Source organism: Pseudoliparis swirei, chromosome 22 (assembly GCF_029220125.1).
Source record: "Pseudoliparis swirei isolate HS2019 ecotype Mariana Trench chromosome 22, NWPU_hadal_v1, whole genome shotgun sequence".
Lineage (NCBI taxonomy): Eukaryota > Metazoa > Chordata > Actinopteri > Perciformes > Liparidae > Pseudoliparis > Pseudoliparis swirei.
The window spans coordinates 3,229,505-3,372,777 of NC_079409.1; the positions used below are offsets into that span (position 1 = coordinate 3,229,505).

Genomic DNA, 143,273 nt, shown 5'->3' on the forward strand with positions numbered 1-143,273 from the left:
AAAGACAGTTAGCGACCACGCTAAAGACAGTTAGCGACCACGCTAATAAAAGTTACTGCCCAAGCTAAAAACAGTTACCGACCAAGCTAATGCAAGTTAGGCTACCGACCAAGCTAATGACCGTTAGCGACCAAGCTAATGACAGTTAGCGACCAAGCTAATGACAGTTAGCGACCACGCTAAAGACAGTTAGCGACCACGCTAAAGACAGTTAGCGACCACGCTAAAGACAGTTACTGCCCAAGCTAAAAACAGTTACCGACCAAGCTAATGCAAGTTAGGCTACCGACCAAGCTAATGACCGTTAGTAGCGACCAAGCTAATGAAAGTTACCGACCAAACTAACGACAGTTAGCAACCAAGCTAATGGGTAGTAAGGTGGCTGGATTGGAAAGTTTTTTCCACCTCTTGAATAAATATCTATTAATCATAAACAGTCGCCTGAAATTTCTGCAAACCTTGAATTTCCCACAACTATAGGCCCACAACGTTATTATAAACTACTATCAGTTGATCCTTTGTACTTTAATACGTCCTGACTGGACCATTTGCCGGGAGGAAAGCAAATTCCTCTTGTAGACATGAGAGAAAATTGAGGAACCTTTTGTCGAGAAGATTTCTTCACGGTGAATATCTAACCTTGGAATGTAACTTGGAAGTATAATGTACTCTGCATGTCCTGATGAGGGGTAATGTGGCAGTTTCAGGACACATTCCCACGGTGACAACAGCCCCACAGCGAGCCTTTACTCATCGCTCAGGCTCCTCAGCAATGCCGTGAACTTTGTTTGCCTCGACATGTCCGCTCGCCGTGTTCTTCCATGACACGTATGACCTTTACCTGTCGGCGGAGGGACTACTCATGTGTCTGCTGAGTGGAAGCCAGCTGTTTATTTGTCCTCCTTGCGGGTTGACAGTCATTTGTTTTCAACTGCACCGCCGTTGATGCCCCACCTTCGTGACCTTTTGGTGACTTCGAAAGGTCGCTCCACCAAAAATATATCAAAGGTGGCTCAAGACGTTCCAATCTGATTGTGCCCTCTTCCTGCGACTCCATTCATCGCTCTACTGTGTCGTCCATTCAAGGATTTACAACCTCCCGATTGCATAAATTGAAACCTAATTAGTCGACACGGCCGCGCCTCAAAGTTATGTATGTGCGACCGCACCTCTGCAGACTGAAAGTCAGATTAACCTTAATATAAAACCAGTATTAATGCATTTAACCAACAGGATATACAATATGTGTGACAATTGATCAATCTGTAATGAAATAAAAGTACAGATGAAGTCAAAATAACAGAAAATCACAATGTATTGAAATAATTTGACATTTAAATGTAAAATGCATGAATAAAATCATAAAACAAGAGTCAAAATGTGTCCTTAAAATGTCCTTTGTACTTCAGAATCATAAAGAAGTTGTATCTTTTCTCCCTATAGACGTTCCGGGGATGTAAACTATAGCCGTCAGCCTTTTTAGAGATTATAAATGCTCAGAACGTCTTTGTAGATCAGTGTGTACCGTTATGTGAGTGTATGTGCAGCCAGAGAGGTCTGACCAACCCTATCATTAAAAAAAAGAGTCCAAAGAACGAGGTCTTCGAGAAGCGTGATCGACTCGACCTGCAGCGGCTACCAGATTTAAATGGGGACGTAATCCATCGGTATCAAACGTGCCGTGATATGACAAAGTGAGTAAGACAACTGATTATCAGAATCAGCTTTATTGGCCATGTGAGTGTGCACATGCATGGAATTTGACTCCGGTTACACGTACACACATGTCATTTACAAATAGCAGGATAAATATAAAAAAGACATTGGAGACAACAGCATAGCAACATGTATGTACAATATCAAACAACAACAGTGAGAATGAATTGGGGATGAAATAAAGTGATGATAGTGCCAGTATGTGGATGTGTCTGTTGAGCCAGTGGGAAGAAGCTGCTCCTGTGTCTGCTGGTTTTGGCGTACAGTGCTCTGTAGCGCCTACCAGAGGGAGGAGTTGGAGCAGCTTGTGTCCGGGTGTGAAGGGTCTGCAGTGATCTTTCCAGTTCCTGACTCTGGAGTGATACAAGTCCAGGATGGAGGGCAGACTGGAGCCAATACGTCAAACTGCAGACCTGAAAACCCGTGATAGTCTGTCTCTGTCCTGTTTGGTGGCCGATCCAAACCACACAGTGGTGGAGGAACAGAGCACGGACTGGATGATGGCGCGGTGGAACAGGATCAGCAGCTCCTGAGGCCGGTTGTACTTGCTGAGCTGGGCCTTTTTTTCTGATGGTGTTGAAGTTGGAGGCCCACTTCAGGTCCTGGGACATCGTGGTTCTCAGAAACCTGAAGGTCTCCACCGAAGAGACGGTGCTATTGAGTATGGTGAGGGTGGGGTAGTGTTGGGGGGGGGGGGGCTCCTCCTAAAGTCCACTGTCACAGTGTTGGGTCTTGTTCAGCTCCAGGCTGTTGTGACCGCACCAGAGAACCAGCTGTTCCACCTCCTGTCTGTACACTCTGTGCTCCAACCTTCGTTAATATAAAAGCAGATTCCGCCTTCAAGGCGGTTGTGTGTGGAGCGAATGACTTTATTAATGCAGAGTCTGCACAAATTAATGAAAAGGGGGCAACAATTATATTAAATTGATGAAGCCAATTATACCTTGTCTGCAGGAATTGATAAGCCGGGACCTCTTCTCTGTTGTTTTGCTCCCACTACCTCCAAAGGTAAACACACGTGAGGCCTCTCGGGTGGCTGTGCTGTATGTTTCCAATGCCAATGGAGCTAACCGCAAACTCCAATCAAGGTTAACCGTTGCCCCATTTAACTTCTAATCTAATTGCTTCTAACCTTGACAGACTTGATTCAAGTTCATTTAATTGGGGGCGAATATCCAGAAAAACAAGGGAGCCAAAACGACGTCTAGCTCTTCCCCATTCGATGGCTGAAGTCGTCTTCTCACAGTCGACGTGGTGCTTTTTTTTTAAAGGTTCTCCGCCGGGAAAACACAGTGAAGAGCGCTTGTGTTGGCTGTCAACACGGGCTAAAGTAGTTCTGCTGTAATCATGCTACACACACACACACACACACACACACACACACACACACACACTCACACAAAGGGGACTGCTGCATTCTTTCGGAGACAAAGGCCTTTTGTCCGCTGGGTTGTCGGTGCCTCGTTATCCCCCTCTAGTGGTGGAAAGTCATGTTTTTTCAGTTTTTTTCTCAGGAATTCCATGTATGTCTGTTCCTCTTTTCAGTGAATGAGGAAGTGGGTGGTCTGAAGGCCTCTGTGGGAGGAAACCATGCGGATGTGTGAGAGAGGAGGACGAGGGAAGACTCGGGGAAGAGAGGCCGTGTTGTTGCTTGGGGTTTCTTTTCTTCTTCTTCGTCCCAGAGGTTCTGGTGTTTGAATATGAGGGGAGAGCCCCGCAGACTTCCCGTTGAGGCGGTCGAACCCCGCTCCATAAGTCACATCCAAATACATCTTTTCTAGCATGGCCAGAAAACATGAGTTCAGTGTGTCTGTCGTCTTTGATTGTGCAGCAAGTTGTGACCTCTGCTTTAGGAATACGGTCAAATAAAGCTCCTTTTACTTTCTTCACATGTGCAATACATACACTATATAAAGTACACTATGCATACATATAAACAACAAGATTCAACATGGTAAGATATAATTCCCCTTGTTGTCTTTGTGCTAAGCTAAGCTAACAGCTGCTTGTATTGACTGTACAGATCTAACTCCACACAAGCTCGTAAATATTATAAACAACTGAACGTCATGACGAGATGAGTCGCTTTGTTTCTTCTCTTCAGCTCGTGACTTCAATATTTTTTGTTTGTTTTTCTCTTGCGATTGTGCCCCCCCCCCCCACACACACACCTGGAGCAAGACATGCAGACCAAGTTGCTGATTGTGTGTCCCTTTTGTAGTTGTTTTTGTACTTTTGTAGTTGTTTTGTTTCTCTTTTGTAGTTGTTTTGTTTCTCTTTTGTAGTTGTTTTGTTTCCCTTTTGTAGTTGTTTTGTTTCTCTTTTGTAGTTGTTTTGTTTCTCTTTTATAGTTGTTTTGTTTCCCTTTTGTAGTTTTGTTTCCCTTTTGTAGTTGTTTTGTGTCCCTTTTGTAGTTGTTTTGTTTCTCTTTTGTCGTTGTTTTGTTTCCCTTTTGTAGTTGTTTTGTTTCTCTTTTGTAGTTGTTTTGTTTCTCTTTTGTAGTTGTTTTGTGTCGCTTTTGTAATTGTTTTTCTAGTTCTTTATTGTCCCTTTTGCTTTATTTTGTTGTCTCTTTGTGAGTCTCTGTGTCTCTTTGCAGCAGTCTTTCATCTCTTTGTTGTTGTTTTGGTCTCTTTGTGTGTTATTGTCATCATTTCATATTTATTCTTCTCAGCTGTCACGTTGAGTCTCCTCCTGGGTTGATACGGGTCCCTTTGAGGGACATTTTATCAGTGAAGGCCGGGAGGGCCCCTGACACGTTGGGACCCTGCGGTGCAACAGGAAGTGTCTCTTCTTCTGTGTATTAAGTTGGCCACTCATAATGTCCAGATGGTGTCATTTCATTTGGTGATTTCCGGTTGATTACATCATCAGTCTCGCCTCTACATAGACGAATAACTTTAAAGGTACTGTCAGTCTTCAGTTGGTGACCGATGGGTTCTGTTCTACTCATTTGGTTTATCTAGTTTAAGGCTGTGCTGAGCCTCTCTCTCTCTCTCTCTCTCTCTCTCTCTCACTCCCTCTCTCTCGCTTTCTGTCTCATATCACTTATCCGGCTCAGACTTCCCCCTCCCTATCTGGTGACTGACCCCTTTAACTGGAAACACCTCCGCACAACACTCACACAACACACACATACGCACAATATCGGGTACCAGACGAATGGAAAGTCTAACTTCTGACTCATGTCTCTTTCTACTATTTAAGAAACCAGTGAAAAACATTTTAAAGTGAATATTTTGAGTCAAACTGAAACTGAGAGCAGGGGGAAGCTGACCTGAGGGGGAACAACACATGTCACAACAAGGCCTCTTTAGTCCCAGCTGCGTGTAAAACAATGTCGACTGCATTGAACATGTGAACTGAGACTCAGAGACGACACTTCGCGACACACCAGGCATTGTTGCTTTTAATTGTAGGTTGCAAAGAAATTGCAGGAAGTGTGACAAAGCACCGTAGAGGAGACTAAAGAATGAAGTAGAATCGGTTTAAAAGGTCAGTACGCAGACGGTATTGTTCACCCGGAAAGTATTTTGATGTTTATATTTATATAGCTGACGGGAACAGACGTTTTATTTGGTGTCACAAAGAGGAAGAGGAAGCAGAGTTTGTTATGTGTGATGGAGAGATGATCATTCATCCTTCAGGAGAGAGAGAAGAGGAGGTGCTCAGTGTATCCTTAAATATCCCCCAGCAGCCTATAAGCCTCTCGCAGCATGTCGCCTCTCTATAAGCTCTATTAAAGAGGAACGTCTTTAAATACATATTTTATTCCCTTCATCTCGAGTGAATTTGAGGCGAAATGCTCTGAGATGTATTGATCCCAAACGTATTTGAATATAACTGACACTGTACATATATTGCAGCGTATGATCCATAATCATTTGTGCCACCTCTTCACGTTTTTCCCCTCAAGCGGCGACCTTTCATGCAAAATAAACAAGCATCTTTTCTGGCGTGTGAAGGACAACTTTGAGTCGTTCACACGCAAAAAGGCTGCAGGTGCACGAGGAATGTGCCGACATGCAATAACAGAGACACCCAACACATGAAGTGAGCGCTGATACGACCGAATTGGGAAAAAGTACAAGCGGCGTGTGAGAACGAAACTGCTTTTTGGTTCACACTCGTACCGGATGGTGGGAAAAAGTCAAATGAATGAATGTCTGAGCGCCCTTTGTTTATTGTTGGCATCTCTATAGCGAGGGTGAATGCAGTCAGGTATGAATCCACTCAGGTGTACAGTATGCTGGGAATTCATCAGCCATCCCAGAGATGAGTGGTATTTTGTGTTGCGCAATAGGGTTCAGGGTTCGGTCGTCTGTTGCACAATTACAACAACAGACGTCTTTCACTTTATATAATAATATCACATTTAACATGATTCTGTTTCTATTTCCATCCACGCGATAATGTTTGTTCTTCTTCTCTTTTCCTATCAACGTAATGCATTGACCATCTTCCATAATGAGCTCACTGTTGCTCATTGCATGCCTTTGTTGTTGCTCACGCCGCCCTCTGGCCCTTTCTCAGACCCGCTGCCAAACAACTGGAGGGCAGTGTGCAGGCAGCACACACAGGGTTGCCAGTTTGAGGGCAACGATTTCGTAAGAACGTCAGAGCTGGGAGTGTCTATCTGCTGCCATCTGGTGGCCGGAGAGAATGCGTGCAGGTGTCAACGAGCTGTCAAAAAGCCACTTTAAATTGCAGAGAATGATAAAAAAATGTGTTGTAAATCGCTAATAAATTACAGAGGTGTTTTTTCTATGGTTATATAGACAATCATTTTCACCCAGGTGGGGAACTCTTCATCAGTTACTTCTTAAATGACGAACCTGGGAACTCCAGTAAGTCGTGGTATCATTCTAATGTGTAATTTACTGCTTTAGATAATTGAGGAATAAAACAGATGAGAAATAAGAGACAACATTGGACAACAGCTACATGAGCTTAATAATAACTGAGCCAGCAGATCGAATAAAAAACTGAGGATAACTCAATATACCTGCTGACAGCGGAGTCATTTATAAATACATATAATTCTGGATTAATATATATATTACCCTACAAGTTTGTGTCGGTGGTTGAATGTGTTGAGTGCTGTATTTAAATCGTGTCTGTGTGAAAAAGTAAAGTGCTGCGAGTGTGTGGGAAAAAATAATCACGAGCATGCGCAAAGCTGATTGGCAGTTGTTGTTGCTGTCCCCCCCCCCCCCGCTTCAATTTGATTGGCTGTTTAATTACTGCCGTCGTCTGCTTGTTAAGAACGCGTGTGACCGTGAAGAATATGGATTATTTTAACGGGGGGAAGATTGTGAGTTTAAACACATTAGTCTTACACCAAATATAGCAACTAGCCAGTAACTGATATGTTTATGAGTTCATATTGGATCCATCAAATAAAGACTTTGCTCTCCCACGTGAACCAGGATGTGTATGTATGTGCTGAGCACGTGATGTTGTTATGTCTAAATATATATATATATATATATATATATATATATATATATACAACTCTCTCTCTTTCTATATATATTTATATATGTATATATATATATATATATAAATGTATATATTTATATATTTCTTTATGATTAAATAAAGTAATGTTTTAAAACAATTACAATTATTTTATAAATTTGCTCTCTATATAAAGTAATTTAATGTGTAAAAAAAAAGTAAAGTAAAATAACTTCAAATAGAAAGCAAACAACACTAAAACCACTAGATGTCATCCTTCTCTCTCTCCCTGTCTGCACTCATCCTTTAATTGGACGACTGATGAACATATGAGTTCATGCCCCACTTCTCTCCCTCTCTCTCTCAAAATGACTCTCTGACCCCCCCCCCCCCCCCCACACACACACACACACACACTCTCCCACCCCTCCCTCTTAGCCCAAATAACAAAATGCTGACTTCTCAAAGTGCTGTCCATCAGTATGCCTGTTTCAGCATAGCAGAGAGAGAGAGAGAGAGAGGAGGGGGGAGAAAAAATGAAATAACTTTCTCTGGTTTCTGACTGCAGGCTCTGCCTTGCCGAGGGGCTTCATCACTGCGCTTCAGTGAAGGTAGGTGTGAGGCTGCTTCTTTCTAATGCTCTCTGTATAAAACAACACATTGTATATGGGGATGGGGGGGGGGGGACCCCACTCTGCATTGCCTGTTTGTGGGGTTCGGCTCCATTTTCCTTAAGCTAGATCCTCTCATGTGTGAGACTTTGTGTCTGAGATAGGACAACGCTACAGAGAGAATGGGGGCGAGTCCCAATAAAAATGTTTTATTAGATTTATTTGAATGCTGACATGAGTTCACTGAAACTCTCAACCTGTGACACTGAAAGACTTCTGCATGAGGGCGTGGGGGGTCAGCTGAGTCCTGAATCCTGTCTCTAATGGAGCCATCGGTGTGTGGTACGTGGAGGCTGAGCCGCTCATCGCCGTTAATTCGTTAGAGGGGATTTTGCAGACCTTGTCTCAGTCGGTCGCAGCAGGTTTTTAAACTGAGAAGGGTTAAGTTTGCCCTCCGCCGACATGCCTTCCAGTTACGGCCCATTCCTGTTGCACATTTAACGATCCGTCACTGGATTACGTTGTCATCCGGGGACTGATGCCTTAGTGGTGGCGATCTGGTGAACAGCTCCACTTCATGCCGATTTGTCCACGTGTTCCTAAATTGGCTGACTTTGTTTAAAAGTGAATACTGAACGACACTTTTCGACCACCCCCGACCCCTCAAAGGCAACGCGTCCTGGAAGTAGCCGACTTGTGAAGCTACAATTAAGCCGAAGGTCAGATTTAGGAATGTTACGCGTTGGTGGTAAGACGGTAAGACGTGGAGAAGACGACCGCGCTGATGGTGGCGGAATGGAGGCTCGCAGCCCGGTCATTTAAAAAAAAAAGAAAAAAAGAAGTGTTGCTACCGTCACACTAAATAAAATAAAACCTCCACCTCACAAAGATCAGGGAAACTAAGAGAGATGACCTCAAAGTTTATTTTCTGCTCCAGTAAAAACAAACGCCCCGCGGGGCACAGGAGCCGAGTGTAAATCACGCTGGAGCATTTATGAGTGTGCAACCTTTGTCGCCGGGAAATCCAAACCCTTGTAATGGTCTTTAACTTATAAAACACAGCGTAACTCCCCCCGGCTGCTCTTAGGCTGCTATAGGTGCTCCTTTGTGCACGAGCACAATGAGCACGTAGCTCCAGAAAAGGTTCCTTTCTTCTTCTTCAAATGGCTGAAAAGTGTGATCTGTGAACTCTCCGGGTACTTTAACAACGGCCGTGACCAAAACCCCCAACAGGTGGTTGGAGGTGGGAGGCCTGGGAGAGGGATGTCGTATGTGTACAGATTGTAAAGCCGACTGAGGCAAATTCGTGGGCTGTATAAAATATACTGAATTGAATTGAAATCAGTTGCAGTGATCGGGGCCGTCGGAGCAGCTGGAGGAGGAGACGCGTTAGCTGAGATTTACACCGGCACAGTTCTGATTACATCCGCCGCCTCCTGTTCACTGCTATCTAGACTAGCAAGACGATAGAGACTATCCAGACTATCCAGACTATCGCGACGATCGAGATTATCGCGACAATCGAGACTATCGTGACGATCGAGACTATTTAGACTATCGTGACGATCGAGACTATCGTGACTATCCTGACGATCGTGACTATCGTGACGATTGAGACGATCGGGACGATTGAGACGATCGGGACTATCGTGACGATCGAGACTATCGGAACTATCGTGACGATCGAGACTATTTAGACTATCGTGACGATCGAGACTATCGGAACTATCGTGACGATCGAGACTATTTCGACTATCGTGACGATCGAGACTATCGTGACTATCGTGACGATCGTGACTATCGAGACTATCGTGACGATCGAGACTATTTAGACTATCCTGACGATCGTGACTATCGTGACGATCGAGACTATCGGGACGATCGAGACGATCGGGACTATCGTGACGATCGAGACTATCGAGACTACCGTGACGATCGTGACTATAGTGACGATCGAGACTATCGGGACTATTGTGACGATCGAGACTATCGTGACGATCGAGACGATCGGGACGATCGAGACGATCGGGACTATAGTGACGATCGAGACTATCGTGACGATCGAGACGATCGGGACGATCGAGACGATCGGGACTATCGTGACGATCGAGACTATCAAGACGATCGTGACTATAGTGACGATCGAGACTATCGGGACTATTGTGACGATCGAGACTATCGTGACGATCGAGACGATCGGGACGATCGAGACGATCGGGACTATCGTGACGATCGAGACTATCGTGACTATCGTGACGATCGTGACTATCGAGACTATCGTGACGATCGAGACTATTTAGACTATCCTGACGATCGTGACTATCGTGACGATCGAGACTATCGGGACGATCGAGACGATTGGGACTATCGTGACGATCGAGACTATCGAGACTACCGTGACGATCGTGACGATCGAGACTATCGGGACTATTGTGACGATCGAGACTATCGAGACGATCGAGACGCTCGGGACGATCGGGACGATCGGGACTATCGTGACGATCGTGACAAAAGAAAAGTTTAATCAACACCAAGGCTCCGTTCAGAAAGTAAAGCAGATTTGTTTATCTTCTGTTACTTTCAATTTAATCTGGATTTGTGTGTCTAGACGTCGCCACCGACCAACCTGCACGGGTTGCTGTGGTCAAGGTGTCGGTGTCCGCTACGACATAGCTACAACGTAGCTACGATGTAGCTACCGAAATCTTTTTGGTCTTGAGTTTAAGTTCGACCAGCTCGGTGTGTTTTTGGATGTGCAGACAAAATAAGATCCTGGATGACGAGCTGTACAATTAATAGGATTCAGACCCAATTTATCTCATTTCTTGAAGATTATTTTTTTCCCCGTCTGATGAAACGCTAATGTTCCGTTTCCTCGAAGCCGTAATCATGACATTTACCTTGGGAGGAAGCTAAAAGTGACTTCTACTTCCTGTTCTGCCTCACGAGACACGGCACTAATGTGACTCTGTGAGCTTTTTCTGGAGTCGTCACACACACACGCACACACACACACACACACACACACAGTCAAGCGAATGACGGTGGGCCTGGGGTCTTTTAAAAAAAAAATTCTGTTGATATCTCTGCTGTTGATTTTTTATAATGATTTTACTGTAAAACAATCAGAAATGATGTGTAATCCAAATTTGTTGTTCTCCAAACGACCCGAGAAGAGGCAACGCGCCGTGCCACACAGTCGCCGTGGGCTCTTTCTAAAACCGTCCATGTCAAAGTATTTAGACCGCGGCTCCCTGACTGGTGGACGGTGTCAGCAACCAGCCGCACTTAGCGAAACAATAAGCGCGGCTCAAGAGCTCGACATGAAAAGTCATACAGATTATATATGCAGGGCCCGACCACAGACTGTGTAGGTGGACGTAGTCATGGTGACGTCACCCGCTGATTTGTCAGAACAGCCATTAAGATTTCTCAGTCGCCATCTTGGAATACGGTCGTCGCCATGTTTTTGGAATTCGGGGGACTGACGTAGAGACGTGGTATACATGAAGCATAGACTTCTATACAACCAGAAGAGTCGCCCCCTGGTGGTCGGGTGAGAGAATGCAGCTTTAACACATGAAGCGTAGACCTCTATACAACCAGAGGAATTGTCCCCTGGTGGTCGGGAGAGAGAATGCAGCTTTAATACATGAAGCATATACCTCTATACAAGCAGAGGAGTCGCCCCCTGGTGGTCAGTAGAGAGAATGCAGCTTCAACACATGATGCATAGACTTCTATACAACCAGAGGAGTCGCCCCCTGGTGGCCAGGAGAGAGAATGCAGCTTTAACACATGAAGCATATACCTCTATACAACCAGAGGAGTCGCCCCCTGGTGGTCAGTAGAGAGAATGCAGCTTCAACACATGATGCATAGACTTCTATACAACCAGAGGAGTCGCCCCCTGGTGGTCAGTAGAGAGAATGCAGCTTTAACACATGAAGCATACACTTCTATACCCGGGTATAATAATTGAGGCAGCTAATCGTTGATACATTGGTAAATGTTTGTTGCATTTGTGATTTATAAATATAAATTACTTTGAGGTTTCGATCCTACTTCTTTCAGCTCATCTTGGCTCTTAAAGGTGCGTTCACTTGCGAAACAACAGCGAAGCAAATGAAAAACGTTTGATTGTCAACATCGCCACCAAAACTTTCATAAGTGTGTGTTGGGCCCTGACTCGTACACCATCAGGTTGTTCCTTGTTTATATTTTAACAATGGAAAGTCATGTAAAGCGCTTCAACATGTGTCCATAAAGCTGGATCAAAAGCTTTTTCTCCCACCGCCACTCCCCATGTCCGGTGAGCTGCTGCCTCCATCCCCTCCGCCCTCTCAATCTCCTCCGTCTTCCTCTGCAATCCGGTGTTTGTGCCTTTGGCTTTACGCGTTAGAGCCTCGCGGCGTCGGCGAGGAGAAAGGAACAAATGAATTTAAAGCGTGACCAAGTGAGATTACTTCGATTCAACAAGCCAGATATTCATGTCGATAAACTCGCGATTTCTTTGACTCCGCCTCCGAGGCTCGTTAGGCCATGAATATCTGTGGATTTGGCTATTATTGTATTACCATTACTTTTGATTTAATTATTGTTTATTTTAAGTGGTCGCACCGGGGAGTTGAGTTACCGAGGAGGAAAAATGATCCACAGTGCTGGGAACATGGGTCTTAAAAAACTATAATAGATAAAAAAAATAAAAAAGGGACTAATTGTGATTTCAGTTGGACTTAAACATGACAGTATTTAGGACAGCAGTGTATCACCATTTCTTTCTTGGGTTAATAGAACTATATGTATTGACAATAATAATGGCCCGTTTTCACTAAATAGCCCTGATCCTTTATTTGATTGTGTACTTGTGGCCGTCACAGATCCACACATCTGATTGGTTCCCAGGTCCCGGGGCCTCGGAGCCGTGCGCTCCCTCGCCTCGGGGCTTCCAACCCTGCTGCTCTTCGCCTTTATCAGTTTGTCGTTGGGAAACATTCGGGTGTGTCCACCACCGTGTGAGCGTGTGTCCGTCGATGATAAATAAGGGATTGCACTTTCCACCCCTCTCCATTCCGCTATTCTTAGTCTCTGCGTGGCGAGCTCAGGGTTTAGAGTTACGAAGACTTTGCTCTCTCTCTCTCTCTCCACTTCTCTGCCTCGCTCTACCTCTTCGCCTCAGCGGGTCCCCAGTGGGCGGTTGTTTACTTCTGGTGTGTTTCTTAAGGTGAGAATGAAGCTTGTTGGTACAGACATGATTTCCTCTGTTATCATCATCACCGCATGAATGAAGCTCATGGTCTGAATAAGGCAGATGATGCTCAGTGAAGCTCGTGACCAGGACAGCGGTACTCCAATCAGTCAGCGGGTCGGCGGTTCAACGCCCGCCTTAGTCGATGTGTCCTTGAGCAAGACACTTCACCCTGAATTGCTCCCTGAAGCTGCGTCTATGGTGTGAGAATGTAGGTCGCTTTGGATAAAAGCGTCAGATAAATGTAATGTGCAGGTGAGGGTGAGGGTGAAGGTGAGGATGAAGGTGAGGGTGAAGGTGAGGATGAAGGTGAAGGTGAGGGTGAAGGTGAGGATGAAGGTGAAGGTAAGGGTGCAGGTGAGGGTGAAGGTGAGGGTGAGGGTGAAGGTGAGGGTGAAGGTGAAGATAAAGGGGAGGGGTGAGGGTGAAGGTGAATGTGAGGGTGAAGGTGAGGGTGAAGGTGAGGGTGAGGGTGAAGGTGAGGGTGAAGGTGAAGATAAAGGGGAGGGTGAGGGTGAAGGTGAATGTGAGGTTGCAGGTGAGGGTGAAGGTGAAGGTGAGGGTGAAGGTGAGGGTGAGGATGAAGGTGAGGGTGAAGGTGAGGATGAAGGTGAGGGTGCAGGTGAGGGTGAGGGTGAAGGTGAGGGTGAAGGTGAAGATAAAGGGGAGGGTGAGGGTGAAGGTGAGGGTGAGGGTGAAGATGAAGGTAAGGGTGCAGGTGAAGGTGAAGATGAAGGTAAGGGTGCAGGTGAAGGTGAAGGTGAGGGTGAAGGTGAAGGTGAGGGTGAGGGTGAAGATGAAGGTAAGGGTGCAGGTGAAGGTGAAGGTGAGGGTGCAGGTGAAGGTGAAGGTGAGGGTGCAGGTGAAGGTGAAGGTGAGGGTGAGGGTGAAGGTGAAGATGAAGGTGAAGGTGAAGGTGAAGGTGAAGGTGAAGGTGAAGGTGAGGGTGCAGGTGAAGGTGAAGGTGAGGGTGAGGGTGAAGGTGAGGGTGAATGTGAGGGTGCAGGTGAAGGTGAAGGTGAAGATGAAGGTAAGGGTGCAGGTGAAGGTGAAGATGAAGGTAAGGGTGCAGGTGAAGGTGAAGGTGAGGGTGAAGATGAAGATGAAGGTGAGGGTGAGGGTGAGGGTGAAGATGAAGGTAAGGGTGCAGGTGAAGGTGAAGGTGAGGGTGTAGGTGAAGGTGAAGGTGAGGGTGAAGGTGACGATGAAGGTGAGGGTGAAGGTGAAGATGAAGGTGAGGGTGAGGGTGAAGGTGAAGATGAAGGTGAAGGTGAGGGTGAAGGTGAAGATGAAGGTCAGGGTGAGGGTGAAGGTAAGGGTGCAGGTGAAGGTGAAGGTGAAGATGAAGGTGAAGATGAAGGTAAGGGTGCAGGTGAAGGTGAAGGTGAGGGTGCAGGTGAAGGTGAAGATGAAGGTGAGGGTGCAGGTGAAGGTGAAGGTGAGGGTGCAGGTGAGGGTGAGGGTGAGGGTGAGGGTGAAGGTGAAGATGAAGGTGAAGGTGCAGGTGAAGGTGAAGGTGAGGGTGCAGGTGAAGGTGAAGGTGAAGGTGAGGGTGAGGGTGAAGGTGAAGATGAAGGTGAAGGTGAAGGTGAAGGTGAGGGTGAATGTGAGGGTGAAGGTGAATGTGAGGTTGCAGGTGAAGGTGAAGGTGAAGATGAAGGTAAGGGTGCAGGTGAAGGTGAAGATGAAGGTAAGGGTGCAGGTGAAGGTGAAGGTGAAGGTGAGGGTGAAGATGAAGGTGATGGTGAAGGTTAGGGTGAATGTGAGGTTGCAGGTGAGGGTGCAGGTGAAGGTGAAGATGAAGATGTGCCCCCTCTCCCATTGAGAGGAGTAAAACATGTTGGTCTCCTCATCAAACTATTGCGTAACACGGCGGCCTTGGGCCGGCCGCCACGCTCTGAGTGATAGTGTAACTTTATTTACACGAATTGTGTTGCTAAGGACTTAAACTCTTCATGAGGACACAGGACACGAAGAGGAAACCAAACTCTGACCCCCCCACCCCGTCCCCTTCCTGTCTTCCCTTCTCTCACAGTGCCCTCTCGTCCAGGTGTGTGTGTGCAGCGGTGTGTGTGTGAGCGAGTGTGTGTGTGCGTATGTGAGCCAGAGCCTCAGGAGCCATGTCGGACCCCCGGGACATCGATGAGGACGCCCTCCTCAGGGGCCTCAGCGCCGCGGATCTGCAGCAGCTGGAGTGCGAGCTGCTGGAGATGGACCCCGAGGTACGAGGAGGCGGCGGATGTCTCACAAAAACGGCATTTTTAGAATAAAACGGCGTTTCCAGCGGCGAGAGAGACAAGGGGGGCAACAGATCAGTCGAACGGGAACGAAGCGGCAAACTGCCGGTCAAAGTTTCTGTCGCCATCACAAAGTCTCAGAGTCAGAGTTCTGTAAATAACTGGTGTCATCGAACGCTCCCACGTGAACGCCCGTCAGTTACCAGGAACATGTGGCTGAAGCAGATTCATAAATGGTGTTTCAAGCCTTACTGTTCCCTCATGTCCCAATACCCCCCCTCCCTCGTTCTCCCAGAATGCCATGCTGCCCGCCGGCCTCCGGCAGCGCGACCAGACGAAGAAGGGCCCGACGGGGTCGTTCGACCGCGACGCCCTGCAGCAGCACTTGGAGAAGGAGGCCCTGGATCACGAGGGCAGGGATGACCTGGTGCCCTTCACTGGCCAGAAGAAAGGTGTGTGTGTGTGTGTGTGTGTGTGTGTAGAGACTTAAACTCCCTCACAGCTGGACATGATGCGCCACTGCACAGCAGCCCAGGCTCTTTAGCTTCAGGTCTGACGGGTTTTGGCAGCTCACTGAGTTTCAGGGTTCATTTCCATCACAGTCCCAAACCGGGGAACCGGATTGGCGGAGAAATATTCCTCCCTGAAGTTCTTGTGGAACTTAATTTAAATGGAAACCAACACCAGATACATCCGTGTCCTGCTTTTTCTTTCTTCTGTTATTCGTGACCCCCCCAAAGGAAAAAGGAAGAGAAAGCACAGTTCAGGCTCCAGTGGAAAGAAACACGTTTTATGAGAGCCGGTGCATAAATCCAGGTTACGCCCTGAAACGTGATCCGAAGCTCCAAAACAGAGACACACGTACGGTTTCAACTATTCAGAGGGAAGAAACACGATGTAAAGGGTAAACAAATAAAACATCGGTAACTGCACGACGATCGCCTCATTTCTGATCGTCCCTCTGCCTTGTTTTAAAATGCTTTTAAATGTTGTATATGTTTTTTTGAATGTTTTTAAATGTTCTTAAATGTTTTAAATATTTGTGAATATTTTGAATGTTTTTAATTTTTTAAAATGTTTTAAATGTTTTAAATGTTTTCAAATGTTTTCAATATTGTAAATGTTTTAAATGTTTTAAATGTTTTAAATGTTTTAAATGTTTTAAATGTTTTAAAATGTTTTTAATGTTTTTAAATGTTTTTAAATATTGTAAATGTTTTAAAATGTTTAAAATGTTTAAAATGTTTTTTAATGTTTTAAAGTGTTTTAAAACGTTTTTGTATTCTCTGGTTTCGCCTCCTTCCTCGTCCGCTCCTCCTTCCCTCGTCTCAAGGAAAAACCTTCGTGGCCAAGAAAGCAGCGGAGCTCCCCGAGCACGAGCAGGTGATGCTGGAGCCGGAGCTGGAGGAGGCGCTGAAGAACGCCACCGACGCGGAGATGTGTGACATCGCAGGTCAGAGGTCATACTGTTCGTGTGCTGATTCACAGCTCAGAGTTTAGTTCTGCGGCCCGGTTCTCTCTCTCTCTGCTCGGAGGGGGGGGGGGAGGTTCCCGGGTCCAGTTTTACAGACGTGGCCACAGACGTGCGACGGGGTCCAATTCTCCACGCTCAGCAACACCAAAATAAACAAGCCTGCACGGCCCGCGGCCAGAGGAAGGGTGGAGTGGACGGGGGGACGGGGGGGGGAGTGATAGGGTATCAGTTTGGAACAGACCTGTGGGGACAGATGGACACAGTTGATGTTTTTTTGGAGTCTTATATTATGCATGGTAGAGTATTATTCCTCATTCGCCAACATTACAGACAAACAATAACCAAACACAAAGGATCCGGCTAATTGATCTGTAGCTAATTGATCTGGAGCTAATTGATCTGGAGCTAATTGATCTGGAGCTAATTGATCTGGAGCTAATTGAGCCGGCTGCTTTTGAATGAAAACATGGCCACACACAGAACATCCAGCATGTCGTCGACTGTTCAGCTTCCATAGTTTGTTGGTACCCGTGCAGTTTGGGGGTCGGGGAACCCCAGAGCTGGACCTGTGGGACTCGTCCCTGATAATGAGCTCATGAAGATGTTGCGCCGGACGAACGGACACTTCAAATAGCGACTCGGTAACCGACCCGCTTGAGTTACACAACCTGGAGCCCTCCTCGTTTAAAACCAGCGGAGGATTACACCTCAGTCAGCCTGTCAGTCTTTTGTTTGGGCTTTTTTGGCAAACTAATGGATGGATGGGCCGACCCGCTTCATGAGCCCGAGGAGGGAGGGGGGGGGGGGTATCAATTAATTAATCTCTCCATCGCCACGTTGCTATATTGAGTTTTTGTGTAGTTGCTGCAGTCTCGTTCGTGTTGTAAAGCTACCGTGGGTTATTCTCAGGAGCCCGACCGGATGACAGGGGGTGTTTATGGTCTGTAAGCCCCCTCCCACACACACACACACACACACACACACACACACACACACACACACACACACACACACACACACACACACACACACAGGGCAGGCAGCTGTCTCCCTGACCCCCCCCCCCCCCCTCCTCACAAGAACCTTCCCTGTGTGTGCGGCGCAGCTTGGCGGGTCACAACAGGAGCAGGTCTGCCACCTGCTGGTCATTAAGAGCAACAGCAGGTCGAGAGAAAACTCTTTACTTCATTTGTAAGTCATTCTTGGTTTTAATTGTTTATTAAACCAACTTTATTGTCCATGTATAGACATGTCCAAGGCCACTTAATCTCCAAACCAGTGAAACTCCAGTACATACAAGGTCCAATAAACCCTCCGGGCTGCGGCGGGGGATACAATTAGTTTCTCGTGTTCACAGTGATGCTTTCTTTTCTTGCAGCCATCCTGGGAATGTACACCCTGATGAGCAACAAGCAGTACTACGACGCTCTGGGCACCACGGGAACCATCGCCAACACGGAGGGCATCAACAGTACGTGCACCATCTGATACCCAATCCTTCTTCTTCATGCCGGTTCCCCTCCTGGGCAAACGGCGAGTTGTGAAGTGGGAAAAAAAGAAGATATTTGTAACGTTTTCTAATTTTTCTTGAGCTAAGAATCATTTTTCTCGCCTTCTAAAAGTCATGTTCAGGATCAGATGGACTCAGGGCTCTCGGCTATGTCGTGGAGACGCTTGCATCGTGTTCATTTAAACACCCTGGAGAACCCTCGACTCTGACATCTGTTCCTCGGGGTTTCTGAGCTCGTGAGAGATGTTTTCACGGATGAGTTATCGTCGTCATAGACTTTAAAATCAGAGGAACTCTTCTGTCGTAGAGATCATCTATGAAAATGTCATTTTTAGAACAGAGAAGGAAGCCTGCAGAATATTGAATATACATACACTACCGTTCAAAAGTTTGGGGTCATCCAGACAATTTTGTGTCTTCCATGAAAACTCACCTTTATTTATCAAATGAAAATTGAATATAAAATATAGTCAAGACATTGACAAGGTTAGAAATAATGATTAATATTTGAAGTATTAATTTTGTTCTTCAAACTTCAAGCTCAAAGGAAGGCCAGTTGTATAGCTTATATCACCAGCATAACTGTTTTCAGCTGTGCTAACATAATTGCACAAGGGTTTTCTAATCAGACATTAGTCTTCTAAGGCGATTAGCAAACACAATGTACCATTAGAACACTGGAGTGATCGTTGATGGAAATGGGCCTCTATACACCTCTGGAGATATTTCATTAGAAACCAGACGTTTCCACCTAGAATAGTCATTTACCACATTAACAATGTATAGTGTGTATTTTTGATTAATGTTATCTTTATTGAAAAAATAGTGCTTTTCTTTGAAAAATAAAGACATTTCTAAGTGACCCCAAACTTTTGAACGGTAGTGTATATATATATAAATATATATATTTATATATGTATATATATTTATATATATATGTATATATATAATCATATATATATGTATATATATATTTATAGTATATATATGTATATATATATATATATATATAAATATATGTATATATGTGTATATATTTATTTGGGACTGTATGTTAATGAGGCGAATTTCTTACACCGTTTGCATTCAGAAAAGAAATCAAATAAAACACTGAATATATGTTTATAATCCTCAAGAGTATACGTGATCACCAAAAGCATTGCTCTGGTATCGTATCGTCATCGGTAACCACGACTCCAAACGTTGTGTCTCCTGCAGGTGTCGTGAAGCCGGATCCGTTTAAGATCTTCCCCGACGAGCTGCCCAACCCCACCAACGTGGAGGAGACGCTGGAGAGGATCCACAACAACGACAGCAGCCTGACAGAAGTCAACCTCAACAACATCAAGGTCGGGACTCGGGACGTCCTCCAGTAACACACAGAGCTCTTACAGGTGTCTGTGTCTGTGCTGCAGGACATTCCCATCCCGACGCTGAAGGAGATCTTCGAGGCGATGAAGGGGAACTCTCACGTGGAGTCTCTGAGCATCGCCGCGACCCGCAGCAACGACCCCGTGGCCTACGTGAGTGCCATGTGACACAGGCATGGCAAGTTATTTGGGTTTCCTTCCCATCGTCCAATAGAATACATGGTGCGTTTGTATCTGTGTGTGCGTGTGTGACAGTCCTGTGCCGAGATGCTGCAGGAGAACACCAGCCTGCAGAGCCTCAACGTCGAGTCCAACTTCATCACCTCCGACGGCATGATGGCGATCGTCAAAGCCATGAACAGCAACGCCACGCTGGTGGAGTTCAAGATCGACAACCAGGTGGGAGACGGGCGACGACGCGCGTCGGATTACACGCGTGTTGAATGGCGCGTTGATGAACATGGACCCGCGTGTCTCCACAGAGGCAGAAGCTGGGAGACTCGGTGGAGATGGAGATCGCCTCCATGCTGGAGAACAACTCCAGCATCCTCAAGTTCGGGTACCACTTCACGCAGCAGGGCCCGCGCGCCCGGGCCGGCATGGCGATCACGCGGAACAACGACATGAGTGAGGAGACAACAAAACATTTAAAAACAATCATTATTTTTTCTTTATCGTCAATGTAGAATATATACAGGACTGTCTCAGAAAATTAGAATATTGTGATAAAGTTCTTTATTTTCTGTAATGCAATTAAAAAAACAAAAATGCATTGGATTCATTTGAATCAACTGAAATATTGCAAGCCTTTATTCTTTAATATTGCTGATTATGGCAGAAAACTCAAATATCCTAGCTCTATATATTAGAATATCATGAAATAGTATACTAGTAGGGTATTAAACAAATCACTTGAATCGCTAATTAACTCAAACACCTGGAAACACATTTTCAAATGTTTGATTTTGTTTTGCTGTTATAAATCTTTTTTTTTACTTGGTCTGAGGAAATATTCACATTTTATGAGATAGGATTTTAGAGTTTTCTTAAGCTGTAATCAGCAATATTAAAAGAATAAAAGGCTTGCAATATTTCAGTTGATTTGTAATGAATCCAGAATGCATGACATTTTTGTTTTTGAAATTGCATTACAGAAAATAAAGAACTTTATCACAATATTCTAATTTTCTGAGACAGTCCTGTATACACTACCATTCAAAAGTTTGGGATCACCCAGACAATTTCGTGTCTTCCATGAAAAATCACACTTTTATTTATCAAATGAATATAAAATATAGTCAAGACATTGACAAGGTTAGAAATAATGATTAATATTTGAAGTATTAATTTTGTTCTACAAACTTCAAGCTCAAAGGAAGGCCAGTTGTATAGCTTATATCACCAGCATAACTGTTTTCAGCTGTGCTAACATAATTGCACAAGGGTTTTCTAATCAGACATTAGTCTTCTAAGGCGATTAGCAAACACAATGTACCATTAGAACACTGGAGTGATAGTTGATGGAAATGGGCCTCTATACACCTCTGGAGATATTTCATTAGAAACCAGACGTTTCACCTAGAATAGTCATTTACCACATTAACAATGTATAGAGGGTATTTCTGATTAATTTAATGTTATCTTTATTGAAAAAACAGCTTTTCTTTGAAAAATAAAGTCATTTCTAAGTAATCCCAAACTTTTGAACAGTAGTGTATATATTCTTTTTTCTTCTCTCGCCAGTTCGCCAGCAGAGGTTGAGATGAGGGCGGCGAGCGAGAAGAACAGAAGAAGAGCCACTTCCTGCCCCCCCCCCCCCATGAACCCGGGCCGCCCCACTAACCGCCGCCATCTCATTTCATTTAGACAGCTTTTTATTTTAGTTTTTTTTGTCGACTGCTGAGCTCATCATAAAGGCATGTGGAGGTCACAAGCAACACGTGAGGTGTCTTTTTATTTATTTTGTTCATTTATTTTTTGTGTGCTTTAAATCATCATCCTCATCCGTCACCCCAAACAAAAACAACAACGACGACGACATACACACACTCATGAGAAAACTATTTTCAAGTGTGGTGCTATCTGTGGGAAGAAAACAATCTGTAAATACTTTAAATAAAAATATATATTCGAGTATTTTTCATTGTAAATGTTGGGGAAAGTTTAATTTGATTGATTTCCACGTCTCGTCTCAACGTCACATATTTGATACCGGATGAAACCGGTTTGCAGGAGCTCACATGAACTCATTGGCAGTAGATGCAGACGAGTCCATCGTTTACTAAATGTAATTATGACCCCCCCCCCCCTTAATTGACAAACACTGCAGCATTTTAGGGCTGAACCCTTAAAGTCACGAACCACGCGGCTGTAATCCCTTTAAAGTCTCTCCTGATCCTCAGACTCCCCTGAAGCACCTGAACTATTTTTACCCCCCCCCCCCCAGTAACCTCGTCCGCTGGGCTTGAGTTACCTCGTTCCAAATATACGCGCAAACCACTTGACGAGTTTTTCACGAACACAAACAGCTGCAAACCTCTGAAGGTTCCTTTCAAAATGTCGCATGGGTGAAAACGGCAGGCGAGAGGTTGAAGGTCACCGGAGGTCAAGCGTAGACTCGTTTCACTTCAAAGCCTTTTTCTACAAGTGTCCACCTGTCACTCGCTTCCTCATCCTCCTCCTCCTCACGTATCAGCAGGTGTCATCAGAAACTGACCCGTGCCAAGTCATGGGTGTTATCCACTTCATACCAACGAAGAAGAATTCTAACCGGTGGCTCCGCTCCCGATTATCGGACCGAGGGGCGGTCCAACGTCAACGAAGAGGGGGGGCGGGGTTGTAATTTAATAAAACGATAAAAAATGGGGATGGAAATAGGATGAACAGATATAAAAGACGTTCTCTCCTCTGATCCCGGAGACGTGAGGCTGATTGTTTAAAGTCACTGAGATTTGAAAAGATGGCAATAAATGAAACTAGTGCAGTCAACATGAAAAACAATCAGATTGAACCTTCTTTGACACACTTTGTATTTCTACTGTTAGTCCAGACTGCAGCGACGCTCACATACATCAGACTCTGTGACATGAACTTTGACCCTCTCAGAATAGCCGGCTGACCGGGTTGGAATCGGACATCTTGGTTGTTTTTGGCACGCTGCATTTGAGATCCGATGAATTGGGAGGAATAAATAATTGATGCTGCGCAATGAGTGACTGCGAGACATTTATGGTGCTCTCCCTTCATAACAATAACGCACAGTCAGCATTTTAAGGAGGGAAATGAATTTAATCTAAAAAGTCAAAGTACTTTTTTCCCTTCTTACCGTTCTGTAAATGTAATAATTTACTCAATAAGCTGAGGGGAAATTCAATTTTTCCAATATTTTTTTTAGTTTCTTCAGTTCTTCGTCGTTCCTCAGGGACCTGGAGGAAGGGGAGGGGCGAGCGAAGGAGGCTCCTCTTCGTCCGAATCAAACTCCACGTTCCGGTCTCTGACCCACCGGCCGCTCCGGTCCTTCAGCCAGCCGTCACTACGGAAACAGACGAAGCCGGAGGGAATGAAAGCCGCCATGTTGGGACACTCCAATGTACGTCTCTTAGCTGTGGAGCACAACGGCGAACCTTTTCAGTTTGAGGTAGTGCTCCAGCTCGCTCCTCCTCTCGGCGGTTATAGGCTCCGCCTCCTGCGCCGCTGCACCATTAGCTCCCGTTCTGTCTTCTGATGGACGCGACCCTTCGTCTGCTACAAGACACACACACAAAAACAGCAACAACATGCCCTCAATTAAAGCACACGGGCACCACGTTTCAAGTGTGAACGTGAAAGGTGGCGGACTTCACCTGCCGAGGTGCTTTGCGTCAAACGGTTTGAACCTTCGGTTTGCCGACGCGCCTTTTCTTGTTCCGATACCGTTTTGCCGGAAGAGTTGAGGCCGGTTTCTGAGCCGGCGCCCAGCGGCCCCTTTTCAGATTTCGTGCTTGAAAAATAACAAGAATAGATTGAGGTAAAGAAAGAAAAAAGAGATTCATAAACTGTGGTGAAATGATACATTTCTTGAAATGCTCACCTGGTTTTTGCATGGCGGCTGTTATACGGGACGGTCTTCAACAACGCGTGACGCGTCAGCCTCCGCGTTTGGGCCAGCAGAGGAGCCGAGCACGACGGTTCCTACAAGCAGAAACACCGGATGTGGAATCGCGTTTCACAGCCGCAGCGCGGCTCGACGGTCCGTCAGTCCAGCTCCTGTCGTTTCTCTCCAAAATGACGACTCCTCGACCTTCTGCCTGTCGGAGGATCAGACTCGACTCCCGACCGTTTTTTTTAATGCTCGAGGGTCGACAAACAGTTGAAGTTACCGACCTGCCGCGTGTCCTCAGCCTGGACGTAGTGTTCATGGAGCCTTTTGGTCCTTTCGTTCTTCAGTCGCGCTTTCTTGCCGTAGAATGCTTTCAATCCTGATGACAAGCGACACAATAAAATCTTTTTAGGCCACTGATAATTAATTTAGGATCATATCAACAAGACATATTGTGTGAGACAATACACACTTGCCATAGCGTAGCTGTGAAGCTATTTCTGGTTGCCACGGGCGATGTTGCAAACCAGTAAGTTGGTCAGCTTTATGCTAATATTGTTTCAAAAAAATGATTTTTATCATGATGTCAAAGTGAGTTTAATTCAGTGTCTTTTAGCCATAAACAGATGTTACATGTCTGGTTATTTGATGTGTAAACAGCCTCTTTATTGGCGTACGTGTTCATATTGTAAAGGCTTCTGAGGAAAATGGGTAATTTGTGATTCTGCGCTATCCAAAAATCAATCAATCAATTACTTTGTTATTCCTTTGAATGAAGTTTGGGGGACATAGAGTCCAGATATGAAGTATATCTTGCTCAAGAGTTAAATCGTCCAAACTAAATGATCACGGGAACACTTGGAGACAGTTTCTTATTGACGCTGTATGAACTTGTACCCGAATAACATCCGGCATGAAGTAAACAACATGTGACGCGTCACCTTCGAGATGCCTCTTCCCGTTCCGGTGGGCCGTCAGCGTGTCCACCGTGTCGAACACGGGTCGGTAGGAGCACACGACGCACGTGTATCTGGCAACGGAACCGACACAGAACGTCACACTTCGTGTTCACGTGACAACTGTGAGACCATTAACCACCAATAAAACGAGTCAATTCACCTTCCGTTTCTCATGAGAGCCGCTTCATCTTCCGGTATAAAATGAGACAGAAGATCTGCCACGCGACGTTTCTGAGACACAGAGACAACGAGGCTGGTGAAGCGGTCACACGACAGGTGGGTACGGTAGTGAGCTAGCAGGATGCTAACAACAACAACATGAATAACGTACTGGCATTTCTTCTACAAAAGGACAAATAAGAAATATGTCACCTGGAGTATGTTTAGTTGACTTTTGTCATCACCTTCTCTTTTAAAAGACATGATTGTTACGGTTAACAACCGAAAAAAGCAGATGTCAATAACTTGTTAGCTTAGCTGTCTAGTTGCTTCTTCTTCTTCTTCTTCTTCTTCTTCTTCTTCTTCTTCGTTTGGGGTTTTACTGGTAGTGGCATTCGTTTATGTTGCATCACTGCCACCTACTGGACTTCCTGCGCTAAATCAGATAGCAGGTGTTGCGTTCCGGGTCGAAAAAAGAAAATGAGAAAAATACGTTTCACCCCATTTTTTTTGAATATGGTAAATTGTTTTGATATCAGAGTTTGACACTGATCACCGATTTCATCTGGTTTCTCTGAATTTAAAGAGCCATGCAAACCACGATAGACTAATAACTAAGCAAAGCTACTATATTATGTATTTGCTTGCTCGAGACACGTTCGATAAACCTTGAAAGTTTAACTCCAATATATATTTAAATTGTGTGTCTCAAGCTCCGAAAACAGTAAAAGTAAAAAACAGGATACATATCCAATCGCCGCATGGAAAATCGATTAATAACGGTTCACGGCCTCAATTATTACGGAAATTACAACTGTTTTGAACGCAACGCATGTGACGGCTCATGGGACCGGATACGGACCTACCCGGCAGCCATGGCAACATATGTCAGGCCAGCGCGAGCCCAACTTTACCTGCAACTTTTCTAGGTGTTTAGTTGAGGGAGAAAGAGAAACGAGTTGCTGGGACGTGTTGCCAAGTATGTCGCCGGCTGCCACATCAATTCGACGGGTAACGTTGGCAAGACAACGGTCGTAGTTTTACGACTGTCGACGTTGATTTACGTGAGTGAGCTTAACGCAGAGTGGTCCGCGACCATCATGTCGGAGGAGCGCACGCCTCCGCCCGCCGGAACGAACGGCCTACTCCGCGGGAGCCACACCAGGTCTTACGGGAGTTTGGTCCGGTCTCCGGTCCGACAGAGACGCGTTGAGCACCACCTTCAGTCCGAGGACACGCTCCAAGGCCTGTCCCTGAAATACGGCGTTTCTGTGAGTATTATTTGTCTCCAATTTTTTTTAAAGTCCTGGTCTATTTTATGTATTTTCCCCTCATCAATGCATTTAGGTTTAATGCTATTGGAATATCCATGATTTGCTATATTATGATGTTTACAATACATATTGATTGTTCAAATAATACCTGTGTATTCTTGTTGTTGTAATAATCCAAACTCAAAAACAGCGCTTGTCATTCAAATTGATTCTGTATTCAATGAATTGGCATGCTGTCCTGTAAATTCAATAAAAAGCACACCAAAATAAGTAAGTGCCAATAGTTTACTAAACTAAAAACATTGCACGATATTTTTTTCAATACTTTTAAATGGATTTTTATTCGATTCTTTAGCTCAAAACTATCCGGACCAGGATTCAGTTAAAGTAAAAACTATTTTTTTAAGTGAGATTTTCGTCAAGTTTGAAGCTGATGACGCAATCTCTTCCAGATGGAGCAAATCAAAAGGGTCAACAGGCTGTACACCAACGAGTCGATATTCCTGAAGAAGTCCCTGTGGATCCCCGTGCCGTCGGACACGGACCGCCAGGGCGACTGGGGGGATTTAGTCGGGGAGGGCAACGAGCTCGCGGGGAGCTCCTCTGAGACGCCGGCGGCAAAAGAACGGCCGTCTGACCTCACGCCGGTGGACTTTTTGAAAAGGCTGGACGGCTTGATAAGTTGGTCCAAGCAGGCCGCCGCCGTGGGATGCCAGGACGCAGAGAAGAGGTAGGGCTGCTCACCTGGCCCCACTGGCTGCTGCTGTGGCTCAAGTCAAACGCTTTGCATCCTCATTGCTGCAAAGTCCTTCCAGCTCTTCATGCGCCGCATTATGCAGCCGACTAATATGAATGTCAATACTTGTTCGTTTAATTTATACAATACCTGTTTTAATATTTTAGTCAAACTCCGACTCCCAGAGCAAGAGGCGCTCGAATTAAATATATCTGACAGCTGACTGTGTGAATCATATCAGTCTTCTTCTTCTTCGTCTTCTTTTTCCTTGTCTTCTTTTTCCTTGTCTTCTTTTTCTTCTTTTTCCTTTTCTTCGTCTTCTTTTTCCTTGTCTTCTTTATCTATTTCCTTGTCTTCTTTTTCTATTTATTTTTCCTTGTCTTCTTTATCTATTTCCTTGTCATTTTTTTCTTCTTCTTTTTCCTTGTCTTTCTTCTTTTTCCTTGTCTTCTTCTTCTTCGCAGGGTCGCCGCCATAGAAGCGGCTTGCTCCAGCGGGACGTCTGACCGGCGGCCGCTTACGAGGTCGCAGAGCGTCGTTTCATCTCCCAGAATGCAACAGCAGCAGCAGCACATAACCGAGGTGCCGCTGGCCGTCACCAAGCTCACCAAGAAGCTGAGAGACCGGGAGGATGAGATCTTCCAGCTGTGACGCGCTCGTTTCCCTGGGATCCTGCTGCCGTATGGACTTGAAGCTCAAACGTTTATTTTAATTTGATGGGAAATTACACTTAAAAAAACATTTATTTTTGCCTTTTTATTTATTTGTTGATGCGTACTGTAGCTCTACCGTTTGAGTAGCTTTTTTTTTTTAGTAGAGCAGCTTTTGAGAAATCTTTATTGTTGATGTGCAGACTTTTTGGGGGAATTTTAGAATAGAAATGTTTTAATCCTATGGTCCGTATGTAAATATGTGTGCAGTTGACTCAAAAAGCACAACCTACTGTAACTTTATAGTTGTAACTAATTAATGTATAAACAGAGAAGAACATATATCAACAGTCAAACTCTTTTTTTCTATCAAGTAGTTCGACCGGTGGGGTTGTTTTTAAAATAATTATTGCCTTTCTTTGTCTTTAAAAAAAAAAAACATTCATCATAAAAGCCCAAATTACAGCATTAACATTCCCGCTCGTTCAGTCAACACTGTTTTAAGAGTCGAATGTTGTTGTTCATCATCTAAACAAGCGTAGGCTGCAAAGTGTCTCCTCATTCGCTTTTATCCTGTGAATACAGTCTGTGTGAGCATCGTGTTGACCACCAGGGGGCAGCGCAGTATTACAGTGGCATCCCCCTCCTCATCCTCCTCCTCCTCCTCAAACACCACATCAGTCGTTCATAACGAATCATTTCAAGGCCTCCAGTATTTACATTAGACGACTGTTCTAACAGCTGATGCGGTCTAAACCGGTTTGTACTCAAGTTTCCACGAGCGCCGTCTGAAACCGACGAGTATACACGACACACGACGCGTCGCCTACGAGCGCTAATAACTCGAGGAAAAAGCCGAGCGACCGCGTCCCCGCGTGTTCCTTAAGAACGGCGTCAGTCCTCATTAAGATCTAGTCCAACAGAGTCTTGGAACGTGGGTCTCCCAGTGTCTGTGTGACCGTGTCACCACCACCATCGTCATCGTCATATCGTCCCGTCCTCGATCATCTTGTCGAGCCCTTTGCAGATCTTGGCGAGGTTGGGCGCGAAGGCGCCGCCGGGCTCGTACAGCTTGGTGAGCAGCTCCGGGTCGGCGTAGTGGTTGAAGACGTGGCTGATACGGCCGTGGGACTTGGGGGTGAGGTGGCTGTTGACCAGCCTCAGCAGCAGGTCCCTGCAGCCGGTCAGGAGATCCGCCATCACCGTTTTGTCGAAGGTGAAGTCCACCTGCACCGGGAAGGAGAAAGGGATTTATACGTTACTGTATCCTGAATTAACACCTTTTTTTAATTTAAAAGAAATACTTAACCCTCCTGTTACATTTAGGGTCAATTTGACCCCATTCAATGTTTAACGTCGGTGTTCTTTGGGGTCAATTTGACCCCAGGCTGCTTTTCACTGTGTCAAACATATAAGAACTAGAATGGGCACTCGGTAGAGCGCATACCTTCGCATATCACAAGATTGGGCATTGAATTATGAACATGTTGGCATTAGTTGCATGCCAATTGGATAGAAATTGACCGCGCTATGGTAAAAAGAAGATTTTGACCTTTTCATGACCTTGACCTTTGACCCGATCGATCCCAAAATCTAATCAAATGGTCCCCGGATAATAACCAATCATCCCACCGAATTTCATGCGATTCGGTTTAATACTTTTTTAGTTATGCGAGGAACACGCATACAAATAAATAAATAAATACACGGCGATCAAAACATAACCTTCCGCATTTTCAATGCAAAGGTAAATATCTACTTTTTTATATATTTAAAGTGCTATTTATGTAGTCAACAAACAAAGTACCTATCACTTAAACTTGGGAAACAATATTAATTCTAATAATTTTCTGGAGGTTTTAATTGCTGGGGTCAAATTGACCCCGAGGGTAAAATATGTTAGTAAATGTGAAGTAAACAGGAGGGTTAAAATACAAAAAGTGTGTCGGACATGCAAGGAATTTGTCTTGGTGGGTGGTGCCTGACAATAAGATGAATAAACTCAGTGCGAGTAACATTTACAAAAGAAACGATTGAATTTCGAGGCGAACATCAAAATGAAAATGCATAACTCTTGTAGCGCCCCGCCGCTCGGCCCGGGCAGCCAATCGATTTGAGCTAAAGGATTAGGAAATAAAATAAAATATCTGATCCACTGACGAGCAGACTCTCGACTACCGAATCTTTTGTCTTCCTCGCATCAGTTTGAAAAGAACCCGGTGTCCTTGTTATCTATTGATTGATTTCCTCTCGAGGCTCGAGTCCCGCACACGCACCTCGTGGAAGCTGATGGCCGTCATGGCGCCCTGGTGCAGCTTCTTCTTGAAGTCCGTGGCCACGCCCAGCTCCTCCGTGCTGAAGCGGTTGTTCCTGAACAGCAGGCCGATCTTCACGGCGATCTTGACCAGGTCCTTGATCACCTTCTGGGCCTCCGACCTGCTGCCCGAGTACTCCTTGGAGACGCGGTACAGCTCGTCCAGGATCTCGCTGGTGGTGTCGTCGATGAACATCTGGACGGAGCTCTTGGTGGCCATGGAGCTGAGGATCTTCTTCTGCGCCCTCAAGGCCAGGTCCTTGGAGCTGAAGGCGTCCATGGTGGCCTGAGGTGTGAGGGAGAAGGGCAGAATTTGTTTTTAGTAATTTCCAACGTTAGGACTGAACAAGTCTTCCAGACAGACATGAGAACGATTGTACGTCAGATGTGAGGTGAGGCTCAGTGGGGTGAGGCTCAGTAGGGTGAGGCTCAGTGAGGTGAGGCTCAGTAGGGTGAGGCTCAGTGGGGTGAGGCTCAGTGAGGTTCAGTAGGATGAGGCTCAGTGGGGTGAGGCTCAGTGAGGTGAGGCTCAGTAGGGTGAGGCTCAGTGAGGTGAGGCTCAGTAGGGTGAGGCTCAGTGGGGTGAGGCTCAGTGAGGTGAGGCTCAGTAGGATGAGGCTCAGTGGGGTGAGGCTAAGTAGGGTGAAGGCTCAGTGGGGTGAGGCTCAGTGAGGTTCAGTAGGATGAGGCTAAGTAGGGTGAGGCTCATTAGGGTGAGGCTCAGTGGGGTGAGGCTCAGTAGGGTGAGGCTCAGTGAGGTGAGGCTCAGTGGGGTGAGGCTCAGTGAGGTTCAGTAGGATGAGGCTAAGTAGGGTGAGGCTCATTAGGGTGAGGCTCAGTGGGGTGAGGCTCAGTAGGATGAGTCTCAGTGGGGTGAGGCTCAGTAGGATGAGGCTCAGTGGGGTGAGGCTCAGTAGGATGAGGCTCAGTGGGGTGAGGCTAAGTAGGGTGAAGGCTCAGTGGGGTGAGGCTCATTGGGGTGAAGGAGGCGGATGTGTTTCGCCCGGACATTTTGAATTTGTCTCTTTCTGCAGATGTAAGAGGAGTGTGTACCCACGCAACCAGAAATAATGAAGGGATTTATAGAAGGCAAGTAGAATTAAGGCTAGTAGTAGAAGAAGGCTAAAAGAAGAAGGCTAGAAGAAGCATTCTTCTTCTTCTTCTACTTCTTCTTCTTCTAGCCTTCTACTTCTTCTACCATTCTTCTTTTAGCCTTCTTCTTTTAGGGAGGGATTTGAAAGCGGCGAGCCCTCCGCTCTCTCCGTGGACTCTCACGCGTCGGCCACGTGACCGTTCAGCCGGAGCTCAAACACTCAATAAAAGTGACACGTTGAGTTAAAAATACAGCGAACGTGTGGCGTTGGTTCCGGTTTGTTTGTATCTGACACGAGCGCTGCCCAAAGGGAAGAGGAGCCACGCGAAGAGAGCCTCCTCCTCTTCCTCCTCAGAGGCCTTTTTAAGACGTCTCCACAGAGACTTTAAACCACACCTATAGCATCCATCACAGAGCCCCCCCCCCCCTCGTCAATCCAAAGTGTCCGATGAGCGGAGACAGAGATCCACAAAGACCTACAGTGTCTCCAGCGCGGCGGCGGGACCGCCGTCCTCGCCCACTTCCTGTCCCACCTGAGTGTCTTCCTGCTGCTTCTTTCAGTGCTCCGAGTCCTGTGCGGACAAGTCTGGAGGAGCAGGACGGCCGCATAGCTGAGGCAGGTCGGAGCCCGCTTCTCCCGGATTGCATCACTGTGGTGGTGGGGGTACGACAACTCGCTCATTTCACGTCGTGGAGTGTCTTTTAAAAAAAAAAAATTATCTCTCGCCTGAGTTCTGTTTGTGTTTTATTTACTAATTCCCGCGACGCTCCGCGGCGACCTTAATGACCACCCTGGGATCCGCCTTCAGGGTTACAGTCGCCGTGTTGTCGACACCCTCGGGTGCATTAGCGCTAACGGCGTGTTGTCCTCAGACCGCCGGTTGAGCGACGGCCTCGCGTTAATGGCTTTCTCTCCCGCTTGCTAATATTGTCGATGATTCACTGTCAAAAACAAACAAAAAGAAAAAGCCCCGCCAAAAAATAATTCATCGCAATAAAGTGATCCCATCGAATTAACGACCATATCATGCAAATACACTGTGCACCCCCCCCCCTCAGCATGCATTATTCATAATGAACGTAACATTGACTGTTTTTGTGAATAGGATATCTCACCTGGCTCCGTTTCACACACACACACACACACACACACACACACACACACACACACACACACACACACACACACACACACACAGCCACTCATGTTGCATTCAAGTGTCACATCTTCTAAGAGCTCTCTTCGGTACAACCCCCCCCTCCATCCCCCCTCCACCGTGTGCAATTAAAGAACATTCATTAGATTCATTTTCCTCAACGGTGATGATGGAAGTGAAGCGGCGTGATGCTCTCGTTTTTATTTCCACCCCCCCCTAAAAAAAAAGACGACGGAGGATGGTTTCAGGGGACGTGCCCGCCGTGTACCCATCGGCCACTGGGATGTGACTTCTTCTTCATTCGTTTTATTTCCTCTCGTGCCTCGTGCTGCCACGTTGTTTGTTTCGCTCTCCCGTTAACGGGAGTCGTTCAGTCGGTCGCCTCGAGGACGCTTTACCGCCGCCGAGCGTCCATTCTCCGGCGCCAATGGGTCGAAGGGGGATTTTAAGCGCCGCTTTCGGGCTCCTGCGTCCACCAAGAGGGCGACTGCATTACGTGTTCAAGTGTTTGAGTGCCCCCCCCCCCCCCCCTCTCCTCTCTTGACGAGCACCTGTACATGCTGAGCGTGATCGGAACCCATCAGAGGGGCAACATGAAATACAACAGAGCTGGAACCATCCGTAAACAGCCCTTTAAACTCTAGTTTAATGGGCGGTCAGAGAGAGAGGGAAGGGGGAGTGAGAGGGGGAGTGTGTGTGTGTGTGTGTGTGTGTGGGGGGGGGGGGGGTGCTGATAGAGAGAGGGAGCTGATTGGTGGAGCCGTCCAGGAAAGGTAAATATTTAGCATTCCTCGGACGACTCCGGCTTTGAGCCTCGGTGTCTGTGTGAACGTGTGCGGACGTGTAGACGTGTGCAGTTTTAGAGAAAGTGTCTTCCGGTTGTGTGTGTGTGTGTGTGTGTGTGTGTGTGTGCACCCTCTCACAGGGCTCAAGAGGGGGGATTCGTGAAGGCCTCTTTTGACTCCGGCGCTGGTATCAGAGAGCCTTCCGGGCCTCGATGCCGAGTGACATCATCACTGACTCTCATCACCTGGACTTGAGCAGATGGGGGGGGGGGAGGAAGGGGGAGTCTTTGATCGGGTTGAACAATGAGAATGTTCCGTAAAAAAACAAAACAAAGACACACACACGCACACAAAAGACAAGGAGGCCATTGTTGGAAGGTCCTCCCGACGAGGCTGGAGGTCAAACTGCCTTCTAGTCCTGTTAGCAGACGCAGCGTTGCGTAATCCTCAAAAAGGACACACACATTGCAGCATCTCTCTCTCTCTCTCTGAACATTGCTCAAGCCTCCAGATTGCCATTGCTCGAACGGGAAGCGAAACGGACCGAGAGCCGCCGGCAGAGGCCCTCGAGATGGTATCCACCCCCCCCCCCCCCCCCCTTTCCTCTTTATCTGGGGCTTTACTTCCAATCAAAGCGGGCCAGGGGGAACGCTTTGAGCCGAGCAAACAAACATCTGAGTCCTCATGGAGATGGGGAAGCGTGGCGCGGCTCTCGGCTCTCGGCCCGTCTCCTCTGGGTGGAAACGCTCGCCGTGTTCACGCCGACAGAACAAACGCTGATCTGAGCCCAGAGGGCCATTATTAGCATTATAAATAATGAGTTACTGTCACATGAACACAAGGCAGAAGTTCTCTTACCTCCTGGTTTCTCTCTCTCTCTCTCTTTCTTCTCCTTCACTCTGTCTCAGGTTGACAGGCCCGCTTGATTTAACCGGATCTCTTCATCTTCACCACGAGCAGAACCAGAACCCTGAAGGAAAGTAGCCCTCCTGCAGCGCTTCTTCTGTCAGGGCTGCCGTCTTTAGATAGTGTTGAGTTGTACTTCCTTGAGGAACTAAATTGCTATGACACACCCCTCAGTGTCTCTCTCTCTCTCTCTCTCTGTTGTGCTGACGTCGTGCCTCTGCTTGTTCTGACAAGTGAAAAGCCCCAGAAAAGAATTTAGCAATAATCCAGGGATGCAGCCGGTTGAAAGGGGAGTGGCTCAAACCCCCACCCCCCTTTTTTTCTTCTTTTTCTGTGTGTGCTTGTGTGTGTGTGTGTGTGTTTGTGTTCACCTTCGCTGGAATGCAGCCCGAGTGCAACGTCGCTCCCTGTGTGTCACCTATTCAGAGTAACATGAAAACAATGTAGCTAGGAGTGTGACTGTCTGACACACACACACACACACACACACACACACACACACACACACACACACACACACACACACACACACACACACACTGCCAGCTGACTGCTCTGAAACTCAACACACACTGCTGCCGACCTGTGGGGCTTGTTTATATAAAGTTTGCGTCAGTAATGAGCCGCGAGGTCGTCTGTGTGTGTTTTTAAGTAATTTTTTAAAATAAAAAAACTCTCATAAAAAGTTGACCCGCCGTGACACGGGGTTTATGGAGGAATTATGGGACACAACTTTCACTTAGAAATGGAAGATTTGACAGCATTTTGGTTCAAGGAAAGTCTCCTCGCTACACAACATGGAGACCCGACAGCACCGGAGCATGAATGGGCCTATAATATATATTTATATGTATTATTATGTATATTATTTTTAATACAAGCGGTGTTATGCAGAGCCTGCATACTTGAGGGTGATAGTGGAAAGGAATGTGAGTCACACGACGGGTTATTAAATGCCGCTGTAGGTGTGTTTATGGTGTTGATTGAAGTTATTGTAATTAAAATGACAAATACACTTGAACTACTGATAAAATATCACTCTTATGCTCGTATTCTTTGGTCCAGCTGGTCAACATAACACTTATCGGTCATTTCAAGGGGCCCGCTGTCATTCACAACGCGCCGGAAAAGAGTCCAACGATTCATTTAGAAAACCAGGAAGTGAGGCCTCGATTCTAGACGCTGTGTGTTTATCTTAATTACGACCAGCTGTGTTGAGGGGGAGCTGCTGGCTGAAGCTGCGGCCATTCATAAAAATGACAAAAAAAGAAAATGACCCGTCGAATAAACCCCGTGGTAAATGTTAACTGTTGTCAGATGTTCGGGGGGGGGGGTCAAAGGTCACGCCGAGAAACCAGCTGGGCCGAGGGAGGGCCCGCGCTCCGTTCACACCTGCCTCCCGTTGTCTCGCCTCCCGCTCCCCTTCCTTCACTGCGAGAAATGAAGTCGCGGCGCGCTGCGCAACTGCAGAATGTAGGTCTGTCGTCGTGGCAACGGACAGGAAGTAGTGCTTAAGCGGTTTCCTGATGGCTTCCTCTTTATCGTGTAATGACATCTCGCAAGGATACATCGGCAGGGAGCACTCTGCGCCGTGTGTGTGTGTGTGTGTGTGTGTGTGACCTGACATGAGCTCTTACCTGTCTCACCTGACTGTACACAGCTTGCACATTTGCCTCTTTTTGGTTATGAGATAATACGATGAACCTCAATTATGTCACTTACCGTTCATTAAAAGATCTCGCAGACCTTCCAGCCTGCACACACACACACACACACACACACACACACACACACACACACACACACACACACACACACTCAGCCTGTTATCACCAGATGACTAAGACAGGAATAACTGGCCTGAGGTCGGGACGTTACGCCTGGAGAAGCAGAGGACTCCACATGGCGGCGTCACTCGATGGACAGCGAGCTCTCATCGAGATGAACGGCTGCCGGTTCAGGGGAGGAGCGGCGATGTCATCGGGGGGCTTCACCCCCCCCCAATGGGATGATCAGATACTTATTTGAGCCCTTTTTCCTTTTTGTAGAAAATGCTGCAGAACCGATGCTTCCTTCAACGGTTGGAAACCAAGTGCGTGTATAGAAACGTGTGTATTGCGGTCACGCCTTCAAACCAGCGACCCCCCCCCCTCCCATTTTAACCCCTGCAGGTGAGCACGAGGGTCTCGGCACGCGCCACAAGCAAAAGAAAACACCTTTTAGTGGCTTTACACGTAGTTTTTATATAAATAAACACTAGAGATGCACCGATCAGGTTTTTTGTGCCGATCACCGATCACTGAAATCAGTATCTTCCGATCACCGATAATACCGATCACGGTGTCGATTGAAGCATTCTATTTATTGTGTAGCATTATTGCCTAGGACTATGAGGAAATACATATATAAAGAAACGCAAACATTAAATAAATTACAGATTACTTTAAACATTTAGGACTTTTACTTTGAAAAATTTCCTAATTGATACATTAAAATAGTTTGATTGCTATTGTAGGGGATTTCAGATATGTATGGAACACATCTGCATTATTCATTTCCTGGAACTCTTGGGGAAATCTATTTACAGGACTTTGTTTAACATACAAAAGTCTGACTTATTTTTATAAACTCTTCCTTGGTCCAGTAAAAATGTTTTAATGTTAGCATAATTTAAGCTAAATCTCAGAAACGATCTATAAAGATACAAAATCAGTTCATTGTTTACTTTTATATGCTAGTGTATGATTTGTCGACATCTTATTTTGAAAAACGGATGTTGTTTCACGTGGTTCTTTCCGCTAACTTAGCAAAACCGGATGTTGTCACTTAAATCCTTCCGCTAACGTCATCAAAACCCTCGCGCGCTCCTGATGGAATGTGTTTGAACATCAGTCTCTAGGGGCAGACATGTGAGAGTCGGCTGAGTCGACCCAGAGATTCAACTCGGGGGACGGGGACGCCGCTCGGTGGTGAGGATCCCCTCTGACCTCTCACTCTGCGGCCCTCGCCGGGCGCATCGTCTCCGTTGCGATGCGCCGCGATTGAAACGTCTCTGATAGTTTTTATCGCAGATGTTACGTCATCCGATCGGCCGTTTTGAGAACGCCGATCAAAACCGATAATGGGAATATCGGCCGATATGGATCGGCGCCGATCAGATCGGTGCATCCCTAATAAACACCATCGTACAGTGCAATGCAGTGAGTTACAAACAGAACGTAGAACCACAACTCGTCGAGACACCTGCTGTGAAGGGCCAACCAAACACCCACTGTACGCCTAGTTTAAACAAAATAAAATACAACCTCTGACGACGTCACAAACAAATGGCTCACTTTTTTCACATTTTTTCAAAAGCATCCTGCATTTTAACATGATTCCATAAAGGCTTGTAGGATGATACAGCGAATAAGCATAAAGGAACAATAAACCCGTCGCCGTGGCCGCGGACACCTGCAGCGCAGTCGTAAAAAAAAAAGGCCTCTGGCACTTCCTGTTTCTCTAACGGTCGACATGCGTGTGGCGAAACCTGTTGTGAAACCTTGAAATTATTCATGTAAAAAAAAAGAAAAGAAAAACTTTTTCTAGCCTTAAATGTTGCACAAACTTTACCTCAATGAAAAAGGGGCATTTAAAGTGTTTTTAATGGGTTTACACGCGTCGGTCATCAGTTTAACTCTTTACTCCCCGCATGGCGCCCTCACAGAATGCAGCAGGAGACGCTGCGCATGGGCAGGTGGGCGGGCAGCTTGGCGTACTGCTGCCGGAAGCTGGTCCTCTTGTTGGCGAGCCACTGGGCGACCGCCGGGTCGGCGGGCGACGAGGACTCCGGCTCCGCGTCCCCCTCGGCCACCTCCAGCTTGGCCCCCTTGTTGTTCTTACGCTTTCTGGCCGCCTCCTTCTCCGGGGGCTTGTCGGAAACGGCGGGCGGCTCGACGGAGATCTCTGGCGGCGGCGGCGGGGCGTCCATCGCTGGGGCTCGGCTTGCCCTCGGCTCGCTGCTGCCGATGTTGAGGTTGGAGCCCATGCACTTGGCGTTGGTGCTGATGGAGCTGGTGCGGTGACACGTCAGTGGGGTTTCATTAACACACGCATTGCCTTATGGGTAAGTGGCATCATGCTGTGGGATGTCACACATTTACTGCAGGGAGGATAGTTTCTTCAAATAGTCAACAACTCTGTCCTTGGAGTGACATCAACTCAATCAATACATTGAGATCGTTTTCCCAGAGCAGTACCGAGTCTCAAAGGCTTGACATATACACATTTCAAATGTGACATATAGTCCTCTGAGAGAAGCTCTAATGAAGCCGTCTGAAGGTTTTGAGAAAGGCCGTCACTTCATTTCTTAGATGCTGAAGTCTTAAACTTCTACATTTGAGTGAATATTCTGCAGCCTCATCAAATAGTTTACAGGGTATTCATCCTTTTTGTTTCCGTGTAACATTTAAAGCTTGACCTGTTTTCTTTACGGGGGGGGTTCTCTGAAGGTGTTGAAGTAGTTTATGAATATGAGAATTTAGTTTATAATGAATAAACTGTGGAGGTTGGTTTACGACGTTCTCCTCGGTATCTTTTTGTTTGCATGCCTTTTTAGGGGTGGGGGGGGGCGCTTTTTGCCCGTTTATTTTCCCGTGTTTGCTTCAGTAACCACGGTAATAGTTGCCCCGCCCCATCCGACTAAAAAAAACCTGGTTGTTCTTTTTCTTTTCTTTTTTTCTGGTTGGCACGACTCCTCCAAACAATCAAAAGCACCTACAGCGCAGCCTCGCGGCCTGTTTGCTGTCTGGTTGTGCAGGCAGGCAATGAGCACAGCTGTGTCTGCACAACAGGGGGGGGGGCTTCCTAAGTCCTAAGTTCCAAGTCCACACTGTGCACGGACGGGGGAACAGTCCACTCACCTGTTGGAGCTCTTGTCGTCTGATACTTTCTGTTCGCTGCTGTAGCGAATCTCCGCCGGGGTCTTGAAGGACAGGTCCCGCTTCCCCTTCAGCCAGTAGGTCTTCATGTAGCCTTTACCCTGCAGGATGTCACACATGAGAGCCTCTCATCGCAAATTCATCGGTGTGGAAAGAGAAAAAAATGTCTTCCGAAGCTGCTACGTGGGGGGACTCACCTTCACGAAGATCTTGCCCCTCTCGTCGATGTTGTAGGGCTCGTGCTCCAGGTGGTCCTTGGTGGTCTGACTGATGTGTATCTGCATGCCCTGCTCAGACACACACACACACACACACACACACACACCTGCTGTGAACACAAACTGCCTCCCTCCTTTAAAAACACATGTTCCTCATAGAACAGATTTCCATGCTAAACATGACATCATATAACTGGAAGTAATGGAAAGCAAATGAGGTGATCTGCCCGTTGCATTAACTAAGAAGCAGCGTCGTTAAACAGAAAAGGGTTTTCAATAATAATCTACTTTAGGATTTGTGAATATCAATGCGGTCCTTCATATTACTGCCTCGAGTCATTCGGCACGTTTTTTCGACAGAGCGACAGGCTCGTAAAATATGTGAGTTTCATCACCACTCCGTTGCTCTCCATCCTCGAGGCCGTGTTCACGGTGTCGCCAAACATACAGTAGCGAGGCATCTTCAGACCCACCACGCCGGCTACCACCATACCTGAGTGGATACCTGAGAGAGAGAGGGGGGGGGGGACTATTATGTTTAGTTGCAGTAAAGCAATTCAACTTAATAGTTAGGATTAGTAATCAAAACCACCAACAGTTGGGTTTAGTCAACTAAACCACCAGTTAGGGTTAGTCAATACAACTACCAACAGCTAGGTTTAGTCAACTAAACCATCAACAGTTAGGTTTACTCAACAAAACCCAGTTGGGTTTAGACAACAAAACCACAAACTATTAGGTTTCATCAACTAAACCATCAACAGTTGGGTTTAGTCAACTAAACCATCAACAGTTGGGTTTAGTCAACTAAACCTCCAACAGTTGGGTTTAGTCAACTAAACCACCAACAGTTAGGTTTACTCAACAAAACCCAGTTGGATTTAGACAACAACACCACAAACTATTAGGTTTCATCAACTAAACCATCAACAGTTGGGTTTAGTCAACTAAACCATCAACAGTTGGGTTTAGTCAACTAAACCACCAACAGTTGGGTTTAGTCAACTAAACCACCAACAGTTGATGTCCGTGTGGAGGCTTGGCGTGAGAACAGCGACCCCTTGTGGCAGTAAGTAAACGGTGTCTGGAACTATTTTACCTTTTTGAATAAATTAGTTGCATCGTGCAGCAAGATCTCAAGCGTATATATCGGGGGGCTGTTACTTTATAGATGGTGGCTGAGGGGATTTAAAAGAACCAGTCAAACAACCACGGCTCACCGACTCTGATCTGGATGTTGTCCCCGGTGGAGGGGTCTTTGAGGTGGTCGATGGAGCTCAGCATGTCCAGGGCCATGTCGCAGATGTGGTGCGCGTGGAAGGTGGTCTTGTTGGGCACGCCGGCCACCACCATGTAGGCGTCGCGGATCGTCTCCACCTGGACAGAAGGGGGACAAGTGGCGATTTCTACACTTGTGATGGGACGTGAATTCAACTTTACCTCTGGGATAAACACTCAAAAGGACTATCCCCCGTATGCCCGAGATTGTTGCAGACGGACCTTGTAGACGTTGTGCTTCTCGCTGAGCGTGTCGAAGACGATGTAGATCTCGTTGAGCATGTCCACCACCTGCATGGGTGTGATGTGCATGCAGATCTCGTTGAACTTGACCACGTCGCTGAACAGGATGGTCACATCCGGGAAGACCTTTGGGACACATTCAAGTTATGATCCGCTCACCGGGTCCCGGGCCACTCTAGAGGCATCCATCGGGTTGTATCTTAGTGTGGATGTGAGTTTTTTTGCTACGTACCTGGCACGTCTCCAGGGCGGTGACGCCCTTCCGGAGGCGGTCGGCCACGGCCTTCGGGATCATGGCGTAGAGCAAAGCGTCTCCCCTCTTCTTCTCCTCGTCCAGCTTCTTGATGATTTCTATCAGCTGAGTATATTTCTGTTGCTCCTGGAGGATCAGACATTGGACAAAAGGGTCTACGGTTACAGTCTCACCTCTCTTAAAGCAGAAGACAGACTTCTCTAATCCTCTTAATCCACAAACTCTGCTGGACCGAGTCGGATATAGAGTGACATTCGCTTTGTATAATTTCGGTGCACTTTAGGAGGCGATTCTGTACATTTGAGCTCCCCAGTTGAAGCTCCACCCCCTGTAGAATAAAGGTTCACCTGGTCGAGGGCCAGCTGCAGCTCAGCCGACTGCTGAGTCCCGGCCAGAATCAGCTCTCTGCTGGAGTCGTGCAGGTTCAGGTCGTTGACGTACACGCCCATCTTGATCATGTCATCCACGGTCTCTATGCTTTAGGAGTGAGGGGAAAGAGACCAAGGGGAATGAGATGACCTTAAACCTAAACTAAAGTATCTCATGAACTTTAAGAAAGGAACCAAGTGGACTCGTGAAGGTGCCTTGTTCCGAGTCTAAACCCTGAAGCGGAGGCCGTGGTCTTACATGGGCGTCCCGAGGAAGATGAGGGAGTCCCACTGGGGGACGTACTTCATCTGGCCCTTCAGGTGCAGGGGCTTCTTCGGGGGCTCTCGTATGTCCTCAAAGATGGTCTTGCTGCACTTTCCTAAAGGAGAACCACGAGGGACGGGTCAAAGGGAGGAGGAGGAGGAAGAGGAAGAAGAAGGAAAAGAAGAGGAGGAGGAGGAAGGAGAAGATGAAGAGGAAGTGAAGAGGAAGGAGGAGTAGAACAAGCGGAAGGAGAGGAAGGTGAGGAAGAGGTAGAAGGAGAAGAAGTAGGAAAGGAATAAGAGGAAGGCGAGGAGGAGGAAGAATGAGAGGAAAGAAGAGTGAGAGGAAGAAAGGAAGGAACAAGAAGAGGAAGGAGGAGTAGAACAAGCGGAGGAAGAGTAAGGTGAGGAAGAGGTAGAAGTAGATCAAGAAGGAGAGGAAGAAGAGGAAGGTGCAAGAGGAAGAATGAGAGAAAGAAGAAGTAGAGGAAGAATGAGGGGAGGAAGAAGGAGAGGGAGGAGAAGAGACGAAGGAGAGGAAGAGGAAGAGGCAGCAGCCGCTCTGACCCGTGATGGTCTGGAAGGCCAGCAGCTCGATGTCCTCTCCTCCGGTGTTGGCCGAGCTGTTGTACTGGGTGAGAGCGCTGCTGGTGTACTCCTGGTCCGTCGCCTTCATCTCCTTCTCCTCTTTGATCTCTGAGAGAGGAGAGAGAGGGGGGAGAGAGAGGGGAGAGAAGAGAGAGAGAGGGGAGAGAGAGGAGAGAGAAGAGAGAGAGGGGAGAGAGGGGAGAGGAGAGAAGAGAGAGAAGAGAGAGAGAGAGAGAGAGAGAGAGAAGAGAGAGAAGAGAGAGAAGAGAGAGAGAGAGAGAGAGAGAGAGAGAGAGAGAGAGAGAGAGAGAGAGAGAGAGAGGAGAGAGAGAGAGAGAGAGAGAGGAGAGAGAGAGGAGAGAGAGAGAGAGAGAGAAGAGAGAGAAGGAGAGAGGAGAGAGAGAGAGAGAGAGGAGAGAGAGAGAGAGAGAGTGACAGAGAGAGAGGAGAGAGAGAGAGAGAGAGAGAGAGAGAGAGAGAGAGAGAGAGAGAGAGGAGAGGGAGAGAAAGAGAGAGAGAGAGGGAGAGAGCGAGGAGAGGGAGAGAGAGGAGAGAGAGAGGAGAGAGAGAGAGGAGAGAGGGAGAGAGAGAGAGGAGAGAGGAGAGAGAGAGAGAGGAGAGAGGAGAGAAGAGAGAGAAGAGAGAGAGGGGAGAGAGAGAAGAGAGAGAAGAGAGAGAAGGGAGAGAGGGGAGAGGAGAGAAGAGAGAGAGGGGAGAGGAGAGAAGAGAGAGAAGAGAGAGAGGGGAGAGAGAGAGAGAGAGAAGGAGAGGAGAGAAGAGAGAGAGGGGAGAGAGGAGATAATAAATGAATGAACACCAGTCGTTTCTCTCCACCTGAATACGTTCCACAGATGTAATATGTCTTGTTCCCGTGACCTTGAAGACGAGGCGTCGGCTCGCCGGGCGTCGGCTGACCCCGTCTCTTCGTCCCCGTCTCTTCGTCCCGAGACCTTTTTGTCTGGAATGACCCATAATGCATCTGAAACGATGGAGGTACCTCTTTCTTCTTCCCCCTTGGCCTTCTCGTTCTCCTCCTGCGACGCCGCCGTGATGTTGACCTTCTGCTTGCTCTCCACCACGGCCTTGGACAGCAGCTCGAACACGTTGTTCATGTGGGTGTAGATCTGACGGAGCGAGAGAAGGATCCACCGCTCGTTAGTCTTTGCGGACGAAAGAAGAAAAAAGACAAGCCGTAGGCTCCTCCCCCTCCCAAACTCACATTTTCCCAGTTGAACTCCAGCATGGGCCTGATGAGGGTGAACTCCTCGTTCACCTTCTTGCCCTGGAGGTCGGAGAACACCTCCTTGAGGCCGTCCCCGATGCGGTACATGATCATGTCGCGGTGGAAGATGACGCTGAACGGGAACATGTCGAAGAAGATGCCGCGCTTCATCGGCAGCTTCTCGTAGGCCGGCGCCGTCTTCTGCAAGGGCATGCGGTGCTTGAAGGCGGCGTTGTCGAAGTTCATCTTGTAAACCTGGGCGAGCGGCGCGGAGTTATTAAAGAAACGTGAGGGCGGCGGAATGTATTCTCGATTACACCGGATGACCCCAAATATTACTTTATACGCTATTTATTAATTTTTGCACCATTTGAGTTGAAAAAAGTTTTTTTGCTGTATAATATTTTAAATATTCATGACAAAAACAACCACAATATACCAACATTTATTTACATTAATAAACATGCAATTTTATTAAAAGTTCAGTGGCCTTTAAATAAAATGTCCGGGCTGCTTTTTCACAACTTTAGAGGAAATATAGTAGTTCGATAAAAACATTTTTTTGGGGATAGTATAGAAGTTGTTCTGATTTTATAAGTTGCTAATATAAATGTTTTTAATAAGACAACATTTGAGTCTGTGGAAAGAGTTTCATCATCCAAACCAACATCTTACTTAATATGTAGATAGTTAATGTTGCATTTCTCACCTTCTAATAAACCATTAAATCGACTAATCCATGAAGATTGTTCTATAAATCTATATATCTTTAATTAAATGTCAATAATGTTGGTTACAAATATCGTATTTTGCATCTATGAAGCGTTAGATGGTTACTAACATTAATACACATAACTTATTTTCATCTTGACAACGGTGCCTTTTTAATAGAGAAATGAATCCCCGTGACTCGGGAGTGAGTCCCTGTGTGATAATACGGTTTCAGCTGCAGAGAAAACCTCTTAAACAACAGTTTACCCACTAAACACTCATCATCCAATAAACATTTGCAGTCTGAGTGCAAAACAACAACTCTCGCCTGCCGGTGATGGAAATCATATTTTTATTGCCCCTAAGTGCCGATAAAAAAAAAAAAAAAACGAGGCGGGGTCGACCTCGACCTTTGACCCCTGAAGCCCCGAGTACATACCACATACGTCATTTTCTCCGTCTCCTCTTTGGACAGAATCTCCATGTCGATCTCCGTGTTGTAGAACTGCCGTCCCACCTGAGAGAGCTGGCCTGCAGGAGACGGTTAAAGAACAATTTAAACCGTCTTTAAAAAATAAAACGAAGCCCATTAACGTCTCGTACATCTTAGTACGCTGACATTTAATTTTCATCGGCGCAGAAATCATACTCCAAGAATGATGCATCGTCCGCTCATAATTCTGCTTTTCGATCAAAGTTTAATCATCTCGTCGTGGCAGGTCGGCTGAAAGTGCAGATTAGTTTCACAATTTATTTTGTTGTCCGTGTTGTACACTTTTCTCTGGAAGAAAATGGACTTTAACACTCAAACGTGGAAAAACATAATATAACAAATAACATAAATCCAAATGTGTAAATGAGGTGAAATGTGCGAAATAAATACCGCCGTTAATATAATGTATGTGTGTGTGTTGGACAACACTTCCCACGCTTCAGCAAAACTCAGGCCGCACGGGTGCCTTTCCCAGCATGCAACGGGGCGTTACCTTTGACGAACTGGGCGAAGCCCTTGCGGGTGCTGCGGTAGTGCAGCGTGAGGCTCGTCTCGCACTCCTCCTCCACGCAGAAGCTCGGCGGCTGCACTTTGGGGAAGGAGAAGCGGAAGTACTCGTGCAGATTGTCCAGCTCGTTGATGAAGTCGCGCAAGTTTCGCCCCAAAACCTTCAAAAAAAACAGGGAGGATGCTGTAATATCTGGTTTAGAAATTGGGGAGTAATGTTTAATTCTGAAGTCAGAATACTCGGAAGTTACGATCTATTTTAAGGTTTTCTCTCTCTGCTTTCGTGTATTTGCTATTCGCGTTTTAATTTAAAATTAATGATTGAGACCTTTTTTGATAAGAATTGCGAAGTGATGCTGTTTTAATATTTCGTTGTCTCCGCCCGTCTTCTTTCCCTCATCACTCCACGTAGAACACAATTTATTTTCGTGTGTGTTTTTTTTCTCACGTCGAAAAACGAGACCGCAATCTGGACCCTGTTGCGTAACAAACAATAAAACCATAACCTAGTGACCCGACGACAAGATTCGAGGTTCACGGGGCGGCAGGTGAGCGAGGGTTTGCGATGAGTCACCGATGACGCAATCACGCGTGGGGGTCACCGTGTCACCTTCAGGATCTGCTCGTATCCGTAGTTTGCGATCTTCTTCACCATGTAGACCCCGAAGGCGTACATCAGCTCGTCGTGGGTCTTTCCCAGCACCTCCCCCGCCGCCTTCGCCAGCCGCAGGATCAGGTTGTCGCTTTTAAAGTAGAGAGAGCGGGAGGAGAAGTTGAAGTGTTTAAAAAAAAAAGGATATTTGTTTTTTGCTTGCAGCTCTTTTTTCTTTGTTTTCTTTGTTTGTACACTCACTAGCCAGACGACAAAGCCTCAGAGTGTCCAGCCCAAACAACTTCTCGGGCCCCCGACCAGTGGAGGGCCCTTATCTCTAATATCCACAACACACAAACAACCTACTTGTACATCTGATGCCGGACGAACTTGAGGTGGGGGATCTCGGCCCGGTTCTCGATCAGCCTCCACACGTCCTCGCCGTAGGATTCGTTGATGTAATCGTTCACCGCTTCCAGGTACAGGCCGTACATCTTGAGGGGGGTAGAGACCTCCATGTCGAATGCCCTTATTTAATTAACGGCTCGGCTGGGGAGAGACAAAAGGGAAGAGAAGAACACGTATCCAGAAAATGCAGCTCGGACTCATCTTTTAAAGGAAATCTCGGACATTTTAGCGGAATACTTTTGCTTAATCTTTCGTTGCCAAATGTTAACGCACACGGCTCTTATCCACTCTGCATGCATGGAAATGTGGCTCTGTTTTCTCTACGCTCGCTATATCACGGAGTCAAAATACAAGCCCCTGAGAACCAGAAGAAAACCCGGGATGCTCCCATCCGGTAAACTTCAGTAAAAACACGTGAAATGACAAGCAGAAAAAAGAGGATGCAAAGGCGTAAAGTCCCCCCTTACATGCAGTGCCTCCTGTGCTGTGAAATCCTGGTCCTCGACTGAGCAGGACGAGACCTTCAGCGTTTCTCCCTGCAGGCGGTTTTCACCTGCAGCTGACGTGGGGGACACTTGCCTGTCAGGTCAATGGGGGGCCGAGGGGCCAGAAGTAGCAACGCCGAGGCCTGTTGGTGGCAGGTAGCATATCAACAAAATAAAAATACAGACTTTAAACAGAGAGGCTCTAATTCGTAAAGCATTTAGTGGAAATTAAGTTATTGTGTATACGGGATTTCCTTAACCCTTGTGTTGCCTTCGGGTCAATTTGACCCGATTAAATATTACACCCTCCTGTCGCCTTCAATATGACCCGATTCAATGTTTAACCCTCCTGTTACCTTTATATTTACTAACATATTTTACCCTTGAGGTCAATATGACCCCAGCTATTAAAATCTCCAGAAAATTATTAGAATTAATATTGTTTTCCAAGTTTAAGTGTGAGGTACTTTATGTTTGTTTGTTGACTCCCGAAAGAACACCGACATTAAACATTGAATCGGGTCAAAATGACCCGAAGGCAACACAAGGGTTAAAAAAGAAGAAAAAAAAGGGATTTGGTTTCTGTTATGTAAAAGAGGTGAGGCTCATTATGAAAATTAGCCCGCACTCTCTTGCAACAACTCATTAGGGCTAGCGGAGGTTTTTCTCGGGCTAATTAGCTGACATTTGCATAATTGCGCTCAGGTGCACATCATCGTGTTGGGAGGTTGGCGTCTGAATGGATTTTGCATTTGTGAAGTGGAGCTCAATCGATCACTGAAGACAGAAATGTGACAAACGTTTGTGTTTATGTTTTGGTGTTTTCTGACTCGAGTCGCGATGTTTGTTTTTACCTGCGGGAACTTCTTCTTTTATTTGGAGAAATAATTTTTATTTCTATTTTTAAACAGTCATATGTGATCAAACAAGAGCTGCAGCTTTATTTGTCAGTGGCTAGTTCACTGTGTCTAAGTGAGGGAATATTATTTATATATATAGGTATATACAGTATCATATTTTAATGTACAATATGTTACATATATAATATGTTTGTATATATATATATATATATATACATAATACATAATACATATAAAATATATTGTAATATAGATATATGATATTTTAATGTATAATATGTTAAATATAATATATATAATAAAATATACATAAAAAATATTGTGATGAAGTTCTTTATTTTCTGTAATGCAAAAAAAAAAAACAAAATGTCATTTCTTTCATATTCAAAATCAACTGACCAAATGAAGCCTTTTATTCTGATTTATTGCACAATACTGCTTAATGGCTTACAAACTAAGAAAACTCATCTATCTATCTCTAAATATCATGAAATACTAGTAAGAGTAATTAACAAATCAAAACAAATTCATTGTGTCTAATTAACTCAGAACCTGACAAAGTTTCTGAAATACTCAGCTGACATTTTTGTTATTGTTTTTTTTCTTTTTTACTGAAATATAGGAAATTTTAAAAAAATTTATTTAATAATTTTCTTAAGCTGTATTAAAAGAATCAAGCATATTAAATTTTAAAATTGATTTACAAAAAACCAGCAATATTTCAGTTGATTTGTTTTCTGCATGATTACAGAATATATATATATATATAAAGAAAGAAAGGGAGCTCCTGTTTCAAGGTTAACGCTCCACCACTTTTGTCACCACAAGGGGGCACTGTTACAACACCATGGATTCTGTTACTGGTTTATCTAATGTCTCCGCTGGAAGGGGGGATGAGCTTTGAAATTAAAAAGAAGTGTGTCACTGGCCTTATGGTGAGAGACCAGACAAGGAGGATCAGACATTCTATTATTTTATGACATTATATATATATATATCTATATTTAAGTATGAGAGGCAGTACTGCATCGTCAATAATGTCCGCTTCAAGGCTGTTGTTAGGCAAACCCTTGAACAGGATATTATAAACGATACAGTACTGCCTCGAGTCATGCCTCCTCTGGTTCTGGTCTTCAGGTCTACTGGTTTCTCTTCGCACCAAGTGAAGCAGTTCATTGCCCACTTCATTTGGCTGACATTGTTCTTTTCATTGCGCAACATTTCATTGGTCACAACTTTCTTTCTTATCCCGTAATATAAATATAAATACATAATCTAATTATGAAAACACTGTCAGCCAGGATGAATCTTCCCCGCTGCGATACGCTCCTCCTCACACCTCTCCTCCACAGCGAGCCCTCTGGGCGATAATGAGCCGGCCTTCTTCTTCCCGCTTCATTTCCTCTCCGGCGTTCTGCCGCTTCGCCAGGTGGTGGGGAGGCCCGGCAGCTTTGCCTCTGAGCAAGTGTGTGGGGGGGGGGGGGGATGGAGATAACAATGTGCTGATGCTGCCAATACGGCGACTCCACACGGACGCTTTCATTAAAGAACACTTGACTCGTCCTTTTTGTTTTGTTTTGTTGCTTTGCTCCTCTGATATATCAGCTCACCGCCTTCCTTCCCCACTAAAGAGAGTCTTCGTCAAAAGGCGGCCATTGGAGTCATTCTTCAGACGCTCGCGAGGGGGAACAGCGTCAGTGGTGTTACGTATTCTTCTTTCCCTCTTATTATCTGTTCAAGGAGTTACTGCAGGCAGCCATGTGGTAGTCGGGCCTATTCACGGTTCAGCAAACAGTGAGGCGCTGATACATCGTTTATACAGATATATAAATATATATATATATTTATCGCCAAATCCCCCGGCGGTCCTGCGACTGCACAAAAAGCTGCAAAGCGGCGAATCCTTTAAAAAAAAAATCCAGGATGTGGCACTAAAATGGAAATCTCTGCTCCCTCTGTGGAGGAGCTGCAACGGTTGTGACCCCGTGGTTGAATACTTAATGTAGGTCTATCTCTACCCCTCCCCCCCACCCCCAAAACCAATGGCAAAAATAATAAGACCCCCCCAAGACACCTCCCCCTTATTGGCTTCACTGTAAACACATGGGGCCGTGACGCTACGCTAGCTAAATGCTAACAACGTTGGGGCATTTTGTTGTGGCCTCATGCAAAAACCAATCTCTCTCTCTCTCTCTCTCTCTCTCTCTCTCTCTCTCTCTCTCTCTCTCTCTCTCTCTCTCTCTCTCTCTCTCTCTCTCTCTCTCTCTCTCTCTCTCTCTCTCTCTCCTCTCTCTCTCTCCCTCTCTCTCTCTCTCTCTCTCTCTCTCTCCCTCTCTCTCTCCTGTATTTGGCCCTCAGTGAGTTCCCCCCCCCCTTCCGACTTCCTCCCTCTCTCTTTCGCTTGTCAGCATCTCCATCATCCCCCCCCCCCCTCCCTCTGCTCCCTCTTCACTCCACCTGCTGTTTTTCTACCTTTCACTCGCTCCACGCCGACCTGCTCCCCATCTCCTTAATTTGTTTCTTCTCCGTCTTCCATCATCATTTAATGCAGCGGTTTTGCCAACATAAGTATTGCTGTGGTTCGTCTCGTGGCAGCTGTGTGTCCTGCCTCTCTGTCTCTCCCCCGGCATTAGCTTAATTAGATTTTTTTTTTTTTTAAAGGAAAAGTATACGTGGTGTAAGTGTGTTGTTACTCCTTCGGCATTGATTCCCACCTGACGGCTCCCGTCTCTCTGCAGATCCTTTCAACTGCAGCAGATGCAAATACAGTTCTCTTGGAGGTGTAAAAATAGTGTCAAATCCTAACAAAGGCAACTCTGGAACGAGAGATGGGTCGAGGGTGTGCACAACGTTCATGAAAGAAAGGAAATTCAGGGTTCCACAGTGTGCATATAAATATTCCATTAACTCTCCAGCCGGGCTCCATAACGGCATGGCGGCGCGGTTATGCATTCAGTGCCTGGAATCTGAAATGAAATTATTGCGGGAGGTGGAGGTGGTGGGGGGAGGGAGAGAGAGAGGGGGGATGGGGTATTGCTGGTGGTGGTGGTGGTGGTGGTGGTGTTGGAATAGCCGTTTCCCTTCTTCCAATTTTCTCCCTTTTCCCTCTTTCGCCCCTTCGCCTTATCGCGGGTGACACTAATCCAATTTCAGCTCTGCTTGTGACAGCTCTAACGTGGTTTTGTGTACCGATTCCAACACCCCCCCCCCCCACACACACAAACACACACACACACACACCACCCAGTGTGCACTCACACAAACACAAGTGATGCACGCAAACTCCAGATGGTCACATACAGTATATCCAGACGTACGCAGAGTGTACAGTCCACACATATGACATGTCTGGGAAAACACACACACACACACACACACACACACACACACACACACACACACACACACACACACACACACACACACACACACACACACACACGTACGCAAACATTATGCTGAACACTTTCTGTCTCATAACCTTGTAAACTGAAACAACATTGCTCGGGAAGCTCTCGAGGGGAATAGTTCAGTAAGTGTGGTTGTCATTTGCGTTGTGTATTTCTAATGACATGAAGGAGCAGCATTATTGTACAGCTGTAATGTAGCGTGGAATATTAGTTATCATACAGAGTTCATATCCCCAACCACGAAGTAGTGTTGCTGCCTAATTTAAAACATAGTAGTTTAGTTGCCTAAACCTAACTAAGTAGTTTAGTTGCCTAAACCTAATTTAGTAGATTAGTTGCCTAAACCTAATTTAGTAGATTAGTTGCCTAAACCTAATTTAGTAGTGTTGATGCCTGAACCTAACCAAGTAGTTTAGTTGCCTAAACCTAATTTAGTAGTTTAGTTGCCTAAACCTAATTTAGTAGTTTAGTTGCCTAATCCTAATTTAGTAGATTAGTTGCCTAAACATAATTTAGTAGTTTAGTTGCCTAAATTTAACAAAGTAGAGTTGTTGCCTAAACCTAACTAAGTAGTTTAGTTGTCTAAACCTAATTTAGTAGATTAGTTGCCTAAACCTAATTAAGGAGTGTTGTTGCCTAAACCTAATTAAGGAGTGTTGTTGCCTAAACCTCAGTAGTTTAGTTGCCTAATCCTAATTTAGTAGTTTAGTTGCCTAAACCTAATTTAGTCGTTTAGTTGCCTAAACCTAAGTAGTTTAGTTGCCTAATCCTAATTTAGTAGATTAGTTGCCTAAACATAATTTAGTAGTTTAGTTGCCAAAACTTAACTAAGTAGTGTTGTTGCCTAAACCTAACTAAGTAGTTTAGTTGCCTAAATCTAATTGAGTAGATTAGTTGCCTAAACCTAATTAAGTAGTGTTGTTGCCGAAACCTAAGTAGTTTAGTTGCCTAAACCTAATTTAGTAGATTAGTTGCCTAAACCTAATTAAGTAGTGTTGTTGCCGAAACCTAAGTAGTTTAGTTGCCTAAACCTAATTTAGTAGATTAGTTGCCTAAACCTAATTTAGTAGTGTTGATGCCTGAACCTAACCAAGTAGTTTAGTTGCCTAAACCTAACTGGTTTAGTTGCCTAATCCTAACTTAGTAGTTTAGTTGCCGAAAGCTAACTAGGTAGAGGTGTTGCTTAAACCTAACTCAGTCGTGTTGTTGTTTAGACCTTACTGTATTTTGGGAGCTACAGCATCATTTAGTCAAACTACAACAATGTACCACGGTTGTCTGTTGTGCATATTGGGGAAGAGAGCAGCATCAGTGGTCATGAGTCTTCTCTTCTATGGATGTATTGCCCTCCGTCTCTCGGGGCAACTGTTGATGAAGGAAGTCGTCTCTGTGCGCCTTCCATGATGGATTTCTTCCTCTCTGATTATTGAATGCCAGTGCAGAGTTGTGAGATTAGAGCTGATTCTGAGTGACTTACACCAAAGTCTGACGTTTGCCATTGATGTTTTAGAAACTCCTGTAGCGTCTGGAAATGAGAAGAAAAAACACCACCGAACAACAATAGCCAGAAATGAAAGTCTTTATTAGATATTGTTTTTTAAAGGCACAATGCTTAACCCCCCGTAGAGGCGTATTCATCCCACTAATACCTGTTGATGCATAGTTCACATACATCTCTACATTTTTACATTCAAGCTGTGATTGTATTGAAACACATGTTGTTTTTCAGCAAGAGAAGCATCAATAACATAATCTACATTCTAATCATGCCTAATGTCACTAATTTGCATCATACCTACATTCATATATATTGTACTACGACTATTGTATTTACTTTCTGCTTCTTAGTTTTCAAATATGGTCATTTTAGTAAAATGACCATGTTATTGGTCATTTTACGACAAAAGAAAATGGTGGTAGTAACTAAGTAACTAGCTTGGTTTATGGACTGCCGTTATGAAGCCTCGAGTTCGACGTCGCCATCTTGAATTGTGGCTTTCGCCAAATCCGGTTTAGTTCATATGGAAGTTAGCCCGCTACAGCAGTCGTAATGGCAATGGAACACATGGCAACCGTTTGTGGTTTGGCAGGTAATCCAGAGACCCGAATGTTCACAGTGCACGTGCACTGAAAAGATTTTTTATGATATTACCGTTTGAATTTAAACCAGGCCTCATGATTCAAACATTGAACACCACCAAGCACATTTTCAATGTCGCTTTTGCAGTTTTTTAATTTTTTAAATTCAAATCAGAAGAACAAAAGGCCAGTATATTAAATTACTCGTTGAAAAAACACAGCATTTTGGCTCAAACCTCAGCATGCTCAATACTAGAACTGGACCCGTGTTCAAGTTTACTGAGACCTCCGCTGACTTCTGGCTCTTGTTCGTCAGGAACAAAGGCGTGAAGCGGTGGCACGTTGTCACAGAGCTGCTCAGCCATGTCGGGAGGACGTCTGAGAGGATGGATTAGTCGACAAAGCATGTGTGACTTGGGCCGTAGAGACTGATCTTTATTTCCGGTTTCCCACCAACAGTTGTTGTTGTCCTCCAGTTTAATCCCCCACCGCGCTCGCTTCAATTTCTTGTGCCTGTACCTGACCAAAGTTGACCTAAAACCACAGCTGATCACATCAATCATTTAAAAAACTGTTGTTTTTGATGTATTTTCACACATAACTATTTTTTTTAAAAAGCAATGGGATTGAGGTTGATTCAACTAATCGTGTTCTGCGAAACCGCTTGAGTTGCACCTATAGATATTAGACAAAAGCATCGAGGCTACGTAGTCAAAACCAAGAGGAAAACTTTATTACTATTTTAAACATTGACAAAAGCAGGACGGACCAGATCCTCCAGGTCTGAATGAAGCCAATGCTGAAATGTCCTAAATCTGCATTATTTTTAATGACCACCAGGGGGCAACTCCTCTGGTTGTATAGAAGTTTATGCTTCATGTGTTAAAGCTGCATTCTCTCTCCTGACCACCAGGGGGTCGACTCATTTGGTTGTATAGAAGTCCATGCTTCAAGTGTTAAAGCTGCATTCTCTCTCCTGACCACCAACGGGAGACTCCTCTGGTTGTATAGAAGTCTATGCTTCATGTGTTAAAGCTGCATTCTCTCTCCTGACCACCAGGGGGTCGACTCCTTTGGTTGTATAGAAGTCCATGCTTCAAGTGTTAAAGTGGCATTCTCTCTCCTGACCACCAGGGGGAGCCTCCTCTGGTTGTATAGAAGTCTATGCTTCAAGTGTTAAAGCTGCATTCTCTCTCCTGACCACCAGGGGGAGACTCCTCTGGTTGTATAGAAGTCTATACAAATGACTACTTCGCTCTTGATTTATTCCCTCAGTAAACATTGTAAACATGAGTTTATTTCTCAATCTCTAGTTTCAAGTCTTCTTCAATACATCTTAATGTTCATTTCATAAATGATGGTCCTCTTTAGGGTCTACCGTGTGATTGACAGGTCTCTACCTCGGTGTTCTCGGGGTCTGGAAGTTTGACCCTATCCTATCACAGTGTGTTTTGAGTTCATGAAAGTTAAAATGTCCCCTTCAGTGTTCAGGCGTGCTCAGCGCTGACCTCTAGTGTCGAGACGGCAGCAGCCAAAATGCTTCAAAGCCTCAAAAGTGTTGTCCCCAAACCAATGAGTGACATCGTGGTGACCACGCCCACTTCTGATCTCCAGTCTACGCGTCCTAGGTTCTCACCTTCAACAATAAAAGCTCTTCGACAGTATGACGTGACATTTCCGGGCAGGAATTTTGCATTCTCATGCATTTTATTGGTGTGTGAAGTCTCTAAGACTAGGAATAAGTGTGGTTTGTCAAAGTCTATAGGTATGGCATGAGATTGATAAGAGTTTAAAAACTGACTATCTGTATGTCGTAAGGCTCTGGTGAATTACTCTACTCTGAAATCCATTGACATCGCACCGCCACTTCCACTTCCCACACATCTTCATTTATTAATCATAATCTTTTTAAACCAATGTTTAGACGGATGGAATAAATGATTTTGGACCATTTGTCCAGTCAGGACTCAGTTTGTTAGTTCTCGGGCCCTTTTTGTTTTGTACGTTGTGAATGTAGCGCTTTAAAAAAGAAAGAATAGCTCGTATAGTTGCCGTCTCATTTCACACGTCCCCATTGTGAGTAGAAACGACAAAAAAAATTGTTTTCTTTCCAACCGAGGCATCGGTTAAACGTGTTTTACTAGCGGGCGGGTGAAGCGAGGACACCGAAGGCGGTCGCACAAGCGATAAATGAATTGTAATAATGACTCTCAGTGCTTTACTCATTTGCTCCTTTTATCTGTTTTCTGTCTGTGGGGTTTCGGCATGAGCTGGCTTTTTTTATGTGCAATTTACTGATCCGCCATCTGCCCGCCGTGATTCATACGGGCCAAACAGCTCACACTGGATAATTGTGCCCATTGTTAGTAACGCTGGCAGCGGTTCTGTTTTCGCTCTGTGCGACAAAAAAAAACGAATCTGTATTCAACTTCACATCTCATTTCATAAATGCAATCATTTGACGCTCGGGGTCTGCGACGGATCACTAAAGGGACTGTTCACTTTGTTTTTGCAGTTTTTCGAGTCACGCAGCAGATCAGCGGCAAAAAACAGGACGCAAATTTGACTTTTAACTCAATTATTTTGCAGCCGATACCGATTGCCAATCAATTATTTTCACGAAGCACACAATTGAATTGATTATATAATATATTAGATTTTTTGTTTTTTTACAGATTTTTTAACATTTATTTATTTGAGCTAGTTTTAGTGATGTGTTATAAACTTCTTGGAGCTGATGATAGGAAGATAAACAAATTAATATTTCCCTCTTTAATATTTGATACTCCCTTAAAAAAAAGAGTATTTATTAATTACTACATTTTACAAGGTACAATTTGAAGATATCATAATAACGTTGGAATGTATCTTCCCCCAGACCATATTTTATAGAAGTGTACTACGATGGAGTCGTCGTGACGTCACCTGTTAGTTTGTGGAATGCAGTTTTGAAGCCTTGAGTCCGGCGGTCAGGAGAGAGAATGAAGCTTTAGCAAATGAAGCATAGACTTATATACAACCAGAGGAGCCCCTGGTGGTCAGAAGAGAGAATGCAGCTTTAACACATGAAGCATAGACTTCTATTTTCAAAATAAATTTCTGAGTTAGATTTAGACAATACAACTGCTAAGTTAGGGTTAAATAAAAATATTGTTGTTTGAGTTAAAATGACGACAGACGTGCTATGACCGAACTACGCCGGTCTCCTACACTGTAAGAAAAAAACCCGTAAAAAGAAGGTCAAATGAGTGGCAGCTGCCAAACAAAAACCGTAAATTTAAGGTAAAATACCTTACTTCAAATAAAGGACGAAAACCATAAATTTACAGTAATTTGCATTAAAGATTTTGCAGTGAAATACTGTTATTTTACAGATTTTTCCTGTAATATAACAATCAAACACCTTAATTAAAGTGATATTTCTATAGGTTCTGCAGTGAAATACTGTTATTTTACAGATTTTTCCTTTATTATTACAGTCAAATACCTTCAATAAAGTGATATTTCTAAAGCTTCTGCAGTGAAATACTGTAATTTTACAGATCTTGCCTATATTATTACAGTCAAATACCTTCAATAAAGTCATATTTCTAAAGCTTCTGCAGTGAAATACTGTAATTTTACAGATTTTTCCTATATTATTACAGTCAAACACCTTCAATAAAGTGATATTTCTAAAGGTTCTGCAGTGAAATACTGTAATTTTACAGATTTTGTATGTATTATTACAATCAAACACCTTCAATAAAGTGATATTTCTAAAGGTTCTGCAGTGAAATACTGTAATTCTACAGATTTCTCGTATATTATTACAGTCAAACGCCTTCAATAAAGTCATATTTCTAAAGCTTCTGCAGTGAAATACTGTAATTTTACAGATTTTGTATGTATTATTACAATCAAACACCTTCAATAAAGTGATATTTCTAAAGGTTCTGCAGTGAAATACTGTAATTTTACAGATTTTTCCTATATTATTACAGTCAAACGCCTTCAATAAAGTGATATTTCTAAAGGTTCTGCAGTGAAATACTGTAATTTTACAGATTTTGTATGTATTATTACAATCAAACACCTTCAATAAAGTGATATTTCTCAAGGTTCTGCAGTGAAATACTGTGATTTTACAGAGTTCTCCTGTACTATTACAAGTGTTCAATTATTATGAAATATAAGCTTTTGAGATTACTGTGAAAAATCTAAATACATTGAAACATCTACAAAACATTCAATGTTTCAATTAAAGTAGGGGTTAGAAACTGAATTACATATAAAGTACACACCAATATTGATTTTAAAACATTTTATTTAATGTACATTTTCAAAATCAACCAATTATTCACTATCAGTTGATAAGTGAAAGCAAAACATAAACAAAAGGTCCATATGTGGGCGGCTGTAGCTCAGTGGGTAAGAGACGTCCTGCAACCCCAAGGTTGTCTTTCGATCCCGCTCTCCATTAGTTGCAAGTCGAAGTGTCCTTGAGCAAGGCACTGAACCCCAGTTGCTTCCTGGGCGCATCACTGCAGCCCACTGCTCATAATAACTAAGGATGGGTTAAATGCAGAACTAATTTCCCCTTGGGGATTAATAAAGTATATTTCTTCTTCATAAATATTTACCAGAAATGACAGTGCAGATAAAGAACAATCTTCCAAATTTCAGTAATCAGCCAGATCCTCGGTGCATCTGGGGAAAAAAAGGAAGAAGGACAAACAAATTCACTGGAAAGTCCTGAGAAAGTTGGCTTTCATTTCTTACCATTCCTTTAAACAAACTTAAACTAACTATTTTGAAATTGTCTGTACCAATTGACATTCTGTCAATCTGAACAGTCAGCTTTGAGAATGATAGTAATTAAATGATTACCTATTTAAAGCTGCACGCAGTATATGTCTTAACACTTCCATCAGAAACATGTGAATCACGAAAAGAAGAAAGACGTTCACAACAATGGGCACGTTCACAGATGTATCATATCAAGGTAAAGACAGTTATAGCAAAACAGCAACAAAAAAGCTAACTGATACATCTAGGTCAAACCAACCACCGATAATTATATTGTGACATGTCTGAGGTCTTTTCCTCAATGCCCTTTAGAAATAAAAAGGGTAGATGATGATAATGATGACGACATGTCTTTGAAAAGTATGCTAACTCACGGTGGCCCTGAGAGATCAACACACTGCCACTTAAGAAAACACATGCAAAAAGACAAAACACAGGCAAGTTAAGATTAAACTTTAGCAATTTGACAACACATGTCCAGCATTTAGAAAACATCATGCCGCATAAATACAGAAAACAGAAGTGTTTCCAAAGGACAATGGTGCTGAGCACGGTTTGAACATGTTTGTTGCTGCTAGTTTGAGACTCGTGAAGTTATTGAAGTGACGTCGGCTCCGTATACCATCTGTTTATGTTGGGAACTGACTTTTGCTGCTGCTTTACTCTGCACGTAAAGTGACCGCTGCCGCGCAACTCATAGGACTTTGCAGGCGAAAAGCAGAATTCAATCTCATATGACCTCATCTTCAAAATTGAAAAAGTTACGTTAACTGTAGCTTGCATAATAACCATATAAGCAATAACTTTATGGTGGTGATAGTAGTACGAGGTATGTTCATTTCAGGTAAGGTAATAGTTGTCTGTTTGGGGATTTTTCAAGGAAAGAAGTCTCATGGGAATGCTTGGCTTACTGTAGACTATACGTCTGTATTTTTTTTTTGTCTAATAATGCCTACATGAATATGATGCAGGCTACAGGCTGTCTGTCCACACTGTTAAACCGGATAGTACAGTTTAAAATCTGTCAAATCTCCTCAGAAATAATTAGAATGACTGATATAATTCAGCTTTTCCGCTCTGCAAGGTCAGCTCACTTTCCGGTGAGTAGAGCAGTAGCATATTGTAGGTCCACAACGTAAACAGATGATACAATACCCAATTTCAATAACTTCATGAGTAACAAACCATAGCAACAGCAAGCCTGTCCAAGCTGTGTTCATCACGATTTAGTGTCCTCTTGAAACACTTTTTCTTAATTTGCAGCGCTTTTCTGTACCGTGTTGTGTCGTCTGAATTTGCAGTGCTTTTTCTAAATGCTGCACATGTGCTGTCAATTTGATGAAGTTGTTTTCTTAATTTGCTTGTGTTTTGTCGATTAGCATGTTTTATTAAGTTGCAGTGCCCTGACCTCTCAGGGCCACCTGTTAACTCAAAGGAAGGCCGGAAAAGCTCCTCAGTTTTTTTATGGCCAGTGGAAGAACTGTCTTAAAAAAGTGCTTTGCTCAGATCATTAAAGTACTTGAGAAATCATATCTAATATTAATCACAATGTAAGGTTTTGCAATAGTGGTTCAAATGGACTAATATCTTTTATATATGCTGCAGTGGATACTTGTGATGGACTTTGGGTGTTTCCCCGTCCAATGTTGTTCCAATCCTTATTGAGCTGAAAAATATAAGAAAGTTTAGGTGTAATTAGCTATTATCAGTGTTGAAAAGGGTAATGTGAAAATGAATCAGAAAAAAACTGCCACCACATATTTCGTGCATGCAGAAAGTATTCAGACTTTTTCACTTTTTTTCCCATTTTGTTATGTTGCAACCTTATGATAGAATCATTTGAATTAATTTTTACCTCATCAATCTACACTCAATACCCTGCAATAAAAATAGAAAACTGAATTATCACATTGACATACGTATTCAGACCCTTTACTTGGTACTTAGTTAATGCACCTTTGGCACGGTTAAAGCCTCGTCTCTCGATAAAACGACAAGCTTTACACACCTGGATTTGGGGATGTTCTGCCATTCTTTTCTGCAGATCCTCACGCTCTGTCAGGTTGGATGGGACCGTTGGTAAACAGACATTTTCAGATCACTAAAAACAAATCACAAACCTATAAGTGACCATGGAAGGTGAACTCAGTTTTAAGAATCATATCACCAGCATCACCAAGGTGCCTTTTTCCAACTCAGAAACATTTACAAAAATTAGAGGCTTTATTTCCCAGTCTGACTGAGAGTAACTCATGCATGCATTTGTTTTGAGCAGGCTTCTTAAATGAACACAACACATTTTTACAGTATGTATGTGTATTGTTTCTGTTTAAATGCACATATTTGCTGTTTTATATTGTTTTTTGTAAGAACAAATCCTATCTCTCTCTATGTCTTGCCTGTTTGCTTACCTGTCCCTGAGTGGAATTATGTGCCCCACCATCCAGTGGTATCTTGTCACTCCTGGTTCTTCAGCCTTCTCATGATCTTGCAGGCCATGCACTGCTCAGGGTCCAGTGCTGTGTGCAGTACGGTTCGAAAAAGTGAAGAATACTGTCAATTATATCCATGTCACCCACCCTAAACCACATTCAAGTATGTTTTTCTGGTTGTGAGACAGAATCATGCCAACAAGCTAACGTTACCTGAAGCTAGTTTACTTAACTAGCTAACCAAACTCTTTGTAACAGTCCGTTTATCCACCTATAGCATTATTTAATCCATTATGAACTGTATTAAACACACTAATTAACTGATTTTAATATAATAACATTACTTTTAAACATGTAAAATGATTAATTTGTTTCCATATGTCTAAATGAAATATGTTTAAACTATGCAAAACAGAAAATTACATTAGGTTGTTTCAGAAAGTAACAGTGAAAATGTTTTCTTACCTGATATCTTCAATAATTTTGCAGGATATCAATTCACGTAACTTTGCTGGTCACACATCCCGTATGATCCTTCCTCTGTGTCCCAGTCTTTCTTTCTCCGTTGACATCCCACAAGTTAAAATCGCAGGCATATGTAAAATACTTCAGGTAATAGTGCAGGTAGGTCAACAGCAGACACTAGCAGACCTGCCGAGTAGCGCCTGCCCGCTGCGACTTCGCTCAACAGACGTAATTTCAAATCCGAGCGCGGACATTTCTCATTGGCCGTTCCTGCACAATTATCATCTGTTCAGCAAGTGGAACAGCCAATAGCAATTTTTAGGTGGTAACATAACAAATTAGAAAGATGACTTGTTTTAGAAACTGATTTATTAGTGATTAAGGCTGGAATTCAATTAATTTCCTTCGTGTTGCAATGTTATGGAAAGTTGTATAATACCTTGGTAACACAACACCATGCACATGGCATTATATAAATCCACATTTATTTTAACCGCTGAGAGACGTTGGCATTCATTCCTTTGTTATCTTCTGCAAGTCAACAGAACTCCAACCATTGATCCATATGCGTTTTTAATTGGTCACTCATGTAGATTATTTTTGTATTTTATTTTTTGGTAGCCTAACAAAACAGTAAGGCAGTTTTATGCATTAAAGAATCACCCAAAATTTAAAGGATTCTGCCAATCCAAAAACGATGAAGGTGAAACACAAAATACCATAATTTTGGGAATTCATGACTTCTTTACTTCGAGGCCCAAGTTGACTTTGCATTAACAACTGTTTCTTGAAAAAAATGCTGTCCTCAATTCCCTAATTGCAGTTTTGGCTGAATTACTTGCCCAAGCAACATCATGCCAACAGGCCATTTCATACAATTTGAAGATATCATAATAACGTTGGAATGTATCTTCCCCAGACCATATTTTATAGAAGTGTACTACGATGGAGTAGGTAAGTGGCGTCACCTGTTAGTTTGTGGAATGCAGTTTTGAAGCCTTGAGTCCGGGCGGTCAGAGAGAGAATGAAGCTTTAGCAAATGAAGCATAGACTTATATACAACCAGAGGAGCCCCTGGTGGTCAGAAGAGAGAATGCAGCTTTAACACATGAAGCATAGACTTCTATTTTCAAAATAAATTTCTGAGTTAGATTTAGACAATACAACTGCTAAGTTAGGGTTAAATAAAAAGATTGTTGTTTGAGTTAAAATGACGACAGACGTGCTATGACCGAACTACGCCGGTCTCCTAGGTGACGGATTGGTGTTGGACCGATCCATCTCACCCACTAATTGACATTTCACAAATGAGTTGCCTCACATAAATCAATTCACAAATTTCGATTTGTAGATTGCCATCTCGGCAGCCAAACTAGTTCCAGCCACGGAAGTCTTTCTGCTCCAGTGAAGTGGCGAGCAAAGCGTGTGTGTGTGTGTGTGTGTGTGTGTGAGAGACAGTCTCTGTGAAGTAAACTTTTTACATTTTATTTGATCAACTGGAAAAAGTGCTGAAGGATGCAGTCTGACTTTACACTGTCCACACAGCACGGGAAAACCCCAAAAAAGAGGAGAACAAAAAGATGTTGCGCCTTGATCTTCTTTTGCAGTTTGTAGCCCCCCCCCCCCCCCCCACACACACACAGACACACACACACACACACACACACACACACACACACACACACACACACACAGACATGCATTGCACTCTTCAGCACATCAGTCAACATCCCATTTCCTGTTCTTATTCCCAGAGTTTCCACTGGGAATCATATCGTTGTGTTTATTTCTTATTTCCCTCGTAGTGTAGCGCCTTTGGGTTGTTTGTTGTTTTTGCTGTTGTTGTTATTGTTGCACAGCCCAGGATATTTAAACGGGAAGGCAAGTCCACGGAATGAAACCTTTACATGTGTCAGGCCCCAGCCTGACTGTTAGTTTTTGCTTCACTTCCTCACCTTCCTGGCTGGCGTGGGCGTGGTTTCCGGCTCCCTTCATTCCAACTACACACACCTGCTCCCCGTTTGGTCATCAGCACACCTGCCTTCCATTCACTAATCATCTCTTCAGGATAAAACCCCGGGTTCTCCCTCCATCACATGGCTGGACTGTACTGTAGATCTCCGTGGGATCATCAGCTCTTCTACCACCGGTCTCGCCAACCCACGCCCACGCCATCGCCAACCTCCACAGCCCCGGACTACTCCTCTCCTATCCCCTTGGACAATGATCTATCCCTATAATAAATACACCCTTCTAGGGTTTTGTACAACGCCTGTCTCTGCCTCTGGTTCATGCGCTTGGGTTCGCACGTGCCAAACCCTAACAGAGCGATCCAGCCTACTATGGACCCAGCGGAATCGGAGAGTTTCGGCAGGCCCTCACCCACCAAGGAGCTCGTGGGGCAGCACGAAAGACTTCTTCACGAGACACTCACCGCCCTCCAAACCCTCAACACCCAGGTCCAGCACCTCACCTGCAAGGTAGACCAAGTCCTTTCACCCCCCGATTCCTCTACCTCCTCCGGAGAGGTCACTGGGCCTCCACCCCAGCTCAACGCTTCTCCCCCATCTCACCCCTCTCCACCTAACCAGCGATCATCATTTCCTCATGAGGCTAGGATAGCTCTCCCTAGGAGTTACGATGGCAGGTTAGGAGATTGTCGCGCATTTCTTATGCAGTGCGCATTTGTTTTCCAACATCAGTCAGTTATGTATGCGTCTGAGCAGGTAAGAGTAGCATATGTCACAAATTTATTGTCTGGTAGAGCACTTACGTGGCGAGTCCACGCTGTCTAGGGGAACGGAGATGAATAGTTCCTATTCAGCTTTTACAGAAGAGTTTAGGAGAGTTTTTGATCACCCTAGCCGAGGGATAGATGCTGCCAGCCAATTATTCTCGCGCTCCCAGGCTAGTCATAGCGTAGCCGAATACGCAGTTGAATTTAGAATTATAGCTTCTAATAGTGGATGGAATGATGACGCCTTACGCTGTGCATTCCGTAGGGGATTGAGCGATGAGGTGAAGGATGGGTTAGCGGTCAGGGACAGGGCTACTAGTCTAGACAACCTCATAGAGCTTTCCATCAGACTAGACAATCGCCTACAGGAGCGTAGACGAGAGAAGTCACATAGACCCACAGACTACAATTCCCATGTGCCCCGGCATCAGCGCTTCTCCCCAGAGCAGAATTCCCAATCTAGAGCCACTCCACGGCTCGTTAATCGGTCTTCTTCACCCAGTGAGGAGGAGCCCATGCAGTTGGGTCGCACCAGAATATCTCCAACAGAACGACAGCGCAGAGTTTCCATGGAATGTGTCTTTACTGTGGAGCTCCTGGGCATGTCATCGCACTCTGTCCCCAGCGGCCAAAAGAGCTGGCCCGTCAGTAGGACTGGGCGTACTGGCGAGTCCAAGCAGAGCCACACTGCCCATTCAACCCCGTAAGCAGCTTGATGCCTCCATCTTGTGGGAGGATCAGGTATTGCCCGTTAACACTCTGATTGACTCCGGAGCCGATGAAAGCTTCATTGATGTGGAGTTTGTGAGAGAAGCAGGCATTCCCACGGAGGTCCTGGAGGTCCCTCTAGAAGCCCGCGCACTAGATGAAGGTCTGCTGGCCCGTGTTACCCATCGCACAGTTCCTGTTACTCTCCTAGTGTCGGGTAATCATCGGGAGATGGTTCAGCTCTATGTTCTCAAGACACCCACTACGCGTCTGGTTCTAGGACGTCCCTGGCTGGAGTGCCACAACCCACAGATCGATTGGACCACCGGCATGATCAATGGATGGAGCGTGTTCTGTCACTCTCACTGTCTGCAGTCCGCCCAAACACCTGGCAGGACCATGCCGGTCAGACCTATCTCCACCCCACCCGATCTGTCCTTAGTGCCTTCCCAGTACCATGACCTGGCAGATGTGTTCAGTAAGGAGCGGGCACTCTCTTCCTCCTCATCGTCCCTACGATTGCGCAATCGATCTCCTTCCAGGAGCCCGTTGCCCTCAAGTCGATTGTTCAATTTGTCCCGTCCAGAGAAGGAAGCCATGGAGAAATATATTCGAGTCCCTAGCTGCCGGACTCATCACGCCTTCCTCGTCTCCTGTCGCAGCTGGCTTCTTCTTTGTTAGCAAGAAGGATAAGACTCTGCGCCCGTGTATTGATTACCGGGGCTTGAATAACATCACCATCAAGAATAAGTATCCCTTACCTCTCATCAGCTCAGCATTCGAACCACTTCATGGGGCCACCATATTCTCCAAACTGGACCTCAGAAATGCCTACCACCTAGTTCGGATTCGTAAGGATGACGAGTGGAAGACGGCATTCAACACTCCCCTGGGTCACTTCGGTACAGGGTCATGCCTTTCGGCCTTCACGAATACACCTGCCATCTTCCAAGCCTTGGTAAACGATGTCCTCCGGGACATGCTGAACCGTTCGTTTTCGTGTACCTCGACGACATTCTCATCTTTTCTAACAGCAAAGAGGAACACATTCAGCATGTCGTTTCGTTCTCCAGAGACTCATGGAGAACAAGCTTTACGTCAAGGCAGAGAAGTGCAAGTTCCATGTCACCTCTGTTGACTTCCTAGGCTACATTATCGAGGAGGGCAAGTCAAGACTGATCCTCTGAAGGTCCAGGCGGTAAAGGAGTGGCCAACACCTGCAAATCTGAAGCAACCCAGCGCTTCCTTGGATTTGCAAACTTCTACCGCGGTTCATCAGGAGACTACAGTCGGTGGCAGCTCCACTCACCAGACTCACTTCATCCACCATCACGTTTTCCTGGACACCAGCAGCTGACAGAGCTTTCACGGAGCTCAAGAGGCGCTTCACCTCGGCCCCTGTGCTGGTCCACTCAGATTCCACAAGACAATTTGTGGTAGAGGTTGATGCGTCGGACGAAGGAGTAGGCGGTGCTGTCCCAGCGTTCGGTCAAAGACCAAAAACTCCACCCTTGTGCATTCTACTCTCGTCGACTTTCATCAGCAGAACGGAACTACGACATAGGAAACCGTGAGTTGCTGGCAGTGAAGTTGGCCTTGGAGGAGTGGAGGCATTGGCTTGAGGGTACTGAACAGCCATTTATTGTATGGACGGACCACCGTAACCTGGCCTACATACAATCTGCAAAACGTCTCACCCCCCGCCAGTCTCGCTGGGCATTGTTCTTGGGCGTTTCAACTTCACCCTGACCTACCGTCCGGGTTCCCGAAACGTGAAGCCTGATGCTCTTTCTCGCCTCTTCACTCCTGTGGAGACCCCTGAGATCCCTGACACCATCATCCCTGAGTCCCGAGTGGTCCGAGCTGTCACCTGGGGTATTGAGTCCGTGGTCAAGGAGGCTCAAAAACATCAGACAGTCCCAGAGAACATGCCGGAGAACCGACTCTTTGTCCCGGATTCGGTTCGGTCCGAAGTTCTTCAGTGGGCTCATGCTTCCCGCCACGTCTGCCATCCGGGGGTTCGACGCACTCTATCCTTCCTTTCGACAGTTCTGGTGGTCAACCATGGATAAAGATACTAAAGCCTTCGTATCCGCCTGCAAGGTGTGCGCTCAAGTAAGGGTCCCATCGACCTCCTGCTGGTCTCCTACGACCACTTCCCATTCCAGGCCGTCCATGGTCCCACATCGCCCTGGACTTTGTCACCGGCTTCCACCATCTAAGGGAACACGGTCATCCTCACCATCGTTGACCGGTTCTCCAAGGCGGTACATTTCGTGGCCCTGCCAAAGCTTCCCACAGCTTCCGCACCGTGACCTAATGGTTAAACACGTGTTTAGCCTTCATGGAATTCCCACGGACATGGTCTCGGATCGGGGTCCCAGTTCACCGCTCAGGTTTGGAGGCGTTCTGCCAAGCTCTGGGAGCAGGGGTCAGTCTGTCCTCCGGTATCACCCACAGACCACGGCCAGACGGAGAGAGCTAACCAGGACTTGGGAGCAGCCCTCCGTTGCATCACAGCCCAGAATCCATCATCTTGGAGCAAACTTCTACCCTGGGTGGAGTATGCGCACAACTCCCTCTCCAGCGCAGCCACCGGGATGTCTCCTTTGAATGCTCCATTGATTCCAACCCTCTACTTCCACTCCAGGAGAAGGAAGTGGCGGTCCCGGCCGGGTCCAAGCATATCTCGTCGCTGCCGGAAGGTGTGGCGAGAGACTGGCCGCTCTGCTCCGTTCCACTACCCAGAACCAGCGTTTGCTGATCGTCACCGGTCCAAGGCCCCGGTTTACCAACCAGGTCAGAGCGTGTGGCTGTCCACCAAAGACATGCGTCTTAAAGGGTATCCAAGAAACTGGCACCCAGATTCATTGGCTTCATCATTGACACCATCATCAACCCTTCTGTTGTCCGCCTCCAGCTACCCGCTTCCAGCATCCATCCCACTTTCCACGTCTCCCTCATCAAACCCGTTTCCTCTTGCCCTCTGTCTCCTCCCACTGAGGTACCACCACCTCCTCGCATAATCGATGATCACCCGCCTACACGGTCCGGCAGCTACTAGATGTTCGTCGTGAGGTCGGGGTTTCCAGTACCTGGTGGACTGGGAGGTTACGGTCCAGAGGAACGCAGTTGGGTATCCCGAGGGCTCATCTTAGACCCTCCCTCATCAAGGACTTCCACGGCTCAACCCAGACAAGCCTCAAGGGCCACCTGGTGGCGTCCGTCGAGGGTACTGTCAGGCCCCAGCCTGACTGTTGTTTTTGCTTCACTTCCTCACCTTCCTGGCTGGCGTGGGCGTGGTTTCCGCCCCTTCATTCCAACTACACACACCTGCTCCCGTTTGGTCATCAGCACACCTGCCTTCCATTCACTAATCATCTCTTCAGGATAAAACCTCGGTTCTCCTCCATCACATGGCTGGATCATTGTAGATCTCCGTGGGATCATCAGCTCTTCTACCACGGGTCTCGCAACCCACGCCACGCCATCGCCAACCTCCACAGCCCCGGACTACTCCTCTCCTATCCCCCTTGGACAATTATCTATCCCTATAATAAATACACCCTTCTAGGGGTTTTTGTACAACGCCTGTCTCTGCCTCTGGTTCTGCGCTTGGGTTCGCACTCCGTGCCAAACCCTAACAACATGTCCACTTAATAATTGAATAAATGAATAAATATAAATATATATAAATAAATATATATATATACATATATATATATTTGAATATATATATATATATATATGTATATAATATTTCGTATTTTGAGTCTAGAAACGACGTTAAATATCATCATCCACTGTAACGAGTGGAGTAAAAACAAGTATTTTAATATTTTAAACCTTCGCGGGGGGGAAAGACGCGATGCTCGTCCCCGATTGGTCGACAGCAGCTCCTCCGACTGTATTTTGTCTCCCATAAGACTCTTCTGGAGAGCATTTGATACAAAAACAACAACAACAACAACAACAATACATAGACAACCGTCAGCGGCATTTCTTCTTATCGTTCCCGACGGTGTGTATCATTGCTGCTGTCAGCCGGCAACGCGTTGCTCTTATGTAAGAAGTGGAGCGCTCATTGTGTGTGAAGCAGTGAGAGAAGCACAAATCTTAAAGTTATTTATTTATTTCCTGGAGGATAGATTCCACGCTAAGATTGATCGGATTTCTCATTTCCATATGTCCTCTGGTGATTTATTTTTTGCAGAAAAGCAATATGTCTTTGTGTATTTTCCTCTGGGTTACAGAGATTAAAACGGCTCCTTTTGTGGTTCTTTTTATGCCACGAAAGAGAACTTGAAATTATTGACGTGGGACGTTTGCCGTCACATGTTTGCATTAATAAAAACACGAATTCCACTTCCTGTGACTGCCGGTCCATCAGGAGGTAAAAAACAAACTCATCAACAAGACGACCGGCGACGTGACGGCGCCGCTCGTCTGACTTCAGGCCTCTCGTAGAAATGATGAAGATGAAGATGCCGAATGCACATTTTAATCCACCGGTAGACCTCGTTCATCTCTCGTCATAAACATTTGGGCTCACAGGGACGTTGATGATAATCTGGTGTAATCACATGTGATTATTCACTCGTTAGATGTTGACTCTTCTCACCTTATACCTTATTTGTTTGCCTTAATTCACTTCCTGCTGCCCCTTTGATCACAGGTGGACAGGAGACACACACACACACACACACACACACACACACACACTCGAGGCCCGCTTCCTCCTCGCCCCTGTAAGGCCACTGAGACGTCTAAATAAATCCCAATCGTCATTTCTTTTTTCAGGCGCGTGAGAGGCCGGCACAGCTGCACCACTTCACCCGGGACACGCGGGTTTGATTCCCATTGTCTGCCCCTGAAAGCTGGACGTGGAGATAAACCCGACGCAGAGGGAGGCGACAGCGGCATTGTTGTTTCTTCTTCTTCTTCCTCCCGCGCCACCGGTGCCAGATGCTCCGCCGTGTGCCAGAAGACAGCACCCCCCCCCACCACCCCCACCACCACCACTAACGTCCTTTGTCAGCTCGACCCGACCATCTGCAAGCCTCCTCCTCCAGTCAGACATTTATTTCCTATTCTCATTCCCTCCTCGGCGCGAGACGTCGAGGTGTCCATGGAGTCCCACGAGGATGCCTCCCCCCATTTTGTAGCTCCTAGACTCCACCCGAGGCGCTCCGTATTCTATTAACATTTATGAAAGTGTATCAAAAGAGCCTGAGAGGAAATGACTTTGTTCACGCCGACAACTGACGAGCGCTCTAGATCATTATTTTGGGAGGCTCGCACCTTCATCCCGACCGCGACGTCGCCCGGGAGCCAGGAGTCGGGCGCTTTCTTCCCCTGTAGTGTGATTAACTTCTTTTTTTCCCAGCGAGGGACCACCAGATAGACTCATTCCAGTCGGGGGGGGGGGGGGGGGGGGAATGTATCTGTGCGGCTAAAAAGAAAGAAAGGGGCCTTTTTTCTCTGGGGTTCATTTCATTTTGATTTCATCTCTGTCGAAAATGGAGGTGCAGTCGAGGACAATCTCTCAAAACCGCGGTGAGGGTGTGTCGGTCAGAAACTGGGAAAAAAAGGGCGAGTAAGTATAGAAGTCAGAGGTGAGGAGGCCGAGGACGCCATCGGCCCCTCGGGCTCTTTACTTCCAAGTTATGTCCCCCCCCCACCCGCCTCCACGCCTCATTGTCAATCTCATCCCAATTAGCGCCGTCTCAAATCGCGTTTATCGACAACCCAGATAGCCGCCGTGGCCCCGGGAGGTCTCCGTTTAATATTTTATCCGGAGCCGTGTGGGAAACCGTCAGATGAGATGGCCTCTATCCATCTCCTGGTTTAAAAAAAAAAAATTAGAAATGAAACGGCCGCCGCTCAGAATAGAAGTGTCAGAACGCCGTCTCGGTAACGATGATGACACCTCGTGACTAATTGATGCGGCGGTAGCGGAGAGCGCTAATCCGCGCTGATGTCGGGATCAGAATCGCACAGATTTAGAACAGATATGAGGAGTTACTGAAGAAGCTCAGGAGACAGAGAGGATAGGGAGTGCACGCTTTTCATGATGCCGGCGCGTGTTTCTCACACTCATATTCGGCGTCACGTGACATTGTCAGCGCGTTGCTTACGTGGGAGATAAAAAGCTGCGTCCCTCTTTTCAGTCGACGGATTCAAAACGATTTTCAAAATAGGAAACATCTTTTAGTTCTCGGCGAGAAAAGACGACATGAGTTAGATTTAGGAAAAGGGTTCGAATAATCCAAAAGTTTAAGGATACGGCAGTGACGTGGCACATGAATCAAAGTTGTTGCTTCACTCGGGTGAAAGAAGCTCCGCCCCCAGCCTCAAATGCCGGCGCCTTCGAATAAAAATGTAATACTTTACTTCCTAATCGGTTGAATTGTGTTTTTTTGTATGCAAATACCCACTTTAGAAGAAGATAACATAATACATTAAAAAAAACACATTTTATGGTTTACTCTACAGGACTGTCTCAGAAAATTAGAATATTGTGATGAAGTTCTTTATTTTCTGTAATGCAATTCAAAAAACAAAAATGTCATGCATTCTGGATTCATTACAAATCAACTGAAATATTGCAAGCCTTTTATTCTTTTAATATTGCTGATTATGGCTTACAGCTTAAGAAAACTCAAATATCCTATCTCTAAATATTAGAATATCATGAAAAAGTATACTAGTAGGGTATTAAACAAATCACTTGAATTGTCTAATTAACTCGAAACACCTGCAAGGGTTTCCTGAGCCTTGACAAACACTCAGCTGTTATAAATCTTTTTTTTTACTTGGTCTGAGGAAATATTACAATTTTATGATAGGATTTTAGAGTTTTCTTAACCTGTAAGCCATAATCAGCAATATTAAAAGAATAAAAGGCTTGCAATATTTCAGTTGATTTGTAATGAATCCAGAATGCATGACATTTTTGTTTTTTTAATTGCATTACAGAAAATAAAGAACTTTATCACAATATTCTAATTTTCTGAGACAGTCCTGTACTGTATACTCTCGAACTATTTCTCAACCAACAATTTACGTTCTCACGAGGAACGTTTGGATCGACGGGGAAGACAAACAACATTGAACTTTTAAAAAAAGAGTTTCTTCAGTATTTTCAATACGAGTTCTTGAAACAAGCGATGATCCATCTTACGCATAGAAGACAGAAACGAAGGTCAGGTGTCGTTCTTTCCGATGTTTGATGTCATCGCTTCCTGTTTGAAGGCCGGTCGGTGGGATATTTTATTTAAATATCAATAAATATATAAACCGAGCGGCCCAACGAGGCCCTTCGGATGCAGCCGCTCGCAATGAGAACGTAGAGAAAGGAAAAGTGTTTGTGCACGGACAGAATATTAAAGTGAGAACAACGAGAAAAAAAAAAACACTTTTACTTCCACTTATTGAAGCACTTTTTCAGACGCGCAGAGGATGCTGTTTATAATTACAGGAGCTGATGTTGCTTCTGAAATTTGTTTATAAAAAAACAAGGGGTTTTTATTCGCATAAAGCTTCCTCACAAGCCTAAATACGTTGTAATGGTCCCCCCTCTCCAGAGTGTCACCCATCATCTCACCAGGGTTCAGGTCTTTAAAGTGATCTGGTATCACACCACGGAGACAAACGGGAGGCTCAGTGTCCTCCTCCCTCCTCCTCCTCCTCCTCCTCCTCCTCCTCCGTGTGACCCGGACGCTTCTCACGAATTAGATGTGTAACAGCATTATTGATTTGCAGGTAAACAGGATGTGGTCCCCCCCCCCCCCTACATCCTGTTTTCTCCCCATGGTGCACTCTCACCTCTTAACTCATTCATCAATACAAGTCGATGCTCTCTTCTCAGTCTTCTGGTGAATTGATATCCAGCAGAATGACGCGCCTGTCAGAATAAATGCAGTTTGTTATGAGTTTATTCCGTTCGGGTTGTGAACGTGCAGCAGCCAAACAGAAACCCCCCGTGTGGAAATCAAAGAGTGAGTTTTAATCTCCACCCCGGGGGTGTTTTCTTTTATTGGTTTAATAATAAAATGACACGGCTCAAACGTATCAACATATTATACATTCAAAGTTCTCTAAAGAGGAATAACATCCTATAAACATCAATAACAAGCTATTGCATGCCTGTGTGAGTTAAGGGAGACCACTGTACAAGGTTATTAGCAAAGGACAGGATATATATATATATATAAATATATATATAAATATGTATATATATATATTTTTATTCTTTTAATATTGTTGATTATGGCTTACAGCTTAAGAAAACTCTAAATCCTATCTCATATTTGAATATTTCCTCAGACTAACAGCAAAACAAAATCAAACATTTAAAGTTAATTAGATTTATTCAGTTTTTTGTTTAATACAGGCTAATATTTAGAGATAGGATATTTGAGTATTCTGATTTATTGCTGATTGACAAACACTCAGCTGTTATAAATCTTTTAACATAATCAGCAATGTATGTATAAATATTTAAATTTTATTTGACCAGTCTTTGAAAACGTATAAAACATTAAAAAAACCATCTTGCCGGATAATCGCCGGAAAATGTTTAAAAGTAACTTTTTTACGTCAGATATAATTCCTATATTACCCCCTTCAATCTGAAGAAGACGTGGCGGCTGTAGCTGATCCAGACTGACTGTGAGTCCATCACTGCATGTAAAACCCGCTTCATGGGAGACCACCGAGCTGCCGGGTCGCCTCACGCTTGTCATCAATTTCAGATTTGCAGCCCTTTAATGGCCCGGTCTTATTTACACTGAAAAGATGGATTAAATGCATTATTCACGTTCTAATATTGTGGAGCTATTACACTCCCCCCACACACTCCCTCTCTCTCTCTCTTTCGCCTTGCGGTGGTATGAAATATGCGCATACTGTTTACAGCCTCATAAACTGAGGATGCAGACTCAGACATAAAAAAGATTACATAGAGCAATCCCTCGTGGTTATTTTGATTTTTTCTCCGGCTTTGGTGTAAGTGAACCGCAGAATTGCCCTCCGAGTCTCCCGGCGTGAGAAGAGACTAGCCGGCCGCGATCTATTGTTAAGCACCGGATCAGAGCGAGAGGGTCGAAGGAACCGTGTCGGCGAGCGGGGGAATTCGATCATTTCACATCCTCGACGCATGTGATGCCGAGCGTTAGTAGTTTATGGAGCGCGTGGTCGAGTTCTGGCAGGAAAAAACGTCGACTTTTTGTGACCTTGAGACTGGAAACGAGGCAGATAGAAACGGGCCTTTTGCAGAGTTCATGGTGAACCGGAGGTCAGCTGTAAACCACCCTCTTTACGTGTGTGCGTGACCGGAGGCAGCCGGTTATGATACCAAAGAAAATGTCTCATTCAGAAAATGTGTGTCAATTAAGAAAAAACAAACAATTAAAATACCGTGTACCGGTGCTTTACTTCTGCAATCTGCACAATGTGCAGACATAAATTCAATAACCAAACAAGATGCACAACAGCTCACTGCCAACTATGAGTATGAACCCATCCCCACCCTTCCCCTAGAGCCTCCATGGATTGAGCAGGAAAACTACAGGATAATAATTCAATATGAGTTCTGACTGGGAAATGACAGAGATACGGCGAAACCTGTAATATCAGCAGAAATAGGAAAATATGTCCGTGAAACTGCAATCTTTGAACATCTTCCTTATGGACTGAGGAGGAAGATTGAACCTGCATTTTCTCTCTTTTATTGCAATGCTTACCGCTCCTGCCCCTCTGCGAGATGACACATACACTTTTGGAACTAGACGTAGCTGCAACCGACTTCAGATTATTCCCGTTGAGGTTAACACCGATATTACATTAACGCAGGGTTTATTCATGTGGCATACCCCCCCCCCCCCAGTTAAATAGTAGGGTTTGGGGGGGGCACGCTCGGCTGTAACCTTTACGATACCCTCGTTGACGCCAACTGGATCGATAAGTTAATACGAAACACTGGATGTGTAAGGGCAAGGAGTCACGGTCCACCTGCCTGTGACCTTTGGAAAAGGAGACCACCTCATCCGGTTAAAGTGAGGGTGTCAGTTTGAAGCACAACAACAACAACAACAACAGGGTGTCATCACAGCTGCTCGTGGCTTCTTACTCAGTACCCCCTTTCTTCTTCTGGTCCTGTCAGTGACTCCGATGCCATTAAAATGTGATGGAGCTTGATAACCTTTTGAAGGCATCCCGCCGCCGCTGTACACTGACCTTTTCTTCAGGAAAAGATAGGAATCAGACACCGGACACAGATTTCAGCGGAAATTATCTCGGAGGATTTCTTTCCAGCTTTTATCGCAGTAAAGTTTCGTAACTTTTATCTTGTTGTTGTTGAATGTTTCAGAACCGCCCGCAGACGAGCGCTCGGAGCGCTCCGAACTCTTTGAGTTACGAGAATCTGCTAAAGAACTGCAAATAGTTTTTTGTTGTATGCAATGTCTTGAAAATTCCCACCCACAAGAATGTTCATGAATGCAGCCTCGAAGACGAACTTTGAAAATGTCTGAAAAGATAAAGTAATATATTTACATTCTAACGCTATTGGGCTAAAAAAACCCAACTCAAAACATACCAGCAGTATGTGTGTGACTTATATCTCTGACGTTGAATTCATCTTCTAGTCTGGCTCCATTATTACTATGTTATAACTCAACCTCTATTACTATATTATAACTACGTTTCTGCCCAAAGGCAAACAACATATCTCCATCTAGCACCGTCGCATGGACCTTCATCAAGTAGTCACGATATGTAATCTAGGGGACGCTCAATGACAACGGAAAGTCAATTATTAGCGTAGTCCATGGTGGAGAGACGCATTTTTTCGTGTTTCTTTGGGAGTTTTTCCTGATCCGATGTGAGGTCAGAGGTCAGGGATGTCGCGTGTGTACAGATTAGCTTGTGAAGCCCTCTGAGGCAAATTTGTAATTGTGGGCTATACAAAATAAACTGAATTAAACCAAGGAAAAGAAAGTTGTACACGGGGGGAAACAAGAAACTGACAATTTGTGTACCTTAACACAAAATCAATGGATTTTTTTTTCTTAGAATTTCACGAATTTGTTTTCGTCAAACTATTTTCTACATCTCACCAAAAGTTATTTAGTTCTCTGGCTTTACTTAACATTGACTTTCTAACAGGAGTGAGACATCCTTTCTACCACCTGTCCCGGCTTATTGCCTTGATTACATACAAATTGATTGTGTGGATTATATACTTTTCATCGACATTGCTAAATCCAATCAACCAGAACCAGCACATTCATTGTTTGTCTAACAAGAGAGACACAGATGTGATCCAACGCCTCATTTGTCGACCTTCCAAAACTGCTAGAAATCCGTGGTAAATTGTTTCGGCTTCCTCTCGATTGGATAAAGAACAAACGTCTTGGCGGGTCTGACTCTGTGTACATTGACATCTCTTGGATTGATGCCTCTATTTGTTTCCCGTGACAGCGAAAAGCCGCATGTGAGTTGAGACCGTGAAAAGCTTTGTTTTTTTAAGTATCCAACGTTCAAGATGTCTTTTAAGTGATGAAAGTTTCTTTTTTTGTTGTTTTTCATCTACAAATACCATTTTCGTCGGCACACTGTAGCTTCAGCGCGAGTCGCCCCGTTTGATTTCCCGAGAGGCGGCTCAGCCCCCTCAGCCCCGCCGACGTGAACGCAATTACCTCAAGATTAACGTCAAAGAAAACAAAGACGTGCGGTTTGAGCAACGCTCTCATCGATGCGCCGGTCTTGAAAACTGATGTGTGCAGCAACAAGAGTTTATATATTACCATGTTGCATTTAAAAGCTAAATATTAGGGCTGTGAAACGATTAACATTTTTAATCGGGTTAATCACAGGTTTCTGTGGATTAATCATGATTAATCACATATTACCGATATTCTCGGTATATTTTGTGAGAACATAGAGATTTCTGACAAAAGACGGATATATACATTTATACATTCTTCTATACAATGGTGCTGCAACTCAGCAGTTATTTAGCAGTTTTCTTCCATATGGAACATTAATACATCTTCATCCTAAACAGAATGTTTAACCCTCCTGTTACCTTTCGGGTCAATTTGACCCCATTCAATGTTTAATGTCGGTGTTCTTTGGGGTCAATTTGACCCCAGGCTGTTTTTCACTGTGTCAAACTTATAAGAAATATCAACTTTTTTATATATTTTAAGGGCTATTTAGGTAGTCAACAAACAAACATAAAGTACCTCACACTTAAACTTGGGAAGCAATATTAATTCTAATAATTTTCTGTAGGTTTTAATTGCTGGGGTCAAATTGACCCCGAGGGTAAAATATGTTAGTAAATGTAAAGGTAACAGGAGGGTTAACCTCTTCCACTCCACTGAGGACGCCGGCGTCCTTAAGCCCCTCCCCTTCCCTTTAAACGGCTTGCTCACGCAGACCACGTCAATAAACATGGGCATGTTTGGTATCCCAGCATTCAACATATCCTCATCTTTGCAAAGAACATATACATTTTCTTTTATTTCGTAATAATTTTTCACAAGAGGAGCCCTAACACACAATGTCTAAAGTCGCGATCAATGCAGCAAGTCGGGTCTTGCAACATTTCGACGGAGAAAACGTACAGAATACACTTTCTAAGTAGATGTATTAGCGGAGGTATTAGCGGAAGTACTAGCGGAAGTTAGCAAAGAGCTAGCGGAATCAGAAAAGGTAAAAGTTTTACAAAAACTTTTTTTTGGTGCGCTGTGTCTTCCTGACAGTAACGTGTTGAAGCCAGGAGACCGCGCTGTCTTTGCCCGGGCCATGAACACGGTGATTTGCTCCGTTTTTGTTTGACTACATTTTATGAGTAACAGTTAGGGGGGTGCTAGTGACTTTTCATGCGCGAAGACCGGCATCTGAACTCTGCGGCAACCGCGATCGACATATTGAGCACCCCTGCATTAAAACATTGGTGCAAGTGACTTTTTTTCGTCCCGATGTGCTCACACGCCGGCATCCGGCGAGACGGGGATCGGAGTCGTGTTAACGTGACACTAGAGACAGAATGACATGCTGCTGGAGAGACGACCAACAACAGACGGATTGGAAGCTCATTCTGCGCATGCGTTAAATGCGTTAAAAAAAATAACGAAGTTAAACCTGTAATTTAATTAACTGAGTTAACGCGTTATTTTTCACAGCACTACTAAATATATATGTATTTTTTACTATATCATATTTTAAATGAGAGAAGCGCCACGCTAAACCCACTCTGAAGTCGTTATTACCCTCTCATCATGTTCTCAAAGAACCGCGACAAGATATGTTCAATGTCGATTATTTAAGTGACAATAACACCAACTGTGTTGCTTGATTCTCCACCTGTTCTACGTTTTTACCAATCTCACTCGAGTCAACACCATTTTCATAGTACAGGAAGGTAAAGCACTCCATGGTTTCACAAGTTATCATCTTAATGTTGCCTGAAAGTATTTTGGAAAGGTAATAAAGCATTTCGTTAATTTGATTTAACTTCCACCCTTTTGCCTAATCTGTAAATCAGAACCAGAGATATTCAGAGAACTACAAGCGCCCGTTCTCATTTCACCGAACCGCACAAACTCACACGAGCTCGTAGTGATCTTGATAGCGACGAAGGAATGGATCCCTGCTTCCACTCAACAGCGTCTCATGAGGCTCATCGAATCGTCAGTTGACCTCAAGAGAGATTACCCCTCCAATTTCAGAGGTCAGCGTTGCGTCTGCATCTCTTTTCACCAATTTACATTTGTATCTGTTTTTTTAGCCACATCCTACGCCTAGCTGTTTTCAGATCCTGGCTGTTTTAGTCCATGTGTCTCAACCAGGCGTTTGGTGTCAGACCCTTTACGACCTGCCGAGGCTACCAGCTAGTTTTCAGCTTTTAGCTTTTGGAGCTAGCTAACGCTACTGGGACCAAAGACGCTGCGGTCGGGAAGTGAAAACAAGAACCTTTGAGAATCAGCCGTATCTTTGTGAATCTCTTGGAATATCGGTTTTGACATCCTAACATGCATCAACCACACATTTCGATGCTCTTACATCATAATTGAATGTTTAATAAAGCTTGCTGGGGCGACGCGACACGTCCTTTCGCCAACATGTCTGCATATTTATATATTTTTTATGACGTCAAACAACCTTATGGCCAAAAAGGAGGACAAAGACGTATACAAAAAACTAAACCAGCCATACACAGAGGCAACTCAACACTTTAACCTCTTGGCGTTAATATTTACTCATATAAAGCAATTTACAGCCATAGAGCGAGGCTTGAATTGAAACAAAAAGGGTACTAGTAATGAGTAATGTTTTCTATTATTATGGTGTCAGGCGCTGCCTGGTTTTGAAACGTGTCTTCCAACAATAATACCCGTCTGCCTCAATGGGGTCAATGGACGCCTCTCTTCACGCCGCGTGAGATGGGGAAGAAGAATAGCTATAAAATAGCAGCCGGCCGGCGGATAATGATTTTATTTCACTCTCGGTTGCGGCGTCCAGCGCCGCTCGGGCAGATTGTTTTGCGGGGGCGGGGGTGAGCGAACGTGTTTGTGCCATTGATCCCGGGCCAGCTGATAAGGAAAGCCCGGCGACGGGCTGTTAAACTCAGACGGCGGAGCATTAATCCATTTCAAAACATCCCGCTGCTTTTCGCTTCGCTCGATTTTTTCCGGGCAGGCTCACAGAGGAGGGATATAACTAAACTACTCTTCACTGCCTCCGTAAATAAAAAAAATAAAAAATAAAATATATATATATATACAGGACTGTCTCAGAAAATTAGAATATTGTGATAAAGTTCTTTATTTTCTGTAATGCAATTAAAAAAACAAAAATGTCATGCATTCTGGATTCATTACAAATCAACTGAAATATTGCAAGCCTTTTATTCTTTTAATATTGCTGATTATGGCTTACAGCTTAAGAAAACTCTAAAATCCTATCTCATAAAATTTGAATATTTCCTCAGACCAAGTAAAAAAAAAGATTTATAACAGCAAAACAAAATCAAACATTTGAAAATGTGTTTCCAGGTGTTTCGAGTTAATTAGACGATTCAAGTGATTTGTTTAATACCCTACTAGTATACTTTTTCATGATATTCTAATATTTAGAAATAGGATATTTGAGTTTTCTTAAGCTGTAAGCCATAATCAGCAATATTAAAAGAATAAAAGGCTTGCAATATTTCAGTTGATTTGTAATGAATCCAGAATGCATGACATTTTTGTTTTTTAATTGCATTACAGAAAATAAAGAACTTTATCACAATATTCTAATTTTCTGAGACAGTCCTGTATATAATTCCTCAAATGCGACGTGTAAGTGGGTTTTATGAAATGCAATCAAAACTTTGCAGACGTGCATTGTTATCCGTCAAAAGAAAAGGAACGCGAGTGTTTCTCCGCAATCCGTGAAATTTGATTAGTTGCCGCCTGTGAGGGTTTCGTGCGACCGCAACTCCGTACTGGAAGTAGATTTAATAAAGAGAAATAGTTTGCCCTCAGGCGGGTTTACGAGCCTTTTTTTGAGTGAACGGGTCATCCTTTTTTAAATGTTTATTACTGTATCGAGAAACGTGAAAGCTGAAGAGCAATTAAGCTCTGGGTGCTCCCGAAGAAATATATATACCGGATTGGCCGCTAATAGATTTGTTACAGGGGAGTTGCACCAAGGGAATATATTTTTTTAAGCATTAATGGGGTATGTTTTTATAAAAAAACAGAGCTGAAGGTTAATGGAAAGCGCCCCAGGGCTAAAAAACACCGGATCGCTTAGCGATCGAGGGACGGCTGCTTATGAATTCTGGGGCTGATAGCGGCTCTGAGATTATTATGTGTCCTTTTAGGTGTTCAAACGCACAGTACCTGATGTAACTATTTCTAATCACACAGAAAAGTCAATGTAAAGTCAGCAGTGTGGGATTTAAAGATGGATTGAAAGCTTCAACAGATGAATAAGTGAAGAACAAACAACATACACAGGATAGGTGTTTTGATCCAGGAGACTTCAAACATCTGAAGACTTCTAATAAAACTAAATATACTACGACTTTAATGGATTTAAAAAACGTTTTATTCTGCATTCATTAATTACCTTCGCATTCTGAGAATGCGGAAGGTTATGTTTTGATCGCTGTGTATTTATTTGTATGTGTGTGTGTTTGAGTGTTATTCACATAACTCAAAAAGTATTAAACCGAATCGTATGAAATATGGTGGCATGATTGGTTATTATCCGGGGAACATTTGATTAGATTTTGGGATCGATCTGGTCAAAGGTCAAGGTCAAGGTCATGAAAAGGTACCAAAAAAGTGGCTGCGGCGAAGGTATGCGCTCTACCGAGTGCCCGTTCTAGTTTATATTTATTATGGTCGCTAGTTCATTACATTCGTCCAGAAAAGTGTTCTGAAATTGTGTGCCAACATTCACCTTCTCAGCTCAAAATTAGAAACCAAAATTATTTTGGTTCATGACCTGTATAATGACAATCACCACCACTATTAGCTGTACTTTGTAATTATATATCATATAAATGCAAATACGCTTAACTTTGATGGTGAAAGCACCGTTAGCCGGTGTCATCGTGAGCGTACGTTCGCGTGTGCACATTAGCATAGTCCTGTGAGAATAGCTCACTCGATCACGTACAACGTCTGCAGAAATACAACCAAAAACAAACCACTGACAAAAAGAGGAAGTGCTGCATGATTGAGTTTTTGTTTTGCCTTCCACCGACACCCGCCTCCGTTGGACAACCAGCCGGTTCTGGCCGTAACGATCGGGGGGGGGGGCGTCGGAGCGTAATGCAGTTTGACCCGTCGCTAATGATGTCCTGACACTTGCTTAACGGAGCTCTACATTTGGATAGCTGGCGTCTAATTGGAAGTGACAGGAAGGAACCTGTAGCTCTCCGGGCGCAGTGTTTACCGGGAACATGTCCTGGGGGGGGGGGGGGGGGGGGGGGTGATCCGTTTGCGCCGAATCTGTCTCTTCTTCTCCGGCAGCTCTTTCTTTTGTTTATTCACGCTTGCCGAGACGGCCGCGGTTCATCTCGGTCCAGCGCCAGGCGGTCCGAGGGGAGCAATAAAGGAAGAGTTAACATTTGTTAAATCATGCACGGGCGGTAACTAAAGAGCCAAATAGAGACGAGACGATAGAATAACAAACCACAGGAGCTCCCAGAAGGACGACGCTGTTGCCCCTCACTGTATGTTACGGGTGCCATTCATCATTTAAAGACGACACTTGTTGAGTCCCGAAAGGAAATTGTGGTGCCAGATTTTGATTAAAGATTACAGCTGAACAATAACGAAAAAACAAAGGATAAAAATATAGAAACACAGGTAATTATTTTTAGAGTAATTCTGACGGCAGAGCAAAAAAAATAATAATTGCAAAAAGAGAAAGGAAAATGAAAACGATGAAAAAAAAGTGAAAGGCAAACTAAGCAACGAGCTTCTTACTGCAAGTTGGACGGCAGGTCTTTTTGTTCGATAACAGCGACGAAGGATGTTTTTTTGATAGATTTGCACCTTTTTTTTTAACTTCTCTATTTATGGAGAAACCTCCATCTCTTGCCGCAGCCAGATCCAGAAAAAAAGCGTCTCCATCATTTCCTCCCTCTCTTTATCATCCCTACCCAGGCGTCTCGAGGAGTTAAGAAGGAAAAGAAAAGACTCTTTTCCTATCCTCATTAAGCTGAAGCAAAAGACCTCCCCCCCCTCCTCCGCCCCGTTTCTTTCCTCCTTCTCTTTCTCGCGGCCATCCCACCGTCTGCCTTTTGCCTCTTAAATCTTCCTCCGGGCCGGGGAGCCGTGATGGAGCTGGTGCCACGCGGGGTGTGATCTTCTAAGGCGATACCGACGCTCTGAAAAGGGTACTTCAGCCGAAGGGAGGTGGAGAAGAATGTGCTTTTTCTTTCGAGCTCACGCGTCTCGCGAAATTTGTATTCGCGATGCTCGATAATTTCAGCAGCAATGTGCCACCAATCAAGTAGTGAAGGCATCATTTCACATTTTGAAGCCCATTCCGGTGTCTAACAGGCCTATAAATCCTGCGAGGCTAGTTAAAATTCTTTGCTCGTTTCAAAACGTCAGTATTTTGTTTGGTTATTGAGCAGTTCAGCCATCTGGATGCCGCAGACTTTTGGCAACGTAACAAAGGTGAAAAATGTAGTTGTTTATCTGCAAGTGGGTAGGACAAGATTGAGATGTTTATCCTGCAATCAGCCTCCATTATTCTGATGTGCAAAAGAGACTTTTACTCCACATTTCAGATGGAAAGACTTTCTGTATCGTCATCTTTATCGGACAGCTGTGATTTGTTCGTTAGTTTTCGGGAATAATCTTTAATAATATGCAAGTTCATGAAATGCGATCCATCCTGAGAATTCAAACTTAACCCCGCAGCACAAGACTATATATGAGTATGAAAATACCCTTCGCAAGTAGATTGGATTTTTCCCCACAAAACCCATATTCTTCCTACTTAGATTCAAGGAGCAGGTGTGAGGCAGCAGAGCAAAGCTCAGTAATGTAGAATAATAATGGGCTTTCTCTGTGTAAAGAACATTGGTCACAATCAGAATAGTTATTATATTTTCACTGCAAGTTCTTACATTGTGCAGCATCTCTCATGGAGCAGCACTTTGTGGGGCCACACCTGCACGGACAGTTTTCCAGCTGGATTGGTCAATAACAGCCAAATATTGCTGGCCTACTTAAGAGGATGTCAGGTGACAAACATATGAAATCAGTTCATGCGACTTTGTGTGAGCTCTCAACATAACAATAGACCCTCAATGCATCAACAATGTGCGTGCGGGTGTTGGCAATGGAAGCAGACCATCCAGACGAGCTATCGAGCTCTAAACATGGAATTAAAAATGTCCCGACAAACAAAAAGTGAAACGCTGGCAGACGTCTTTGGCTGCAAGTGATTAAACACGTGGACGATCACTGGACTGCTTGTAGCGCCCAATTTAAAACTCAATGAAGTCAAAGCTGTGACAGCATTGTGAGCGTCTAGTGACTGATGTGCTCCTAATGGCTGGTGCAACGTCACACACTGGGTTTCTCCATTGAAAATGTGTCCACTAAATATTAGACCTGTCGCTGATATATTCTACCCATTCACTAAAAGCACATTAATCTGGAAAGTCGATATGTTTCGGCTACATTTACCATCTCTGGCGCCCTTGCACAGCTTGACAAGAAATTGTACTGTTATAGCTGCATTCTCTCTACTGGCCACCAGGAGGCGACTCCTCTGGTTGAATAGAAGTCTATGCTTCATGTGTTAAAGCTGCATTCTCTCTACTGACCACCAGGGGGCGACTCCTCTGGTTGAATAGAAGTCTATGCTTCATGTGTTAAAGCTGCATTCTCTCTACTGACCACCAGGGGGCGACTCCTCTGGTTGAATAGAAGTCTATGCTTCATGTGTTAAAGCTGCATTCTCTCTACTGACCACCAGGGGGCGACTCCTCTGGTTGAATAGAAGTATATGCTTCATGTGTTAAAGCTGCATTCTCTCTACTGACCACCAGGAGGCGACTCCTCTGGTTGAATAGAAGTCTATGCTTCATGTGTTAAAGCTGCATTCTCTCTACTGACCACCAGGGGGCGACTCCTCTGGTTGAATAGAAGTCTATGCTTCATGTGTTAAAGCTGCATTCTCTCTACTGACCACCAGGAGGCGACTCCTCTGGTTGAATAGAAGTCTATGCTTCATGTGTTAAAGCTGCATTCTCTCTACTGACCACCAGGGGGCGAATCCTCTGGTTGAATAGAAGTATATGCTTCATGTGTTAAATCTGCATTCTCTCTACTGGCCACCAGGAGGCGACTCCTCTGGTTGTATAGAAGTCTATGCTTCATGTGTTAAAGCTGCATTCTCTCTACTGACCACCAGGGGGCGACTCCTCTGGTTGTATAGAAGTCTATGCTTCATGTGTTAAAGCTGCATTCTCTACTGACCACCAGGGGGCGACTCCTCTGGTTGTATAGAAGTCTATGCTTCATGTGTTAAAGCTGCATTCTCTCTACTGACCACCAGGGGGCGACTCCTCTGGTTGTATAGAAGTCTATGCTTCATGTGTTAAAGCTGCATTCTCTCTACTGACCACCAGGGGGCGACTCCTCTGGTTGTATAGAAGTCTATGCTTCATGTGTTAAAGCTGCATTCTCTCTACTGACCACCAGGGGGCGACTCCTCTGGTTGTATAGAAGTCTATGCTTCATGTGTTAAAGCTGCATTCTCTCTACTGACCACCAGGGGGCGACTCCTCTGGTTGTATATAAGTCCATATAATGACTACTTCTCTCTTGATGTATTCCCTCAGTAAACATTGTAAACATGAGTTTATGTCTCAATCTCTAGTTTCAAGTCTTCTTCTCTACAGCTTGATGTCATCATTTCGTAAATTCTGGTCATTTAGAGTCAAACAGACCATAAAGCAGGGTACGCTTTAGGGCGGGGCTACCAGGTGATTGACGGGTCTCGACAACGTCATTGTCCGGTCTAGGAGTAGTCCATGTTTTGTTGTTGTTGACCTTTAACTCTTTCGCGTCTTGAAAGTTAATTGTAGCATTTATGTCATCTAAAAACTTATGATTCAGGGTTCGGTCGTGCTATCTCAGCTCCGCCCTCTCGGATCGCTTTAAATCCACGTTAAACAGTCTGTTTAAAAAAAACAAATGGATGTCCCCTAATGCTCGTGTCCATACGGCTTAACCATTTATATTCACGGTGACCCCGATGTGGCCGAGATCGGCTACCTGTCAGGAGAGAAAAGGTCAAAGTGTCGTTGTCTCTTGTTATCGAATTTCCCCTCAATTGTGTTTTTATGTCACCGATGGCCTTGTGGAATAAATCTATTGGACGTTCCATTGATTTATAGCAAAGCAGCTGTTTGCCCCGCAGAGACCTCATGTTATGTTGAATGTGGTTATCAATACTGCAGATTAATGCACACAGATAACCAGTGTGTGTGTGTGTGTGTGACTCAGTGTGTGTGTGTGTGTGCTGAGGAGTCGTTCCTGTGTGGATGGGACTCATCCATCAGTTCAAAGAGCAGAATAACCAAGAGTGACATTCAATTACGGTATGCTAATTTGTTTTCTTTATTTATTTTCTCGGGCTTCGCCATTCATTTACTTAATTAACATTTTTTTGGGACGTGAGCTATCGCGAGCAGATTGCAATATTCCCTCCAATAACGGCCCGTAATGAAATGTATTATTAGCAATAAAGTTAATGGAACAAGCGAAGTGAGACTCCTCATCACCGCTGGATGGATGGCAAATGAAGGATCATAAAGGGAACAGACAAAGAACACACACTCGGGGGGAAACAGCGGCAGTAAAGCACGGCTCGAGAGCTCCCTGAGGCGTCTCTGGGTTGTGTGTCACTGATGCGTAACGCCGTTTACATCGTCCACCTGTCAATGGAAGGCCTAAAGAGAACCTTTAACCCCCATCGTTGTTATTGCAAATTGGACCTTGTTCCGAAATTAAAGTGTAATTAAAGGGTTAAAGGATGTTTTGACAGGCCCGACTGAGCTCAAAGACGCCGGAAGCTAATTAAATGATATTTTGCCGGACCGTGAGAAAGAGCTTTCCGATTTTAAAGTTCACGTGAGGAACCTTTAACTGGTTATGAATCCGTCTTAAATGAACGCCGGCGCCTCTGCGTGACGTTCAGAAGTTAACAAGACCATCAAGGAAGAAGATCGGTTATTTCTACACAGTTACTTGAGGATCCGAGCTTCAGCTCGCTGCTCCACCGGCTCCCCCACTGGGAGTCAACACCAACGCCACACTAATGGAGACCGTATTGTTGGGCCCGCGAGAGGGAAAGGAGGCACTGGAGAACCAGAACCAGGCCTGTGAAGGGCAGAATTAGGGGTTAAAGGGGACTTTTAGTTCTCGGAAACAGTACCGCGTTTGTCCACAGGGGGCGCCAACATCAACACAACATGAAAGTTCCTTTCTTGGAATTTTCCTTGAAGGTAGAGTTGTTTGAACTAACATCTGAAGGCAGTTAGAGTCTTAACCAAATACGAAGGGGAAGAAATAGAAACGTGGACCCGAAAAAAAAGGTTAAAAAAACAATTTAATCAAAAACGCGTCATCGTGAATTCACATCTGAAGCGTGTTCAATAATTTCACTTTCAATCTAGTTCGCACCTTCCAGACTCTGAGCTCCGAGATCAAGCCGGACGTACCGCCAGGAACCGTCTTTGATGCGATGACGTCAAGGCCTGAAACTCACTGAAGTTCAGCCGACGCCTTCAGGGCGAGTTTCTTTTTATCCCAGTTCTGTACTTGAAGCGCCGACGTCGACCCCACGAAGGAAAAATAATACAAAGTTTGGCTCAAAGCAACGCGGCATTCAAATATTTAGGATGACCCAGAAGCACGACTTGAAAGCGAAGCGGTCAACAATGGACTTGAAGATAAGTGGAAATTCCTCGAAGGCCGTCTTCAGACGAACGCGGGACTTTCACCCAGGAGACCGCCGTTCCTGTCCCGCGCGGAACCAAAAGTTAACGTTTACTTGACGCTTGCAACAAAATGTTATGTAAGAACATTGTTGTTCTTCTTCTTCTTCTTCTTCACGAAACCGAATCAAACCTTTCACAACGTTAACCTCATGGCTTTATAATATATGAAACCTATTTTAATTTTCCAAATCCTCAACGTTCAACGCATCCCGTGGTTTTCAAACATGCACAACGCCGTTCGGGGGTTGAACAAAGACATTTTAAACGACGTCAACTTTGCATTGAAAAAAAACTGACAGAATTCACAGAATGACGGCGACTCCCTAATGTTCATGACGGGTGTCATGTGAGCTTTTACGACAGGTGCCATGTCAGTCTATTGCTCCGCGTCAAATATATAGTGTTACAGAGAATTGCATTATTAGCATAACCTCCATTTTTTGAAATGTCTACTATAAAAAAATGCATACTTTATTGTATATATTTATGGTTTGGGATTTTTAGGATTTGACATCATGAAACCACAAACTCACATGTTGATCGGATTCATTTGCAGGTCAACAGACACGTGGATGTGTACATTATAACCATAATGTAACCTGTGGCTCTATTTTAATAATTTTAACCAAAGTCTCTGGATTTGTCACCAGGTTCGGCGACGGAGCTCAATTGTTGTGGGAAAAAACACCAGATCAAAGAGTTCAGTTGTGAGTGTTTTGACTAAAATTTCAACATAAATCAAGTAACTCACACATATATTTATAATGACAAATAAACGTGGTCAAAGTGGGCAGTCGTCATGGTGATCCAACTTGTGGGAAGCTCGCCACCTGATACAAAGTGGTATCACTTTAAAAACCTGACCGCTTTCTGGCACCCAATCAAAACAGGAAGTGACCTCCCTCGACCCGGATATCTATCAGGACGCTGGTCCTGGATTGGCCAATTAAATGATTTGCCTCCATGAGCCAATCAGTGTGTTACACTCCTCTCTGTTTGTCGACAGAAACAAGAAGTCAGGCTCGACTCCACGACGTGATTCTCCACCTGTTGTGCTGCGAATCAGCAAATCGATCCTTATTGATCTCTTCCAGTGGCGTGAAGGAGCTGCAGGTGTTTAACTGCAGAGCGTTTAGCGCAGAGGGACACGCACACCAGAGCAATATCCAGGTGTTCCACATCCATATCTTTAATCCAGAATATAAGCGGCGAGACGAAGAGGCCCGCCGATGACTAATATGCCGCCTGGAGGTCGGCGCCGCACGCCGCCGCCGCCGCCGTGTTTCACGGACCTCCCGTCCTCGTTAGTTCTGAGCCGTTGAAGTATTTGGACTGACAGAACCCACAGTTCGCTATCACTGCCCCCCCGCCCGCCCGCCCCCGTCACCTTGTCCCCAGAGCCGGCGCCGTACTGTCTGAATAATGAAAGCGCCATTCTCCAAGCGGCTCCATTAAAGAATGAAAAGGCAGGTTCCTTTTCTTTTTTTTCTTTTTTCTCTTTCCTTTTTCTCGTGCGTTGCTCCCAGATCTCCCCGTTATTAAAGAATCCCATTAACCGACAGGAGAAGGTGACTTTTGCTTTCACAGTGGAGAGAGAGGGCCCCCGTCGGGTCAGAGATGGAGGGTCCGCTGATGAGGCCGACGAGGAGTGTGTGTGTGTGTGTGTGTGTGTGTGTGTGTGGGGGGGGGTGTTGGACTCGAGAGGAAAGGAGTTATTGATTGACTGAGCCAGCACTGCGTCTCCTGCAGTCTGTCAATCACCTGCAGACCCCCTTTTCTTTTCTCGCTGCCTCTCTTTCTTCCGGCCACCAGTGGTCACCCCCTTCTGGACCGATGCTCGTGCCCCTCATTTAACTTCACTACTGAAAGGCTGACACCAGGCGGCGAGGGGGGGTGAGGGGGGGGGGAACAGCATCCTTCGACCCTGAGTGGTCACCGTCTCCTGGAGACTCCTCTCCTGCCGCCATCCATCCTCAAAAAAAAACCCTCCTCTCCGCCCCCTTCGCTTTTCCTTCCTTTCTTCTCTCTCCGAGGTTATTCTATCACTGTCTCTCCTCCTCCCCCCCTTACCGCCCCCGCCACGCCCCCAAATGCAGCTCTGCAGCATTGATAACAAGTCTTGACAGACCTCAGAGGAAGGGCTGCCGTCAGCTCCTCGGCCCCCGGTCCCTTCCTTCCCCTTCTAGCTCGCCGCCTTGTCGTCCTTCTCAAGGTCACCTCGCTGCCGGAGAGGGAGGGAGGGAGGGAGGGAGGGAGAGAGGGAGAGAGAGAGAGAGAGAGAGAGAGAGAGAGCATGTCAGGCTGCGAATGAAAGGCTATCACCTGCCGCTTCTCGTTCCCTTACACGGGGTTTCTTGCACCTACCGGGCTGACGGCGAGATTTGATTTAGCTCGGCGTGGCCCGGGCTGTCAGCGGGAGATGAGGCCTGATGCGATGACAGTGTGTGATTTATGGATTTTTAGATGTCCCCCTCCCAGAAAAAAACCACCCACACACTCAATAGATAGTTTCTACTGCAGGATTTCACTTTGAATGGACACCCGCTCGGTCGTGAAATGGCCTGAAACGGTCTAGTCCCGCACGACGGGTGTTTTTTTTTGCAGCATGTTGTGTCTTTTTTAGTAAGAATTCCTAACTTAATGTGCACTGTCTTTAATATACACTGTGATATCTGCTATCGTGAGCCTGGAGTCGGACGTGTGGCGGCAATAAAGGAGCTGTGAAGCTCCGCTGTGTTGCTTTCTGCAGAAGCTGTAGATGTTATGTCCTCTCTGCCGTCGGATTAGCAGCTGACTTAGAAAACAAAAAGTGTCTGCCACCTTTTGGTTGTCAACGGCGATGGGGAAGCCGTAGCTATAAAGATGAAGCGTGGAAGAAGGTCGGAGAAGCTATTTGTTGTACTTTACTGTGAACCAACCGCCGGCATATGTGTTTCATGGCAGAGGAGATCTATGGAGGACTCAAAATGACTTAAGTATAAATAAATAAATAAATAAATGCATGAATAAATATAGGAATAAATGAATAAATGTTTAAATGAATGTATAAATAAATAAATAAATGCTTAAATAAATGTATAAATAAATAAATAAATACAGGAATGAATAAATATAAGTTATAAATCAACAGGACATCATTAAATAAATATATTTCTACATTTCTGTATTACTTCATTTATTTATTTCTCTATTTATGTGTCCACACGTATTTCTTCATTTATTTATGTGTGACATTTACGTGTCCGTATATTCAAATGAGCTGGGTGGTCCGAACCTCTGTCTGAAGCATGATTGGTCACAGGAGTGTGATGCACCTGGTGTGTTGTGCTCTACTATTTCTGCCTGGCACATGAAGCTGAAGTTGGCTCGCTCAACTAACCGTTAGCAGAAGTTAGCCTAGACAGCTTTTTGACTTCAGCCGTTTATCAATTCCAAGTACACTGAGTACAGACTCGTGTTCTTTTGGAGTCTGGTCTTTGGAGTCCAGACTCTCGAGGACGCAGGACGGTCTTTCTGGTCGTGTGACGTCAACACATCAACTGTTCTTGTTCATGAATTTACTCTAATTATTCACTGTAAAATACTTTACAGTGGAGTAGAATGTGTTGCGGTGTTCACTGTCGTTTGGCGTATACTCCGCCCACAGTAGCCTGGTACTTGTTCCCGAATAAACGGTAATAACTATAAAACGTCTCGTAGCTTTCCATCCTGACCCAGGGTCAATATTAAGTTATGAATCTCAGTCAAATTGACGTAACGTTATCTTTTAATAAATAACAAACTCGTTGTGCTCTTTAGATTCTCCAAAACCTCATTATATCTCATGTTTAGCCGCTACGGAGACGTCAGAGCCAGCGGAGCATTTCAAAAAGTCCTGCCGAGATCAGGCATCTCTCGGCGGCCACACAGCGCGCTGAGCGCCCGGAGCTCACTGGTCCCGCGAGCAGGACCTCAAATCTCCGTCAAATATCCTTATTAGGCTGAATCTCGATAAACCGACCACAGATTTCATGCTTAAACTACTAACTTCTCGACTGAAAACATCCTTAAATTACATTCCGTGACTCAATAACAGTAGTATTTAGAATGTACAGACACGAATGCATAATAAACGCTGTTCGTCTACACTGGTCCAAGTGCTAGGGATCGATTACTTCTGTCTTGCTCCCTGATTTGACCAATCCTGTTCAACAATGAGGTTCGGACCGCCCAGCTCATTTGAATATACGGACACGTAAATGTCACACATAAATAAATGAAGAAATACGTGTGGACACATAAATAGAGATATAAATAAATGAAGAAATACAGAAATGTAGAAATATATTTATTTAATGATGTCCTGTTGATTTATAACTTATATTTATTCATTCCTGTATTTATTTATTTATTTATACATTTCTTTAAGCATTCATTTATTTATTTATACATTTATTTATTCATTTATACATTTATTTAAGCATTTATTTAAGCATTTATTTATTTATTCCTATATTTATTCATGCATTTATTTATTTATTTATTTATACTTAAGTCATTTTGAGTCCTCCATAAGATCTGCCGCCGGAGGTGGAAAAGTCTCAGAGACACGTATCAAAGAGAGAAGAACAGAGAGAGAGAAGCGCAGTGGGAGTGCAGCTCGGTCCACTAACAAGTGGAAGTACTCTGCGGTCGCGACGCATCTGAACACACTTTTTTTCCACAGAAGACCTGTAAGCACACATCCAGGACCTGGTTCAGAGCGCTGTGGACCCTCTGGGCGGGGGGGCGGAGCTACAAGTGCTCAACACCTGTTTTCACTGTGAATCTCACCACTCTAACAGCTCATGGTAAATATTTACTTGAAGAAATATGCGCTTTTTTTTAGAATCCTCCATCGTAAAAGGAAACACATCTGGAATGGTGAGCGTGCGATGGATATTCGTCTGGCTGATAATATTTACTCCAGCATGTCAGCGCGAGACATGCGCTGAAGGAATTTCAAAATCTCGTCCGTGAACGTAGCAAAGGAAATGAATTTTTTTTTTTTATAGAAAAAGGTCGTACGCCCCTCTCTCGTGCTTGAGCCTCTTCTATGGCGGCGGCGCCGGCGGCCACGAGGGTTCAGGCGTGTTCCTTGAGGAGGTCAGTGGAAGGTCAAGCTCAACAAGTAGCCCCCGTTTTCCTGATATTGTGGCGAAATCACACTTCATTATCTCAAATGCAATATCGATTCTGGCAAGGCACAGCGACATTTTCAGAGTGTAACTTTGGCTCGGGGTGTGTGTGTGTGTGTGTGTGTGGGGGGGGGGGGGTCGATCCATGTTCGCCTCCGGTCTTTTCATTTGTTTTGCCTCGAGCCGCTGCCTGTAATCCCCAGAACACCGGGGGGTGTTGCAGCCACAGGGACCGTAGCAGGACGGTTCGTATTTACACTCCATTTTTGTGGCCTTATTTCAACATTTAAACCTTCAGCAGCGCATGTGTGTGTGTGTGTGAGTGTGTGTGTGAGTGCGTGTTACACATAATCGTGATGGAGGAGGCTTCTTGCCACTTCTCCGTGGACACCAGGCGGTCTGTGCGTGTTCTCGAGTCGTACCCGCTAATTGGAATCTGCACACCTGCTGGTCGATCACGCTCGCGACCGGAGACGCCGCCACACTTCCACGACGAGCTGCCGGTGATGTCAAAATATACTTAATTGGGTAAATTGGCAGTGTAAAGCGGGACTATCTGGTCTGGTCGCGAGCCCAATTAGCAGTTTATTCCGGTGGGATACAGGTGTTTTGTGTTGGTGTCGTGGATCTTGAAAGACGCCGTTGTGATGCAGGTCGGGAACATGTTGTTTGCTCTTTTCTCTAACGCGGTTAAATCTTCATTTTGAATCCCACATTTTTGTTTCTTCTATTTTGCGTGCAGAAGTGACGCAGCTAATTATAACTAGGGAATAAAATATTCAGCATCATTTTTTTCCCGCCACTTCAGCAAAAACACGTCCTGAAACTTCTCGTTCTGGCTTCGCTCCTGTCTTTCTGCCTCGTTAGCAGACCTCATATGGTTCATCACATATTTCGTTGGGGGGGGGGGGGGGTATGACTCATTCTGATTCATATGTAAATATGTTCCTGAGACGACCCCCTTCCCCCCCCCCCCCCCCGTGGAGCTCGAGATCTTCCTCACTTGCTCCGCGCTCCCTTCCTCCCGCCCACTAACTTCTGTTGACCTAATCTTTGTTTCTTTTATTCCCGCAGCTGGGAAAGGCATTTCTGGGATAAACAATCCATCGAAATGTCACCAGATTCCACCGTGTCCCAGAGAGCTGCACACACCCCACAACCCCACCCCCCCACTCTCGAGCCGGAGGGACCGTCGTGTTGACATTAGACATTAAGCAGCATTTCATATCGCATTATGGCGTGACAACATCTCACGAGTGCGGCTTTCAGAAAAATGCCCAAACGGTGTCCTGTGAAGCGCGTCGCATTGATATTATATTCCGCGGATCACAGTCCGACTGCAGGGAACCGGCGGCCTGGTGCCGGCTGCTCGAGTCCAAAGCATTACGTGGTCTTTTCTTTTGTTTGTTGTATTGTTGTGAAGCGGACAGTAATTATTCTCAGATCGTCCCGAGGAATTTAGGTATTAGAGAGAGACGCCAAAGCTTCTCTGGCTCACCTTGTGCAATTGACCATTTAAAAAAAGCAAGAAATAGAAGCTCGTGACAATGATTGCTCAATAGCTTAGCAATCATAATTTGGCACAGTGGGCCTGGCAATCTTTGGATTTCTCAACCTGAGGGAAGGGAGTGCACGGAGCGAGCGAAATAAATGGATCGCCGTGTGCGTTCGAACTGCTTGAGGCCGTTCTCGTCCCCGGTGAACTCAATGGATGGAAGAATGGTCAACTCGTTTTTGGTTTTCAGAAAGATTTTTTATAAAACCATTTTGGAAGGTTATAAGTGTGATTGAAACATATGTATATTGAAGATATATATATATATTTATTTATTTATTCTTTTTCTTTATTTCATATTGATTATCTGATTCATTTGATGATTTATTTCATTTTATTATTATTTTATTTTATTATAATAATAATTTAGGATATCTACCTATACCTTTTCAATCTTTCCGTTTTATATATGATATAAAATAATATTGTATTGTATTGCAATGGTTAACAAATCAAAAAAAATACACAACAACAACAACTCTGTCCCTACTTCAGCAGCCGAGTGTTAATTATGAACAAATATGTACGTTGAGCTGCCGTCAGGATGAATCCTAATTTAGGACTAACTTGTGTTACACTGCAATATAAGAATGGTGCTCTGTATCCATGGATCATAATCAGGTGTTTCACCTGGTGCCACAGATTCCTGTCAATCACCTTGTAGCCCCGCCCCTGAATCAAACCCTGCTTTATGGTATGTTCGAATCTAAATGACCATAATTTACTAAATGAACTTCATGCTGTATAGAAGAAGACTTGAAACTAGAGATTGAGACATAAACTCATGTTTACAATGTTTACTGAGGGAATACATCAAGAGACAAGTAGAGTCATTGATATAGACTTCTATACAACCAGAGGAGTCGCCCCCTGGTTGTCAGGAGAGAGAATGCAGCTTCAACACATGACGCATATACTTCTATACAACCAGAGGAGTCGCCCCCTGGTTGTCAGGAGAGAGAATGCAGCTTTAACACATGACGCATATACTTCTATACAACGAGAGGAGTCGCCCCCTGGTGGTTAGGAGAGAGAATACAGCTTTGACGCATGAAGCATAGACTTATATACAACCAGAGGAGTCGCCCCCTGGTGGTCAGGAGAGATTATGCAGCTTTAACACATGACACATATACTTCTATACAACCAGAGGAGTCGCCCCCTGGTGGTCAGTAGAGAGAATGCATCTTTAACACATGAAGCATAGACTTCTATACAACCAGAGGAGTCGCCCCCTGGTGGTTAGGAGAGAGAATACAGCTTTGACACATGAAGCATAGACTTCTATACAACCAGAGGAGTCACCCCCTGGTGGTCAGTAGAGAGAATGCAGCTTTAACACATGAAGCATAGACTTCTATACAACCAGAGGAGTCACCCCCTGGTGGTCAGTAGAGAGAATGCAGCTTTAACACATGAAGCATATAGACTTTACCATGTTTACTGACTTTCTGGTGGTGAACAGTTATTCTCTCTGGAATTTATGTTTATCTCATAAACGGTTTGGATTCAGTCCTATAAATATTTGAGTTCTTGTTTAATTATTGTTGTTTACGTGTTGTGTAAATCTGCCCTTCATATAACATACGCTTCATCTCACAGATTACAATGGCATCTTTAGAGGTTCTCAATAAACGACATTCGGATCATTAATTAGAAGATATGGTTTGATTGCCTTCCCTGTGTGTGCGTCCCGCCGGCTGGATGACGGACGCCGCTCTGCCGCTGGCCACCAGCTCGGCTGACGCCACGTTGAAAGCCACGCGGAGGCAATCCCCTTATTCAGAGATTTGGTCTGAATGCCATAAGGAGCTCATTGAAAACGTAATGGAAAGGAACGACGTGAAGTGAAGTGGAGCCAAAGACGATTGTCAACAGCATGGCTCCTCATCTCATTAATTTATATACTTTTAACCATTGTCTTGTTCCATAAACGTTTGAGTTTATCGCCAATGGCCCTCTTCCGCCTGTTCCAAACCCGTCCTGGATGCTAATTAGAAAATATATCCGACGATGCAACATGCAGCCCAACTCCCGAAGCGACGTCCTCCTCCTCCTCCGACCTTCGTGCACTTTATCTGCGCCGACCTTGAAGTCGGCTCCTTTTCCCCTCCATGCCGTTTCGGCCCCGTTAACCCCGAGTTGGGTTTGAGTGGTCGGAGGGGGGGGGGGGGGGCGGGGTTGAGCTAGTTCCACCTGAGGTTACCTCTCCTCCATTGCAGGCTCTCTTTTTCCTTGGAAGAGCTGCCCTGCGGTTTTGATTCGTGCTGGCTCCGCCTCCAGTGTGAAGAAAAAAAAACATAAAAATAAAAGCAGCATCGTCCGACTCTGGCGCCAAACAATATCATCAGAGAAGCACAGACAGACTCTGAGAGGGGAAAACAGAGAGAGAGTGATTATTTTTTTTCTCACACACTATAACCCTGAAGCGACAACCCCGATCGAAAGAGTGACCTTAATACACAGACATTTCATAGCGCTGAGGAACCCGGTGGGCAGGTTTCTAAGCTGCCGGACTATTTCTAAATGCCATGAAAAGGTGCCAGTCATACTTACGGCTTTGAAAAATCAGCTGAATTCTCTACTTGTGGCGTATAATAAGCTGCCATCACCTGATGCTTTCATATATTTTCTTGGTTTCTGGAGAGTTCGGGACCAAAAAGAACCAGCGGTTCTGTGTAAAACCTTTGTGTGTTACAAGATGTCCTGTTTCTACACCTGCAGGAGACTGTGCTCTCTGCGAACCATCGTCACCCGGCTTTATTGACTTGTGTTACTATGGAGAGCAGCAGCAGCTTTTATTGTACTGGAGCAGAAAAGAAAGCGGTTTGCAGACATAGAAGCTCACGCTCAGCTGGTAAGAGTACGAGGAGACTCCCGTATCTGAAAGGTCACTGAAGCGGTATATCCTTCATCAAACAGATTCATGGGTGTCAGGTGTTAGAAAAGGGTCCGGGGGCGGCGGGCCCTCCACCTGGATGACAAGCTAACGTACAAGCTAACAAACTAGAGAGCTTGTCGGTCATTTGTCTCTGCTTGCGTCTGCTCTCTTCCCGCCGAGAGCCGGTAAACAACCACAGACTGTAAATGAGAAGCTTACCTAGTTCTCCATGACGCCATCTTGGATTACGACCGTCGCCTTTTTGGCTTCTTGCAACCAGCGAACGTAAGTGACGATATTTGGGACTGCAGCTGAGGGACGTAGAGTGGTCGCTACATGTCAGTCACAGTAGCCCCGCCCTTAAGCATACCCAGCTTCACGGGCTAATTTACTCTAAATGGACCAAAATGTACTTTATGAACATCACGCTGGATAGAAGACTTGAAACTAGAGATTGAGACGTAAACTCATGGTTACAATGTTTACTGAGGGAATAAATCAAGAGAGAAGTAGAGTCATTAATTTCGACTTTAATACAACTGGAGGAGTCGCCCCCTGGTGGTCAGGAGAGAGAATGCAGCTTTAACACATGGAGCATAGACTTCTTCACAACCGGAGGAGTCGCCCCCTGGTGGTCAGGAGAGAGAATGCAGCTTTAACACATGGAGCATAGACTTCTTCACAACCGGAGGAGTCGCCCCCTGGTGGTCAGGAGAGAGAATGCAGCTTTAACACATGGAGCATAGACTTCTTCACAACCAGAGGAGTCGCCCCCTGGTGGTCAGGAGAGAGAATGCAACTTTAACAATATGGAGCATAGACTTCTTCACAACCGGAGGAGTCACCCCCTGGTGGTCAGGAGAGAGAATGCAGCTTTAACACATGGAGCATAGACTTCTTCACAACCGGAGGAGTCGCCCCCTGGTGGTCAGGAGAGAGAATGCAGCTTTAACACATGGAGCATCGACTTCTATACAACCAGAGGAGTCCCTTCTGTCCAAGTTCAGGACACTTGCATCGACCCTTTAAAAAACACTCTGAAGAAGTCGGATGTGGTTCCACTGGCTCCTAGCTGTCCTGTTAAACTAAAACCATGTTTATAAAAGGTTCTGCTCCGTTGTTTCTGGTCTCGTTATTGTTACGCTCATCCCTCAAGGAGAACAGACAAAACATAACTGACGTTTTTCGCCCTCTGTCCTGATGAATTGATGATTACCTCTCACCGTCCATCAGGTGGTTTCATTCACATTCACAGACAACGTCTTCACGGACACCTGCTGATGAATTACTCCGTGTTCCTGCAAACCCCTTAAAATTCAAAATGCCTGGCAGCCATTTCTCGTCCTTTCTGTATCGCAAGCTCAGTGGCTTTACTTATCTATTAAGTAGATTAGATGGCAATGGTAAATAGTTTTACTTAACAAATGACAAATGACCTCCGTGTGCAGGTCCAAAGCCGCCGCGCCGGGTAACACGAGATGATAAAGGAGGCCGCTCTTGAGCGCCATCCAGCTTCTAAATGGCCAACCTGGTCGAGTGCATCATTCCCGTGTCTGGGAACAAACAAATAAGATTAAGTGCTCTCTCAAAGTCAGGGGAAAGGACAACCACGCCGGCTCCCAACAAACAATGATAGATGAGCAATACATGATGGTGCGGGCAGAGAACAGGGGAGCGTTCAATTAGTACAAGGAGAAATGGCAGTTTAACGGTACGACGGTGCCGGCGGGCGTTGAGAGAAAACGCCAAATTGAAAACGCATACGTCTCAAGAGAGCTGACAACCTCATTCCCCGTTTCCAAATTGGTCGCAAATTTATGATTTTCCCATAATTGTTCGTGTTTTTGACACCTCATATTTCAATCTCGAAAAAATGAACGGGAGAAAAATAAGTACGCCTGAGGGGGATTTAACGACGCGAATAAATAAGTAAAGAGTTTTGGGTGCTCCCATGTGAAAAACTTACTCTAAATGCTAAAAGGGGTAAATTCAGCTCCTCCGTAACCTCACCTCTCAACTTTGCCATGCAGGCCCAAGGATTTGTGGCACAATGGACGAGGTGCGCCAAGGTATTGTGAAGAGTTACACCTTCAAAAGCACTCTGAGCCGGACTCATGAATATTTATACGCTGATTAGGTGCCCCTGATTTATCAGGGCCGCTGCGACAGGAAGGAATGATGGGTCTTAAGGAGTTGAGGCTCGCTTGGGGACAAAGCTCTGGCTCTGGTAATGCAGAGCCTACACTCTACATAATAGGATGTCCATTAGAAGAGACCGCTGGCTGCGTAGAACACTTCCAACTTTAATTTCTGAGTTTTTCTGTAGTTCAGTGATCACGTATGAGAGGTTGTGTCGTCATAAATATTGCGGTAAAATTCGATGTAAGCGTTAAAGTGAAATAATCAACCGGGCTTTACAGCCTGCATGAGCTGTGTTTAGACAGCGTCAAGGCTCAAGAGGAAAAATGTATTGGAAAGTTTAATTATGCTTTCGTGCTATTTGACGGATTGTGTGCTTTCATGCTGTCTCTCCTTCCAAAGAACCTCAGCTCGATTTAAATAGTTTCATCAACTTAATTCCGCCCACATCATGTTCGTCGTTTTTTAATGAATGCAGCGACACTGTACCACATTGTTCACGGTGTGAAATAATTGCCATCGGATTAGTAGATTTAAGAAGATACATTTATCCCTAGAGGATAATTACAATTGCGTTATTATTACATTTTTCTTACTTTGCATATTTGCATAAATGTTGTTATTCCGAAAACTGCGTTTGTCACAACTAATTGATTGTTGTTTTTAAGATTAGGAAAATCTCTTTCTGCAGGTTAATCATCATCTTCGCTTTGGCTTCATCCGTTTTTCTTAAATTTGACTTTGTGGTTTTGTCTTCGATTTGTAACTTAATGTCGTCCTGGAAAGAAACGGTTATTTTTAGAGCTACATGGGGGGAAAAAAGACCCCAAAAAAATCTAGGAAGGAGGGCGGGCAAGCAACAACCCGGGTGCTAATTGCTAACAGCTAACTGTTAATTGTTAATTTCATCCAATATATAGATTATTATTGACAAGCCCCCTGGGCTGCTGTACTTTACTTCGTGGACTGAGGACCGACTCGAGGCGACACGCGGCTCTCTATCGCCTCTCTGGGTAAACGTGGTATTACAAGACAGGACGGATTAGCTCATTGCTAATTTCAGTAGATATCAATACATCAGAATGCATAGCGGTCTTCCACATAACGTCAACATTAAAGATTGAATAGTGGTTAAAGTAACATTTAATTTAATTGATTATTTATTCTTCTAATGTTAAGATAGAAAAGGTTAACATTAGAATAACCAGATAAAGTCACTTGACTTAAATCTGTCTCCAAACATATTCAGACATAGTTATTATTTATAAGTGTTCTTGAGACTGCAGTGAGCTATAGCCTCATAATTAGATATTATATTTAAGAGTCATAATTACATTACTTCATATACTTGACTTTCAGAAAAGCAGGCAGCTTCATTGGCTCTCTCATGGTGATTGCATCACTACTTAAATATCAGAATCGCTTCCTAAACACTTCAGTTTGGATTATTTTTTTTGTCTCAAGCGGTCCGAGAGTTTTTCTTTTTACTGACGACGCTCTTGTCACGCTTGGCACTTTTTTTATTGGACGTTAAGGAACAAGATATTTTCAGAAATGAGAAGACAGAACATTCCTCTGCCCGTTTAGATGATGAATAAGAACCGGTGAGGAACGAGCAAGAGTTGAACGGGTTCTTTTCAATACCTTCTAAAAGACTCTCGCGTTCTTCGTGATCCGTTCGTGACCCCAATAGCATCGGCTTCTGTCTGCAGGTTTATTCTTTTCAGTTTGAATCTTCACTTTTAGAGAAGCTCTATTTTGAAGAGTGAAGTGAAAAACATCAATCAGAATTCCTGTATTCATCCCTCAATATCTCTTGAGTAAATGTGCAGATGTATACACAGTTGAAATTAGTTTTTTCATTGTTTGCACTATTAAATTAAATTCAGGATCTAGTGGTGAGAAAGAAATGGCAGCATTCTGTAAAAACGCTATATCAAAAAATCTTTCCTCCCAATGCGATTGATGACTGTTTTATGAATTTAAAAAAATCTAAATTCAAAGAACCAGAAACTTTAATTGAGTTATTTGATTCGTGCATGGTTGTTGAGGGGTAATCATCGCTGCTGCGTGGTATTTGTGTGTACACTGGACTAAAAATACATTAAAATATAAATAACTGTTAAATAGATCATTAACAACAAACTGTAGAGGGCAGCAATACGCTTTTAAAGATTAAAATCTGCTGAATACAAAGAAGAAGACTTCCGGTTCGCCCTAAATCAGATTCTGCATCCGCATGTAGAACATCGTGCCAGCTCTGAGTATGCAGGGAGGTGTTTTGTTCGTGGCATTATTCTCCACAACACCAAGCGAACAAACAAAATGTATGTATAATAAAGAAACAAAAGCTTAATATAACTTTGCATTGGACTGCCACTGAACTGTGGTTGCGAAATCACAAATTAAAAAAGGTTTGGTTTATCACCAATATGAAAACAAACACAGCACTAATTAACAAAAGTTATTGTGCTAAACATTTAACGAAGATCATGAGTGTTCCTGCTGAACATGTTCAACACATGCCTGCATTAGCATGCTGCCATTGGCACGTGGGCATTAGCATGCTGCACACAATGCGGCGGCCGTAACATTCAATCGGCTAGCTTCATCCGTCAAAGGCGCCGATGTCCGACCCCAATCCACTCAGAGTTTGACCCTTTTTCTCCGCTGCGTTTTTTTTGCCGCTCGTGCATTTCTGTGCACGTTAATCACAATCGGAGCGTGTTTACTTTTGTCTCGATCACGTCCGCCCGAGAGACGTGGTCAAACCCCTCCGGCGCCGCTATCGCTCGGGCGCTTTCCGGGGGCCTCCCGCCGTTTGGTTCTTCGTTCACGTCGGCCCTTTCCTTCTCCGCAGCCAGCGTGAGTGACAGGTGAGATTAAGCACCCGTTGAACTCGATCTGGTGATTGGAGGAGCCGTCCAAATTGAGGCAGTGTTATTTCACGCCGCCTTGCTGAGTCAACGGGAAACTGGGAGCAGGGGGTGGCGCTCCTCTGAATGAATAAAGAGCTTCTTTTTTTCTTTTTTGAGGGAAAAGGTGTTGAGCCAGATCTCAAATACATTATAGAACAATAATGAGAATTGTGCAGGCGAAAGGGGGGCAGGGGGGGGGGGTCATTTATTGGAAAACCGGAAAAAATATTTTAATAAGACCAACATTGATAACATTTTTGTTCTCCATCCGCAGAGAATACGCGTGATTAGAGAAAGAAAAGAAACCATATTGCACCTATTCATTCTGAACCCAAACCCAAAAGACCAAACATGTGCAGAGATCTTTGTCTTCGAGTGACCTAGAATTACCTTTTTTTGTGTCAATAAAGTAAGATTCAAAGTAGGATTCAACTTTAATTTCAAATGAGTATTTTAGCTGTGAATCAGTGAAATGATACCAACTGTACTTTCCAGTGGTTTATCTCCGTGAAGACAGACGCGGCTGTCACAGAGATCACGTCACGCTTCATGCATCAGGCTTTTGAGGGGATTATTCAAATTTAGTCGCATGTGTTGTCAAAGTAGGTGCGGTACAAATTATCTGGTAGATTATTGTTGTGTGTTTCTATATAGGTAATTAATATTCAGTTTTAAAAAAAACATTTCAGTTGTAAAAACAACATCTATTGAGGGATTAATTGCAAGGCACAAGTATTATTAGTTAAAATCTTGTTTACGATCTAATATCTGAAACTGTGGTGAGAAAAAATATGATTGTTTCTGCCCGAATGCATTTGAAGTCCTCACTGTTGTCTAACTTTATCACAGCACACATCACCTGTTTGACCAACGTGCAACTAAACAAGAAGACGGAAGCGACTGAGCCGAAGCCGTCGGCAACAGGTGTTTCTTCACGCTGTGTGGTTCTCGGTGGAGGATTGAGGGAAGAAGAGTTGCAGGGCGACAGCTGGCCTCGCATGCCGTCTGCTCACAGACACCGAGGAATCCGTCAGGACTGACAGTGCAACATCTGTATTCGTTTGTTCGTTTACATTTCGGCAATCGTCTGTCATCGTACGATGATTTCGGCAATATTTATGTTTTGCCTCTTTGTTGATTCGCATTTACTTCAGCGAATGGGAACGCGCGCCAATTGGACACATCCGAGGCCCTTCGCATTGTTTTGAGAAACAAACTTAATTCATATGAATCACACTCATAGGCGAAAGGTGAAACTCATTGAAAGTTATTATAGGAGCGACTGTTAACAGAGAAAAAATATTGGCCACCAGTGGGCGACCCCTCTGGTTGTATAGAAGTCTATGCTTCATGTGTTAAAGCTGCATTCTCTCTACTGACCACGAGGGGCGCGACTTCTCTGGTTGTATAGAAGTAGATGCTTCATGTGTTAAAGCTGCATTCTTTCTCCTGACCACTAGGGGGCGACTCCTCTAGTTGTATAGAAGTAGATGCTTCATGTGTTAAAGCTGCATTATCTCTACTGACCACCAGAGGCACGACTTCCCTGGTTGTATAGAAGTATATGTAACTGACTCTACATCTCTCTTTATTTATTCCCTGAGTAAACATTGTAATCATGAGTTTATGTCTTAATCTCGAGTTGTAAGTCTTCTTCAGTTCAGCGCGATGTACATTTATTACATTATGGTCATTTAGGGTCAAACAGACCATAAAGCAGGGGACGATTCCCCCCCCCCCCCCCCCCCCACACACACACACACATATTGTATTTTCACACCTGTTATTTTCCGGTGGCAAACTATCGTAACTGTCGGTCCTCTAAATATAATTCTACTGGACAGAATTGGGGCTGGATCGTGGCGTTCAAAGACAAATCGTTGGAGATTAAAGAGCCGGTCGCTCGAGGCGAGGCATTGATCATCTCCGCTCGGTGCAGCGCTGTTCTTCTGCCTCACAACACAGCAACTTTGATGGGGAGCTTTAATCTCTCCTGCTTTTCAAATGTCACTTCTTGCCACAGAAGAAAAAATTCAAGTGTGTGGCGAAAGAAAATAATAAAAAAAGAAAAAGGACCTGAAATCGCCGAGCTGACATTTTATATTTTGAAAGCAAAAACATGGAAAAATTGATTGTCAAATTGATTTCCTATTTTGCCAGATTATAATAAATAAATAAATCAGATATAAATAGCTTTCGATCTTTCCTGCCGCTTCATAACCAGAGCAAAATGTGGACACTCGGGGGTTAACACAGTCAGTTAATTAGTTTCATCCTCTCAGGACCATAAATATCGGTACGAACCTCTATATATATATATAAAATAAAAAAATATATATAAATATATATATATATATATATGTATTTTTTCAAATGTTATTTCTTGCCATAGTAGAAAATAATTCAAGTGTGTGAAAAACCAAAAGGACCTTGACTCCCAGAACTGACATTTTAAAGCACAAACATGGTCAGCAGTGAACAAAAGGATCAAATTCAGAAATATGCTATGGATCATGGGGAGTTGAAGTTTGTTCTACAAAAAAAAATATATATTTATATCCAGCGACCTGAGCCTCTGAGTGGTACCTGTGAAACAAAGCTCCCCTCTTCCTCCCTCCAGGAGAGAAGAGACGAAGACACATGTTCCTGTCGGGCGCGTTAGCTTTTTATTCTCGTGGAACACAAGATGCCATTAGAAGTAGATGTCACAACATTCCTGGATGAATCGGTTCTGGGCCTCAAACAATCTGCTGACTTCCATCAATCACCGGCCCATGGAAATGGAGGGTGGTGGTGTGTTGGGGGGGGTGGGGGTTAGGGTGTAGCACCGATTCCCTGCATGCCTCGCTTCATTTCTCCAGGCCTTTAGTCGGAGGTCTTGATTCTCACCTCTTTTTCTTTCTTTTTTGTATCGCTCTAGTCTACATGCTCGACTTCACCCTTTGCCGGGCGTTTTTTCTTCTTTTTTTCCCCTGCACTCCGTTAAATCATTCATCTTTCTGTCACTTCTCGGCGAGGGATAAAACGCCGTATAGTACTTTAAAGTACACGTCTTAACAGAAGACACACGGGGAAATCATCTCGCATGACCGCTGTCGCAAATGTACTTTGTGCAGGTCAAAGTGTACTCGCCCCGAGCTTCTTTACTCCACGTGCTTATATATACTGTATATATATATATATATATATATATATATATAAATAATATAAATACTATATATATATAATATAAATACTATATATATACACATATATATATAATATAAATACTATATATAATATAAATACTATATATATAAATATAATAAGGGTGTAAATAGGTGATAATGAGGCAGTTATCACCCCAGTTACATGTATATCTGTGTAATTATTCCTCGGTGTTTTAATTGTTATTAAGCCACATTACTTATATATATATGTATATATATATGTACATGTATATATATATATATGTATATATATATATATGTATATACATTTATACATGTACATATATACACATATATATGCATACATATATATGTGTATACATATATGTATCTTAACCATTTTATTACCAAGATGTAACTTATTAAGCGTTAAGATTTACAAAACTATTTCCTGGTGAGATTTAAAGTTGTGCCAAACTCAAGTCGTGACTCCCTGGTTTCATTTCTCTGAGTGAGAGAGACACCTGTGTCTCCGGGGTCCGGCTGCCGCGCACGTTTGTTCATGTTTGACCAAAAATAAATCGCGCCGTCACGAGTGAACAGATGATACAGATTCCCCCACAGCACCATCTGCTCGCTCTAATGAGAGATCTCACTCTTTCGATTTGAGCACGTCCTGATGGGTTTTCACCACGCGATAAATTCCTTGCGGCTTTTATCAGAAAACTTGAACATATTTTAGAAAATTCGATAACAAACGATATTAAAAGCTGCGATTGTTTTCAGGGGAAAGAAATCTGCACAAATGGGAACCTCAGAGTGGTCGACGGTGTAAAACGTGTCCTTTCATCGGAAATTAAATGTGTTTATTCACTGACCACCAGGTGGCAACTCCTCTGGTTGTATAGAAGTCTATGCTTCAGGTTTTAAATCTGCATTCTCTCTCCTGACCACCAGGGTAAAACTCATCTGGTTGTATAGAAGTCTATGCTTCTTGTGTTAAAGCTGCATTCTCTCTCTTGACCACCAAGGGGCGACTCATCTGGTTGTATAGAAGTCTATATAAATGACTCTACTTCTCTCTTGATGTATTCCCTCAGTAAACATTGTAAACATGAGTTTATGTCTCAATCTCTAGTTTCAAGTCTTCTTCTAAAAAGCATGATGTCATCATTTAGTAAATGATGGTCAAACAGACCATAAAGCAGCATTAATTGGAGCAGCCCGTGACTTTGGTGTCTGGCCATCGTCCCCCCATCAGGTCGCTGATGTGAGACTAGATTGCGCAATGCGTCCCAGCTGACATTCAGAGGTCAAGAAGATTTGACGAATGCTTCTCCACTTTTTTTCCGTCAGCCGCTTTCTTCTTACCTTAATTTGATGCTGAGCAGAGTGCAGAGAGACAGGAACTTCAACCTTCAACAAATTGTCAGAAGAAAAGAAAAAGGGAAAGAACAGCCTAATGCACTCCCCTGATTGTGTCTGAAGCCGTTTCGGGTCCTCCGGCCTCTCCGGGATCCATAAATCGAGCTACTTGAAGGGAAACATCTGAGAAATTACAAGTGCGACACCACAGGAACCTTTTCCAGACGTCCAAGACACGTTTCTTATAGGTCAGCGCCGGAGAAATCACCAGATCAGTCTCTTCCCACCAAACGAAGGGTATTATTATAATAAATATTATTATTATTATAATAATTATTATAACTATAATAATAATAATAATAATAATTATAATAATAATAATAATTATTATTATATTACTATAATCATAATAATAATAATTGTATTATTATTATAATTATTATTGTATTGTAATAATAATTATTATTATTAGATGACTATAATAATAATTATTAACTTATGATTATAATAATAATAATAATTATTATTATTATTATTGTATTTCATAAAGAGGAGCTCTGAGAGGCCGGGAAGCAAACAATGACTTTGTGGAAAAATCTCCTTTTAGAGACGTGATATCTGGCAGCTTGTTCGGAGAGGAGAGCTTGGACTGGTTTTCATCTGCAGTGCTATTGTTAGCCCCGCCCCCCCAAACCCCCCCACCGCCACCGACCCCCCCACGAGAAGATCTCCGACCTTGAGTTGGGAAAATAGGAACTAGTGGGAGATGTAAATGAGCAAACGCTCAACGTGGTGTGCTCATCTTTTGGGGGATTTAGCGGAGGCGTCGGGCCTCAGGTGTTTGTGGTCCTCTTTAAGGATTACAGGGAGGGGGAGGGGGTGTATGTGTGTGTGTGGGTGGGGGGGTTTGGATAGGTGCATAATCCCTCCCAGTTTCCATCTGCCTCGGACCGGTGAAGAAAAGCAAACAGTCCACTATTATGAGAAGGATTTAACAAGTAAAAGAAAAGAAGAGTAGAATATTGGCAAAACCTGCTAATTCATGATAACTGTGCACAGTTTCGGTGACACCATGAGATGATTTTGGGTCGATTGGCAGACGTCCCCCCCGGTAATCCCCTCGAATCAAAACCATTTCACCCGTGTGTTTGTTTTCTCTGAGCGATATCTCGATTTCTTTCCAACGTTTTCAATTTTTTCTGCCTATCGGAAAAAGAAAAAAAAAGTAAGATATTTTATTTTGGGGCATTTTCCAAAAACAAAAAAACCTTAAAGTGACAAAAGTGTAAAACAGTCAAAGGGAAACACACACACACACACACACACACTCCATAATACGACCAGCTGAATGAGTAAGCTAAAAAAATATAAAACATAATATTATTCAACCCATTATTCAGTGGGCGTCGCCCTCCATTTGTCCTTCAGTGTCACTTCTTCCTCTCCTCCTCCCCCTCCTTAAGAGCAGGTCACATTTCAACATGGCCGCCCTGGTAATCACCACTTATTTATGGAGGGATGGAGGGAGGGGGGGGGGGGGGCGGGGCATCTCGCGCAGCTGCGGCGACCACATCCGCCAATTAATTTCCGTCGCCAGCCAAATTATTAATTAGCCGCCCAGTTCTTAAGCCAATAAACGGCGGATCGTTACGATGGTAATTGCACGTTGCCGCGATGGCGAAACCGGTCATTAGCGCTCATATTTTATGCATACGCACGAAAACTCCCGTTCCCGAGGACCCTCGAAGCGGCGTCGACGACAGTGAGCGACGGAGTGAGGCGCTGGTGTGTGTGTGTGTGTGTGTGTGTACCTCTATCTTATTTCTAAGGACCAATTTGGGTGATAGACCCCGACTGCGTGTATTTACACGCACTCCCATACCCCGCGGTTCTTTTGGTAACCGGTGTATTAATTCGGGGCCCCTGTATATGTTAAACAGGTTGTTAGGACGAGGTTAAATGCTGGAAGTGCCTCTGCGAAGTGTTTCGGGTTCCCCCCCGCTGGGATTAAACATCCTGCAGGTTTCGCGCTCGAGAACAATTTACGAGAACAATTTAGAAGCGATTTGAAAAAAGAAAGAACGGGGGAACGGCGGCAGACGACGGTGCGTTCAGGCGCTCCTCGGAGGGTCCTGCAGTCTGAGCTGCTTTAAGTTGACTAACACGATATGATGAAGGTCACTTCTCACCACAAGGTCATGCACATGTGAACACTTTGCTTCATTTTTACTTCTTTTATTACCTTCGCATTGAAAATGTGGAAGGTTATGTTTTGATCGCCGTGTATTTATTTATTTATTTGTATGCGTGTTAATCGCATAACTCAAAAAGTATTAAACCGAATCGCATGAAATTTGGTGGGATGATTGGTTATTATCCGGGGACCATTTGATTAGATTTTGGGATCGATCGGGTCAAAGGTCAAGGTCAAAATCTTCTTTTTACCATAGCACGGTCAATTTCTATCCAATTGGCATGCAACTAATGCCAACATGTTCATAATTCAATGCCCAATCTTGTGATATGCGAAGGTATGCGCTCTACCGAGTGCCCGTTCTTTTATTCAAGATTTCATTCAACTGCTTTTTTTACATTTACAAAAAGGAGCTACAAAGAAGAAACGTTGCATTAATGTGAATACTTTTATCTTTTGCAGACATTTTTCGACTCGTCATAAGAAGGATGCAGCGTTATTAATTGGTATTTTAATGCCTCTCTTCTAGCCAATCGCAGCGGGCCGGCTCTCGACCAGGACCGTGAATCTGACGAAGCTTCATTTGCACTTCACGTCTTTTAAAATCAAATTGCAGGCGCTGTTTTCCTACATTACATAACCTCGTGCATTCTCCGTGTATAAAGCAGATTGCGGCGCGATGCTGTGATACCCGGTGTCCTCCTGCGAGAGTCGACACCTTTGAATAATCAGCTGTTTAAGCTGTTACATAAAGCCCGTGTTAAATATTCCGGTGGCACACAGCCGGCGGGTCGATGTGACAAGCTGAGTCAATAGAGGGGGGGAGGGGGGCGGTCCTGATTGGCAGACGGGAGGCGGAGCTCCAGTCACGGTGCTGTCAGGCTGCCAGTCAGTCGGTGGGATTGCTATGCCGATGCTCCTGGTCCCCAGAGGACGAATAACTTCCCTTTTTCCCTCTGTGTTGAGCCACAAGCGGCCAAACGACTTCACGTATTCAGTGAAGTACCTGAAGGGGTCCGAGCAGCGCCACCCTCAGGTCAAAAGTTACATCTTTATCCGTAGTTTTCTTCACCCTCCTGTTTCCTTCACATTTACTAACATGTTTTATCCTCGGGGTCAATTTGACCCCAGCAATTAAAACCTCCAGAAAATTATTAGAATTAATATTGTTTCCCAAGTTTAAGTGTGAGGTACTTTATGTTTGTTTGTTGACTACCTAAATAGCCCTTTAAATATATAAAAAAGTTGATATTTCTTATATGTTTGACACAGTGAAAAACAGCCTGGGGTCAAATTGACGCCAAAGAACACCGACATTAAACATTGAATGGGGTCAAATTGACCCGAAAGGTAACAGGAGGGTTAAGAGCTTCAAATCAGCCCCGATGGTAGTGTGCGTGTCGTACTCATTATTATAAGCATTGCCAACGTTAGCGTGCCGACGTTAGCATCTGGCTCCAGGCTCAGGATTGGTCCGAGAAGCTAAGCTCCTCCCCCCTACATGTCATCGAGGAGCCTTTTTTTAAATTAAAGCTGGAGTAAGCCGACGGGCACATGTTCTTTTGTGTGTGTGTGTGTGTGTGTGTGTGAGAGTGCGAGGCCAATGTCGACACTGGCATTTAGAGAAGGGGGTGGAGCCATGGGAGAGGAGTTGGACGTGGAGCCCCGCGTGACCTTTTCCAAGGACGCGAGTGGAAATGGATGATAAGACGGAGGCGGAGCGTCACGGTCGGGGATTTAAAGGCGTGAGGAGGCTCGAGAGATTCAATCTCCTCGGTTGGGTTGTTCTTTTCTTTAAACCTATTTTTAGTTGACTGCTGCATGAATCTGACCCCCCCCCGCTTTTACTTACCCATCCAGACTCGGCGGCACGTCGGGGGGGTAAAATCAACTTAAAGGGTACTTTGTCCCGATGTGCACACACAGCCACACTCGTCGGATATCAGATGTTTATTTTCCAAGATGGATTTCCTCAGAGGAGGAGACGCGTAATCTGATCTCTTCTTTGTCGTCGCTCTCGGAGGGTCCGGGACACAAAAGCCTCCGGAGTGAAGCTCTTTTCCCGCCGACAGACGACGCGGAGCGATGCACGGCGGCGGCGGCGCTCCATTTATCAGAACTCCACAAAGGGGGAAGAGGCCATTTGAAATGAGCTGAATGGGATGCTTTTGAGCTCTATTTGCATAATTGGTTGTTTGCTTGGAAATGAAGAATAAACTCAAAATACTTACCTTGGAAAAAGGAAAGCAAAGCGGCACCCAATGCCGACCGAGCGAGGCGGCGGTGGCGGCGGCCTTCGACGATGAGCTGTAAGAGCAAATGGCGGAGAAAATAAATAAAAATCAAATCGTATTATATTTGTTGCCGGGAAAGAAGAATGCAATATGAATCTAACTTCCATTATCTCTCAAAACTGAATAATGCATGAAGTTAATCCGCGCATTCGCTTTTTAATAATACAACAAACAAACAAAAACGTCAATTCAGCATTTCTTTTATTTCATTTTCTCTCCCCCCGACATCTGTTGTCATCGCGACGCTCATTTTTACATTCAGGTAAAAAACACGACACCCTTCCTGCCGTCTTCCTTCTTCCCAAAGTACCATTCAATAGTTCAATAATAAGAGCCCCCGCCACCCTCCACTTACCAATCAAGCCCTTTCTGTGAACAGCTCGGAGTGTGGCGGTCGGCCAATCAGAAGCCTCAACATGATGGATGATTCCACCGGGGCTTTTTGGGATAATTCAGCCAATTTTATGCTGAAGGAAACCGAATTAGGTGATTTGATTAGTTCAATGTGGCCGGCCCTCGAACACCTCGGAGGAGGTTTATGACGGGACATTTCCACCCAAAAAGATTGCTTTTTATGCCTTAAATATTATAAATATATATATATATATATTTGTATATGTTTGAAAGTGTCCTCCCTCTGTGAACAATAGGCCCATCAACCTCTTTATATACACTACCGTTCAAAAGTTTGGGATCACTTAGAAATGTCCTTATTTTTCAAAGAAAAGCATTGTTTTTTTCAATGAAGATAACATTAAATCAATCAGAAATACACGCTATACATTGTTAATGTGGTAAATGACTATTCTAGGTGGAAACGTCTGGTTTCTAATGAAATATCTCCATAGGTGTATAGAGGCCCATTTCCAGCAACTATCACTCCAGTGTTCTAATGGTACATAGTGTTTGCTAATCGCCTTAGAAGACTAATGGATGATTAGAAAACCCTTGTGCAATTATGTTAGCACAGCTGAAAACTGTTTTGCTGATGAGAGAAGCTATAAAACTGGCCTTCCTTTGAGCTAGTTGATTATCTGGAGCATCACATTTGTGGGTTCGATAAGACTCTCAAAATGGCCAGAAAAAAATAACTTTCATGTGAAATTCGCCAGTCTATTCTTGTTCTTAGAAATGAAGGCTAATCCATGCGAGAAATTGCAAAGAAACTGAAAATTTCCTACAGCGGTGTGAACTACTCCCTTCAGAGAATAGCACAAACGGGCTCTAACCAGAGCAGAAAGAGAAGTGGGAGGCCCCGGTGCACAACTCAGCAAGAAGACAAGTACATTAGAGTCTCTAGTTTGAGAAATAGACGCCTCACAGGTCCTCAACTGGCAGCTTCTTTAAATGGTACCCGCAAAACGCCAGTGTCAACATCGACAGTGAAGAGGCGACTCCGGGATGGTGGCCTTCTAGGCAGAGTGGCAAAGAAAAAGCCATATCTGAGACTGGCCAATCAAAAGAAAAGATTGGTATGGGCAAAAGAACACAGGCATTGGACAGAGGAAGATTGGAAAAAGGTGTTCTGGACAGATGAATCCAAGTTTGAGGTGTTTGGATCACACAGAAGAACATTTGTGAGACGCAGAACAGGTGAGAAGATGCTGGAAGAGTGCCTGACACCATCTGTCAAGCATGGTGGAGGTCATGTGATGGTCTGGGGCTGCTTTGGTGCTGGGAAAGTGGGAGATTTGTACCAGGTAAAGGGATTTTAAATAAGGAAGGCTATCACTCCATTTTGCAACGCCATGCCATACCCTGTGGGCAGCGCTTGATTGGAGCCAATGTCCTCCTCCAACAGGACAATGACCCAAAGCACACCTCCACATTGTGCAAGAACTATTGAGGGAAGAAGCAGGCAGCTTGCTGTCTGTAATGGAGTGGCCAGCACAGTCACCAGATCTCAACCCATTGAGCTGTTGTGGGAGCAGCTTGACCGTATGGTCCGCAAGAAGTGCCCATCAAGCCAATCCAACTTGTGGTGCTTCAGGAAGCGTGGGGTGACATTTCAACAGATTACCTCAACACATTAACAGCTAGAATGCCAAAGGTCTGCAATGCTGTCATTGCTGCAAAAGGAGCATTCTTTGACGAAAGCAAAGTTTGAAGAAAAAAATTAATACTTCAAATACAAATCATTATTTCTAACCTTGTCAATGTCTTGACTATATTTTCTATACATTTTGCAACTCATTTGATAAATAAAAGTGTGAGTTTTCATGGAAAACACGAAATTATCTGGGTGATCCCAAACTTTTGAACGGTAGTGTATATATTTAAAAAAATCATATATATATATATATATATATTTACCAATTTCCTGCAAAAACCCAAGTGCCAGAGAACATCCTCCCAGCAGGTGTTCATCCATCAAGCTCGCTGTCACCGCTCTTCTCGTCCCAGAAGCACAGAAACCCAAATCGAGGAACAACAGTTCCGGTGTTTCAGCGTCCCGCGGCGGCGCCGGGTTCACCGCCGACGTTTCCCGTCCCTTTAACCCACCGCACACAAAGTGTCCTTGTCCTTGTCGTCCCCTGATTGACACATCCTCCCTCCTCGCCCACGTGCGCTTTGTCTCCTCCGCCACCCGCCTCGTTGGAGCAGTCGGCTCCATTCAGGCGGGTTCACGGGGGGGGGGGCATTTAGTCATGCACTGTCAGCTCTGTGGTCCTTTGCCTCTGTCAGGGGAATGACACACAAACACACACACACACACACAGACAGACCACCGAGGAGACATGTCAAGGAGACAGATTCAGGCGGGTCGTCTCGACACGGTTTGCGCTATATATGTTTTTTTTAAAGTCGTCGAGGGAGACGAGCGAGCGACGAGACGGAGGGCGAGCGAGCAGCATGAGATTCTGTTTGTGAGGCGGAGGGTAAAGTTCCTCTGATCGTGAACATCCTCGAGGTTCTGGAGGATTTCCGTGGAGGGAAAGAGCATATTTATTTCATGCGGAAACAAAAGCAGCCGAAGAGAACTTTTGGTTAACGCGGTTTGGAAAAGCATCCGGGGACGCTCGGTCCAATTAGCACAATATGTCAGTCTGTATATTATTCATTTATATAATGATGTCATGTTTGCGTGCTGTTGCTTGAAGCTACTGAATTTGAGCTGGTGGTGAAACACCGCTGCACTACCGCCTCTGTCCACAAGGAGGCCGCCACAACACAATCAACACCAAACTAAAAGGTCCTGGCGGCAGCTTGAAGAGACGTTTATAATTAATCCCAGCCTGGGTACCTTGACTGTAGATACCGATATTTCACTACTTATACTAATACCTGTTTTGATTATATTTATATTTTATTATATTTAAGGATCACCACACAGCGATACGCACAATATACAAAGCACAACTCGCAGGCGACCTCCAAAATAAAGTGATGATCCTAAACGGCGATTGACTGAACGTGAGTCGAGTGGCGTGGATTACACGCCGCGCCCGCCCAATGACCCGACTTCCTGTTTGTCTGTGGAGGGGGCGAGGGGACTAAAATGCAGCAGTGTTGCTTTTTTCCCTCCCCGAACAGCAAATTGCCGAATTTGAGAGGAATTGCAGCACAATCGAAAGTAGCCAGGCACCACTTTTTTTCTCTGGAATCACCTGTATCCATCACTGGGAGGAGGCCGAGGTCGCCCGCTGCACGCCGCTCCATTAGCAGGTCACGCGGCTTTGTGGGATGTGTGTGCGCGCTCCGCTTATAAACGCTTCTCTTTTTGCCTGGACGGCTGCTGAAATAAGTCCCGGCCGCCCCCAGCCGGCAGCCGAGCCGGCGCCGCCTGATGACTTTGGCCGCGAAGGGTAATTGATTGGCGGGATTATCTCCTTCCAAGTCACCTGCTGACGGAGCCCAGAACCACAGAGGTGAAGCAATCTGGAGCCAGAGAGCATTCACTCCTCCAGTGAGACGCCCAATGCCTCCTGCGAGGATAATCAGAATACACACACACATATTTATATATATGTGTATATATATATATATATATATATACACATATATATATACGTTTTATGTATATATACACATATATAAATAATATATATATATATATAATACAAAAATATATACATAATACATATATAATACATACATATGTGTATATATAGGTATATATATATTTATTATGTGTATATATAAATATATATTATATGTATTTATTTTTATATATATTATTTTTAGATATTTATAAAATATTGTTATACATATAGATATGTGTATGTACACACACACATATCTGTATGTTTACATACAGATATGTGTAAAATACATTTAAAATAATATATATATTCACATGTATAATACATACATATATATGTGTCTATATATAGGTATATTTATTTATAATATATATATTTATGTATATATATATATATATATATACAAATATATATATCTACATATACACATATATATTTTTAAATATAAAATAAATACTTATATGAAATATATTATATATATATATATATATATATGGGGGAGTGAGAGGATGGGGTATTCAGCTGCTGCAGTCTGCAGACTCCCCACTCGATGGCCCTCAATCTCTCATCCTGTCTGTTTTAAAGTCACCCAACTTGATAAGTAACACCAACACCAGCCGTTACAATACTCACAATTCATCTGATAGGGAACGTGCTCTTTTCTCCGTCTCTTAATAATTCTCTAAATGCAGCACTTGAAGCCTACTCCATGAAGTCGATGGTACTTGACCTTATTCTTGCGGGGTTTGTATGCACATGGTCAAGTGCAAGTTTTTGTCGCCTTGGATAAAAGCACTAAAAACCTTTTAATGAACGGCTTCACATTAAAGTATAATTGCTCAATAGCCAGAAGGCCAATTGCCTCCTTAATTCTGATAACTTCCTTCATGTTGCAGTTATTCTGGTTTACACTGAGATTACTAAAATAAATGAAATGTGTTTTACGTGTAACCTCATCTACAAAACCTCAGTTTTCCATCTATTTTAGCCCAGTCACTTTAAAGAAAGTCTCCATTCTACTGTTCCATCGACAGTGTCACTACTGAAATGGACTTTTACAGTTTCTCACTGTAAAAGTTACGACAGTATTCTACCGTAGTCTCCGAGGTTTACAGTGTCGTACTTTACCAGGCCTGCTGGTAATACAATGTATTTCTACAGATTGCTTTTCCCTGTTCACTGTAATACAAACTGTAGGTTGCGGACTTGTACTGTAAACAGAGGGCGAGACTCGCACTCGCTTCATTGATCTGAGCGCTCATCAGGAGGCAGCATGTTGCAGCGCATTCATCACATTATAAGAAAGTTAAGCATCAACATCTTTCTTAAATAACGACAAAACACTGATAATTTCTCCGTACTGTAAACATTGATTTATTACAGTGTTGAATTCTGGATGTCTTTTTTTCTTAACAAAACAAAAACAAACAAACCATCAAATCCAAGTGAAATTGATTAAACGCACACGTTCTGACAAGATGGGAGAAACATAAAAAAAAAACTAAGACGTATTCGCATCTTGAGAAATTCATAAAATGTAACTTTCATTTTCAAACTGCCTTGAAACGAGGCAGACGCGGGTCAGAAGCGTCACGCTGATGTATTCCTAATGTCCTATCAATTATCAATTCAACCTGCCCGGCAACGTGATTAAGGCGCTTACAGCCCCCCCCCCCCCCCGCCGATTCATTGTGTCCTCCACTTCAGCTGCAGTGAAGTCCTCCTCTTTCCTCTTCTTCTTCCTCTTCTTCTTCCTCTTCTCTCTTTGAAGGAGCTCTGCAGAGGCCTGAGGGGAAGCAGCTGGTGGCAAAAAAACAAGACAAATCAGAGCGGCCTAATTGTTTCTCTAATGCGCTCGACCGCGGTGGCGGGAACGGCGCTTTTTTTGGCTGGGGGGAGTCTGCACGCTTGTTTGTGTGTTTTGTCTCCCGGCTAATTTATGTGTGTGTGTGTGTGTTTTTGGGGGGGGGGGGTTGTGACAGCGCAGTTCTATTTCATTTCATAAAACATTACCCCGCGCTGATTTTTGTGGAGCGGAGCATAATTATGGAATAATTATCATATAATTTCCTGGTCTGGAGAGAGGAAGGAAGGTCAAACAGTCGCGAGGAGGATTTCCTCCTTTTATACCGAGACACACAAAAACACTCTGGGCTGTGAATGCAGTCTGAGTCTCTAAGCGCTGATGAACTGTAATCCTGAGCTCATTCAGGCGTCGATTGTGATGCATTATATATACTATATATATAATATATATTTTAGAAATAATAAGGGTCCCATTTTCAGAGTAATTTCCGCCGATGGACCATTCAGGCGAGCTGATTGTTACCTGTAGTGATAATAGTCTCAGGCGGGGGAGATAAATGGTACTGTTGGTCATCGGCCGCTGTGAAAGCCCAGAAATTCAGCTGCAAGCCGAGTTCTCTGAGGATGAGTCTGCAAGGCGACATAGATGTATTTCAGCTAGTTATTAAAGTAGTTATTCATGTGCGTTCTGATTTCACGTACCAAACGTACTTGTCTACGCCTCCCGACAGGTGGTCTTGGACATTAAAGGCACACTGGCTGTTGATTTTAGTTTTTATTAATAATTCCCCAAAAAACAACGTAGGAGCTGTGTACAAAGGCCCAAATGATAATTGTGTATTAGCTTAGTCTTCGTAAGCATTAATATAGCGTACGCACATAAATCCAACAGTTGCGCTAATGTCCTTCAAACATACAGATATTACATTTATTACAGTTTAATATAACCGTGTGCCTCTACGGGGGAGGGCTAAAAGCTTTACCGTCTTTGTTTCGTGTAAAATCTGCTCACAATGCAATTTCCTGTTAAACTCCACGAGCCGCTTTCAAAATAAAAGCTTCTCTCAAAACCGGAAACGAGACGCATCTCGCTCAAGGCTGTGAAAAACATGCAAAAAAACCAACAAAAAACAGAATTGATTGACAAACAGTTTCCTAAGCCAAATAAAAAATTTAAATACTTATTTGACCCCATAAGTACGCCTAAAAACAAAGTAAACCTAAATGGAAGTTTATTTAGGGTTAGGGTTAGGGTAACAAATGGAAACTGTATGTTTCCTGCGAACCCGGTGCCACTGACCAGGTATCTTTATGGGTTCTGACCTTTCAAAACCAAAAGATAACATCCACCTCGTGGAGGTCGAACTATTCCTCTAACGTTTAAAAATGAGCGAGCGCGGCTCAAAATACGTCAGCTTGCAACTCCATTATCGTGGTTCCCAGGATCAACATGCACAAACCAATCCCGAATGTCCCCCGTTTGTCTTGACCGAACGAGGTTTCTAACAGAACTTTTACTCGTGGTTTTCCCAGAGAGACGATATCAGTTATGCCGATGACAAAGCATCGTTCCATTCGTCGCTCGCTGCATCAAAATTACACTCTTTAGAAAAACGACGTCTCTCGCTTCAAAGCTTTTTTTCCACCGGCGGCAAGCGGTCTCGCCGTGACTCCATCATAACGGCGGCGCCCGTCATGTTTCGAAGACATTAGGCCGACTGCCAAATGTTGTAATTTTCCGCAGAGCTCCTTATGAAGCTTTTTGAAATGGCAGATGAAATTACGTGAAACTAGCGGCGGAGCGAAAAACATCTTCAGAGCGGATGAAAAGGCTCGTCGCTAATGTGCGAATCGCTTCCACGTCGTCCGCATTAGCGGAGACAATTAAATCTCCTGGCATTTCAATGGCATTTATTTTGTCGGGTTAAAACACTTTGATTGATCGCGGCTCGTTTCGCCTTCCGGATGGCGGAAGAGGGAATGTTTTTGGTAATTAAGAGTGGGCGAGGTCGCCAGCCATCGCTAACAAGCTCACCCGGCTCAAGAGTGTTTCTTTTAATATGTTTTACACTCGAAGGTTGTGAGGAACTATTTGGACTCCGCCCCTGAAAGCTTAACCCACTTCGTTAAAGTTGCGTATTGCTAACGTTGAGGCGCTAAACACAATTTCATTGATGATTAAAGGCATTTTAACTGGAATAAATTGGGGATACTGTGAAAACATAGTTGGATAAAACGCGCAGCGGACTGACTCGATTAATTGAAGAGGAAAAATAAATAAACGGTTCTGTAACATATACAAATTAATTTGTACTCTAATAAAATAACTGGATTTGTAAATCAGCACTTTATTTTCCAGGACACTTAAACCTGCTGGAAATTGACTTTAGTCACTATCTTGTGTGTGTATATATATATATATGTACACATATTGTGGCAACCCGGGGGACTTGGAGGTGAGATTCGGTATAAAATCAGGAGACTCAGAGACGTAGCGCAAAATAAAGTGTCTTTTAATAAAACGTATAGGAGAAGGGGGGAAGGGGCATCTAACGGCAACAAAGGATTCTACCCGGTCGGGGTCTTTGGTCTTTGGTCTTAGGTTTCACACCTGGTGTGAGACGTTCCGATCTCCTGTATGGGCAGAGCAGAGGAGAGAGGTGAGAGGGTCCAGTTACCTCCGGTCTGTGGCAGCTCCTCTCCTGAGGTTCCAACGTTCCTTCTCCTCTCCTGTTCAGGCAGCTCTCCCCTGATGCCTTCCAGTGGAGGGTAGATATAGTCTGTGTCTCTCATCAGCTGATAGGCTGCAGGTGTGACCACTCCCATGTGCCAATTGGCTGTAGCACCTGCACTGGGAAGTACGCCCCGTGGATCACTTCCCCCAACCTGAGCTTTGGGATCCGCCTCCTGGGCCTTGTCTGCTCTGCTTTTCCCCCTGGTCTGCCACACACCCCCTCCACTAGCTCCAGGTGGCGGCGGGGAGCGTCAACCAAACAGCATTCATATCTCCTTGACAGGGCATCTGCATTTCCATGGGCTTTTCCAGACCTGTGCTCAACAGAAAAATTAAAGTTTTGCAACTCCAAGAACCACCGTGTAACCCGTGCATTAGTGTCCTTGGCTGTTGACATCCATCTTAATGGTGCATGATCCGTTATCAGGGTGAATTTTCTGCCGAGGAGGTAATATTTCAGCTTGGTTAGCGCCCATTTAATTGCTAGACATTCTTTCTCAACGGTCGAATAGTTCCTTTCATGTTTCAGAAACTTACGGCTAATGTAAGTCACTGGGTGTTCCTCCCCTCCCTTGACCTGGGACAGCACAGCTCCAACCCCTGATCCTGAGGCATCTGCATGGACAACAAACGTGTCCCCAAAGCTTGGTGTACTTAAGACCGGCTCGGTGCACAAGGCTTTCTGAAGGGTTGCAACCGCTTCGTCCGCTTCGGCACTCCAGACTACATGGTGCGGGTGTCTGTTTCGTGTAGGGGGGCTGCGATGGTAGCAAAGTGAGGGATAAAACACTGGTAATATCCACCAGTCCCAGGAACGTTTTTACTTGCCGTTTCGTTGCTGGCTTTGGCCAGGTGGTAATGGCTTCCACCTTCCGGAGTTGGGGTCTTCCAAGGCCTCTCCCAATCGTGTAGCCAAGGTACTGTGCCTCTTCTAGACCAAGGTGGCACTTTTTGGGGTTGGCAGTCAGGCCAGCTTGCCGTAGGCTTCCCAAGACATCTCTCAACTGGCTTACATGGGAGGTCCAGTCGGGACTGTGAATTACTACATCATCCAAGTAGGCCGCTGAATACTCACGATGAGGTCGGAGTACCTGATCCATCATCCTCTGGAAGGTGGCTGGTGCTCCATGGACTCCGAAGGGCAGGACTTTATAATGGTACAGGCCCTCCGGGGTAGAAAATGCCGTCTTTTCTTTGGCCCTTTCTGTGAGGGGAACCTGCCAGTAACCCTTGGTGAGGTCAAGAGTGGACACAAAGCGGGCTGGGCCGAGTCGCTCAATCAACTCATCCACTCTCGGCATAGGGTAGGCATCAAATTTTGAGATTTCATTTACTTTCCTAAAATCGTTGCAGAATCTCTCAGTGCCGTCCGGTTTGGGGATTAGGACAATGGGGCTTGACCAGGCACTATGAGATTCCTCAATAATTCCCATTTCCAACATCTTTCTCACCTCTTCTTTGATGGTCTTCTTCTTTGCCTCTGGGATGCGATAGGGCCGAAGCCTCACCTTCTTTCCTGGCTCGGTGATTATGTGGATCACATGGGTGCGTCCCGGAAGGTCGGAGAACACATCCTGGAACTGACTGGTCAGCTCGAACATGTCTTGCCGGTGGGCCGGCCCCAACTGGGGGCCTAGAGGTACCTGTGAAGCAACAGGATTGGGGACTTCGACAGTAAATGTTGGTAGCGGAACATTGTCAGGGGCGTGCCATTTCTTTAGCAGATTGATGTGATAGAGTTGGCAGGGTTTCCTTCTCCCAGGTTGTCTCACCTTGTAGTTGACCTCGCTCACCTTTTCGACCACTTCATAGGGCCCATGCCACTTGGCAAGGAACTTGCAGTCGGCCGTTGGCACCAGGACCAGTACAAACTCACCGGGCTGGAACTCCCGCACTTGAGCTTTCCGGTTGTAGATTCGGGCTTGAGCCCGTTGTGCTTGCTGCATATGCTCCCGCACTATAGGCCATATTTTACCCATCCTGTCTTGCATCTGGTCCACATACTCAATCATAGAGCGGTGGGGTGATGGCTGTTGTTCCCAGGCTTCTTTAGCCAGATCCAGCAGGCCCCTGGGTTTCCGTCCATACAGCAGCTCAAATGGCGAAAACCCTGTGGAAGCTTGGGGGACTTCTGATTGAAAACAAGACATAGGGGATTAATTGGTCCAAGTTTTTTCCATCTGCATCAATAGTCTTTCGCAACATTTGTTTTAGGGTCTTATTGAAGCGTTCTACCAGGCCATCCGTCTGCGGGTGGTACACTGATGCCCCGCCCACTCCTCCTCTCTACCTCTATCTGTCTGATGGATCATGGAGGTCTGGATCGTGGTCCATACCTACTACCAACTATTCATACACTCTGTCATACTCATTGAATGTGTTGTTACTCTGTAATGATTCCTTCTGGTCACATGACATCTATTGTTCATCTGGTCACCTGACATCTATTCTTCTGTCCATCCTGGAGAGGGATCCTCCTCTGTTGCTCTCCTGAAGGTTTCTTCCCTTTTTCCCCCGTGAAAGGGTTTTTTGGGAGTTTTTTCTGATCTGATGTGAGGTCAAAGGTCAGGGATGTCGTATGTAGACAGATTGTAAAGCCCTCTGAGGCTAATTTGTAATACAAAATAAACTGAATTGAATTGAATACCACTATTGCCGTGGTCTTCGTTCGTGAGATACAGAGGGTGTTTTTATTGATGACCGCTCGTCTTTTGAGGTGCACGTCCAGTTTTCTGCAAAGCGCCGAAGCTTTTACTGGAGAAAACGCCACTTTCTCTAGGGCGTGAAATGGAAGTGATCCTGTGTTAATGTCTCTACGTCCCGGGGATGTGAGATGTGTTACAGACTGAGGACGTCCTTACTCGCTGTGTGTTTAATACTTCAAAGGGGACGTGGTCGGCTTCCTGTTGGAGATCACTCGGTAACTGCTTTCAATCGCTCTTCTCTTTGAAAATATTCTCAAAACACTCATCGGCACTTTTTGGATTTGAATCGTGACAATAACAAAGTCTTTTTCGCATGACTTGTTTTTGTGTTTTTGTTGTTCCCAAAATCCAAAAATGAATTGCAGAATAAAGCCTTTAGATTTTTCTACAGACTGATCTAAAAGCAGAAAATAGTAATAAAAACACGATGCTCTTTCACGAAGTTAAAAGCTACGATGTATTTCATCATGTGCGAATGCTTTATCTGATTATTCTTTTTGTTGATTGTTGAAGCTCTGCTATTCTTGGCCAGGTGTCACTTGTAAAAGCTACATGTGTTATATCGACGGGACGAACGCGGCTACATGAAACGAAAACAAGAAGTTCTTTGCTTTGCATGCATCGTGCAGAATGAAGAACACAAGCAGCAACCACAAAGTCAAACAGGAAACACCACATGTTCGTCTCAGGGTGCGCCGACCTTTGTTTGTTTGTCAAATGTGAAAACCACAAGATATTCCCCAGTAATTGGCAACGGGACGAATCCGTTTTAAATGTTCACAGGGAGCCGCATGCCGAAGGGCCGCCGGCTGACGATTTGCGACTCGCCCATCGAGGCGATCGGGGCGCCGCTTTCACGCCGCCGTCTGGTGGGAAAACCGCGACTTGAATGGTCGCAGCTGCTCGGCGAGTCCCCGCCCCCGATCGGAGAGAGATCTCACAATACGGGGAAGAATCCTCCGTCTGCTCATTTCACATTTCGCTTTTGAAAGGATTAAACACATGAAATGAAAAAGAGAAGTGTCATTTCCCCATACGGAGTAGATATTAATGATCCTGGACACTAAAGAAGGTCGTTGGCCGGTGCTTCCGCCCCGTCGCCCCCTTGGCAGAAGAGAACGTTCATTACGGCCACGCAGCCGGCCGGGATGATGTAACGATGGGGTTTTTCATTGCATAATATTTGTGTAACATTAATGCACTTCCAAAGTCGGAGGCCCCCGTGGCTCCCGGAGGACCGGAATGTCTCGTCGTTACGGCGACGCTCATCATTTACAGCACGAGTCCTGTATTTGCCGGGCGACGGCGGGCTCGTTGATGACGTTACTTGTGCGGGCCGAGAGGAAACAAACCAGAGGCCATCTGTTGTTGCTTGTGTGTCAGGAAACGTGAAAACGTGAGACTGCGTAAGAGTCGGAGCACCGTGCCGCTTCACGCCGTCAACGCGGCGCTGCGGCGAACACTCGTCATCTTCATCGGCGAAGTGCTCGTCGCTGTGGTATTTGTTTGGTTATCTCCTATCACTCAGACAGTTGCTGGTACCAGTCTAGCGTTTAGCTTTTTTGGGGGGGTGGGGGGGGGATGTGCTTTCAGTTTGTAGTTTTTTTACTAGGTATAATGTTTTTTTGACTCATGCTAACTGATGACCATTATTTTGTTCAAAACAGTTAAAAAAATACCATATTTTAGAAATCGTACATTTTAAACTTCCCGTGTTCTGAGTTGAATCACTATATTTTTTGGCATTTCAAGAAAAAAAGACATTTAAAAAAAGAAGCAAATGAAGTGAGAGATTTCCTCTCACACACTTGCATCACTCCAGCAGCCGGTCCACACTGGTAATCCTCAAACCACTGCACGGTCCGTCAGGGCTTACTGTGAGGCCCGAGACACAGAGGAGGCTGATTGGATGGTACCCATTAAAAAAAGATGAATCTCAATGCTTAAAAAAACCAAAACATTTTAGTCACAGTTGCAGGAGACGAATATCCGTCTAATGATTATAGAAACCGCCCAAAATATTTCTATCGAGGCTTTCAAGGGGTCTGAAGTGTGTATCAGGAGGGGTCGCACACTGCTTTTTGTGACTGGAGACGGACTTCGCTTGAGTCACCAATGCTATAGCGGACATGAACCCCACGGTCTGACCCATGAAGAGAACTGAATTATTTAGGAGTCGACTCAGTGGTGCACGAAGCAAACTCAGAATTCAGATGAAAACAACTGGAGCTAGCACGCTAGCGTTAGCCCTTAACCGCGCCTCCCAGCCGAATGCATTTTACAACGTTTAGGACCTAATGATTTAAATAAGGGCAATGTGTGCGTTTCTACTGGGATGATGTACACAACAACATAAGTATTACTGTCTCGTTCTCCATGTCTGAGGGAGAAAACAATATTTTGCAATCCCGCTATTTAAAATGATTCTCAAAGCCCGGCGCCCGTCCTGAGGGCTCGTCCCTAAACACCTCCGTGTGCGGCGAACAGATGGATTTAAATAAAGTAATTTGCATGAGGAATAATATGCCATTCCTTCATTACATGTGCTCAATTTCAAGCTGCATTGATTTTTTCTTTTTTCTTCGCCACTCGGGACCGAAGAACTCGGCTTTCTAATGCCTCGAATGCCGCGGCTAACATGGCGGCGAACAATTGCCAATTAACACGCAGCCACGTCATCGTCGTTATTTACCTCGAGGGCGGTTTCTTTCGCCTTTTTGTCTTTGCTTCGGCAGCAGAGATGGAACCACGGATTAAATGTGCCATGAATCCATAACTATGAGCACAAAAAAAGCAAAGGGAAGTAGATTCATCACAAAAATAAGGATTGATCCACGGTTCCTGCCGCCTCGAGGAACAATGTGCATCCTGATTAAAAAGCGTACTTAGCTCATTTCAGGGTCGCATCTGGCGGTCTCCTCTGAAAACGCACGGCGACGAAGCAACAAAGGCCGTTATACTCGCTGTGATGCATTGTGCCGTTGCCTGGCGCCCGCCTCCGTGACAACCAACTCATCGCACTTATTCACAGCGGAGGAAAATCAAAGTGTGTGTGGGGGGGGGGGGAGATTAAGATTAAGACGTAGCTATCGGCACTCGAGAGACAAATTGGCTTTCATTCGTTGACGCCGTATGCGCGGCTGCATTCCTCCAGAGTCGCAACGGCATCATTAAGTGCAAATTACGCCGTGTTTTTGCACGCCGGAGACCGAGAGCTTGACCCCCGTCACGCCCCCGGAGGAGGCCGCGAGGGGAGGGGCCGGATCACTCCCGTCTCTGGGACCGATGCACCCTCGCCAAATTTAATCTTTTCTTTCTCTTTCCTTTCCGTCGCGACGGGGCTCACTCACCCCGACATGCTCGTTAGCGCTCCTCCATCGCAGGCCGACTCCTTCCTCCCCACGACGACGTCGTCCCGTTTCTCGCGGCGCACGCGTCTCCTCAGCGCGTCGTCGTCGGGCCCGGCGTCGCTCGCTCTTGTTCTTTACTTTTCTTCTCTCCTCTTTTTCTCTTCCCTCTTATCTCGCCCGCCCCCCATTCGCCCCGTTGCTGGTTTTTTTGCGAGTCTCCCTCTCTATTTCCGTCTGTTGCTCGTGGCGAGGGAGGCTGAGCGAGAGACTGAAAGGGAATTACAGAGTCCTCGGTGTCATTGAAGCCTCAGAGTCAGACAGTGAGGAGACAATAATAAGCCTCTCCGTGCCCTCCGTCCTTATTCTCCCTTCTCCACAGCCGGCCCCGGTCTTCTTGCAGGGGTTCAAAGGTCATCTGCCTCGATACCGCCGAGACCGGCGCCCACGCAACGCCCCCCTCTTTTGAGTTAAATGCATCTAATTAGGTAAACATTCTGGATGATGGATTTTAGGCCCCCCGTTCCAGCAGCAATTACTGGGTTTCAGGACTATTGATTTATTTCAGAGTGGAGCTCCGCTAGATTGCGTTGAACCTCTCGCCACGAGACAAACTACAGTATGAAATATGCTGCGTGTCCTCTGGGTAATTATTGTGGGGGAAGAGAGTGCCCCGTAAATCATCAAGCAAATTCACTCTCTCTAAACAGCCATCGATTGTTTTTCGGTGGCGTTCGACACATCAATGTCTCGCATCGGAGCGTCATTTCATCAACCGGGTGCCCGTTGCCACGGCGACAGTTGTTGCTGCGTTAAGCAAGAAACCCGGATTGATCCCGCCGATCGATGGCGGTAAAAAATAAATGACTCGAAACATACGAGCGTTACAGTTTCGGAGAGTTCTCCCGGACCATTACATGAACGTTACCAGCGGCGCTGCAGGACTTGAACGCACCGCGGACTTCAGCTGGTATTTTAAGGTTAAATCTCATGAAATCTGACAGAATTCTCCGCCGAACGGGTTTTTTTCTGGAGCGACAGACGGAAGGAAGAGCCGGAAAGTTGCCAAACTTGGAAAGTTGCAATGAAGCCGTATCTGCTCCCCGTAAAAAAAAAAAAAAAGGGCCAGAAGATTCCTCGGCCGCGTCTTATCAAGCAAACGTCGTAGAGATCGCTGCAGCTGATTCTGCTCGAGGAGGCTCGTACGGACTCGAAAGCATATGGTGATAGGGGGGGGGGGGGAAGGGGGGTGATAACTGCTTTTAAAATGGCTTCCTCCTCGTCCACCGGGCTCGCGGGGACAAAGCTCGACGGCACGGTGACCAACATGCTTGATGTTTGGACCCGGTGTCCGTCGTTGAGGCCGGGTCCTCAGTCTGGTGGGTCTCGTGGCCGTCAGCCCAAAGCGCAGCAATGTCGTGTTTTTCCGTGGGTACATTTGTCAGAGGATCCGAACTCAATTACATTTTCGTACCTTTGTAAACTCGAAGGATGTGCATATTTTCACACGGATCGTCTTTTTCTCTTCATTCCTTCCCCCGTCATCTTTCATTCACAGAGGGCCCTGTTTTGTCACACGGGCCTCATTATTTTTGTGTGCGTTCAACCCTCTTTCTTTCCAGACACCCATGCCTCCCTTTCCCCTTTCTTTTTTTCCCCGCTGCGAATCGAGACGATGAGTTCCAGTGGCCCTCCGCGAAGAAGACGGATGCGAGACGTTCTGTGTTCATTCCGCTGTGCGACGTGTTGACTCAGCCGCCGCGGTCCCGTCTTTACTTCCCCCGGGAGCAAATGTTATCAGCGGACGGACTCGACCGAGGGACTGTTTACACTCACCTCGGGCGACCTTCAGGAGAACGCGTTGGCCGTCGGGAGCTCAGTGGCGTGTGCGGCAGAAGGGCGAGGTCCATTGGACCATCGACGAGGGACACGGGGCGTCGCCGCGGACGAAACTCTGGATGACGCCCGTCGGTACGTCTGCAGGTCGGGAGCCGTCAGATGTGTCACGAGGCGACGAGATTTTCAACAGAACTGTATTTTAAAAAGAGCAAAACGATCAAATCTTTCGGCCGATATGTGAACTTTTCTCAAGGAGATGCAGTTTTATTAGTCCGGGAAACACAAAACACAAAACACGCCGCGGCGAACACGCAGTGAATCTTGTGCAGCGCGCTGTGCGATGATCCACAAATCAGGCGCCTCTGACGCGCCGCTCGTGCCTCGTGGCGGCGAGAAATCATCCAATGCAGAATTTACCGCCGCGGCGCCGTCGGGCAAGACATTAAAACGCTCTGACGGGGGGGGGGGGGGGACATCTGCTGTTGTGACAAGTGAGAGAGCGGGTTTACTCGGCGACGTGACTCCCCCGTGTGGACTCGCAGGGAAGCTTTTATTGAGACGGTGGCTCGCGGCCCCGAGACACGGGTTTCAATAGCGGATTATTATTAAGAAGAAGAAGAAGAAGCAGAAGAAGAAGTCGTCTTCTTCTTCTTCTTCTGCTTCTGGCCTTCTTATTCTTATTCTAGCCTTCTTCTTCTTCTAGCCTTCTTCTTCAAGGCTAGACGAAGAATGCTTGAAGAAGAATAAGGCTTAAAAACAAGGCTAGAAGAAGAAGAAGAAGAAGGCTTGAAGAAGAATAAGGCTTAAAAAAGAAGGCTAGAAGAAGAAGAAGCCGTTATACTCGTCACTTTATTATTATTAGTTTTAATCCCTTAGAAGCTTTTTAATGATCTGTCGTCTTCGTCTTTATTGGCTGCGTCCGTAGGCGTCAGGATGCGAGACACTGACCTCTTTAAACTGTGAAGAAGCATACGCTCATTAACTTCAAAAATATTAATCTTAAAGAGGATGAAAATAGGAGGACGATGAGACTAATCTATTACACTCCAACATGAACAAGAAAAACAGCAATATCTCTTTTTTTTACACTTCAACTTTACTTAGTTTTGTCCTCAGAGTGTTGTTTTCTCTGCAGAAAGACCCAGATGAGAGGATGAAGTACAAAAGACCAACGTGGGTCCAGTGTGACGGGCTCAGCGGGGGTGAAAGCAGACCGAGGGTCTCGCTCCCCGACCCGACACTGACCCTGAACGCCTCGTGGCCGGAAACAAATTAGAAAACCGTGGCCTGAGTTCAGCAGGGAGGTGTCTGAGTGCCTTTTATCGACTGCTCTTTACAGCGGGAAATCTGAACCGGGATCCAGGTGGTAGGATGTGGACACGGCAGTCAGAGGCTTTTTATTTAGTGGACACTTCCCCAGTGAGTAGCTGCTCCGGTGCTTTCGGACCGAACCACACCGGCCTCAGGCAGACTCTGTTGCCTCATCGGCGCATTACAGTCTGTATCTATATCTGTACTTAAAAGTTGAGCTCTACAGTTCAGGAAGTTAACTTCACTGAACTGTCTGGAACCAGAACACTTATTCAATAATTAAATTAATCAGCTGGCCAGAAAACATAAAGTCGTTTTCAGACATCTCTTTGGGTGCCGTGTTGGACACCCATCATTCTATGAGGAAAGAATGAATATTTTAGTACTTAGTGGCCATAATGGCCATATTGGCTATATTGTCTATATTAGCCATATTGGCGATATTGGCCAGATTGGCTATATCAGCTATATTGGCCATATTGTCTAAACTGGCCACATTGGCTATATTAGCCACATTGGCAATATTAGCCATATATGCCATATTGACCATCTTGGCCATATTGGCTATATTGGCCATATTGGCTATATATGCCATACTGGGGGCCTACATTTGGAGGTTCTCAGCTGAGACTAGCTTTACTCCTTACAATAGCTTCATTCTGCCTTCAGTGTTTCTTCTGCAGTCGGTTCTGCTCGGTCAGTTTTACCATGTGGTCTTTTCTTTCAACATTTTATTTGGACTCAAGTCAAAGATTTCTGACGCCAACGCCTCAATCAATTTCATTGCCACGCAAACAGCCTCGCTGCCCATCGGCGGCAGGCGGATCATATTGTGATACATTATGGATTCTGCGTAAATGTGAGGGACTTTTGGAAGAGCTCAATAAGACATCAGGCTCTGTTTTGTGGATGAAGGAAATAGATAGTGGCTCTGCACTTATGAGCCCATCTCACTTGCAATCCAGGGAAACTTGAAACGCCGCAGCCTATAATTGAAACTTCTTGAGAAAGACTGAAGACGGCACGACTTGTATTCTCATCAAAGCCCCTCCATTTGCCCGTCGCCTCGGGGAATTGTTTATGCGACACAATGTACTCAAAATGTGCGTCTCAGCCAAAAGTGTGTGTGCAATTTAGTTACTGCTGCAGTGTTGAACAGAGAAGTCCTCTCCGCGGCGGATAGCAGCTATCGGTGCTGCCGATGACAGGAAGAACCACTGCGACGGGACACGAGGGGGAACCGGGCGGTGGGCGAGGAGGCCGTGGGTCGGGTCGGCGTTGTCATCAGCAGTGACCCCGGTGTGACCCCGGTGTGAGCGACATGTTACCAACACCGAGCTCCCCATATAGGAGGCGTATTCACACATTATGACACATTAAACTGTGGAAAACATTAAAATATTCAAGAGCATTCAAATTTCATTCAAATTTCAACACAATTCAAACACCAAGTAAAAGAGTTCTTAGAATATGCTAATCATACATTTTTTTTTGCAGGAGTCAGCCCACTCGGCTCGTTTACAGAAATAGCAACACGGAGCTCGGCGCTACCAGAAATAGCCAGATAGCGAAAAGCGAGACGATTCCACGCGGATTGAACACATATCCACCAAAATATCCTCTGGTTTCAACATTCATTTCATTCGTGTAGTCGTCTTTTGATTCGGAATATGAATATATATACATATATATACTGTATTATATATATACTGCTGTATTTTGATGTTTTGAACACCATAAGTAATATCCAAGTGAAATATTTGGTTTGTTAGATGAGAGAAATCAAAATGTGCCCAAATACCCATTTTGGAGACCTCGCCTGAACTCTCCGTTCTGGTGCTGGAGGAAGGGGGATCCAGCCAAGAGGTCTGGGGCCAACAGGTCTCAGGGGGTTCCTGGGAGACTGGCCAGGTGCTCCCAGTTGCACTGATAAGCTCCGCCTCCCAGGCACCAGCCAGACATCACAGACGAGCAAGAGGGACTTCACATACTGCAGGTTCTCAAGACAGGAACTGGCTGTCGAGTCCACAAGGAGGTCTGTTGAGGTCCACAAAGGGACCATTCAGTGTTCGTGAACTCATGTCTTTTTTGGCCAATGCAACCAACACACCATTGACCCCTCGGGGAATTTGCTATTGAAGCTTTCATGTGGGTCTGAAGTCTCGATCAAGAGGTCTGAACCCCCCCCCCCCAAGCTGAGAGTGTGTGTGTTCTGTCTCTAGAAGCTTTAAAGTTAAATACGCTAAATATCAAACTCCAGCTTATCAAGCAGGTTCACAACACCTCCTCCTGTCAAAACATTTGCATATTTTCTAGATGACCTGAACCACAAGTGAATGTAAATGATATTAGATTTTCATCAGGAAATCCATCATAAGATGAATCACACCTCGTTATTGGATGTGTGTGTGTGTGTGTGTTCAAGCAGAAGGGAGACTGGAGCCCGTGACGGCATTCATCAAGGCCTTCATATCGACTACGCAGCTTTAATGTAATTTGAAGAGTAAGAAATGATGCACGGCGTGACGCGCCAGCGGCGCAGCGCATTTAACACCTATTATTCACCGACAACGTGTCAAAAAATACTTCTTCTGCATTTCTTTCTTTCTTCCCGCCGCTTAGTGACGTCGAACGGCGACGTATTCGTACCGGTGCAATCACGGGAGGCGCCGCTCGCTGCAGATGGTCAGCTCTAACCTTTCATTATCTCTTCCGCGGGAGAGAATGACACCCAGAGAAAGGTAACGCAATTACACTGAAAAGCAATTAGTGCTCCGCGCTCTCGGTGTTGTGGAACTGAGGGGTGTAATTACGCAGATGAAGTTTGTGACGGCCGCCGATGTCTCGGAGATGAGACGGCGCCATTAGCCATCCTTGGGGTTTTTAAATTAGTGCTCGGATCACTTTTTTTTCTCTCCAAGGGTTATGTTGTGGGGAGGAGAGACGCCCCCACACGGGGGGGGGAGGGGGGTTCATATCGCCCACGGTGTCACTCAATGTGGCGTGAGACATGAAGAGGTCGCATCGGAAACATCGATCGCTTCGAGAACGCTTCCCCATCCGTAGCCTACCGCTTAACGGGTTTGAAGGGAATCATACGCTACAGCAGGGGGGGGGCAATCAAAAACATCTATTCCATTATTTTAGGGTCGCAGGTTGCTGGAGCCGATCCCAGCTGACATTGGGCGAAGTCCAAGAGCTCGCCAGTCCATCTCAGGGCACATACAGAGACAGACAACCAATTACATTCTCTCACCTGACCACCAGAGGGCGACTCCTCTGATTGTATAGAATTCAATTATCCTGAGCTGCATGTCTTTGGACTGTGGGAGGAACCCACGCTGCCACGGGGAGAACATGCAAACTCCACACAGAAGGACCGCCCAGACCGGGAATTGAACCCGTGGCCCTCTTGCTGTGAGGCGACAGTACTAGCCACTACACCGCCGTGCAGCCGCGATCAAAAGCAATCAAAAACAGTCTTTTCAAAATAAAGTTCCGTCTGCACAGGAAACGACAGGAACTCGGGGTTCGGAAATAAATTGTTGTTTTGGGTAATTATAACCTCGGGAAGCGCCGTGAATGAAATATTCAGATCCATTTCTCACGTGATGATTTAACGTTAGCCTTCGCGGAATCCATAATCAATGACAGGTGTACGTCCTGCAGCTGAGGTCGTAACCGCTGGGTGACATCGTTAAGATGTGAACAGTTAGGAAGTTTAATGAGCCAATATAGTTCTCGTCATTTGGTCAATATAACATGCGAGGTTGCGGGTCGTCTTAGGTCGTCGATGTAACCCAGTGAGCGACTTAGACAGACGTCTTATTTACGTAATTACTTGGATGAGCAAAGTATTCGCCTCAAGCCAGATGGCGATTAAATCTATTCAACGGCAATCGATCACATTCCGATGCTTCTCGGATGCATTTGTTCGTGGCTTTTTTTTCGGAGATCGGACAGCTTTCAGAGGCCCGAAAGGTAGTGGCGCCGCGCGATGACCGCATCCATTTAGTTTGCTCGTGATAACGGAGACGGAGGGTACTGGCAAGCATAATGTGCTAGAACTCAAAATGAATGTGCTGAACAATCAGAGGGAAGCGGAGCACGCCGGATGACATCATCTTCTCTGTGTGTCTGGGCCCTCTCACGGACCGAGAGTTCAGTCCTCGGATGTGAGAGCCAGGGGGGGTCCTGGCCCTTTTTGTTTTTGCAGGGAAAAGCTCGCTGCGGCTCCCATCTGTCATCGGCTCGGCGGCCAAATGAGCCCCTTCTTTACTGGGAACAACAACAAGATGGATGGAGCCACTTCATCACGGCCGTATATATATATCGGGGGCCGGGTGGACGCTCGGCGCCCAGCATGCCTCCATTTGACAGCCAGCGCTCCCCCGCTCCGCCTCCCCCGCGGTGACCGCGAGGGCAATGCAGATTACAGCGAACTCATTAGCAGCGGGACCACTGCGAGTGCATATTCGCCATGAAGGGAAAGTGTGATACTCGTACACACACTTGTTTACACGATTAAGAGTTGTTATGAACGATGTTGTCGAACTTCATTCTGTTACAGAAGGCAAAGCTGGAGCCAGTGAATCCACATTGCTGCACAGCGGGGTCACTGAAGGTTCACTTCCAGTGGCAGATGATCACAAAGATGGACGGATTCAAAGCTTTGAACACATGCACCCCACCACGTTGCACCCATCATCGTCTGGTCTCGCTGTTTCAGAGACAGTTGGCGTAAATGTCCTCGGGGCACCTTTACGATTGTAGAATAATTAGGCTAGCATTCAGTGGCAAAATACAAACTTGGATTTGTTCCCAAGATTTAAAGAAGAATGTTGTTTAGAGTTCGCTGCCAAGCTAACTTACTTGAGAACGAGTCCATGCACAGATGTAATGAGAAGAACATGAAACAGGCCAATACTGAAGTGCCTTAAACTTCTTTATTAATATCCACCAGGGGGCGACTCCATCGGTTGTATAGAAGTCTATGCTTCATGTATTAAAGCTGCATTTCTCTACTACTGACCACCAGGGGCCGACTCCTATGGTTGTATAGAAGTCTATGCTTCATGTGTTAAAGCTGCATTTCTCTACTACTGACCACCAGGGGCCGACTCCTATGGTTGTATAGAAGTCTATTCTTCATGTTTTAAAGCTGCATTCTATCTCCTGACCACCAGGGGGCGACTCCTCGGTTGTATAGAAGTATATGCTTCGTGTGTTAAAGCTGCAGTCTATCTCCTGACCACCAGGGGGCGACTCCTCGGTTGTATAGAAGTCTATGCTTCATCTGTTAAAGCTGCATTCTATCTCCTGACTAGTTTCAAGTCTTCTATACATCTTTTAGTAAATTAAAGACCATAAAGCCGGGGGTGCTTGAAGGCGGGGCTACAAGGTGATTGACAGGTTGCTACTACGGCGTTGTCCGGTCTGGAAATTATCCAAATTTGACATTTGGAACTTTAACCCTTTCACAGTGAGTATTTTTACTTACTGAAAGTTAACCTCTGTGTCACGACCGGTGCCAAAAAGGTTAAAGGCCAAAATGCCGAACCCCAGATTTTTAAAACTGTAGCCAAGATGGCGCCCAAATAATGCCACAGAAAGTAGCTCCTAGGAGTCCTGTTGCACATCGTCTCCAGGCTTCAGTGTTTTGACCGGTTGGAACTCAGTCTCTGAGATCTCTCGCAGATGATTGCCGAACCACTTTTCTTGAGTAATTGAGATCATGTCGCCGGAGAGTTGATGTTCCTCTGAACAGATGTTTTCATTTCATCTTTCTGTGCACACGGGAAGAGCAATTTACACGTTCCCCTCCGATCGCGATGGTTGCGGCCCTTCCGCCCACCGCGCAGCAGGTGTGTGCGGAGCTGCCGTAATTAATTGATTACGAGTTTTGTCTCGCGACGCCACTTGGCAAAAAATCTGCTTTCGTGGACGATTATCTCGCTAATTCGGCTTTTTTGTGAAATAAAAGCGGCTGCGAATGTTCTGTAATTCTAACAATCACAGTGAGATGATCAGTAATCAGAATTTAACCCCCAAACGTGACGCTTTCCTTCCCTTTGCGCGGCGGCCTCCGTCATCACAGCGTTGTTACTACAAACCCAGTCGACCACAAACGGGGCCTCTAAAAAACGTGACGGGCGCTGCTCGCCATCCCCCTCCAGTATCATTGCGGTAATTACCCATGCTGCACCAGGGTCTGAGGGAAGTGGGCGCACGCGCTTTTCATCGGGAAAATAGAATTACCAACGGTTTCCCCTCCAGCGAAACAGAAACAAACATCCACGCTTCACGGGGAAGCGGTCGCCGGGCGACTCGAAAAATGATTCGCCCAGACGCACGTGCATTCACATGGCAAAGGGAATTGAATGTTCCCATATATTTTAGGAAAGAAAGAGGAAAGAGCAGCCACACTTTCTGTGGCGTGTTCCTTTTTATCCCCCCCCCCTCGTTCCTCCCTCCCTCTTTCTCTCCTCACGCCGTAGACGCCATCAACTTCTCACCCTGGATGAAGGTGCAGACTCGAGGCTTCGGGTTTCTCGGTCAGCGCCCTCAGGCTCTTTTTATTCCCTTCATTGCTGCTATTCCCTCTGATCTATGACTCAGTCTGGTGCAACTAGGAAGGAATAATGCACTATAATGCAGGTTCTGATCCAGATTTAGGTCTACAGACATTTTAGTGACGATTGTGCGTGACCGATAATGTGGTTATAATTAGAAAGACCAGCAAAAATATTGTGATTGAGGCTTTTTTTCGGGGGGGGGGGGGGGCGCAGGTGTCAAATCAGGAGATCTCGGATCCTCGTATTTGTCCACCACGAGAATAACTTTGACGAAACGAGAAGTTGGAATCATTCCGGTTTCTTGTGTAAATGATTAAAATAAATACACTTGAATTAAAATAACCCAAAACATGAATCCTTGTTGTTTTTCTTCCAGCTCCTCGGTTTCTAGTCGGTCGTTACCTCGTTCCCCAAAAACTGAACTACCCTTTAAAACGAAAACGTAATTCCATTTTTTCTTATTATCTCTGAGCTTCTCTCACCTTCAGACTACAACTCTGTTCCTCATTCTTATTCTCTCCTCGTGACTTTTAACGCCGCCTCAGCACTTTATCTTGTCTTCCCCACTTTTTTTAATCCACAGAAATACATAAAGCGCCACCTCCCAGGTGTGCGGGTAATCACGGATTATGTTCATAAGCAAAGCACTAAATCACAAAAAGGCGGCGTATCCTTGTTTATAATTGCATCGGATCTTCTTATCTTGGGCGTAATCTCATTTTACGGTTTTGATAAGATTTCTTGATGAATGCGTCGCTTCTTTTTTTCTGTTGCTTCTCTTCATCTCGCTTCCTCTGCTCTGAAGGGAGGACGGAGAGGAGAGGATTTCTCCTATTAAGATTTATTCTGCCGTTTTACAAAAAAAATCATTGTCTTCAGAAAATTAATCCTCACTTCTGTATTCTGGAGAAGTCTCTGTGATTCCCCCCCAAAAAGGCGACACGTGGCATCGCTCCACCGGTTTTTTAAATTATCACACGGATAATACGAGTCTGTTGGTTTAGTGTTGGATTCGTTCTGACGGGAGCACGTTAAAGTCTTTTTACAGTCGGCTGGAGAGTGAACGCAGTCTTATCTGACACGACACACACACACACACAGATCGTCGTGACCTGATCCACGTTGGACCCCATTAGTTCTGAGGTGATTTTGAGAACGTCCCACATTCACCAAATTTAATTATCCTGTTTAGATTTCTTCTTTTGTCAATTTTCCCGCCGGTTTTCTTAAGTGTATATTTTCAGAACTTCCAGAGCATTTTTTTGTTGAAAAACGTTATAAAAAACGACGCCGACGTGATCCTGGAGACCGGCTTCGGACCTGGAGCGAGCCAGAAGCAGAGGATGTCCGTGTGCTCTTTCCAGGAGGCGGGCCCTGTGTGGGCGAGCCTCCCGATTGGCTGCGTGAAAATGCACTCTGAGACGAATTTTCTGCACGGCCACCGGTTGGTAATCGCTGAGCCGAGCACACGTGCACACGTTTGACACGCACGCACGTGAATGCACGGAAGCATATGGCTCTCTCTTCGTTTATGAAACACGAGTAGGAGATGATGAGCCCTGTGGAGGGTTTTGTGTGTGTGTGTGTGTGTGTGTGTGTGCACTTTCGTAAGTACGTGTGTCCTCGTACCTAAACTTTTTCATTAAATATGTCCTCGCTCTCTTCTTTTCCCCCGTTAAAGGGCGATGTGTTGACACGAGACGTCGCGTGTCGTACAGATCATGTAGCACCTCTTGGGCAACATTTGTAATTTGTGATATTGCGGCAAAAACAGATAAGATTGAAATGGAAAATTGAAAAAGAAAAGATGGATCGGTTGAGGAAGTGGTCGCATGCCGGCACACAAGAGAGTGGATTTAGATTCGAGATTAAGATTTGTGTGAAAGGGAAACGAGGTTAGAAGGTCTGTGTTCTCGTCATCGTACAACGGGGTCTATTTAGGAAACATCACAGAAAACCCTCAAAACAGAACTATGCATACAAGAAGCTGGAGTCAGGTGGTACTGAAGCTGAACTTTATTGTCTTAATGTAATTCATCAACTGGAAAGGGTTCATTGTTATGTCTATTACTAGAAAACGTCACCCTAAATGTGATATACTGTTCATATACAGGACTGTCTCAGAAAATTAGAATATTGTGATAAAGTTCTTTATTTTCTGTAATGCAATTAAAAAAACAAAAATGTCATGCATTCTGGATTCATTACAAATCAACTGAAATATTGCAAGCCTTTTATTCTTTTAATATTGCTGATTATGGCTTACAGCTTAAGAAAACTCTAAAATCCTATCTCATAACATTTTAATATTTCCTCAGACCAAGTTAAAAAAAAGATTTATAACAGCTGAGTGTTTGTCAAGGCTCAGGAAACCCTTGCAGGTGTTTCGAGTTAATTAGACAATTCAAGTGATTTGTTTAATACCCTACTAGTATACTTTTTCATGATATTCTAATATTTAGAGATAGGATATTTGAGTTTTCTTAAGCTGTAAACCATAATCAGCAATAAATCAGAATAAAAGGCTTGCAATATTTCAGTTGATTTGTAATGAATCCAGAATGCATGACATTTTTGTTTTTTTAATTGCATTACAGAAAATAAAGAACTTCATCACAATATTCTAATTTTCTGAGACAGTCCTGTACACAGTGGGTACGGAAAGTATTCAGACCCCTTTACATTTTTCACTCTTTGTTTCATTGCAGCCATTTGCTAAAATCAAAAAAGTTCATTTTATTTCTCAATGTTCACTCAGCAACACATCTTGACAGAAAAAAACAGAAATGTAGAAATTTGTGCATATTTATAAAAAAATGAAAAACTGAAATATTACATGGTCATGCGTCACCTCGACCCAGTGGGAGAGGGGGATCATCAGAATTTAAGGAACTTAACGTCGTACACAGTGGCGTTTTCCACACCGGCATCTCTTGAACCAATCACAGGGCTGTAATCTACATTAGTCTTCAATTATAGCTTAAGCGGGTAAGCTTGAATATTTGCATGACACTAGAGGGAGGGGGGGGGGGGGGGGGTTAGGACTTGAGGCATTGTACTCTACAGACGGTCCCGGGTCCGTGTTAGTATTGTAGACGATGCCTGCAAAGTGCTGACTGTTAATCTGTACCGTCAGATCTTCGTTGAGAGACGTGAAGGACGACATCGATTTTGTGACGAGTCGGAAGTCGAGAGAATTGATCGTCCACCCCCCCCCCCACACCCGTCGTTCTCTTTTTGTCTGAAGTCTGATCTCTTTAAGTGCTCCTCCGCCGAGCATCTTTAAGGAGGTTCGGTGCCTTTATCCGCCGACGGTGAACTAACGAACTGGCGGAGTAGGCACATTGTGTAATGCGTCGTCCCGGTAACGACCTCTCGGAGCCTTTTCAGAGCGGCTTGTTCTTTTTTTTCACGCGAGTACAGCCGCCACCGTGTGACTGTCATGATAAGTCACGGTTGTCGCAGCGAGAGAGGACCCAAATGCCGACATTCCTGCAAAAACCAATATTTAATCCAACAAACCAGAACGGACGACAACAACGCGGACCTAACAGAACGAAGCCACACCGGGAATGAGACGAACAGGGTTTAAATACACAGGCAAGGTGAGAGGATTGGACAACGGGGAACGAGACACAGGTGGACACAATGAGGGCGGGGCCAGCAATCACAGAGAAGGAAACAATCAGGACCAGGGCAGACAATCACAGGGAGACAGACGACACAAGGACTTCAAAACAAGACACAAAACGACAGAAACTCCAGATCCTAACAGTGATGGCTCCCGAGAGCGTTTTCACACCATTATTTAGTGGAATGATTGATCCATTCGTTGGTTCGATGATGATGATGATGGGTTGTATATTACAGAGGGCTTTCGGGTTCTGTGGTTTTTCTGGCGTTTTGATAAAAAAATAGTTTGTTCCACAACCGATTGTTTCATCTTACGTGTAAGATATCTGCGTTTCGACCCTCTAACCCGCGGCGCGCTGCTTTTTTTGCCTTCCCAATCGACACATCTGCAAAGTCAACCCCAAAGTCACAGAGGTCGTCCAGCGGCCGCCCGTCAAGCAACGACCTGCACGCTGCTCAAGGAGACGCCCGGCATACGACTATCCCGCACGGCAAGTTGGATTTCTTTTTTTTCTTCTCTATATGCATGAAAAATTCAGAAAAAGGCACCGCCGCAAAACACAAAACAAGCTTTAGTGACTCAAATTAAGTGAGGCGACACCACGCAGACACTTAGCAGCTGTCGCGGGATCCTCCTGTCGCTCAAAGCAGCCATGCCCTTAATTATGCATAAACTTTATCCCCAATGCAATTTAAACAGGGAGGAAAAAAACAGTGTAAAGATTCATCAGTTGGGGATATTAGCTCCAGAGACAAAAAACATGTAAATATGTTTGTTTGTTTCGGTTGTAGAGGTAGACATTTTAACATAGAGGCCGATGGGGATTGACTCTCTTTTAGAGCCAGCCTCAAGTGGTCACTTCAGGAACTGCAGTTCCCGTCTTGCCTTCGTATCTCCGGCATGGAGGTCGCTGCTTGTTCATGATTAAATTTTTAAAAAACGATGACATTCCTTCAAAGTGTTACCTGCAGGAACCAAACCGATGGGTTTACAGCCCAGCTAGCACGTTAGCATTGTCCTCAGTGAGCGCGTTAGCACGGCGATGTTAGCATTTAGCTCAAAGCACCACCGACGTGTCTAATTGCAGCCTGTAGACTCTAGATATGGTTATTGCAAAGCAAACATTGACGCTTCACGTCAGTTGAAACCGTGACCTGATATTATTACATTATTTGAGTATCGGTTTCCCGCTATCCCTCATCAAGATAAGACTTCCACAGGAAACCTTTTTCTAGTGTGGCTGTTTGGGTTCCTCTCATGGCGTTGAGCTTCACGATCCAAAAAGAGCATCTTCTCTTGAGGAGAAACACGGAAGTCCTGGTTCTCTGACCTTTTGTCAGGACCTATCACAAACCACAGCAATGGGCAATGTGTCACCGATTTATGAATGAAGTTACTTCTTTATTCTTCGATACCTCTGAACTCTTTTTCTTTCTCGCTTTCCCGCCACTCGACTTCCTTTGCCCCCGCGGTCATCGCTGCACAGCAACGAAGCCTCCAGGAAGTCGGGTGTCGAGGAACGACGATCGAGGCCTGACCCGCTGCGGCAAGAACATGGCCCGGGTCACCGCGGCTTAGGAAACCCTCCGTTTCCACATCGAGGAGCAGACGATGGCCGACACGCTGCGTCAAAGTGCATCTCCACCGTGAGCGCTGCACTTCCTGTACCGACTGGTCGTGTTGAAACTCATTTCGGACGCTTTCCCCCCCAAGTCCTTCAACAGAACCCAGATTATTGTGTGAAAGTCAAGATCCAGATGTGTCAGCAGCTGCTTCTTCCATCCCCCTTGCAGTTTGGTGTCCTATTGAAGAAGACTTTCCTTTCTAGTGCTTATTAAGTTATGATCCTTAACCTTAAACCTCCGCCACATCAAGAAGCCTCACTTCAGATACTGATTTATATCGGCTGCAGCAAATAGTTCCCGTCTGTGTCGTTGTCATCTCACAAGAACACAAACGGTGCACAAAAAAACAGTGAAACAAACAACAAGAAAATGTAAAAAACACTGTTGCAATCAAGAGCCTCTGCAGCTCCTGTGGAGGCACCGGCCCCCCTTCTCAATATTCTGCATGCGCCGAGTAAAAAATCATTGTCTTCTCACTTTTTGCTGCCCGGATTTAACACATTTTACAGAAAAGAAATGACAACACGATGTTTCTTCTCGTAGTTTTTTCCGAGTGCGGGTCAAGCGGTTCATCCGGAGGTTAGAGGAGCCCCGGGCAGGTCCCCCCCCCCCCTCCCCCCTCCCCGGCGCTCTGCAGATGTGCAGTAATTAGCCCGTCCGCTCACAATCGCCTAACGATTACCGGCACGTCGCCATTTGTTATTCTGGAGATTTGCTTTGTTGGCTCACTTGGGGAGGAAACCGAAATGAGTTTTTGATGCAATTACTCATCATTAAGGATTTGGTTAGTTGTTGTTGTTGTTGTTGAGTCTTGTGAAAGTCTCAGGGGGGGAGAAAAAGGCGGACTTCTTTTTCTTCATTTTTTTTTCTCAAGTCAAAGGCAATATGTGTGATGGTGAGGGGTTGTGGGGGTTATTTGACAGGTTTCAGGGGTAATTGACCCGGTGTGTAAGATGTAATTGAAGAAGTATGGTTATTCGCGGTAATGGGAGCTGAAGGCTGTGGAAACTGCTTTTCTTTAGCTTCTGTCTGATGTATGACACAACACAAAAAAAATCACACAGACCGCGAACGCAACTCTTCGATAACAGAACGACGTGACGCCAACGCTCAAAGTCCAAATTTAATACGGTCCGCCTTCTGGTTTGAGTCCTCCGGCTCCATGACATCAAGATCATGAGATAATGCGTGGGGGACTTCCTGCAGACAGCTGGCAGCTTCGTTTAGCCGCATTACATCATCACAGAACATCATATCAGAAGTAGCAAGGAATATTCTTTCCTCATATCATCACATTAACACCTTATTAAAACAGAGAGAAGATGATAAAAGCACCTGTTGCTTTTTTTAAAGTAGCAACATCCACATTTTAAGTATAAGATGTTGAAACGTTAGCTTTGTAAAGTTCAGTTTTTTCACGGGAATATTTCCCACTGTTTTTCAGTTTTCATCACCACGTCTTTTGAATAGTCGTAAGATAGTTTCAACTTGAAAGCTTGTTTTTTATTATTGTGTTGCTCTAAATACGACGATACCCTCGAGCATCATTCACTGTTGCTATGGAGACGAAGCCGAAGCCCAAAAGCAGAGCTGTGTCAGTTAGGTTCAGGCTGGGTTTAAGAATGACATCATAGTTTAGCTTAAGTAAGAACGTAAAGAAGGAAAGAAACCGCCTAAAACGTCACTACGGTAATAAAATAACTCTTCGGGACACGAACGTCGGTCTCCTGGTTGAAAGTCCTGTGTTTGTTTTGACCCATCCAAGAATCACCCACCCACCATCAGCTGGTGTCTCTCTCACTTTAAACCAACCGTGTCACACAGTCAGAGATAGAAGAGGTCAGTGGTCAGCAGGTCCGTCCTTCAATCGGAGGATCGGCGGTTCGATCCTCTTCATCGACGGGCTGTTGAATGTAAGTGGACAAAAGCGTCAGTTAATGAGATAAGAAAGGTTCTTATAGCACCCAAAGTTCTGTGGTTCATGGACCATTTGGTGAGAGACACAAGTCACGTGGGCATTGAAGTACAGGATTCTATATATATATATAATTAGTACTTTAGTCACACCATGCACCCATTTCGATGAAATAATTAGAAATTAATAATTCTGAAATGCAGCCAAAAAGCTGTAAAGGTTTATGAACTAATTATTTCCCGTCCTACGCCCACAGAGGAATCAACTGGAATGAAATTGTGTCAGGGAACAAACTTAAATGTCTTTCCATGGGCGACGGCGTTCCAACAATCCTCTCTCGCATACGTTTTCCTCGCTGTTCCTCTGTGTTCGCTGCTCCTTTTTTATTATTATTATTAATTAATTCCTCTGACTCTGTTCCTCTCTCAGACGGCCGAGGCTCCGGCCGTCGGACCAGAATGTTAATACGGCCGCCGAATAATGTCACGAAATCGTCGCTCGTATTTTTCATAACCGTATTTGACTGGTGGTGCAGATATGGAGAAGTCGGCCTGAGTTGGGAGCAGGAGGAGGAGGAGGAGGAGGAGGAGGGTGGGTTTCCTAATTCAAATTTACTCTCAATGTCACCTGCTGTTTGGACAAATAATCCGTTTTCCTGGTGGACGTGTCCCCGGTGGAATCAATCTCCCGATGCCTTGAGATGTTGACGGAGAGGGAGGACAGGGAAAATGCCATGCATAACCAAATATTGATCCAGCAGACATTGGATCAATACGCCGGGATTAAGGGGGAAGAGGAGGAGGAAGAAGAAGAACGGGCTATTTGTATCTCCCGGCGGTGACCCGATGGAGCTTACAGCGGCTCAAACGCAGACGGAGGCAATTAAACACGCGCGTAATGTCACGCCGCAATCACACTGGTGCGCGAGGGTATAAAACGATAACAAAAGAAAGATCGGGCGAACAAACGCATGTCCCTCACGATGACACGGTGACCTTTTCACAAGCGATCGAGGAATGAGGGCGGTACGAAGAGGGACGAAGAGGGATGAAGAGGGATTAGGCGCTCGGTGCCGCTAATCAAATGAAAAGAGCAGGAACAAATTGCGTTAGGTGGGGACAAAGAACGGAGCTGTTGAAGGACACTGGCGGCTACGAGGCGCCACACAGAGTAGAGTATCCTCCTTTTTGTTTCAACACACAGCAATACACCATCCTTTTAGGAAATGCCAGTTGGATGATGGTTAGCTTAGTTTAGCATAAATGCTAGTAAGGGGGGGGGGGCAGCTAGCCGTGCTCTGCTCAAAGAGGTGACGACATGAGCGCGGTTTGGGTTGAACGGAGTCGACGTTGACTTCACGCGTGTTCCTAACCGACCGCATGCTAAATATTGTCCTGCTGAGACATGAATAAGCCATATGCCCCGAAAATAAAGAGACTGCAGGGCTCTCAAGTGTCACGCATTGAGCGTGACACTCACGCATTTCGGTCTTAAGTCACGCACTCCCGCCACACATCGTATTTCTCACGCTGAAAAAAACTCTCGGCTATTTAATGTTTTAATGTGCGACATGAGCTGGCCGCGCTGCCCTCACCGTGGAGGAATCAAGCGCTCCCCTGGAGTTCTGCTGTGAGGAGCCACTTATCAGCCAATCAAAAAAAAGAAATGGGCTACACAATAGCCAATCAGAAAAAACCCCGTATCTGGGTAAGATTTAATCCAGCAACCAATGAAAATAAAGCATCCTGGAATTGCGCGCGACTGACTAATATCCGAAAATGTCGTTCTGTCGGGGAGGGGGGGGGGGGGGGCGTGCCGATGGAAATGTCACTCTTGCCTG

General features: G+C 44.9%; 5 protein-coding genes and 1 long non-coding RNA gene across 11 annotated transcripts; 2 read left to right on the forward strand and 4 right to left on the reverse strand.

Moving 5' to 3' along the window:
- Positions 1-7,690: 7,690 nt before the first annotated feature.
- Positions 7,691-21,759, forward strand: tmod4 (tropomodulin 4 (muscle)). Of its 2 annotated transcripts, none has more exons than XM_056444327.1 (10): positions 7,691-7,787; positions 15,071-15,257; positions 15,568-15,724; positions 16,606-16,725; positions 18,125-18,217; positions 19,475-19,605; positions 19,672-19,779; positions 19,882-20,025; positions 20,109-20,253; positions 21,370-21,759. In XM_056444327.1, exons 2-10 carry the CDS (start codon positions 15,156-15,158, stop codon positions 21,390-21,392), a joined length of 1,023 nt encoding a protein of 340 aa, XP_056300302.1. In that variant the 5' UTR covers positions 7,691-7,787; positions 15,071-15,155; the 3' UTR covers positions 21,393-21,759. The 2 variants fall into 2 exon arrangements, with proteins under 2 accessions (XP_056300302.1, XP_056300303.1); XM_056444328.1 differs by lacking the exon at positions 7,691-7,787 and adding an exon at positions 12,890-13,011.
- Positions 21,760-22,999: 1,240 nt separating this feature from the next.
- scnm1 (sodium channel modifier 1) lies at positions 23,000-25,756 on the reverse strand. 2 transcript variants are annotated; one of them, XM_056444331.1, is made up of 8 exons: positions 25,036-25,756; positions 24,824-24,894; positions 24,646-24,734; positions 23,989-24,083; positions 23,696-23,796; positions 23,469-23,605; positions 23,250-23,367; positions 23,000-23,158 (listed from the first exon to the last, which is right to left on the reverse strand). In XM_056444331.1, the coding sequence occupies exons 1-8, from the start codon at positions 25,084-25,086 to the stop codon at positions 23,044-23,046; spliced, it is 777 nt and encodes a 258-aa protein (XP_056300306.1). In that variant the 5' UTR covers positions 25,087-25,756; the 3' UTR covers positions 23,000-23,043. The 2 variants fall into 2 exon arrangements, with proteins under 2 accessions (XP_056300306.1, XP_056300305.1); XM_056444330.1 differs by having other exon boundaries at positions 23,250-23,370.
- Positions 25,757-25,920: 164 nt separating this feature from the next.
- lysmd1 (LysM, putative peptidoglycan-binding, domain containing 1) lies at positions 25,921-27,824 on the forward strand. The gene is made up of 3 exons (XM_056444337.1): positions 25,921-26,093; positions 26,549-26,826; positions 27,297-27,824. The coding sequence occupies exons 1-3, from the start codon at positions 25,923-25,925 to the stop codon at positions 27,481-27,483; spliced, it is 636 nt and encodes a 211-aa protein (XP_056300312.1). The 5' UTR covers positions 25,921-25,922; the 3' UTR covers positions 27,484-27,824.
- Positions 27,776-33,999, reverse strand: tnfaip8l2b (tumor necrosis factor, alpha-induced protein 8-like 2b). Of its 4 annotated transcripts, XM_056444334.1 has the most exons (4): positions 33,690-33,999; positions 32,970-33,076; positions 29,759-30,082; positions 27,776-28,709 (listed from the first exon to the last, which is right to left on the reverse strand). In XM_056444334.1, the coding sequence occupies exons 3-4, from the start codon at positions 30,074-30,076 to the stop codon at positions 28,467-28,469; spliced, it is 561 nt and encodes a 186-aa protein (XP_056300309.1). In that variant the 5' UTR covers positions 30,077-30,082; positions 32,970-33,076; positions 33,690-33,999; the 3' UTR covers positions 27,776-28,466. The 4 variants fall into 4 exon arrangements, with proteins under 4 accessions (XP_056300309.1, XP_056300308.1, XP_056300307.1 ...); XM_056444333.1 differs by lacking the exon at positions 32,970-33,076 and having other exon boundaries at positions 33,690-33,998; XM_056444332.1 differs by lacking the exons at positions 32,970-33,076; positions 33,690-33,999 and adding an exon at positions 31,370-31,523.
- Positions 34,000-37,437: 3,438 nt separating this feature from the next.
- On the reverse strand, positions 37,438-45,911 carry LOC130213211 (soluble guanylate cyclase 88E-like). Its single transcript, XM_056444687.1, has 16 exons — positions 45,760-45,911; positions 45,412-45,544; positions 44,788-44,962; positions 44,241-44,332; positions 43,088-43,345; positions 42,866-42,992; positions 41,848-41,967; positions 41,276-41,396; positions 40,996-41,125; positions 40,628-40,774; positions 40,375-40,521; positions 40,095-40,251; positions 39,306-39,379; positions 38,854-38,943; positions 38,639-38,757; positions 37,438-37,789 (listed from the first exon to the last, which is right to left on the reverse strand). Exons 1-16 carry the CDS (start codon positions 45,909-45,911, stop codon positions 37,438-37,440), a joined length of 2,394 nt encoding a protein of 797 aa, XP_056300662.1.
- Positions 45,912-59,492: 13,581 nt separating this feature from the next.
- LOC130188008 (uncharacterized) lies at positions 59,493-60,374 on the reverse strand. The gene is made up of 3 exons (XR_008830543.1): positions 60,321-60,374; positions 59,835-59,942; positions 59,493-59,524 (listed from the first exon to the last, which is right to left on the reverse strand). It is a non-coding gene; the product is annotated as an uncharacterized LOC130188008 (long non-coding RNA).
- Positions 60,375-143,273: the final 82,899 nt, after the last annotated feature.

Excerpts from the sequence above, each read along its gene's own strand:
- tmod4 (XM_056444327.1), top strand. The coding sequence starts at position 15,156 with ATGTCGGACCCCCGGGACATCGATGAGGACGCCCTCCTCAGGGGCCTC. Across the intron at positions 19,606-19,671 it reads TCAACCTCAACAACATCAAG|GACATTCCCATCCCGACGCT; the intron begins GTCGGGACTCGG and ends TCTGTGCTGCAG. Across the intron at positions 19,780-19,881 it reads GCAACGACCCCGTGGCCTAC|TCCTGTGCCGAGATGCTGCA; the intron begins GTGAGTGCCATG and ends CGTGTGTGACAG.
- scnm1 (XM_056444330.1), bottom strand. The coding sequence starts at position 25,086 with ATGTCTTTTAAAAGAGAAGGTGATGACAAAAGTCAACTAAACATACTC. Across the intron at positions 23,797-23,988 it reads AGGCTGAGGACACGCGGCAG|GAACCGTCGTGCTCGGCTCC; the intron begins GTCGGTAACTTC and ends TTCTGCTTGTAG. Across the intron at positions 23,159-23,249 it reads CACTACCTCAAACTGAAAAG|TGACGGCTGGCTGAAGGACC; the intron begins GTTCGCCGTTGT and ends CTGTTTCCGTAG.
- lysmd1 (XM_056444337.1), top strand. The coding sequence starts at position 25,923 with ATGTCGGAGGAGCGCACGCCTCCGCCCGCCGGAACGAACGGCCTACTC. Across the intron at positions 26,094-26,548 it reads CCCTGAAATACGGCGTTTCT|ATGGAGCAAATCAAAAGGGT; the intron begins GTGAGTATTATT and ends AATCTCTTCCAG. Across the intron at positions 26,827-27,296 it reads TGCCAGGACGCAGAGAAGAG|GGTCGCCGCCATAGAAGCGG; the intron begins GTAGGGCTGCTC and ends TCTTCTTCGCAG.
- tnfaip8l2b (XM_056444332.1), bottom strand. The coding sequence starts at position 31,498 with ATGCGGCCGTCCTGCTCCTCCAGACTTGTCCGCACAGGACTCGGAGCA. Across the intron at positions 30,083-31,369 it reads GCCGCCGCGCTGGAGACACT|GCCACCATGGACGCCTTCAG; the intron begins GTAGGTCTTTGT and ends CTCACACCTCAG. Across the intron at positions 28,710-29,758 it reads CGGCCATCAGCTTCCACGAG|GTGGACTTCACCTTCGACAA; the intron begins GTGCGTGTGCGG and ends TTCCCGGTGCAG.
- LOC130213211 (XM_056444687.1), bottom strand. The coding sequence starts at position 45,911 with ATGGAGGTCTCTACCCCCCTCAAGATGTACGGCCTGTACCTGGAAGCG. Across the intron at positions 41,126-41,275 it reads ATCTTCCTCGGGACGCCCAT|CATAGAGACCGTGGATGACA; the intron begins GTAAGACCACGG and ends TCACTCCTAAAG. Across the intron at positions 37,790-38,638 it reads GACGACAAGAGCTCCAACAG|CTCCATCAGCACCAACGCCA; the intron begins GTGAGTGGACTG and ends TCACCGCACCAG.